Source organism: Cibotium barometz, chromosome 15 (assembly GCF_041138505.1).
Source record: "Cibotium barometz isolate CiBa-2024 chromosome 15, ASM4113850v1, whole genome shotgun sequence".
NCBI classification, from domain to species: Eukaryota; Viridiplantae; Streptophyta; class Polypodiopsida; order Cyatheales; family Cibotiaceae; genus Cibotium; species Cibotium barometz.
This window is the reverse complement of record NC_141060.1, coordinates 28,650,262-28,794,440: the sequence shown is the minus strand read 5'-3', so window position 1 is coordinate 28,794,440 and position 144,179 is coordinate 28,650,262. Positions and strand designations below refer to the sequence as shown.

General features: G+C 43.3%; 1 protein-coding gene and 1 long non-coding RNA gene across 5 annotated transcripts; one reads left to right on the top strand and one right to left on the bottom strand.

Annotated features, from left to right (window-relative positions):
* Positions 1–49,712: 49,712 nt before the first annotated feature.
* LOC147631140 (uncharacterized) lies at positions 49,713–114,485 on the top strand. 4 transcript variants are annotated; one of them, XM_086809485.1, is made up of 7 exons: positions 49,713–51,551; positions 51,679–53,194; positions 76,304–79,866; positions 80,042–80,130; positions 80,245–80,381; positions 83,352–83,463; positions 114,360–114,485. In XM_086809485.1, the coding sequence occupies exons 1-4, from the start codon at positions 51,394–51,396 to the stop codon at positions 80,100–80,102; spliced, it is 5,298 nt and encodes a 1,765-aa protein (XP_086665611.1). In that variant the 5' UTR covers positions 49,713–51,393; the 3' UTR covers positions 80,103–80,130; positions 80,245–80,381; positions 83,352–83,463; positions 114,360–114,485. The 4 variants fall into 4 exon arrangements, with proteins under 4 accessions (XP_086665611.1, XP_086665610.1, XP_086665609.1 ...); XM_086809484.1 differs by having other exon boundaries at positions 83,349–83,463; XM_086809483.1 differs by lacking the exon at positions 83,352–83,463.
* A 1,646-nt stretch (positions 114,486–116,131) lies between these two features.
* LOC147631139 (uncharacterized) lies at positions 116,132–119,572 on the bottom strand. The gene is made up of 3 exons (XR_015267465.1): positions 118,707–119,572; positions 117,858–117,899; positions 116,132–116,688 (listed from the first exon to the last, which is right to left on the bottom strand). It is a non-coding gene; the product is annotated as an uncharacterized LOC147631139 (long non-coding RNA).
* Positions 119,573–144,179: the final 24,607 nt, after the last annotated feature.

Below are 144,179 nucleotides of genomic sequence, written 5' to 3'. Positions count from 1 at the left end.
GCATTGGCACGCAATTAAACATATCTTTCGATACTTGCAAGGCACTCAAGATCTTGAATTATTCTATGCCAAGGGAGGTGATTTAGAACTGTAGGCCTTTGGTCATTCCAATTGGGTAGGATATTTATGATGCACGACAATCAACATCTAGAAATTATTTCTTTCTTTGCAATTCTTGTATATTTTGACTGAGCAAGAAACAACCAACTATGATAACATCATTCTATGAAGCTTGAATACAAAGTAGCATTCACTATGATAGTTGAATGTGTATGGTTGAGAAGATTAATGGAGGATATTTGTGTCCCTTCAAACACCCCTACTCCTATTCTCACTAACAACTAGAGTGCAATGAAAGAACCAAGAAAATTGAAGTACATTATTACTATGTTAGAGAGAGACTTCATGCAGGAGAGATGAATATGATTTATTGTAGTATACATGACAATGTGGTAGATCTTTTCACTATTACAGCCTTACACCGGAAAACTTTGAGGCCTTCTTCCACAAAGATTTGGGCCTCTTCCCTTTTAGAGATTGGTCTACAATCACTATAAATCTCACATTTATACTATTGAGGGGTTTATTAGATATTTAGTAGTACTACACTGTGAGGTCATGCACTTATGTGATGGGCACTATTGTTCCACTGGGACTTTCCCCATGGCCATCCATGTGTGAACAAGCAACTGAGGGTTAACTAGTATATAAGCAACCTCATCCTTAGTTTAGGGTTGCTGTACATTTTGTACTTTATTGTACTTGATCTCTTGGTCCTAGTAAACTAGACTTCTACACTTTCTCTCTCCCCCCCCTTGTGTGCTCTTTAATCTATGAGCATTGAGTGATTAAGTTTTTGCAGCTTTATTTCTATCAAAGCTAATATATATAGTTCATTCTTCTGATTTGCATTAGTGGATGTGGAGACCCTAAAGTGCACAAGGCAACATACAGGGTCAGAGAACTTGTGAGGTAGAGTAAGATAAAGATTGTGAATTCATGGTTACCTTATCTAGTGAGGTAGAGTAAGATAAAGATTATGAATTCATGTTACCTTATCTAGTGTTTTGTGCTAACAATGGGGACTAATATTCCTTTTAGGTACATAAGCTCAAAGGAGATAGATCTATCTTAGATTGATGCAACTTGCATAATGGCGGTGGAGACGGTGTGTTTGACTGAGGAAAATTTTCCAAGATCCATACTCACTAGTCAACTACATCTAGTGGTACACTTAATGGATGAGGTTGGGTGTGTGTGGTGCCATGCATGCTTGATGGTGCTATGCATGTTCTTATTTGAGAGGTTCATGAAGACATTGAAGGACTTTATTAGGTAAAGAACATGATCGGTGGGGAGTATGGGAAAGGGTTGCTTGGTGCAAAATTCACTTGTATAATTTTCAGAGTATATATCTGTATAGTGGATCTCTCCATACCTAGATTATGGAGAAATGGGAAAGATGAATGCATGTTTAGCTATGTACCACGACGGCAGGGGAAGAGGTTAAACCATGGATCAAGCAATGCCCAACAAGGTGAATAAATTTTGTATTCTTAATAGTGACTCAATAAGAATAAGTGGGTTTGAATAATTGGGTGGTAAGGTATGAAGATGAAAGAAGGACGAGAGCAGAAGAGAGACGGGATTTTAGGAGGACACATGGAAGACATTGATGGGTTTTTTCATGTCTAGGTCCTGGTGCGCCTAGGACAAGTGCTTGCTCAACACCTAGAAAACCAGAACAAGTCCTTAGGCCACTTAGAGAGTGTTGTTTTTGTCATTAGTTTTAGTAGATGCATGGTAGAGGATTGTGTGAATTTGATGATTGCATTGTGATCCTGAATTGTACATATATAGCATGTTTGCCTGTGTTTTTATTTTTATTTTTTAGACTTGTGCCAAGGGAGGCGATAACAACAATGTCCCTCATTTTCTTGTGGTGGAAGAGCACTCTGTAGGCAATGGCAATGGAGAAGGAACAATATTGATGGTCTTGGATGTTGTTTGAAACATTGGGATACAAAGGTGGAAGCCCTAGGTTGATGGCTAAGTATTGAGTGTGGGAACCTTGGCTATACCATAGTGTGTTGGACCTTTATTAGTGTGGACATTTGTTTATTGGAAAATATTAACTAAGGTTGAGAACCTTAGGAGAAAGGTCTCCCTTACATGGCTAGTGAATGCTTTCGTCTGTAGAACTTGTATGTGGGTGTGTACGTGGTAGCAATGAGGCTGGGGAAGGTTCTAGAGACTCTGGAATAGCAAGGGCAATGTGGCAAGGGAAGCATGGCTATGATGCATGGCAGGCAGCAGGCTCTGGAAGCTAGATGGCATAGAAGGGATTTGACGAAGCCCACAGGTATCATAGGGTCTATTGGGGGGCTTGTATACGGGGATGAAAAGAGAGAAAAAGGTCATGATGCTGTTGGAGCTTATACTATGATTAAGAGAGAAGAAACCTGCTCTGCTGAACCATTTAAGAGAGAGCGCTTTTGTGCATGAGAGAATTTGGGTTGGGGAAGAGCTATTCATCCCATTATTGGTGAGCTCATGTCTATGAAGAAGTGTTACATCCATTGTAGGCTTTGGTGTGATCGTGGGGTGTGAAGAAGCTATCACAACCTGAGAAAGAAGGTGAAACACTACTGGGAGCTATCTCAAAGATCAATTTACAGACCACAAAATGAAGGCATCTCGGCCATGATGGGTGTAAGGTGACAAATACACTTTGTTGAGTTCTAGTTTATTTTTGATATACTATGGTGTCATTTTTAGTGGTTATTAGGAAGCTAGGAATCATTCCCATGTAGATGTGAGTAGGTTGAATCTGTTGTGGTAGTGAAGGTGCTTCCCATGTGATAAAAGGCTGGTTGTCAAGTGTATTGGGGTTGTTTCTATTTGAATCTCTATTGGGAAGATCTCTCAGAATTTTGGGGCCATTGGGTTGTGGTTTTTTTTTTAAAGGGTGTTTGGGCTGAGGATTAAAGAGATAAAGGGGTAGGTTTGCTATTTACTGTTTGGCAGTTTTTTGATATTGATTCATGTTGGTGGCTTCTTCAACAACCATTGCCAAGGGAGTGCTCAAAAGCCCAAGTGGAGGTGACTGTCGGCCTTATTTTGCTAGAGATATACATATGTTTGATCCCTAGATTGGCATAAGTTTTGATTGTGTGTGAGATGTGTTATTTCTCATGTTGGTAGAGAGAGTTGTGGCACGTCCATGATTGAGTATCATCATTCTCAAATATCATTGTGAGAGTCACACCAGTGGGGTGTGTGTGTTAAGAGGGTTCTGTGGGCCCCTTGTTGTTTTGGGAGTGAGGCTGTGTGTGTGTGTGTGTGTGTGTATGTGTGTGTGTGTGTGTGTGTGTGTGTGTACGTGCACAAAGAAGTCTATTCCCAAGTTTTTATGGTGTGTGATCAAGTGCAGTGATCAAGGGTGTGTAAACTCACATTGTGGATTGGTGTTTGTGTTTTGATTGTCCATTGGTAATTAGTCATATCTCATCACTTGTATATATTATGCCGTGTGGGTGTATAGAACAAAGATTTCTACAAGCATGATCCTATCTTTGGCTTTAGATCCAAGGATTGTGAGGAGCATTTGTAGGGGCTTTGTTTGTGAGGTTGTCACCTCCTTGTTGCAAACAAGTTGGGATTGGTTTATGCTATTGAGGGTGCCAGACAGTTGGAGAGAAGTTCAAATTCCATCATCAAACCTACCTGAATAAATCTACCACATTGAGATTTGTGAAGAAGAGAACCTCGACTGAATCTTCCAGTGCCACCTATTTGTTCTTAAACTTTTCTACGTATACACTCAGAGAACCATAACGAAGATACTCACAATGATTTTGCTATATCCACATTGTATATCATACTCTTATGCTCATTCATCTTACATTGGATCCTCCTCAATGTCAAGGTGTTGTAAATTGAAGGGCTTCCATTGTGCTCAACCTAGTCATAAACTATAAAAGGTGGTGATTTGCAATAAAAAGGGGTTCACACAGTGAAGTTATCCTCTCACTTGGTTGTTCTACTATTTTTTGGGGAGTGGTTTTTCTGGTGTTGTGGTGCTAGCATTTTGTGTCTTCCCTATGTGGTGTTTTTGGGACGGAGCTATAGAGGCAGGCTTTCCCCAAAGCATCATGATTTTGGTGCCCCACTAAGGAGGGCTTTTGAATCACCCTTCAGTAAGAGTTCTTAGCAGTAGAGATGGCTTCTACAATGACATATCTAGTGTTCCATGATCATGCTAGTGAAGAACCAGAAGATTTCTTTGAGGGATGGAGCTTATAACCTTCACCCTTAGTAAGGATAGGGATGATGATAAGCTGACCTTGCTGAGTATGATATTGACAGATGATGCTAAAAGATGGTTGTAGGCATGGAGAGCCCAGCTGACCCAAACATATAAGGATATTAAAGTGGCTTTGGTGTAACATTATAGACAGAGGGAATCCTCGCTCGATGCCTTATGGTAGGAGATTCAGGATTTAAAGCATAACTTGCCTGATGTTTTTGACAAGTTTATTGATCATTTTGAAGATTTGTGGGGCAGGTGCGTGGGACAACTCCCTAAGAGCAAAGCATCCACAAACTCTCCTAAATAAGGATAAATTCATCTAGTCTCTCCATGTTGACTTGAAGGAAAAGGTGAAACTGAAAAGGCCAGGGACTTTCAAAGAAGCTTGGGCATTGCCACAGGGAGAAAGAATGGAAATTGGAAAGGATGGCTCAGAAGCAAAGGAAAGTCCAAGCTGAAGGAAGCTCAGCCATACCTTGGGAAAGGCGAGCATAAGAAGGGAGAGTTACTCCAGCGGTTCCAGTAGCCACCGATCAACTTATGCAGGGAATCACTCATTTGACTCAGCAAATGGAGAACCTAAATTTGAATCTTTTGCAAGGGGGTAGAAATGCTCCCGGAATGTAGACACGGATGGTCCAAGAGAGGCAAGCGAAGAGGGGGACCTAATATGAATGTGTAGTGCTTCAATTGTATGGAAAGAGGCCATATTTATCCTCAGTACCCTTATCCCAGGAGGATGGGAGGTGGTATCTACCCTATGCCACATAGGAGGGAAGATAGACAAGATTCCGGGAAGGGAGGAAGAGATGCCAAACCAACAAGTATTTCAAGGAATGGTCACAGACATGGGGAGATGAACCTAATTGGGGTAGATGAAGAAGTGGATATTTTAGCCAATGTGGACTAGGGGGATAGATGTTGAGGACAAGCCGAGACCTTCCACCCAGAAGGAAGAAGGGGAAGCAAATTGAAGGTCATCCCAAGGAAAGTAGGAGGAAGACTAGAGCTAAAAGACATATTGGCATGCAGGACTTTCCCTTAGGTGCTCATGATGAGGAGGCTTATGATTTGATGAAGGCTCTTCACCAGTAATAGAAAGGTCCTACCTTGACTTGGCCTCAGCTCTTACAGTTATGCCCCAAGATTAGGAGAATGTGGAGTAAGTTGGTAAGCACCAAAAGCTTAATGTGGTGAAAAAGTGAAAGGGGATAAAGATTATTTGCCCATCATGGATGCTTGGGTGAACAATCATAGAGTTCAAAAAATGTATATAGATGGTGGTGCCCAAGTATGTGTGATGACACAGCAAACAATGGAAGCCTTAAGATTGAAGTTAGGTGCAGCCTCTGAATTCAGTTAGACTGGCCCCAACAGTGCAAAGGTCAGATGCCTAGGGATTTTGAAGGATCTATAGGTGAATGTACTAGGGATTTTGAAGGATCTATAGGTGAATGTACTAGGATAAGAAACTGAATTCAATGTACATGTGAAGCCCGGCCAAGTCAGAGGCTTATCCACTCATCCTTGGGAGGCCATGGCTGATTGCTATGAGGGCAGTATAGGACTGGTGGAGAGGGTATTTGGTTTTGGGGATGAACCAGCCTGTAAGGAGGCAGATTAGGTATGATATGGTCAAGGGAAGAGAGCAGATTCAGGACAACATTACATTAGATGAAGAGGATAAGGAAATAAGCTCTGTAGAAGACTTAAAAATTGAGAAAATTAGCTTAGAAGATGAAGGGGAAGAGGTTCATTTGCTTCATCCTGATTTGGACCTTCTAAGTGTGACTTTGCAGCCATGTATAGAGGAGGGAAAGAAGCCAAAATCTGAAACCGAAGTGCAGCCAAGAAGATGTGGCCAAGGACTTGACTGAGGTAGAGAAAACAGAGTATTTAGGCATGCTGCAAAAACTTTCAGATTTGTTTATCTCTTCTTACACACAGATTAGAGGAGTTTCTACAATATAACATCAAATCCAGTTGAAGCTAGGAGCCAAGCCAGTGGTGTAGAGGCTGAGAAATTTGGGAATCATATAGCAAAAAATGCTGAAAGAAGAGGTAGATAAGTTGTTAAGGGCATAGTTTATTTTCCCTGTGGACAACTCAGAGTGGGCCTCCCTAGTTGTCATTACTCCAAAGAAGAATGGAAAATGGAGGGTGTGTGTGGATTTGAAACCTTTGAATGCTATGACTAAAAGAGAGTCAGTATCCATTACCCTTTCAGGATGAGACCTTAGATATAGTGTTGTTGGGCATGAGAGATACAATGTATATGATGGGTATTTAGGGTATTTCCAAATTTCTATTGCTCCAGAGGACCAATGAAAAACAACTTTTATCACCCCATGGGGATGCTTTGCTTATAGGGTGATGCCCTTTGGGCTGACAAATGCTTCAGCAACCTTTCAAAGATTTATGAACCTAGTGTTTAAGCCTTATTTGGGATCTTTTATCAAGGTTTTTATTGATGATTTTTGTATCCATAGTGGCAGGTTGGTACATTATGAGAAGCTAGAACTGGCTCTCAGGAGAGTTGATGATTTGGGAGGCCAACTAAATCTGAATAAGTGTCATCTAGCCCAAGCCAAGGTTTCTCTCCTTGGTCATGTAGTATCTGCGAGCGACGAATGGGATTGAAGCTGATCTAGAAAAGGTTAAAGCTTTACTACTACTAGAGGCTCCTCAGGATGTTAAGTAGCTGCTAACCTTCACCCAAAAGGTGAGGTATCTTGCTAGGTTTATTTACCTTTTGTCTCAAGCTTTGTATCCTTTGCAGTAGGAATCCTAGAGGGATCCATTCAGTTGGTAGAACAAGGAGGAAGAGGCTTTCACGCAAGGGAAAGAGATTCTTAGTACCCTACCAGTGATTATGCCTCCCAACTGGGATCAAGAGTTTTTTGTGAACCCAAGTGTGGGTGAAGATGTTGTAGGAGCAGTATTGTTGCAACAGGGGAAGGAGAACTCATACATGAGGCCTGTGTACTTTTCTAGCAAGACTAAAACACAAGGGGAGAGGAATATTCTGACGTAGAGCAAGTCATGGTGGCTATTATTTTTGCTCTTAGAAGATTTAGGTCTTATTTTCTCCCTAAGCCATTTACCATCTTAACCCACTATTCTCTTCTTCCTCATCTTATCCAATCTGGTATCCCTTCCAGGCAGTTATCCAAGTTATCCAATCTGGTATCCCTTCCAGGCAGTTATCCAAGTGATTGGATAGAGTTGCAGGAGTTCCAGTTTACTTGTTTGGTGGAAACACTAGAGCTACATTGGTGGATATCTTGACTTACAGACATAACCCTATAGTGCTGATGAAGGAGGAAATAATAGTAAACAAGAAAGTGATCAAATGGAAGGACTCTGAAATAGGGCTGCCAAATGCTTATACTTTGTTTTTTGATGGGGCTTTCAAAAGGAGATCAAGGTTGGAAAGTGGAGGCATTGTTGTATTGGATCCAAAAGGTAAACTGGTCTTTAAAGAGAGGATTCAGCTGCAGGTACAAACTAGCAATGAAGCTGAATATGCAACCTTGGAATATGAGCTTCACCAGTGCATAAAAAGGGGAATTAATAGGCTTATCATCAAAGGGGATATCCTGTTAGTTATTAGGTAGCTTCAAGCTGTTTGGAAGGCCAAAAACGAGGGAAGCTGTGAAAAGGTGAGAAGTATCTACTAGGAGAGAATAAAGGGTAACATGAGAAGATTTAGGATGTGTGGAGATATTCTGGGAAGGGGTGGAGAGAATCAAGAAAAAGAGGTGGAGTGAATCAAGGAGAGAGCAATGGGATTAGATTCTTGGATGTAAACTCTATAAATTGAGACATTGGCCTAATGAGAATTTGCTGGTTTTTGATTATCCATGCCTACATTAAGCTATCAGTTAATTGCTCACTAATCACATCTTAATCATCATCTAATGAGAATTTGCTAGTTTTTGATTATCCATGCCTACATTAAGCTATTAGTTAATTGCTCACTAATCACATCTTAATCATCATCTAATTTCTTTGCTAATGATGTTGATTCTTGCATTTGATCCACCATAGCTCATCACATTACTACAAATTTAACATGGTATCAGAGCCTAGCTTAGAATCCATCAAATTTATGAGCCCATTATCTTGCTAATCACCTAGTTAATTATAAGATTAGAAAAAAAATCAAAAAATCAATTAACCTCTGTACCCCCAGCTGGTGGAGAAGCTCTCTCTCTCTTCACACATAACATTGGCCCAAAACCTCTTAGCCACATGTAGCCATACTCCTTGTGCTTCAGCCCATCTAATCAAATCAGCAAACCGCCAGCGCATGCTCTTGATTTTCACGTTTTTTGAAGCACTTGTTTCTCGAAGAAAACTGCAGATCTACTCCTCTACAGAAGACATTGGTCTAATTCCTCTTGGCCCCAGGGGTTTTCAAGGGTGCTCTACAAGCTGGTGAAGACAGTTTTTGATTTCATCAAGTCTACAGTGAGACCCAAGCTCTATATCAAATCTGCAGGTGACTTTGGTAAAACAGAGATTAAACATTCAATGTTTGGTCAAATCTTGTGTTTCTTGGCTTAATCCTCTACTAGACTAACTGCTATTGATGGCTTTTAAAGGAGTTGAGCTCATTTGAACTCAAAGGCCCCAGATCTGGACTCCTTGCATACTCTATTTTTTGCACATAAAATAGAGAATTATTTTGCTAATCAATGATTAATCAACACTAATCACTATATTTTGGTACAATTGAGGGTCATTGGGTATCTGATACAGATCCCTATAACTTCAGATTATAATTCGGATATGATTTGATACTCCAACCATTCAGTACAGATTTGTTACCCTTGGTTTAATATAATTTATAGTAAATTTACACTGATAAATTTGTTGTAATCATCACCTGAACACCATATTGAGTTGTAAAAGGGTAGAAACTGCCCTTGAATGTTGAAATTAGATCAAGAGGTAAGAGTCCCTTCACATCATCATGAGCATGGCAAGAGATAGCCAAATTTAATGGGAAGCAGTTTTATACATGGCAAACAAAAACCATGTATTTGCTCATGAGGAAAAATCTATGGGGGCTAGTTGAGGGAAGAGATGAATGCCCAGAGGTGAGTGGGGAAAATGAGTGGAAGAGCAGGAATGAGAAAGCATTAGGACTTATCGCACTTAGTTTAAATGATGAAATCATTCATCACATCACAAGGATACAATGGGCAAAAGATGCATGGGATGAACTCAATAAATTATTTGGCACTCAAGCAAAAAAATCAAAGATAAATTTGTTAATTCAATTCTACAAACTAGATATGAAAGAAAGTGAACCTTTAATCACACACTTGAACAAATACAAAAGCATTAAGCAACAACTCACAGCCATTGGCAAGAGGGTAGAAGATGATGAGGCACTAGCAGTGCTTCTGAAGAGTGTGGACAAAGGTGAATATGAAAACATTGTAGCAACATTAAAGAATGTACCTGAATTGAAGCTGCACGAGATAGAAGGAGCTCTACTAGAGCAAGAGACCAAGGTCAAAGAGAAGAAATGGCTGGACTCAACAGGTGGAGAAGAAAAAGCATTCTTCACCCGAGGAGGATTCTCTCGAGGATGAGGACGAGGAAGAGGCAGAGTAGGAGGAAGGACCTTCACTTGCCACAACTGTGGAAAGCCAGAATACATGGCAAGAGACCGCTACAGCAAACCTAGTGGAGAAGGAACGATATCAGCAAACTTCATGAAGGCTCCTAAATAAGGAAGTGGAGTCAGGTCATCTTTTCTGAGAGAGAGAGAGAGAGAGAGAGAGAGAGAGAGAGAGAGAGAGAAACCCCACAACCCAATGTAACCTGCCCCAACAGAGTAAAACCACCTCTTAGCCCCACCCGATGATGTAGGCCATGTGGTAGATGTATGTGTGAGCACTTTAGTCAAGGTCACGGGCACTTGTAGTAGCCTTGGACACATAGAGAGAGAGAGAGTGTCAAGGACTATAAGTTTAGGGACTTGAGGCACCGGTCGCGGCTTACCAAGTAAGAGGAAAACTTGGTATAAGGCCCAGGTGTGCTAGGATTATTCACTTGAGGGGAGGTGTTGAAATATACAAGTGAATAAGGTGTGTGCAGGAACAAGCCCTTAGCAAGAGGCTGTAAAAAGAGAATCTGTAAATGAGAGAGAAGCTGTGAAAAGGTGAGAAGTATCTACTGGGAGAGAATAAAGGGTAGCATGAGAAGATTTAGGATGTGTGGAGATATTCTGGGAAGAGGTGGAGAGAATCAAGCAAAAGAGGTAAGGATGTGTGGAGATATTCTGGGAAGAGGTTTATAGGACAACAATTAGGTCAGCCACTAATTTCTCACCTTATCATCTTGTATTTGGGAAGGAAGTCATGATGCCTATTGAGGTAGAAATACCCAGTTTGTAATTTCTTGTGAAGCATCAAGAAAGTGGGGAGGATGAGTATACAAAGAGACTGTTATATCTCCAAGAATTACATTTACTGGAGAGGAAGCCTTGGATCATTACATTCAGTTAAGCAAAGGCATTAAGGAAGGAGATCTTGTTCTCAAGTACAATAAAAAGTTGGATAATACCTTCCAAACCAAGTTTCAGATCAAATGGGAAGGCCCATTCAAGGTGGTGCAGGTATATGAGAATGGGACATACCAGCTGGCTGATTTGGATGATCATTGGCACTCCAAAAGGGTGAATGGCTACAGCCTCAAGCCATACTGGTGCACGATTATGACTTACTACTGATGGAAATCGGTCTAAAAGTAGATACAGATATTCTAGCTGATCTCGAAGATACTTTTTCGGACCTAGATGTCTTCTTCCTAAAGAACCATCTTGGCGAGCCAACAGGATGTGGTTGAGCATGAATGCTCTAACCAAAGGGGAGTTGGGTGAATAATGATGGGTTTTATTGTCTAGGTCTTGGTGCCAAGGACAAGTGCTTGATTAACGCCCAACAACCAAAATAAGTCCTTAGGCCACTTAGAGAGTGATGTTTTTGTCATTAGTTTTAGTAGATGCATGGAGTGGATTGTGTGAATTTGATGCATTGTCCTGCTAATTCGTACATATATAGCATGTTTGCCTGTGTTTTTTGTTTTTTTAAAGACTTGTGCCAAGGGAGGTGATGACAACATTGTCCCTCATTTTCTTGAGGCAGAAGAGCACTCTGTAGGCAATGGCAATGGCAATGGAGAAGGAACAATACTAATGGTCTTGGATGTTGTTTGAAACATTGGGATACAATGGTGGAAGCCATGGGTTGATGACTAAGTATTGAGTGTGGGAACCTTGGCTATACCGTAGTGTGTTGGAGCTTTAGTAGTGTGGACATTTGTTTATTGGCAAATAAATAACTAAGATTGAGAACCTTAGGAGAAAGGGCTCCCTTACGTGGCTAGTGAATGCTGTTGCGTGTAGAACTTGCATGTGGGTGTGTACGTGGTAGCAATGAGGCTAGGGGAGGTTCTTGAGACTCTTGAATAGCAAGGGCAATGTGGCAAGGGAAGTGTGGCTTTGATGCATGGCACGGGAGCATGGCATGGCTATGTGGCAAGGGAAGCATGGCTGTGATGCATGGCAGGCAGTAGGCTCTAGAAGCTGGATGGCGTGGAAGGGAGTCAGAGGGTCTATTGGGGGCTTGTACAGGGAGGAAAAGAGAGAAAAAAGGCCGAGATGCTACTGGAGCTTGTACTAGGATTGAGAGAGAAGAAACCTGTAGCTACACCAGTTGAGAGAGAGTGCTTTTGTGCATGAAAGCATTCGGGCTGGGGAAGATTTGTTCATCCCATTATTGGTGAAGAAGTGTTGGATCCATTGTAGGCTTTGGTGTGATCGTGGGGTGTGAAGAAGTTGTGGCAGCTTGAGAAAGAAGGTGAAACGCTACTCGGATCTGTCTCTGAGATCGATCTTAAAATGAAGGCATCTCAGCCAAAGGTGGCAAATACTCTTTGTTGAGTTCCAGTTTATTGTTGGTATATTGTGGTGTCATTTTCGGTGGTTATTAGCAAGTTGGGAATCATTCCCCTACAGCTGTGAGTAGGCTGAATCTGTTGTGGTAGTGAAGGTGCTTCCTGACTGGTTGTGTATCGGGGCTATTTCTATTTTAATCGCTGTTGGGAAGATCTCTCATAATTCTGGGGCCATTGGGCTGTGGTTTTTTTTTTGGGTGTTCGGGCTGAGGATCAAAGAGATAAAGGGGCAGGTTTGTTGTTCACTGTCGGGGGCAGTTTTCTGATATTGATTCATGTTGGTGCCCTCTTCAATAACCATTGCCAAAGGAGTGCTCAAAAGCCCAAGTGGAGGTGACTGCCAACCTTATCTGGCTGGAGATATACATATGTCTAATCCCTAGATTGGCATAAGTTTTGATTGTGTGTTGTGTTCTTTCTCATGTTGGTAGAGAGAGTTGTGGTGCGTCCATGATTGAGTATCATCATTCTCAAATATCATTGTGTAAGATCACCGTTTGTAAGACTCACACCGGTGTGGGGGGGGGTGTTAAGAGGGTTGTGTGGGCCCCTTGGGAGTGAGGGTGTGTGTGTGTGTGTGTGTGTGTGTGTGTGTGTGTGTGTGTGTGCATGTGCGTGTGCGTGTGCATGTGCGTGTGCGTGCACAAAGAAGGCCATTCCCAAGTTTTTATAGTGTGTGATCAAGTGCAATGATCAAGGGTGTGTAAACTCACGTTGTGGATTGGTGTTTGTGTTTGGATTGTCCATTGGTAATTAGTCATATCTCATCACTTGTAAAGACTTTGTTGTGTGGATGTATAGGACAGATTTCTACAAGCATGATCCTATCTTTGGCTTTAGATCCAAGGATTGTGACGATCATTTCAGGGCTCCTTGCGAAGAAGTTGGGATTGGTTCGTGCTGTTGAGGGTGCCACAGTTGGAGAGAAGTTCAAATTCCATCAAACCTACCTAAATAAATCTACCACATTAAGATTTGTGAAGAAGAGGACCTCGATTGAAGCTTCCAATGCCACCTATTTGTTCTTGAACTTTTCTATGTATACACTCACAGAACCATAAGGAATATACTCACACGGTGATATTGCTATATCCACATTGTATATCATACTCTTATGCTCATTCATCTTGTGTTGGATCCTCCTCAATGTCAAGGTGTTGTAAATTGAAGGACTTCCATTGTACTCAACCTAGTCATAAACTATAGGTGCTAATTTGCAATAAAAAGGGGTTCACACAATGAAGTTATTCTTTCACTTGGTGGTTCTACTATTTTTGGGGGAGTGGTTTTGCTGGTGTTGTGGTACTAGCATTTTGTATCTTCCCTATGTGGTGCTTTTAGAATGGAGCTATAGAGGTAAGCTTTCCCCAAAGCATCAATGTGTAGTGTTTCCACCCAACCTTATTCAACTTCCTAAAGGATTGTAGCATTGATCGGCTATATGAGGAAATGGAGAAGGTAGAAAGAGATGAAGAGGTCACAAAAGAGAATGTCTATGATAAACTAAGTGTCTCTACATCTCTTCTTAATATAAAACATTAATTTCATATAGTTATTGTATATACTATTTATTTGGTGTTCTTATAGTGTACCATTTGCAATGATAGAGATGGAGAGGAAGTCATAGAAGAGGATGTCTATGATAAACTAAGTTGTCTTTACATCCTTCTTAATATAAAACATTAATTTCATATAGTTATCAATATATTGTTTATTTGGTGTTCTTATAGTGTATCACTTACAATGCTATGTGGTCCAAAGGAACACATTTTTACATGAGCAGAATGGACTCCAAGAGAAACACAAGATTGTTGGGATTGTGGTCAGACAAGTTTTGAGCAAGTGGATGGGATAATGCTTGATTGTGGCGTGACTGAGAATATCATCAAGGTTGGATATAGGACGTTTGATATCTTCATATTGGATATCAAGTGGTTCAAGAAAGTGGTGTCGTGATCCTCAAGTGGATGGGATAATTTGATCGTGGCGTGACTGAGAATATCATCAAGGTTGGATATAGGACATTTATATTGGATATCAAGTGGTTCAAGAAAGTGGTGTCATGATCCTCAAGCAACTATGAGAAGGAATAAAAGTGGAATTGTGGCAATAGACTCAAGAAAGTGTTGGCAACGGGAGAAGGACACCTTCCTACTATCTCAACATTGTGAACTTATTAAAATGGCTCATTACATACCTACATTATATGTTCATGCTTAACACTTGACTCCCCTCGTCATTGATTTTAATTGAGCATGCACGCCAAGAAGTGGTGGTTTGTTACACAAGTTGCTCCTTGTTTATGTTTTTTTTGGATGGGGGAGTAGATGCTCTGCGTGTAACACACACACAGTCGTATATCAAGCTCAGAGAGAGAGAGAGAGAGAGAGAGAGAGAGAGAGAGAGATGTGATAGTAATAAGTACTCTCTAATAATGAGAATGTGTAAAGTACAAAGTACTAATAGTCTTAGGGCTAAAGTGTCACACGAGTGTTTTTACACAGGGAAAAAACCCTACCAACACAGGGTAAAGAGTGTTCATGTGCTATTCACACCAAGACTTTGCAGAGGCCAAAGGCTAACAAACCCCCCTAAAATGGATGGTGTGAATGTGTACAGGGTGTATCAAACTATCTTGTAGAGGCAATAAGTTAGAAGATTTGTGGAAAGCTTCAAACTTCTCTCTCAAAAGAGACTTGGTAAACCCATCTGTTACATTAGCTTGTGTAGGCATGCAAGTCGAGGCTATCTCCCCTACATGGAGCCTCTCCAAGTTTGCAATCTATCATTTGGAACCTTTCTAAGAGCTACCCAATGTATCTTCTCTAAGATAGCATGATGCCCCCCTCAAATAGTATAAACTAGATACCCAAATAGTAATGCAAAAGCCCCATGTCTGTAACATCAAATGCATGCTGCAATTTAGCTAAAATTTATCCCTCATGAGGACCAATATTCACGAGCATATCATCCACATAAAGGTTCGGGATTATGAAATCATCCCCTTGCTTTTTGCAATCTGCATACCTTATGCTCTACACCTTTCTGTAAAAGCCAGAAGGCTATGATACATAATTTCTTCCTACAAATCACCATTAAAAAAGCAGTTTTGGCATCCAACTGATGCACATTCCAACCTTTATGTGTAGCCAATGAAACAATAGTGTATATGGTAGTCGTACGGGAAGTAGGCACAAAAGTCTCCTCATAGTCAATGCCCTCTCGCTAGGCATACCCTTTGGGTGACAACTAAACAAGCCTTATAGTGATCAATTAAGCCATTAAGCTTGAGTTTCAATTTATACACCCACTTTTGAAATGGAGTATCACTAATGTAAGATTAAGCAAGCTTAGTAGCTAAGATATGGCAAATCATTATGTTTATTTTAGCATGAAATTAGTAAGAATCACACACACATAATGCCTAAGTGATTTAGCCTTTCACCAAAGGATGGAAATAGTCTTCTATAAGCCAATGCATGGTAGCCATAACGCTCAAAGAGTCAAAATGACCAAATATCATAATATGTCCAAAAGATGCAATAGTGGTCCATGAGCCCCCTTTTATACTTGAGCCCATGACCATGGTCCTACACCTAATCTAAAGTTGTTGCTTCATTCCAAAGTATCCCCTCCCATAATGATTTCATCCTCGAAATCAAAGGGTGGTCATGCAAAAAAATCAAACATATACAAAAGGCTATCTATGGAAGCCAAAAATCATGACATAAGCCACTGTCATGAATACCCACATACCATAACATGAATAGTATAACCCCCTAGGGTCAAATGGAAAGGATGAGGGCCTCTTGTTGATGATGAAGCTAAGAAATATCCCACTTGGATCAAATGGCCAATGTCAAAAATCATCATCGGAGGCAAGGCTAAGTATGCCTCCTCCCGAATCAAATGAAAAATGTAAAGGAACATCCTCTATGATGAAGATAGTCAAGTGCTCTCCATCAAAATTACATTCCAAATGGCACAAAGCACATCCAAAATTGAATGCCCCAAGTGCATAAACCATCATCTCGTGTCGGTATCCACAAGGTCCAAAGATATACACCTCATAGCTAATATCCATATGAGCATAGGTGTGATCATGATCATCCCGTATACTCTCCCCATAGGTGCCACTCCCTCAGTCTCATCCTCTATGCAATGAGCATAGAACTTGCTAATATCCCGTGCATCATTATCACTGCACGTGTGTAATCCTCCCTTGTATCCCAAGTGTGATCCTCAAATTTAATGTAGACATGATCCCCATCTCAATACTGAACTCTAATAAGGCATCCACACATGAAGTGGTCTCATAAAGCTCATTATCATAAACCGTCCAATGCAAACTCTGAAAAGCATTATAAGTTGAATTTCCATGGATCACCTTTCAATGCATGACCAACACTATCCATAAGTGAATCCAAGGCACGGTTGTCCACACCAAACAATGCATGAGTAACACTAATTGATACATGAGCATCACATATGTCCACACCATGAGCATCACACAAAGTAGATGCACAGCTGTCTAATCTCTCGTGAACATAGACATCCATCTCTTCTGCAAAGTCATCATACCCATGGATACATGCATCAATAGAAGGTGCAGTGCCCAAAGCAAAATCATCCACCTCCATAATACATATGGACTCCATCATCTCATGCACATCAATATCTCTTGAAGACGACTCCAAGTCAACCCCAAGAAAAGATGAGTCATCCCAAGAAGCTCAATGCTAATCCACATATGCTTGTTGCCCACAACAATCATCAATCAATGCATCATAAGGCCAAGTGTGAAGAGTCCTTTAGAAAGGAGAAGGAGGCTCATCCATGTGGCATATCCTTTTTGCTAACATGGGGGAAAACACATGCTCCTACACACATAGCCATGGAGTACACATGAGCATCGAGTAGGAGACATCGATCAAGAACAAAATAAAAGACATAAGAAAAAGATACAAGCAAGACACCATAGTGTATTCCATATACATTGTCTATCACTTATTGTGTATTCAAGACTCATGTAAAATTTGCATACAAGAGGAGCTTTATATAGTCATCCAACCATGTGACTCTTGGGATACCCATGTGACTATTGGGCTACCCATGTGACTATTGGGATCCCATAGCCTCCATAAGATCCTAACTCCCTGCTAACCCTCTTATAACCACTTCTTGATATGACATCTTTTAATGACTAAATTCCATAACTCATTAGCCTAAGCTAAAGCTACTAAGGTAGGCAGTGTTCACACCCAAGCTAATGCCAAAATGCTAGGAGGTGTTCACACCCATCAACACCTCTTCCCCTTTATTTAGTTGGGGGTGTACTATCTTACTAACTCCTATCAATGCTAATTACATCATGAAAATATGTGAATAAGTGGCTGCTTAGAAGGTACAATGTAAGCCATTTCAAGTCATACAATACAATCATGTAAAACCACATATAAAAGTGATGGTAGACCAGGGAGATGGTGGGAAGTTAATTTCCATCAATCCAATGAAGAGTCCATCAGTATTTACTGATGAAGAATCTCATCCAAGGGCACTCAAGTGGGCTAGCATCTGTGTTGGTGAAGCTTCATCTTCGGAAGTCTATAAAGTGAGTCCTCTAAAATTACAACACCCACCCCAACAAGTAAAATATTCTAGAAAGCTTACATCGTTTTCTTATGCTTTTAATATTTTCATTTTGGTTTTTGTTTATTCTTTTTCTTTTTACAAGCAAGTCGTTAGGGACCTCAGTGAGCTTTTCCTTTGGACCTCATACCTTCTCACACTGGTTCTTATAGGCGTTTTGGAAGGTATCTCACTAAGCTTTCTCCTCTAATTTTCATGCCTCTTTATCCAGGACTTACAAGCGACTTAGTAGGGATATTCAACTAGTCTTCCTCCGAACCTCATGCCTTCTCACTCAGCCTTACAAGCATTTCGGTGCAAGACTCTTCCTTTGGCCCTCATGCCTCATTTTAGGACTTATAGGTGACACGGTTGGGACCTCGCATGGGCTTCCTCTAAACCTCATGCCTTCTCACTTGGTCTTATAGGCATCTCGGTAGTATCCTCATTGAGTGTCTCCTCCGACCCTCTCATGCCTCATTCTTTCGATATTAATAGCACGGTCGGGACCTATCTAGGATTCCTCCACACCGTATGCCTTCTCACTTGGTCTTACAAGCATCTCGATAGAATCCTTAGCTCAGCATCTCCTCCGGCCCTCTCATGCTTTATTGTTTCAATATTAATATCATTTTTTCATCGACACTATTTCTTAAGACAATACCGCAACAATTGATGTATTGTCCAATTACTTGCCATTCAAGTTCATCATGTTGTCCACCCTGAGTTTCCCATGGAGGTGAAGGATGTGCTCCATGTACTCCATGCAGTAGGCATAGATGAACTCGATCATCAAAGCCAACATGCCTTATGCCATATGTGTGCTTCTTTTAATGTACTCATGAAATCCTTTAGATTTTTAATTGCCTTCTTAACTTTCTTATGTGATTTAGATTTGGGCAAGGCATGCAAGATTCTTGTGAACTCATTTCCAATGATAGTGCTTACACAATTAGAATTAACAATTTTTAGTCTTGTCATGACATAACTCACACTTTCTTTCCATTTTTAGTGTTTGATTTGATTAAAGACCCCGCAAATAGTGCACCACACTAGATCAAGATCAAGTGTTCTCCCAATAAGTAGAGCTTGGTGTAATACCAAGGTTGTTGCCGTTCACACCCAAGGCTACTTGATCATAACTGTTAGTGTTCATTTTGAGCTCTTTCTTATGTGTATTTCCCATGCATGGAAAGGCATTATAGCCCCATCATTTTGAGCTCTTGCTTATGTGTATTTCCCATTCATGGAAAGGCATTATAGCCCAAAGAATCATAATAATTGTATCATCCTCAATGATGTGAGAATCATCATCGAGTAGGCCATGTGCATCATCGGCCATGGTTACATCTACATCAAAGAACACATCATCATTCTCCTCAGCGATGTGAGGGATAGCATTGAAGAGTCCATGTGCATCATTGGCCATGGCTACATCAAATAAAACACCTACATCCTCAGTAAGGTGAGGGAACCCATCTAATAGACTATGTGCTATAAAATCCACTCACGTCCTCACGACCCAAGAGTGGGTGTAATTATTTCATGGATAAAGATGTCACCAATATGCAAATCTTAATAAACGATCAAACTAAGTTTCTATGAAGGGCAGAGTTAGCCACACCATGAAGTTAGATCTAATGAGAACATGACACACACACTAGTTGGGCAATGGTAGGCTAAAACTTGAAAAGACTTTAAATAAAAATCTCTACATCCGCTAGCATAATAGAATGGTATACCAGTGGAAAGTTCAAGCTATTTCCCTAACTTACAAAAATATGGAAGCTAGTTTTCTATCCAAGAATGGCTCAAGCTTAAAGTGTGACATTGTGAGAAAAGCCAAAACCATGCCTGAAACACGTAAGCAAAGCCGATTACCATTCTACCAGAGCCTAAATGTAGAAATGACAATAGAAATTTCTCAAAATACCCACTCAAAGAACATACAAACCCCCAAGGAATGGTACTGATCAAGCAACCAAAATTACATGTGAAGCTCAGATCATGCATGCACTCCATGCAACATCAACTTTATAATTAATATTAAGCAAAACACACTACAATAGGTCAACTAGCATGGTTTACACTAACACTAAGGATCAACGAAATGGACTAGTTTTTGACTCTTAATCACAACAACAATATAAGCGTGTAGTCCAATCGAATCGCTCTCGCAGAAAGCCAGAGGCAAAGATAGTGCACGTTGGATGAGCGCACAAAGAATCTGGGAGTACATACTTTGGACGGCATCCTGGCAAAGAAGGGCGTCAAACGGGGCTTGTGTACTAGTAGCCAACAACCTTAACGGGCTTAAAACAACAATAATAATAACGTTCAAAATCCCAATGATTGTCGTCTCCAAGAAGCATGGTCGGCTCTATTAATGGAGGGGCCCAAGAATTGTCTGGATAGTGAAGATGCTTAAAAGCAGCATTGCACCTCCATGAATGAGCCTAATGAGAGCATGACCCAAGAGGTTTCTTTAACCTATAATGAGAGAAATGATGGCGACTCAATGCTGGTGGCTCAATGGCTCTATCACAAGCTAAAGCAAAAAATCTTGGAAAGAAAAAGAGAGCTAGATCCAAACAAAACTCCAAGGATGCTGGAGGTCTGGCTACAATGGCAGAGGCAGAGGAGCGGTGGAGTAAGCGAGAGGCAAGAAGTGCACTTGTCGCCATGGCCGCATGTCACCCAAGCTTTGCAATAGAAAAAACCACAAAATTTTGGAAAAATGCTATCTAGCTATAGTGGGTCAATGCCCTCTCATTGGACATACCCTTTGGCGACTAAACAAGCCTTATAGTGATCAATTGAGCCATCAGGCTTGCATTTCAATTTATACACCCACTTTTGAAATGGAGTATCACTAATGCAAGATTAAGAAAGATTATAAGCTAAGAAATGGATAATCATTATGATGATTAGCATGAAATTAGCAAGAATCACACATAATGCCTAACTGATTTAGCCTTTCACCAAAGGATGGAAATAGCCTTCCATAAGCCAATGTGTGGTAGCCATAAGGCTCCAAAAGTCAAGATAACCAAATATCATAATATGTCCAAAAGATGCAATAGTGGTCCATGCTCTTGGGCCGTCAAAGAATTACACAACATCATATGCCAAATTTGACCAATCCCAATCATATTTGTGCATTTCCTTCATCCACCAAGATCTAGCTCTTCCCTTGAAACGATGAGTCACTTTCTTCACTTTGTCAAGCTTGCACAAGAAGAGGCATGAAAATAGGCATCCCGATTATACGAATCCAATCCTTGAGTCCCATGCAAGTGACTACTTCACCATAAAATGCAAATAATGTTTGTGCAAATGGCTCTTCTATTTTGAACCATAAACTACCCACTTGAGTAAACACCATGTACTCAAGAAAAGCTCACACTTTCATTCGTTTCAACCACCTTGTATGCATAAGTCTATACATCATGGTAAACCTAAATCTTGCTTTTGCATCCACAACCTTTTGACTTTGAACATTGTCACCATAATGTTCTATACTCCTTATGTCTTCAAAATCATATTGTCCTTTGTCTTGACTCTCATTTGATAAAGGCCTTTGATAGGCATTTCCACCCATTGCCCTTGAAGATTGAAAGTCTCCGACTGGCCTTGCTTGATGTAAAGAAGGTTTGAATTTTTGCATTTTGAAGTAATATTGTAAGAATTGACAAAAATCCTTGTACTCCTTGATGAGATTAGGTAGTTCCATCCATTTTTCATGTGCATCCTATTGCATCTCTACGAAGGACATATGATCCCAATCTTGTGTGTGTTATGCATGACCTCTTCTTCATCCCAATACATCTCCTCTTCCACCATCATATATTGATTTTGCTTTTGTTGGTTGGGTACACACCCTCTTGGCATTCCCATAAGATGTATCCATAGATTTGAATGGTACTTATGTTGCTTTCCCATTCAATTGAGATGAACCGACATGGAATGAAGTTGGTCCCATATCCTTCAAGAGTGGTCTTTTAGCATCAATCATGAATCTGGTTGAGGGAGTCTTAATGTTAAAATCACGCGGGTAGCCTTCAAGTAAGCCTCTTGATGCCCACCATTCCTCCCTTCATGATTACAGACTTGGGGACTCATGAGTTAGATCAACCTTTTCTCCCATGACTCCCATCTTTGTGACCATGGTGTCAAACTTAGAGTTCAAATAGTAGTTGGTAGAATCCAATTCCTCCATGAAAGGTTTGAACTCAAGTTGATCCATTGGTAGTTGAAGGAGGGCGTCATTTGATGCAAGTTGCAAGGCTTGGTAATGTGTAACCATTCTTTGTTTTGACTTTTAGGTACAAGCCAACCCTAAAGATTTAACCATCCAAATGACATCGAAATTGGGTGTACTTTGGTTTTTTAGAGAGCCCTAAGGTTTTATAATCATCCCATGATGTCAAATGTCTCAAACAACGTTTTGACACGGTCAAAGTTTACCTCCAATGAAGTTTGGCAATTTGGAAAGTCAAACAGTGTCCGTTTTGATTAGTTAATGGCTTGATAGGAAGATCTAAGGGGCTGATTTGAAAGTACCTAAATTCCCAAACCTCAATCCGAATGTGCTCGGACTGAATTAGGGTTTTTAGTTTCTACAAGAATTATTACAATGACTCCAAGTAGATTCTAATTGTCTTCCAATTGCATTAGGTCATCCTCCCTTGCATTATAAGCATAAATGAACACTCAAAAGCACATCATAATCACCATATTTGGCTTCAATACCTTATTTGCATAGAATTTTGGAAAAATTTTGGCATGGTCTCCTTTGCACATAGAAACAAATCTCAATTTTCCTAATGCATCTAATTCAATATCCAATCAATCACTTACACTTGCCCACATTGTATACATCATTTAGCATTACTTAATGCAACTATTTGACCAATCCAAGTGTTAATGTGTCCACAATATGGGCCCCATGCAAGTGTCCTTTGAAGTCTTCAAGTGTCGAAGAAGCGTGTCGATGCTTCCTGATCTCCCAGCCAAGCACTTCCCACCCCTTAAAAACAAGTTTATATCCAAGGCAAGAGTTGGAAACAAGTCTTCATGCCAATGTACCTAATCCCCTCATATACCTCTTTACCAAGGCATTTACATCATGGTTGGTTAAAGACATACTCCACTTAACCTCTCCATCGTATGCCAAGGTACCCTCAGACATCACTAGTATGCTAGGAAAAGTGATGTCTGAGTATGATGTGTAGTGTTCGTGTAGACGAATATCAATTATAGAAGTAGAGATGCTTACACTGAACTCATGCCACAATTTTATATCATTCCAAAATGAAATCCTATGCAAGAATTATGGCATTAACAATACTTCCACAATAGCCTCAATGAGTTCCCAATGACAACAGGGAATGGCCAATTTTTGAGAAATTAGGGTTTCTTGAAGAAATCCCTAAATGCCATTGAATCTTGCAATAAAACAACCAAGGAGTCAAGATATGGCAATAGAAACTCACCAATGGCCCTTAGGCATCACCAATTCTTAGAGCTGATGAAGATTTACCCTCTCTTTGTGTTGATTTGTGAAGCACTATTATCTGGTTTTGTCCACTTCAAGAGAGCTCCAAAATCTCCAAGATCTTCAAGAAAAGCACCAAGAATGTTCCATTTGACCTCCCAAGATCATTGCTAAGCTAGAGAAGCCAACAAATCTTGTACCCTATCAAGTGGTTGAAGAGCAAGACAAAACCCCTATAGGTTGGAAATCACCGCCAGCTTCTTGGGAGATTTGGAAGAGAAGCAAACACATATATAATGCTCCTAAATGTACCCTAGGGTTAGTAGATAGTGTGCATGATATCTCTTGATCACTTTGGAAGCTTGGGAATGAGGTTTATTGATATCATGGGAAGAGTGGAAAATAAAAAAAATCCACACCTCAAAAATACCACAAAATGGTGCTCTATGTGTTGCCAACTTATGTCCCCGACCAAAGCCCCAAGGTTGTATTTACAAATGGCTACTAGGTGATGAACCCTAGCCATGGAAAGCTTGAAGAAAGTGGAAGAGAAGTTAAAAATGTGATTATCAAAAAATTAACACTAATCACTCCCACTTAGTTCAATTTTTTTTTTTTGGAAAAACGATCCTTCTATTAGTTGATGAGAAGATGCCATAAGGCTACAAAGCTCACCTCACAAGGAGGGATAATATATACAGTGAACACTGGAGCTCCACCCCCGTGGGCTGGCCGCTCTCTGGGGGGGCTACCTAGTAGTACATACGAGAGGTGAGAAGAGCCAAACTGGAGGCCTGTAGTGCCAAGTGACATCCTCGCCCCTCGCGGTGAGGAAAGGGCCAGGCTGCCAAGTGCGGAGGAATGCCTTGCGGCGATCTCTCATGTGATCCGAGTCACCCTGAAGTTTCCCCTAGTGTCCTCTCAAGGTGTGAATGATGTCCACCCAGAGAGCCTGTATGACCTCCGCCGGTGGAATCGCCTGGCGGTCTATGGCCTCCCTGCATCGGGCTCGCCATATGTGCCAAGCCGTCATGCTGCTGATCATCTCCCATCTGTGCCCGTCCCCCTCCTGGGAGACTGTCGAAGAGAAGTCTGGCGTCAAAACCACTGCCATCGCCCTGTCAGAGACCTGGATGGTCACACTGCCAGGGACGTCCTCGTATCCAAGGGATGGGCCGCTGTCCGTGGCCCAAGCCACCGCACACCACATCACCATCATCTCACCTGGCGAGCCTACAAAAACCATCCTGAGAGCGCGCTGCCAGACCTGCTGTGCCTGTGGTGGGCAATCCCATAAGCAGTGCTGCTGCGACTCCTGTGCATGGCCACACCGAGGGCAGGACGCTGGGTGTCTACCAAAAGCTAGCCAGGCCCCCACAGCCAGTCCTCTATGCGCTGTAAGCCAGAGAAAAAGCGTCACCTTCCGGGGTCGGAAGCTGTCCCAAAGGCGCTGCCAGAAGTCCCTAAGGAAGGCAGGGGAGAGCCCCTGTCGCCGCCAATGCTCGGCCCCGCCGCCGGGGTGCCCTCTATCCTGTGCCTCTGGATCCGCCGCCCCAGCCTCGCTGTGTACTGAAAAAAGGGGTGCCTGGGCTGATAGGGGCCGAATAGGGATCTCACCAAAGCCACTCGCCTGGATCCCACTGAAGGCGAATAAGAGGCCTGCTGTCCCAAGCCCATAATCTCCAAGAATAGTCCTCCCCTATCGAGGCCGGTGAGGGGTCTACATGCCACTGTCTCTGATGAAAGCCGACCACCCGCACCCTCTGAAAGATACAACCCTAGAACTCATCCAAATCCAGTCGGGTCCTCTGAAGCTGGCCTCCCTCTCCCACCTCGAAGGTGAGTGGGGCGACTCTCTCTACTGAGCCGCAGACCGCTAGAAGGATCTCATGCCGAGTAAAGACGCCCATCCCCTGTGGAGGTGGAGGGTCCTGTACTGGAGTCCGCCACTCCCGGGGGATGGCCGCCTCAATGTCCTGCCTCATCAACTCTCTGCCCCTCATCCCGCTGAGTCTCCTCTCCTGAACCTCTAGAGGCAGCTGCTGAAAACATATCCAGTCGTCTAAGGACTGGGCTGGGCCGGAGCCCAACGGGCCCCACGACACATGAGATCACGATCCAACCATATGACCACTGGGAAGTCGGATCAAGGGGTTCCAGATCAATGGCTGCCTCAGGCGCTCCTCATCGGTGCCCGGGGGAGTCTGGAAGAGTGACGGCCTCAGATGCTCCCAGGCCCTCAGAAGGCTAGCTGCAAAACGCTCCTTGAAACCAAGGCCCACTCCTCTAGATCGCTGCTCTGTAAAGATCCACTTGATGCTGGGGGTCTAGGGGCCGCTAAGAGAAGGAGTGCGGCTGAGAATCCTGGAAACAAGAAACTCCTTCCACGGCTCAGCGCCTGGTAGGAGGCCACGAACCACCAACTTGCCAAGCAAAGCTCGGCTCTGACAAATAGGATCAACTATGCCCAAGCCGCCTCTCTCCCTCGACTGAGTGATCACAGCCCATGCTACCTTGGCCTTGGCGGGCCGCCCGTCGCCACCGGACTAAAGAAAGTTCCTGATGAGCCTCTGCACACCTGGCCAATGCACGCCCGAGAGAAGGCCCAGCAAGAAGTGATGTACCACATGGTAGCAAGCAGAACCTGGTTGGCCACAACCACTCGGCCAGCCAGAGATAAACGAGCGGTACTCCAATACAGAAGCTTCTTCCGAATGCTCAGAAGAAGGGGGGCTATCTGCTGCTCTGGAGATATGTCAATGCCCACATAGCATCCCAAATAGCGCATTGTAGTGCCGGGGGCCAGCCAAACTGAAACCCATCAACTGGCCTCCAAGTCGGGGGGCACAGAACTGACCCACAACCCACACGACTTGGTGCCAGTTGATCAAAGCGCCCGAAGCTCTGCAAAACCTGTCCATGGCTGAGGCGAAGCGGTAGAGGTTCTCCTCCCCTCCCTAAAGATAGACAGCAGTGTCATCCGCAAACTCTGAGTCTAGGAGCTCCTCCGCCGAGGTGCGGATGGGGAGCTGGAGGCCCCGCAAACCTGTATCCTGTGCCGTCAAGAAAGTGCTCATGGCCTCCGCCACAAAAAGAAAAAGAAAGGGCGCCAAGGGCACCCCTGCCGCACCGAGCGCGAGAGCTGGAACCTCTCTCCGCGCACGCCCTGTATCAGCACCTGGCTATGAGCCGATGTGTAGAGTGCAGAGACCCCACGGATCCATTGAGGGGGGAAGCCCATCCTCTCCATAGTGCCTTCCAAGAAGGCCCAGTCCACCCGATCATATGCCTTCTCGAAGTCGAGAAGGAGCACTGCCAAATCCTCCTACCGAAATCTAGCCAAAGCCGTAGCCTCCCAAAAAGAGAAGATGTTATCCCGGATGCTCCTATCCTGGATGAAGCCTGTCTGCGTGGAGTAGATGTTGTCCGAAAGGTGAGGCTGAAGCCGCCTGCTGATCGCCTTAGCTAGGACCTTGTAGGCTGTGCCTAGCAAGGTGATCGGTCTCCACTGTCTAATCTCCAGTCTATCTCCTCCCTCTTTGGGGATCAAGTGAATCAACCCCTCTGCCATGCTGTCCGGCATGTCTCCCGACTCCATGATCTCCAGGAATGCCAATCTGAAACCCCTATGCAAGAGACCCCAGTACCTCTGGAAGAAAGCCACTGAGAGACCGTCCTCTGCTGGGCATTTGCCCCTAGGAAGTGCCTGAAGAGTCACCTCCAGTTCCGCATCCGAGAAGGGGGAGAGAAGGGAGTGCTGCAAATGGGCCGGCACAACCGGTCTCGTGAAGCTCCAGACTGCCTCCCGAGCCTCTCTCACCCTGTCATCTGCTGGCTCAGCAGAGAGCAGATCCCTGTAAAAATCTGTGGCGATCGCCCGAACCCTAGGGGGATCCACCACTACCTAGCCATCAGCCTGTCGAAGACGCCTGAGACCCTCTCGTCTGAAGCAAGGCCCTGTCACCTCAAAGAAATCCCGAGTCACTCTGTCTCCAGCCTGTGTCCAAAAAGATGCCCGAGCATGGAATCGAAACTCCACCCTCCTCTCCTCGATGGATCTGATCTCTGTGCGAACTGACTCCATCTGCTCTGAAATCCAAGGGCTCGTAGGATCCCTCTCCTGAAGTCTCTGAAGGGAAGCTAGACTCCTCCACAGGCTCCTCTCCTGCTCTCTGAAAGCCTCCAGATGGTCCAGGGCAGCCTGTCTGAGCATCCTACTGATCTCCTGCAAACCCCTGTCAAGATCGCTGGCTGTCGATCCTCTCCTGAACTGAAGCTCCCGCTAGACCTGCTCAACTCTGGTCGCAATCTCAGGCTCCTCTATGAGACAATCTGGAATCCGGATGCTCTGGCCTCGCTCTCATCTCGTAGGGTCCTCGATCTGGAGAAGCACTAGAAAGTGGTCTGAAAAAGAAGAGCCTGCAAGTATACCCACAGTGCCACCTCTATCGCAAGCCCACTCATCAATGTAAAACCTGTCGATGCGGGAAAGGTTAACTCCTGTGGCCCGTCTATCCGAGCGCGAGAAAGATAAACTCCCCTGCATCCTGCCAAACTCCGAGAGAGTCCACAGATCCTGGCCTCTCACCTGCAGCACTAGCTCCTCCCAGGCAGCGAGCTCCAGCCCATGAATGGTCTCCTGGCTGCCCCCCATCCTGTCCTCTGCATCCTCCAGCATGTTGCAATCCCCCCCTAGGCACCAAATGGTCTGCCATGGGGAGGGACTGCCTAATGGTGCTCCAGAACTGAGCTCTCCCGGTCGCCCCATTAGGGGCGTAGAAGTTGAGGAAGCCAATGCGGTCTTCCCCAACCCGAAGGATGATCCACTGCGCTCGACCCTGAACCAGAGTGCCAGAATCCACAACCTTGGATAGAAGCTGCTCGCTGACTGAGATGCATACTCCACCCTGGTTCCCCTGGGAGCCATATGCCGGTGACCAAAAAGTGTGACTCCTGCCTGGCAAGATCTTCCCACAGGTGCGGGTGCGCCCGGCAGAAAGGTGGTGCTCCTGGATGAAAAGGATATCTATGGGCCCTCCAACGAGAGCCCTCTGGTGGATCTCCTAGCGAAGTCTGCCCCGACCAATGTAGCAGCGAGGTCCACCAAGACCCTGGATGTTCCATGAGAGGATCCTCATGGATGAGCTATGGCAAGTGAAGCAACCGCCACCACTGGCTCACCCCTCTCAGCCAGCCCGGATGAGCTGCCCTCCACTCTGTGAGTCTTGGGTGCCGGCTTGGAGGGAGAATAGTCATTGTCTGTGAGTCTTGTCTGTCCGGGTGCGGAGTCTCTCCAAAAAGAGGGTGACCTATCTCTGTGTCCAGCCCCACTCCACCTTCGCCCTGTCCAGGGCATAGGCGTGAGACCAATCCTCTGCATATATGTATCTAAAGGTAGGCTGCATCCTCAGGGCGGCGTGGAGGAGAATCAGCAGCACCGCCTCAACTGAAGTGTGGACCGGATCCGCCTGCCAATCTCCTATACCAAACAAGCTCATGCGGGCTGATGTAATCGGGTCTACAATAGGTCCGTGAGCCCCAAGTCACTAAAGTGGTGAGAAAACTCCAGTATCTAATCACGCAAAACTTCCTCTACAGAGTTGCAATCCCATGCTGTGTCTGGGGCAACACTGAGAGGAAAGGAGAAGGCCACCATGCTGCTCACCACTGAAGGAGAACGAGATGGATGGCACACCACGCATACTCGCAAGGGCGCGACCAGTTTCTCGAACGGGCCAGCATCCAGCTGGAGACACCTGAAGAAACCGTAATCCACTGGGAGCCCCATCACTCGCGGGGGTCCCCCAGGGGAGAGAACTCTGTGGGCGGGCGAAGCTAGGATCGCCATCTCCACCGGCCCGGAGTGGCAGTGGAACAGCCGCTGAACTGAACTCTGGCCTACCCAGCTGCACTGTCCCGGGGCAGTGGGTGGTCTGGAGGAGTATCCTGGAGAGGCCGAGGGAGGGATGGTGGCTCGCGGAGAGGAGGGGGGAGAGCGAGGAGAGGATGGAGAGGCATCTATCAGAGGAGAGGTGTCAGGGGGGGCGCCGGGGGAGGCGGGAGGGGGGGGGCTGAGGGGGGAGAGGGGGGGTGGAAGGAGTGCTCTCCGAGTGAGGGGAAGAGGGGCCGGGGGTCGCGGAGTGCGGCCCGGGATCCTCAGGAATCTGCTCCATGGAGGGGGCGGGGCCCCCGCGGGGGGAGGCGGGAGCGGGGTCTCCACATGGGGGGCTCCACCGGTGGCCTCAACAGGCACTGAGACTGAATCCTCGTCCATCGGGGTGGGACCTGCTGGCCGCCTATCCCTGACTGGAGCATAAGTGCGGGTAGGTGCCTGGACGCCAGTCGGAGGCGCCTGTCCGCCAGCCTGTCCACCAGCCTGTGCTGCCTGCTCTGGCGTCTGCGACGGTCCTTGCGGGCCGAGCGTTTCCGCCGACGAACCTCCTACCATCCGCCAGCCTCCTGGGTCTGCGCAGCATCCTCCGTCTCGGGGGGGCCTGCTCGTCAGATGATGGCGCCTGAGACGAGCCAGGGATGTCCGGTCTCTGAGGTGGATGGCCACTCCTCGGGCCTCCTGAAGGGGGTCCAGAGGCGGCAGAACGTGAAGGATGAACCCCCTTGTGGGGACAGGCGCGTGCGAGGTGGCCCATCTCCCGACAGATGTAGCACTAGCCGAGGAGGCCCAAATACTCCACGCGCTGTATCAGATGTCCTCCAAAAAGACAAGGGAGGAGGATCATCTTCGGGAGGGACTCCGGTGAGACGGAACCACAACATGAATGGCCGGGAGTCCTGCTGCCCGAGCTATCACTGAAGCCGCTATCTGAGGCGTCTCCACCACCTACCTGAACGCCTTGCCAATGGATGACAAGAGGGGCAAGTACCCCCTGCGGAGTCCAAGAAAGCAGATAGTGATGGGGAAACCTGTCGCGCCTGCTAGCGGGTCAGAAGAAGCGGGGTCGAAACCGTGAGTCCATCGCGCCAGGAACGCTCGGGATGAGCGGAGGGCAATGGGGCTCCGAGCCAGAACCGTCTGAGCTGCCTGGGGGGACTCGAAATCCACCTGGTAGTAGCCACGTCCCAAAAAATCGACACTGACGATCTTGGCAGGCACGCCAACGAGGCTGCCTTGCAGAAGGTCACGAAGCTCTCTCTGCATCGGCGGATGGCTACCCACTATCTTGCAGACCAAGGAGGAGGCCTCAAGAGCGAATACTGTGGAAACAAACAACTGATGATTTGCATCTGTGAACTCCAGACGGAGACCGGAATTGGCAGGGGTAGTCGGAGCGGCTTCCATGGAGTCCTCCATAGGGAAAAGGCCAGAGACCGGGGTCACCAACGGGAGGGACACAGCCCTACGAGGAAACGGCGAGGCAGAGGGAGAGAGGATAGCGGCGGGGGCGAAGCGGGGGGGGAGGGGGGAGCTGAGGCGGGGGAGGAGAAGGGCTTGCACACACACCAGTATAGCAGGCAGAGAGAGGGGGAGGGAAGGGCTGGTGGGGGAGAGGGAGGGGCAGGCGACAAGCAGCAAGGGGGTGGGGGGGCATGCGCAGGCTGAGAGAAGGTGGTGGGGATGGCGCAGTGGGGAGGAGGAAGGGGCTAGCGCAACTGTACAAGAAGGAGAGGGAGCGAAGGAAAGGCAAGAGCTAGGGGGTGCAAGGAGGCGAGGTTCGTAGGCAGGCCACCGTGTTGGTTTGCATCACCATTTGCATCCACTTAGTTCAAATTTGGTCCACAACCTTTTAAAAATTTGGTCATGTGCTCAAGTTTGGTCTATGAACCATAGTCTAACAAAAAATTGGACAAAAATCAATGGACCATGGATCAAAACACAAGAGCTCCAATACCAATTGAAATGGAGTATCACTAATGTAAGATTAAGGTAAGATTAAGAAAGAGATTAAGGTAAGATTAAGCAAGATTAGAAGCTAAGATATGGGACAAATCATTATGTTGATTAGCATGCAATTGGTAAGAATCACACATAATGCCTAAGTGATTCATCCTTTCACCAAAGGATGGAAATAGCCTTCCATAAGCCAAGGTATGGTAGCCATGAGGTAGTCGTACACTAATGAGAAACAACACGTGTTTGCATAAAAGATGTAAACTCATGCGACAAATATTCCCCTACTCGATGTTCACAAGCATTTTTAGCCATAGGGACAAACTGATGGAAAGCTAAAAATGTATCTCATTTAGCTTTCAAACCATACACCCAACAAAAATGAGTGTAATCATCCATGTTATCTGGTGAATAATGTAATGAGGGTTCTCTGATTATGTGCGTGCATACACCACTGTAGCATCGACCAAATGCACAAACATATGATGTAGAAGACAAGGTAAAACTTAAATCATACGAGACAAAAAGACCATTTACAAGAGATTAAATCGATGCTTCTATATTACCACATGAAAAGGAAGAGCAGAGACAAATATACACAGTAGACGTTTGATTAATTGAAAATTGGCTAACAACTAACATCCATTGTTCAGATTTCCATTACAAATTTATAGTGCTAAAGGTGCAGTTATAAAAGAAATTCCCGTGTTGTGAGCAACGACTGAGTTACATCAATCATGGCTAAGATGATGAGTTTGTTACAAACACGGACTGGCCACCACGACTGTTGTGTTTCGACTTTTTTGTCAACTTGTCGGACTGTCCGGCCCCAACACATAATAGTCATAAAGTACAAATGTCTTACACAAGATGATGCCCCCATAGGGCCACATAAATCACTATATACGAGATGCAATGACGGAGTAAAAGAATTGACAATGCATCATTCCCAATATACATCCCTCACATACATGCTTGTGTGGGAGTTGCATAGGTGGCAGCTCATAAACCATAAGCTAATATTGTAAACGCATAAGAGAAGGAAAATTAAGGTGACCAAACCAACCATGCCATATCTCAGTGTCATGCATAACCTGTGATATGGAAGCAACCATAGCATCATCATGAGAATCACTACTTCTGTCATGCATGTCAAGCCTGTAAAGGCCATTGTGCAATGTACAAGAGAGCATAAGTGCATCAAAATTTGCTTTATCATAAATGGAGTAGCAATGATTAGAAAACTGGATTTTGAGGCCAGCTTTTGCAAGTGTTGAGATAGAAATAAGATTCTTGCGAAATCCATATACATACAAAGTATCTGCAAGAGTAAACATGTACCCACTACATGACATTAACTCCACATTCCCAATGCCTTTAATGGCTTTGGTAAGTAAGTCCACTACTACCAGAATGGAGTCATATGGTAGAAATATTAGAAAAGTCCCATCGGTATCAAAAATAGAAAATGTTACTAAATGTAAAATGGATGAGGATGTGAAGAAAGAAGAGATGGGCTCTACTATGACAGCGCTAGAGGAAATCCCCAAATCAAAAATTGATTTGGTGTTTGGTTAATTCGCACCTAGGCGAGTCTCTTGGCATAGGCGAAATAATGGAGCAGTGGGCGGAGCAGCCAATAATGACTGTTTTTGTGGCGGCGGATGGCAGGCGACTATTGGCTATTGTATACAGATACAGCGGGTAGCTAAGAGGCGGTTGCTACTACAAATCTGAGTGGCAAGCAGCTAAAAGGCGACTTGTAGGTAGGCGGGCAGCTTGGGTGGCTGTAGGGCTCTGTAGGGCAACATGGTACACCCAACTGATGAAGCTTTGATATTAATGTTGGATGGGGGAGTAGATGCTCTACACACACACACACACAGAGTCGTTATCAAGCTGAGAGAGAGAGAGAGAGAGAGAGAGAGAGAGAGAGATGTGATGTGATAGTTGGAAGTACTCTCTAATAATTAGAATGTGTAAAGTACAAAGTACTAATAGTCATAGGGCTAAAGTTCCCAACACACTAGAGTGTTCACATGGGGAAAAAACCCTTGCTAGCACAGGGTAAAAGGTGCCCGTGTGTAAGATTGTTCATATACCAGAACTTCCCGAAGGCCAAAGGCTAACAGTTCATGGACTAAGACATTGACGGGCTTATGGAAGAGAGGTGGGAGTGCAAGATCTTTGCAAGATGCACATGTCGATGAGCAAATGAAAGATGTAGAGTATGAGTTACCACCTACCAATATAGGTGAAGGTGTCCCATGCACAAATACACCAGATGATGATATTGGCGGTAGTGATCGTGATGCACATTCCACCACTAGTAGTGGATTAGATCTCTTTGTTAACCTTGGAATGGCCAAGGGTGGGGGAAAGGATCTAGAAGTAGACTCCCTTACATGTATTGATCTGAAAGCACTACAAAGAAGAAGGTAGCGCCAAGTTCGAGAGCTTCCAGGCAGAGCAGGGCATGCAGGTTCTACACCCATCGATTGTCAAGTGTATTGCCTTCACAAAAGAATCTCCTTGGATCACTATTTTCCCATACTATAATGGTGGCTCGCTTGGTGATACTCTTCTGAAGGTCCCCTTCAGATTCAGTGAGTTCACCAGAGCAATTTTCCGTTTGGATCGAGGATGGAGACAACCCCCGCCCAATAATATTCCTTTAAGTCATCTAGAACTTTCTAAAATAAAACAAATAGTAATAACCATGCCACATATTATGCATGCCCTGGTGGAAGGCCTAGCGGCAGCACATCTGGCAGGAATTGTACATACCGACCTACATCCATTCAATGTAGTGTTGGATTTTACAAAAGAGTTGAAGCCACGCATAGGTATTATCGATTGGGGGTTACTGCTGAGAGCGCCCAAAAAACGGGTGTCTCTCAATTTTGTATTTGAAGCAGACAAGAACCCTGAGAGGGTGGCGCGCAGGCGGTCTCCTACGTAGACAGAGAGCGAAATAAACGGCCGTGGATAGCCCCGGAGCTTTATGATCCGTTTTTGGCAGATGCATACACTCCTGCATCTGATGTTTTTGCCTTGGGATATTTATTACAAACTTTATATGACTTTTGGCAGAAAGTACAAGAGTTGTGGATGGATAATAGTTCCTATGACAAAGTTACCATGGATACTATTATTTATAGAGTCAAAAATTGGATGTGCCTGCCTAATCGCGATGAGCGAAAATCAATTTTGCAAGTAGTGGAATTTTTTAGATCACTAAATACTAACCCAACGAGGGCACAACGTCCTCTTGTAGAGCTATCGGTGTCATTCACCCCAATTTTGTAATGATACAGTATCAGCAGGAGATTAAGTTTCAGGAATGGCACTTTGTTTCCCTCTTCAAAATTTGATGTGTCCATTGTTTGAAATATTATCTCATTGAGTCTTTGCAATATCTCTCTCCTCTTGTGGTGTTTAAGTTTATGTTTTCTCTTCAAATTTTGATGTGCGCGCATTGTTTGAAGTATTTTTGGAGTCAAGTGGATATTTCTCATTGAGTCTTTGCAATACATATCTCCTCTCGTGGTGTTAAACTTTAAGTTTTTGAGGGTAATGGTCAATTTATCTTACGTTGATCTTTACAGTTCATTAAAATCCTAGTCATTTATGTTCATGCAGATATGGCAGAGGCGCAAGCAAACGAGCATCAAGAGTTAGCCAAGAAGGCATATGAGCGAATGAAGGCCCTTGCACATGACCTGACAGCCCGCGAAGCTACAAGAACAGCATGTAGGTTGTCGAAATGGACAAATCCTACTTATGCCCAATGGAAAGACATAAACAAACGCGTAACCACAGAGATGATAAAGAAAATATGGCCATGTCCAGATGGCGAGATTAAGAAGGAAAGATGGAAGATTTCACGTTGCACTCACAATGATATCAAAACTAATGCCGAGCGCATTTTCTTGGAGGTGTACGGTCGTCCTCTCCATAACGCCGACGCTCCACTCTATTTTGCTAAGATGCTATATGCACAATTTATCCTAGAAACTCCACTGGACTTCGCCTCCAGAGAGGCCACTGTCAACACCCACACGACATACGTGAAGAGATAGTGACATTCACAAGGGAGGAACTTGCTCTCATGGTGGAGGGCACTGGATTGGAGTTAAACAAGGTCAAAGAAAGCTTAGGGGCACAGCTAGCAGAGAAGGAGAAAGAAGCTGAGCGATTATCTCAAGCGTCAACTCCTCCCCCAGCCAATAGAGGGATTCAAGAGCAGCTCACAAAGATCAGCCAAGATGCACAGAGCATCTCTTCACGTATTGCTCCTGTGCGCCAAGGAAACCACATCTCTCATTTTTTGATACATCTTGATCTTGTGGGAGTTTCTGCTAAGGCTACTAGTTCCTCCACCCCCCAATGTCCTGTATGTTACAAAGTATTCGATGGGTGGAGCGGCTAGTATATACTACCCTGTGGACACTACTACCACTTAATATGTTTAGTGAGGCAAATGCAAAATACTTCCACATGTGCATTGTGCAGTGTCCCAATAAATCAAGGTATTTATACAGTGTTCGGCATGGCTAGCGAATATAAACCACCAAGACCTTTAGATGCAACTCCTAGTGCAATTCGTAATTTATTTCAAGATGAAAGCTAAGAAAGACATAAATCCTACTTTTGTATTGATAATTTCTCCAAATACGATCATTTGTACAAGTACTTTTTATGAAATTAATGAAATGACTTCTTCCTCTATGTCAGTATCTTGCTCCAAAATTCTTTCACCGTTTACTCTCTCATCTGCTAAATTAAGCTCATCTAAGTCAATCTAAATTGTCTTCTATCTCAAGGGTGGTGCACAACGTGCGTCCAACATCAAAGTTCTCGTCTACTACATCATCACAATTGTACATCCATTTGGGCATATCTTCTTCATACTCTTCGCTTTCAATGTCTCGCAAGATCTTTTCATTGCAATACATGTAAACAAGTTTATCTGCTCGATCTGCAAGAAGTCGATTGCGAATAGTATTGTGAATATATTTGTACATGCTCCAGTTTCTTTCTGAGCCTGAGTTTGAAGAGCACTGACTTAGAACATTTATCGCAAGGTTGCGCAATAAAGCATAATGCTCACCACCATTCATCATCCACCACTTCCATGCAGGTTGCTCTTTAGCCATTTGTTGAACAAGGGAGTTGGAAAATAAACCCTCTTTCAATCGAAATGAGATCATCTCCTTTATGCACTTTACACGATCATCAACATTATTATAGAAAGTGTTTACCACTTTATAAAAATCTTGCACCACCTCAACGTTGGACATTAAATCCATATTCCAATATTCAGGATCTAACATGTAAGCAGCACTGTGTAGTGGTGAATGCGCTCCAATCCATCTAGCATGAAAGTACTTCAATAGGACTTTTCTTTGTCTACTGGAGAATGGTACATGCCATTGCTTTTCCACCACTGAATGCTCTAATTTCTCAGGACACTCCAAACTCCGCTGGACAGTCCACCATTGCATCCATGCTTTCCCGAGATTAGGCGCTCTTTGATCAAGACTTCGTACGGCATACATAACAGGCATCATTACATGGTATGCATCCATCACACGGTTCCACCAACTTCTTCTCGTAAGCGCTGCCTTCAAGACTTTGATTTTCTCTTTCACTTTTTCAGGTTGAGTGCTCTCCCAGTCATGAAATGCCATGATGTAAATGTTTCGCAAACTGCATCTTTATTTCTAAGAAGAGACTCAAAAGTATAAAAGTGAGTGCAAAACCTAGTCTCCACTGGAAGCTTTAACATAACTGACATGCGAGGTCGAAAAATATCTAACACTCTCTGTCTCTTGAGCATGAATCTCACAAGCTGGCGAGCAGTGTCGACGATTGAGGCAAACCATTTGGTATCATTACTTTTATACGAATCTTTTAATACAAGATTCAAACTATGAGTATTACAGCCTACCGAAAAAACATGTGGATATTGTCACTGTAGGATTTTGGATGCATTTTTGCAATTCTTTGCATTGTCCATGACGACTTGGACTACATTTTTGGCACCCACTTCCTCTATCTCATAGAGCCAATGACTAGAGCAATGTAAGCCCCAGTTTTGATTGAACCAACTGAATCCACGGTACGGATGAAAGTCTCACCTTTAGGTGAAATAACCATTATATTAATTAATGGTTTTCTTTGTACATTAGACCATCCATCACTTACTATACTACATCCAGAAAGCTCTATATTGCTAAGAATTATTCTTTGTACACGTTCTTTTACTTGCGCATAACATTTCTCTAATAGATCATTTCGCATAGCATGGTACGTAGGCGGTGAAAACCCTGGTCCAAACTCACCAATTTTCTTCCATACTCTCTTCCCAATGCTCACTGTCCACCATCATCATAGCACTCCCAGAAAAGTAAATCGCTTTAGCAAGGGCGAGTTGTGCATCATCGAGTCGACCTTGACGTAGGCTTTCTTGCAATGAAGTTTGACGCATGGGTATATTTCCTACGTCAAAGTTTCGCTTGCAGGAAGATGCACCGGGTAGATTACTTTCTGGTTGCACATTGCCGTTTGGGGTACAAGTAGGCGATGTAGTGGGAGTTTGATGATTAGAACAACAGTGTTCTTGCTGCCTTGATATATTAACGGTAGGAGTGTCATGTTTTCTTGAATCTTTCTTTTGAATTTCTTCTCTTATGCGTTTGGCCACTACAGGTGCAGAGGGGTGGGTACATGACTTTTTCTTCGGTCCGCCTAAAAAGTGTTCTCTTAGTCGAGGCACCCCACCTGATTTTACTGCATGGCATAGCTTACACTCCCAATCTATGAATCGATCACCAACGTTAATTGCATATTGCCACTCTATCCCAGGTGCCTTCTTTTTCCTACTATTTGAAATTTGGACTCTATTGGAGGTATCACTGGATCCAACATTGTCCTCCATCTGAACAAATAACCTATTCAACCAAGCATATAACAATGAATACACAAATGAAAAAACAACAAAGTCACTCACGTATTACAAAACATACATTAGCAGATAAAGTACTTCGAAACTATCTTGACAAATACAAAAGATCATCACATAACACAAAACTACTTCAAAACTATCTTGCAAGGTCTTACTACAAAACTACTTCGAAACTATCATGCACATTGCACCCCCAATGAAGGATGCCTTTTGTACCCAATTAAGGATACTTTACACAATCAAAGATCTATGCTTGCCTAATACTCTAGTATAGGACAATAGACCTTCTCTAACATTCACAAAGAAAATCAAAGATCTATGCTTGCCCAATACTCTAGTATAGGACAATAGACCCTTGTCTACTCTAAACTATATCAAGTATCAAGAACCAATACAAGCCCCTAAGCAGGACTCTTGGCTCCATCCAACCATTCATAAAGCAGAATGAGGTAGATTATCTACGTAGCTCAAATGCAAAGCTGAATGACTCCAAATTTGTCCCTAAATCTCCGCAAGTATTAGCTACAAACCACACCCTGCCCCCAATTCAAAGAACTAAGGACGAGTGGCTCAATAGCCTTAGGAGTGCCTACAAGGAAAGACAACAGCCCCTACGATAAGGACGTTCTTCCCAAGAGGACACTTCTAGCAACTCGAGAGCTCTACAAGTACTTTGAGGAGAGATATCACGCCCCCAAAACAAAAACTATCTCCCCAAAAGTTCCACGATGGGTGTCTGGCAGGTCATTGCTCAAGTCATGTGAATATACAACGTGATCACAAGTTTTAATATGTTAACAATAGGTTTTGTTAACGTGATCACGAAATTGTGAAGACGTTAATGAAATCCCTGATGACGATGAGGACTATTAGTCTTACGTGTCAACTCACGGATCAACCTATGTTCGGTAAGATTTAATCTCAAAATAATTCATTGTGAAGTCATGATTTCTATTCTTTTGAAAACTTACTAACAAGGGTGGGTGGTGGGGAGTCTCGTGGTGATAGCCTCATATGGCTAGTGTCGGGACTCGATTCCCCTCAGACTCGTTTTTCTTGCTCTAGCTGTGTACAGGGTAATTTTCAGCTTCAAGTTCACTAAAAGAAAGTTCGTATCGGGATTCGATTCCCCTCCTCTACCAAGGCTTCTATCTCGCGTTTCAACCCCAGTATCAGCATCTCAACCTTCAGTACCCACAATCAAGCATTGTTCCCTGGATCGACTTGGCCTAGCAGTAGACCATCGAAGCTAGCAGTCTTCTAGCATTTCGTGGCAGTAGTTCTAGCAACACCCTCAGTGAGTACCCGCAGTACCCTTAGTCGCAGCACGCCCCACGCTGCCCATTTGCTGCTCCAGCTATGCTCTCTCTCTCTATGACACTATGGTCACCCCAGCTTTGATGTATGCGGCAGCAGTATGGGCCCCATGCTTGTCAGCCGCCTCATGAACGCAGATTGAGAGACCACAGATATGTATGATCTCACGCTTGTTCAGCAAACCATCAGTACTACTGTTTTACCTGACATTGGTATCAGAGCTCTCTGGTGGTAACTTTTTGGTCTCATAGGTCATTTTGGCCTTTTGAAGACGTAAATATAGCATTTCATTTTGTTTCATTTCTCTCTCTCTCTACTTACCGTGCATTGTTGCGTCGATGAATCATGAGTTTGCACATTTGCTTTAGCAACCACTTCCGACTCCATCCTGTCGTCCCAAACTCCGTCTCCAGTGTGTTGATGACATATTTCTTGTCATCCTCAAGTTGATCGCTGCATTGCAAAATAAAATCAGTTAGTAATTCAAATAAAAACTATAATTCATATTCTTTATGTTAAATTATACTTACTGCCATGGTATCTGAACTCGCTGTAGATAAGACATGCAAAGGTCTCTCATCCGACGTTTGAAGGCGATGCTGGCTCCGACCTGAGAAGGATACCCCCGTAAGGCATGATGTCACATGTGACACCCAAAGTGCTAGTGCATGTGCACATCGACACTGGTGGGGGCACTGGTGGGGGCACTGGTGGTGTGCTACTCTGCCCACTGACGCCTACGTGCAATACAAACATACGATATATTGAGATGTGAGTTCTTAAAAAGTACTTGATATTTAATCCGTAATTGCCATAAAAGATATATCTACGGGACGAACGGCCACCACTAGCCTGTAAATAGGTGTCACCTGAGTACCAGGAGGTACATCAGGAGTAAGCTGCTGACTCTTGTGATGTGATGTACCTGGGATAGGAGTCCTAAGCAAACAAAGACATCAAAAGTATATATATATTAAGAATTCTATGTGTAAAAAAAGATGGACATTACAATTTTATCAATCGAGAAGCTTACCGATGCGCTGTAGTGTGTGCATGAGAAGAAGTCTCCACTCCTACATGTGGCTGGGAGGATGTACCCCCTCCAGGTCGTACGGGCATACTGAATCTCCCAAGAATCTCGATGGCGCCGTCTAAACCCGCATCATCCATCTCCACATAATCTGCCATGGCCTCTGACACTGCATCTCCATAAAGTTTAGTGCCTCGTAGCAAAGTCTGATGATCGCCAGCTTCACTTTACGGGTGTGGTCACTCATCGTATCTATATATTTAAAACAACTATATGTCAGACTAGAGATACATTGTTAGAGGAGAGCTCAATCTATCTAATCAGAAACATTGACTAAATAACTCCAAGCAAGATGCGTCCACATCTCGAAGTTTGCAAGAGTCATATAAAGAACGTCGAAGAGTCATATATAGGATCCCATAATTTGGCCCATAGCAATGACATCTATGTTCAAGAACATTATTTCTCCTCCAAAGGCCACCGCCGCCTCCACAGCTTTCGTGGTGAGCTCAGCTCCCACACAGACCTCCCACATAGACCCCAGCGGGCTACCCCTACTTCTTCAACCCCCGGTGCTTCAGTTGGAGCAATTATTAGCCCCGGGAGCTCAAAGATAAGCAGAAGGGCGCCCATGACTAGGAGTATGAGCGCAACAAATTGCTCAAGTCCTTTGGCTACATAGGTGGCCAGAGAGTCATTGTCTTGTGGCGGCAGCACGGAGGATGTGGTCACGGAATAGGCCGCTAGGCATGCCCGTTTCGAGCTGACTCCGGTGGACAAACATGTTGAGGGTTTTAGCACATGTATGACAACGAGCGTCAAGTATGAAGCTCTAGGTGCTACGTTAGTGATTCAGGGCATAGAGTTTGTGCGTGACTTTATGGTTGCCCCTCTTGTAGGAGCAGACATAATTTTGGGTATCCAATGGTTTCACAAGTTTCTTCCTGATGTCAAGTGGGACAAGCACACGTTCCAGATCAATCGAAATGTGTCAAACACCCCGGTGACCATTAAGTGTGAGCCAGGTATTCCAAACTTTTCGCTCATAAGCCACTTGTTGTTGCAGGCTAAGCGAGCAGTTAGGAAAGGCACACAGTGTGCGATGATTTACATCCAGACAGCCCAGACGGTGGCCAGTGCTTCCGAGAAGTACTCGGTTCTCCATGAAAAGTTCCAGAAGATTTTTCTTCGAGACAGACTCCCTCCCCAACTCCCCCCGTCCAGACTGGAGGATCACAGGATTGACCTCCTCCCAGGCTCGGAACCCTCGAGCAAGTTTCCATATCGCCTTTCTAAGGCAATGGAATTGGAGTTGGACCGCCAACTCCAAGAATTGTTGCAAGCTGGCTTCATCCGCCCCAGCGTGTCGCCATTTGCAGCACCGATCTTATTTGTCAAGAAGAAAGATGGGTCTTCTCAGTTGTGTGTTGATTATCGTGCACTCAATAAGCTGACATCATCAAGAGCAGATTCCCGATGCCTCGAATTGACTATATTCTCGAGAGGCTGATGGAGCTAAGGTGTTCTCCAAACTGGATTTAAAGAGTGGGTACCACCAGGTTACGGATTGTAGAGGGGGACATCCCCAAGACAGCCTTCCATACAGAACGGGCCCACTATGAATTTGTGGTCATGCCATTTGGTTTGACGAACGCCCCAGCTACATTTAACCGCATGATGATGCGTATTTTTCGGGAGTTGATTGGAGAGTGTGTGTTCATATTTATGGATGACATACTCATATTTTCAGCTACAATTGAGCAGCATGACATTGATGTGGAGAAAGTCCTTAAGTTGCTGGAAAGCAACGAGCTCTATGTCAATGAAAAGAAGTCAGAATTTTATCTGTTCCAGGTACATTACTTGGGATATATAATTAGTGCTGAAGGCATTCGACTTGATCCGGCTAAGGTGGCCGAGATTGTTAACTGGGAAATACCACAGACAGCTTATGACATTAGATCATTTGTGGGTATATGCCCAGGCATATTCCACCCACATTGACAAGTTTTCTGATCTCACGAGACAGACCTCACCGATCTGCTAAAGGGAGTGAAAACAAGAAGGCAAAAGATTCGAATGACTCCACGAGCGTTGGAGGCATTCCAGAACCTCAAGGTGGCTTTGTCAGAAGCACCTTGTTTAGCTCTTGCCTCGTGCATCCCGCACTTGGATGCCACGTAGACATTTTTGTACAGAAGGTGCAGGACCTGGGATGGTGAACTGGTCCCATGTGAGCCCGAGTCAGCCAGGGATCCATCTGATCAGTCCTCCGAGGTCAGGTGTGCATTGTCCTGCACATGAGTCCAAGGTCAAATGTGCACTGTCCTGCACATGAAACAGTGCCAGTCTGCGTTGTGAGTCTCCCTCTAGAATGATGTCAGTGGTTCTGTGTATTTGGTATGGTACCGGATGCCAAACCACTGAGTAGACTATGTTTAGGACAAGGAGCCAGCCCATAGGGCTACCCCGGAGCTTAGTATGGGCATGCAAATGGTGTGAAACCATCCCCATGTGGGCCAGTAAGGCCCGGGCTGGACCCACCAGCCATGCAAGGGCTGTGGGACAGCCCTAAGGAGGCAAGAATAAGGCCATTTTCAGGAGGTTACAGCCTTCATGGGGCTGTAGGGCAAGTATGGGGCAGCCCGTACAGGCTGCCCAGCCCATGGATTGTGGGCAAAGGCTATGCCCATCCTTCTAGAAGCAAGTGCCTGCCTCCCCAGCTTGCTAGGGAATTTACGCAACATTTATTGGTATTTATTTGAGCATTTAATGCTGAAAATACTCAATCGTGGGAATATGCTGCTGGCTGCCTGCTTTTATGCTGGCCGACGGCCCTTGAAGGGTAGTATAAATAGGAGAGGTCCACAATGCCATAATTCATCTCATTTTTCACCAAGTGCTCAAGCAAACCAAGGGGCCAAGACAGTCAAGGGCTTGCTAACGCAAAGGGGTGAAGGATTCAGGTCAAGGGTAGGATTTTCCAGCCAAGAAAGGTCAAGTTTTTTGTATTTGTTTTCAGATTTACATCATTCTAATAAAGCAAATACACCATCCGTGGTGGGGGCCCTACATAGAGGGTAATTGGGACCCGATACTGTGTCCTCTCCATCTCCCTCTTCTCTCTCTATTTTCTGCACATCTCCTTTCAGTTTGTGCGTTAATTTTTGTCGCGCAAAAAGAGTGCTGATTTCTGAGTTTTGAAGTACCGATCTTTCTCTGAAGCTTCCGCATACTATAACCTTGGTCCCACACAAAGCTATAATAAGGGTTATACCAACCATCCTCCAAGCACTATGATGCAAGCCTTCCCAAGTTTACCTCTATATACCTGGCTACTCCCTTCTCAAGTGTGCGTCCCCCTACAGTTAGCAACAATATTCTCAAATGTGACATTAAACATGTATGCCTAAAAAACTATATTCGTGCAAATGTCCATCAACATTAGTGGTGGGATCTTAGTAGCTCTTTCCAAGATATTCTCCACCATAATGAGCCTTGTGGAGGCATAAATTTTTGACAGCTTAACCTACCACTCCTACCATTTGTATTTCTTTATCATTGAGTGGATGTTGGAATCTTCATCACGAGCTTCTTTAATAGCCATTTTAGCCTATAGAGCCAATAGCTCTAGGTTAGTCACAAAGGCATAAATGTGACTAGTATACCCTTTCCCAAAGACACTAGGGTTCCTATCTTTCCAGATATGGCAGAGAAGACTACTCCCAATATTATTCCATAGAATAGGATCCATATGCCTACATTCACCAAGAAGTATCTCTTTCCATGAGAAGGGGATAGCAATCATGCAAGATGTTAAGAAATTTCTTATTGCTTTCACAATTCATGGACAGATGCATTAAATATTCTACACCTTTGCCACACCTAGAGCAAATGCCATTATAAACCCCCACTCTTGTAGCTCTCTAGCCAGACCAAACTACTTTGTGTAGAATAAGCCCAAGAAAACAAGCATGTTTGGAGCTATTAGAAAAGACCCAAATAGATTTGAATCTATGGGTCCATTGGATAAGCATTCAAATTGATGCACCATCTATCATTCAAATTAGCTATAAGAGCAGAGTTATCACCTAGAAAGTTGATTATAGCACCTGATATCCAAGAGAGATTCCTTTTAATACCTCTTACCATCCCCTACGAGAGGGGCCAAATACCTATATCAGAAATTTGTCTGATCCTTTCCCTTAGAAGTGCCCTTAGAAGTGCCATGCAACAAAAAGTAGTAGACAAGTGTTCCAACAGAAGTGAAGAGCATTCCCACTTATCTTTGTTCCACAAATCTCTCCAAGATTTGATACCAACTTTGTACAGCTTGTGAGCTCTATTAAAGTCCTATTTATCTATGCTAGGAAGGAGGGAACCAAACCAACCAAAGTCCTCTAGAATGAGTCTAGACTTAGAATGGTGGGTGTCTTTTACCTGAAGGTAGGGTTTCCAAGCAGCCCCCCCACATGTTCCTAATCTGAGTTGAACCTTTAGGAATGAATTCCTTCCTAGACATAAAGATTTGCAGAGGAGAGAACCTTGTCCAGCACTTCTTTTACTTAAGCTCAAATATGTGACAGTCTATTTTGATGAATAGGGCTCTATTTTGATCAAGAGGGAAGTGATCAGAAATGAGAATAGACTTGTCAAGAGAGCAATCAAAAACAAAAGACAAATTAGACAGAGAGAAATTTACATAAACCTTGTTAAGTCTAGCTGCCTTGTAGTAGCTCCCCTCTTATTTGTTAGTCCAAGAGACCCTTTGTCCGCACGCAACTCGAATCCCGCGACTGTGGGCCGGGGATATAAATTTTTTAGCCGTCTCTTAAGCGACGCATATCAGTATGCAAACGTCGCTAAAACAGTCGTTTTAGACATTCGCTTAAATGACGACTCTAAAAACGTCGTATAAGCGACGATTTTTTAAAAAAAAAAATTAAACGTTGCTTAAGCGACGTGTTCATCATCGTATAAGCGACGTATTCATCATCGTATAAGCGACGCTAGATAATTTAAACCCCCTCGCTAGACCCCCCAATGGCTTGTAGTGCACTAAAAGTATCTAGAGTTTACATATCTTAAAGAAAAGAGTGAATTGATTTAAATAAAGATCAAACTAGTAAATATTTCCACCATGGCCTTGATGACTATGGTAAACGATTTGAGCTAAAAAATGATTTGCATATAGGAAAGATACCTACCTCGGTCCCTTAAGAAATATCAATATAAAATCCTTATTTAAGATTCATACAAATTAAACCTGCTGCTAAAAATGGTATATATCATAACAATATATAATTCTCACATAGAGAATAACACCTAAAGATTGATGCCCCATCAAGGCTACAAGCTCCTACTTGCTTAACATGATTAAGATAATGGCCTATACAATGGAAAATTATTATAACACAAGAACCACCACAAAAATTCCATACACATAGAATCTTAGCAAGAAGTTTTCCTTACAAAGATGTCATAGTTTATCTTGAATTTAGTGAAGTTCCTCAAGGTTAATTAGCTAAATGCATATTAAAGTTAAGTTTTATCCTTGATGTATGTTAAGGTGTAAAACCTTGTTTGCACGGGTAGATGAGGTGGTCTTTATCACTACAACAGAATGAGGGTTTAATAGCGAAAATAGTAGCGCTTTTATAACTAGAAGGGTGCGGAGATGTCGGGCCTATGTCGTTGCTATTTTCGCTGCTCAACTGCGAAAATAGCAGGGATATTTCATTGCCAACGAAAGTACTGCATAGTAAAAAAAAACTAGGGTAGACTGAGGAGTCTGCACAGGACTCCATAGTCTACCCCAGCTCTTTTTTTTTAAAATTTAGACACAGTAAAACTAACACAACTTCACATCATCATGGTCAAATCCCACCAGTACCACTGTCTTATGCGTCTCCCGAGGAGATTTTAATTTCTGCACAAATACAAACAAAAAAAAAGACAATTGCAATTCATGATTTTAGGAATGTCAAAATTCAATTATAATACTTAACGGAATTACATAAGTGTATAATTCCAAAAATCTCATATACAAGATAAAGCGTATTGAAAATCTATGGAGCTAGGGGCTATCTAGATCTCATGCTTTGTAATTATTATTGTTCCTTGTAGCTCCACCCCCTTCGCTTCTCAAATTTCCATTGCTTCTTGCTTGGACATTTGTACCACCGTTTTTAGTTACATGATCCTAAAACACAATAAAACTAACACAAGTGAAAATCAATTTTTCAAAAACAAAGAGGTTTAGGGTTTAGGAATGTACTTACTTGCCATGCTTGCCAAGCATGTCCTCCAGTAACAACAATATATCCTTCTTCTTGTACCCTATCAAATAGAGTTGCAAACCTCGTTGTAATGTAAAATCATATTAATCTTGCGTAGGGGGCGGTCCACATACAAACAAATGAACATTTTAGAAAGTTGTTATTTAAGAAAACCTTCTTTAATTAAAAGATAAGATATAATTTGAGGCTAATATATACTTACAAATATTGTTGGGATATCGACTCCTCCTTCACGTGTAACATCACACCCGAAGTTATTTGCCATCTATCCAAGAAAAAACATAAATACTTAAAACTCTTATGCATATGGCCTTATGCATATAGCCTTATGCATATAGCCTTATGCATATGGTCAATGCATAAGGCTAATGCATATGGCATAATGCATAAAGCTACCGGAAGGTACCGGCATGGATAGGTAGCTACCAGCATGCATTAGAAGGTATTGGTATGCATAGATTGCTACCGGCATGCCTAGGAAGTTACCGACATACATAGGTAGCTACCAGCATGCATAGGTTGCTATTGGCATGCATTAGAAGCTACCAACATGCCTAGGAAGCTACTGGCATGCATTGAGAGCTACCGGTATGTATAGGTTGCTACCGGCATGCATAGGTAGCTACCGACATGCCTAGGAAGCTATCAGCATGCATAGGTAGCTACCGGCATGCCTAAGAAGTTACCGGCATGCAAAGGTAGCTACAAGCATGGAAAAATAAACAAACCCTATAACATGTAAAAGCGAGAAGAAATATACAAGAAAGAGATCTCTTACCTTGTGAGGCTTGTATGTGTTGAAAACCTACAAAATCAAACCAAAATTAGAAAAAAATATTAATAACAAGCCCTAATCTTAAAAGCCCTAAAACTTACAAACCCTATAAACATGTAAAAGTATGAAAGAAGAAACATACAAGAAATAGATCTCTTATGAGGATTGTATGTGTTGAAAACCTACAAAATTAAACCAAGTCAAGGAAAAAAAAGTATTAAGAAAAATCAAGATCTCTTACCATATGAAGCTTTAATGGAGAGCTCTTAATTAAGGAAAAAGAATAAGGAAAAAAGATGAAAAGAAAAACTTAAAAGAGAGAAAAGAGAAAGAAAATACTAAAAAGAAAGCTTTCATAATATGGAAAGCTTGTTTGCATAGAAGATAAATGAAAACAATAGACATACCTTGCTTGAGCTTGAGGAGGATAGGGTAGGAGAGGTAGAAGTGATAGACAAGGCATAAATCTGTAAAAAAAAAAAACTCAGAGTACAAGTTTATTGTATTCAAAAGATAAAACTAGTGGCAAAAGAAGGGATATTTTTACAGTATAGCGGCATTTTTTCGCTGCTCTACGGATGCTACTATGCAATGTTATTTCGTTGCTGGGCAGTGATATTTTGTTAAGAGTTCAAACCAAGAGTGATTTTGTTTTTGATTATTCTCTAAATGCATCTAGTGTTGGCTATAAGCAATGATGTTTTGCACCTCCTAAACTCTTAATCCTTTTCTCTATGCATTGTTGTGGTAGGTGGGGGCACACCCAAGAGCCGTGCAAGTTGAAGTGTTTGTTCTATCCCTTTGTTTTATCTCCACATTTTTTACAAAGTCTTCCATGACTCCATACAGAATCATTTTCTACTCTTGAAGAATGAAAAAGTTTACTTTATCATTGCAAGTGCAATGTTATAAAGTATTTGTTTTTCTATCTCTTTAAGGGTGCTAGGGTTTCATGGGCATAGACATAGGGAAAACGATCTTCCATTGTGTGATAGATGGGTTGGTATCAGTGTCAGAGATCAACTTTTTTTCGAACCAGTGAAAAATGGGAAGACCTTGAAGTTCAATCGGTTTTTATTGAAAAGTTGCATAGTTTAATCGGTTTTATAACTAAAATTTCAAAATTTTAAATCTTTAAATTCAAGGCTAGCCAGAATGACAACCAATTTTTCTCAATTTGAGCAGTGAAAATTACATTGAAGGACGGTTTTTTTAGGAGAGTGGGTGGTATCCATGCTTGTTGATTTGAGAGAGAGAGAGAGAGAGAGAGAGAGAGAGAGAGAGAGAGAGTGAAAAACCCAATTTTGTAGTGTATGCGTTTCCCATTGAAATTGAGAATTAGAGGTTGAAATCTTGCATTGCCCTTATTTCTAAGGAAATAATTAGACGTGTCAGTTAGAATCTTGGTATTGGGGGAGAGAGAGAAAGAGAGACGAGCATTGAAATGGGGCTCTAGTGAGAAGAGAGAGATGGGAGGGAGGAGCGAGAGAAGAAAAGAAGCAAAGGGAGTATTGGGCTTGTCTTTGGACACACATACACGCTTCCAAGGGACAGGTACTGACTGCAAACCTGAAGAAAACGTGCATGGGGGTTTGCGCCACCCGCGGAGTGACGTGGCGTATCCGAAGCAGTGCTAGCCCTAATACCAGCCACGTCGCCACACACGCCACCTAGCTAGCCACATCCCCAAATCCAAACCACGTCGCCACAACTATTGCCACGACATTACAAAATATTGAACGCCAGAAAGTTAGATTTCACCCATCTCTTGTCCACGCTGGCATTTATGTAACGTCAAGCTTCTATCGCTTGTATACCACGTCAGTTCATGTCCGACACAATCATTCAGCTTCAAGTCCTAATCCACAGGCTGGTCGTCGCCACGTGTCGCCACTTCATTTTCAAGTGTTTATTGCCTTGTTGGCAATTTTGTCCTTAGTTTACAGTGACTGGGTGACCCGCCGGCGCCTGTCACATTGCTGACAAGACCACCAACGTGACAGACGACCCTGTACCCTTCTCTTTCATCTGTTTTCTCCTGCCCCCTCACCCGCACCGCCTTTGTCTAGCCCTCCTTTACCTCCGCGGTTTTCTCCCCTCTGTTTTTTTCCTCTGTTGGTTTCCTCACCTTGCCCTAGCCATGTACCTTCCTCTGTGTGTTTAGGGTTTCTCCTTCCTGCAGGGTTCTTCTGCATTTCTTTTTTTCATTTTTCTGCATGTGCAGGTTAACACAGTTGCTTCCTTTGCAGCAGATCCATCTTCGTCCATATTCGGCAACCAGATCGAGCCTTCTGCGGACGGCTATACGCTCTTCTACACTTGAGGTTTTCTTGCACTCAAGATCACATCTCAGGACAGTGAAGGCAAAGCTTCTGGCAATGGATCTCATGAAGTGAGGTGCAGATCTTCTGTTAGCTGTTTCAACTGAAGCTTTCCGAAGTTTGCAGAGGCGTAATCACGAAGCTCTTTACGATAGACCTGCTTGAGCAAGGAGCTCAAGGTCTAACGTTGCAGTGTGTCGAAGAGAGAAAAGCTGAGCTTGATGCGTGATCGCGAGGCCCTACTTTGCTGTGCTTGTTATCACAAGCCTCCCCCTCAACAAAAGCCCGGGGTTATCAGTTCCGACAAAAACTGCAGTTATGGTTATGATCATAAAACCATGGCAGTTACATTCTGAGCTCTTCCTGCACATGTTGCACATGATAGATTATCTCACTCTTGTTTTTTTGAGCTTTTCCTGCATCCAATGAGCAGCAATCCTGCACTTTTTTGAGTAGAGAAACCCCTCCTAGGCCTCCCCTTTCCTTAAGCTTGGAGTTTCTCGGGCTCCACATTGTCTGTCTCTGCTCTTCCAACATAGCCTCTACTTGTTATCACGAGGCTGTAAAGGTTGATATCATGAACAAAATCTAGCCTTTTTCTGCACATTTTGACATTTCCAGTTCAGAGCTGCAGGGTTGGCTATCTGACTGCAAGGATATCATGATTCTGTATTGAACATTTTCTTCCTCACATTCCATCACACTTTACTGCAGGAAAGAAAAGAGCCCCCAGAATTTGTTGACTTCTTCTTTGCAATCGTGACGATTGTCTAAGTGATTTGTGGTTTTGATACCTTGGCTTTCCTTTCAAACCAGCATATTCTTCCACTACTAGCGTCAAAATTATTTGATATCATTTTCATCTGTACCCCTTTTGGGTCGTGCTGGTTGATAATCATCTTCACATATCATCTATTCTCTTCCGAGTCCGGCCCCTCCGCCTCTGCCTCCACCTCCCTTTTTCCCTTCTTTTATATTTCAACCCTTCCCTCAACCCATGCATATACTATGTGGTCATGTGAGCTTTGTTCACTAAACCACCACCTTCATTATTAGAACCTTGCACTTGCAAACTTGCTGAAGATCAAACTGCAGTCTTGACATCATTTTGTCAGAGTTTTACATCAATTATATATTGAGACTAATTTGGCGGCTGGCCAGGCCTCCTCTCCTCTCAATATCATATGTGAAGCATCAATTCTGCTGTAGCAGTACCCAAGGAGTAAACATCCTCACTGGCTCATGGGACACTTAGGCCCCAATAGTGTGACTGATGTTCTTAGATTCACAATTTTCAGCCTGATGAGCTAGGACTAATGTCATTCTTATAGTCACATCATTCACATTAACATTGTCATGGTCACAACTGATTGAACCTCGGCTTTATCGATTTGAGGGGTCTTTACCCCTTCAATCAAGTGCACATGGCCTCTTTGCCAACTGCAATATCTGAGGCCAACTATGTGGAAGGCTCAGAGTCGAGGCCATTTCAGGCCAACCAAGAGCTGGAAGATTGCCCTCATCAAGCCAAAATTTTAGAGAATAAGATTTGCATCCCGGAGCTATCTTCCTTTCAGATAAGGTGGATAATATGTCCTGGAATTATCGTTTATCTAATGTGAAAGTTCAGCAAAATATACCATTCTTAGGACACATCCCATGCTTCTCTTGGCTGTTAACATGTCATTTTGTTGTGTCTGGGACTGCAGGCACTTTGTCTCCACTGTCCGAGGCAGAGACTTCACCAAATGCTGGCCTTTTCGACAAAGAATATTAGAAAAGTGCCTTAGTGTTGGCCTGAAACCATTTCTGCCACCTTTTGATACCCCTCCCATAGGTTATGACCATGTAGAGAGCGAGCATGAAAGACCAGTTTTGAGTTTCCAGCAAGTGCTTTTGAAAAAGGAGATGAATGAGCTATGCAACGGAAATAGGGAGCAAGATTGTACGAATGTCTGCAAGACAGGTGACCTAACTACCTCCACTGGTCAGTTGCCCGCCGCTGACAAAGAGCTTGGTTATTGTGTTGAAGCCCAACTTTCAGTGAAGCAATCAGAGGAGAATCTTTCAGAAGGTATGGGGATGGTTCAGCCCCTTGGAGCAGATCAGAAAACGTTGTTTGAAACAGTAGTGAGTGTAGCTTCTGAGAGGACTCATGATGTGACAGAGAATGAGACAGGCAAGTGTGCTGATGTAGTATTTAGCAGCCTGCTTCCTGCAGAACAAGTAGATGTGACAGGTGATTTCTCAGACCATGGAAGAACCGAGGCACATGCTTCTGCTCATTTGGAAACTATCTGCTCTCAGAGTGACAACACTTCTGTTGCAGTGGAGGTTTCTAAAGCTCAATCTCACGGCCTTTTTGATTCTGAAGCTGGCTCCATTCAAGCTACAAAAGCTGATGTTAGTGATCATGAAAATGGTGAAAGAGGAAAAGTTCGACAACAACAACACGGAGGCAAGTTTAGATTGCTCTCAAATGACTGCTCCATAGGCCATAAGCAGGCAGATTTTCACAATCTGAAGCCTTCGAAGGTTTCCATATCTGGAAAAGCATGTCAGAATAAATCTCAACCACTATGTGAGAGGCTGAATGTATCGGATCGGGCCATTCCTTCATGTTTTGAGCCGGCATCAATGGGACTGCAGAATAGAGTTGAGAAAAGTAGAAATTGCGAGGATTTTAGTTTTACAGGCCTAAACTTGGATACTTTAATACCGCAAGTCTGCCCTGTATGTCTAAACTTTACTTCTACTTCCAACACTGCGCTGAATGCACATATAGATCATTGTTTGGAAAGTGTCTTACCAGGTGACAAAGGTGAAGCAAGAGCGTGCAAGAGCAGAATGAAGCCACGGAAAATGCGCTCCATGGTAGACATTTGTGCCGTAGCACCTGCTCGTACTTTGGAAGATTTGGAATCGAGCTCAGAACGGTGGGCTTTGGATGACAAGACGTGCACTGATGATCCTTCGTGCTCTCTGGGCTGGAGGGGTGGGGTTATTCGAAGACAACCTCGGACCTCCTTGTATCGTGGGTCAGCTTGGAAAGGAAAAAGCACTCTAGAAGGAGAAGAGACATCACAAGTAGCTGGACCTTCTCCAGAGCAGAAACAACAGCAGCCAGAGAAGGTTCGAAAAAAGTACCCTGTCAAGAAAGCTGCTTCAAAGCATGAAATGCATGGAAGCAGGTCAAGTACAAGTGCAATTGATGCGGAAGATGAGGTATTATTTTTCTTCCTTGTCATTGTTGAGTGTTAATTTGTTTTGAAGCCTTTTATGAGTAGTTAACACCATTAGATTGTGGCAAAATGCATCAGACCATTTATCACAGCCTAGTATATGATAGAACACCTACGTCTCATCACATACAGTAAATTTATATTTATAAATTTGATGAATATGCGACGTGAGATAGAGTTGAAGCCTGTAGGATAGATGCTATTTTGAGTTAAGTTCAACCCACAGCTTAGTGTTGTAGATTGCTGATGCTCAACAGTAATCTTGGTGACTAAAATAGAGATATTCTAGCTATGATCTCTTGGTTAATTTCTGCTGGTTGGAGGTTATCAAAGATGGCAGCTACACCCAGATGTTGAAAAGATTGTTGTTGCACTTACGTATAGCTTTTCATGAGTAGGCAGTGAAGAAGTACGATTTGAAGATTCTTGCTATGGTGTGTGCGTGGTGACTCTGGTCTTCACTTGTCTGTGGTCATTTCCACGTGGCACCCGTGTGGGATGCATGTGAATATACATGCTATTTTGAGTTAAGTTCAACCCACAGCTTAGTGTGGTAGATTGCTATGCTCAACAGTAATCTTGGTGACTAAAATAGAGATATTCTAGCTATGATCTCTTGGTTAATTTCTGCTGGTTGGAGGTTATCAAAGATGGCAGCTACACCCAGACGTTGTTGCACTTACGTATAGCTTTTCATGAGTAGGCAGTGAAGTACGATTTGAAGATTCTTGCTATGGTGTGTGCGTGGTGACTCTGGTCCTAGGTCTGCACTTGTCTGTGTTGTCATTTCCACGTGGCACCCGTGTGGGATGCATGTGAATATACATGTGCTCTGCTGTGTCCGTGCATGTACACCACATTGGGGGCTAAAGAGGGCTTCCTCCTTGTGGTATTTTACCACCAGACGAGTGTTATCTTGTAAAGCTTTTCAGGATCCCAAGGAAGTCATCAATGGTACCAAATTTCCATGGTAATAGCATACAAATAACAATCAGCTTAACGATGATGCCTAGGCCGAGCCAATCCTCAAGGCTCCGATCATTATCCGAGGCAAACTCCAGTCGGATTTTTTCACTACTCATTGTGCAGCTGGGTACCTCAGGCAGCCCACCAAGAGTTCACATTTGTATGCCAGCTAGCCAAGTATCTCTCAGCTACGGAACAAAAGAGGAAACTGACTCTACAGCTGAATCTCTGTTTCAATCCATCATGCAGCACTTCTCAGATTTTTGGCAGCAAATATAAACTCTCGGGCATCCAAAATGATTGTTAGGAAGCATTTGGTCATCATCGGGCAGCATCAAGAGGTGCTTGCAGCATAGGCAGCCTCACGGGCAGCGCAGCCAGGGGAAGTAGTTCCGGGCTGGTATGAAAGGCGTGCGGAGCAGAAACAAGAGACAAGGGGGACTGATACAGAAGGGTGCTAGGCTGCGTTTTGTGGAAATGATGAAGCACATAGAGAAAATTGGCGCCTGAGTCCCTTTTTTGCGGGGCCCAATGTAATAGACCCTCCCACTTGCGTGGCCTTGTTTGTTACTTTGGTCCTGGCCACATTGAAAGGATTCACACAATAATATCATAACTTAATAAAATTTCAATTAAACATGCTAGGTGTCATGCATGCGTAGCCTTGAGATTTTCAGGTGTCCTCAACATTCTTGCGTTGGGGCCACGTCAATGGCTAAAGACGGTTCATGCTCAAATTTTTACGTGAACAACTCATTAAGGAAAAAAATCCCCCATCTTGCAAAGCTTTGTTGCAGATACATTTTAAAAGCAAGGGGTCAAGTAGGTGACGTCTCGCCCGGCTGTTGTCCTCCATTGAGAGGTAAGCATCAAATTCAATATCTCTATAGTTGTTTTGCTATAGTAGATGCAATTTGGTTTTCTAGTTCTATAGCTTTTTGCTTTACCAGGTGCAATCAGGTCTCCTACCTCTATATTTGTCTTGCTAAAGCATATCAAGGAAATGTTGTGTAAACCTAAGATCTGGGATTCCCTTTGAGATCTTGCCACCAAGTAACTCCCTGGAACATCTCAACATTTAACAATTTGATGTTCCTCAGGATATTGCATAATAGCAAAATGCGATTCTCACCTAAGCTCTTAAATAGTATCATTCCCTCTCTTTCTCCTCCATAGAATACACCACTTGAATGAAAGGAGGGTAGGCTGCCAACAAGGCAGAAATAGTCCCGTGCGGAGCATGCTGAAATAAAGCTTTTAGTGTCATGTGCATGCACATGGACATGCCTAACCCAAAGCTAATCTCTGAAGGGTAGCAGATAGACAGTATATTTAGGGCATTCGTAGGCTCAGACGAAAGGTCCAGATGAATCCTGGTTGGACAGGATGTCAGTCGGCCAAGTGGACAGCAGTCCACAAATGAGGTCGGTAGCATTTATAGGCTTGGTGTCCTTTGAACTGGCTGACAGTGAGTCGGCTAGTCAATGGGCATAATTTGGGCCTATATAAGGCGCATCCAGCTTTTCATTCAGGCATCTGACTCTCTACAGGGGTTGGGTCACAGTAGCATAGGTAGGATACGGTTTCTATCTTTTTGGGGCATGCCTATGGCTGCAAGAAATCATGTAAGGACCATCTGTGGTTGTGCAACACACCCACGAGCGTAAGAAATTATGCGAATAGGAGCACCTTGAGGCTTCGTAGTTTCCATTTCCACTACAAGTATTGGACAAAAGGTAAATCTTTCATACCTTTGCCAAATAAAATATATTTTGATTTATTTATTTTTTGGTTTTTCATTTAATCTCAAGTGTAATGCATAATCCAAGCCAAGTAATCATGTACTAATCACTAATGCATGAATCTCACGTCCTATGCAAATACTTAGATGCAAGAGAATTTAACCACAAAATCCTCATCACAATGTGCTATTTTCTTCAATTAAATGTGCAAATTCAAATTCAAATGCACACTAAAACGACTCTTAATTTGCACCCAAACTTTCATCTATGCATTGTGCACTATACTCAAATGACACTTGCAATATCAAATTGCACAATGCAACCGTCACTTGATGCAACCATAAGCACACACCCTCTCAAAAACGAGTAAGAATAAATCATTTTGTGCCTTGTAAATCAGCTTACTTTTGAAAGTAAAAAATACTTACTTGGATTTGTTCATATGTGGGTGAGAAGAGGTTTGTTGATAAGAGAAGACTGCACTTTCATGCGCGGAGTTAAAAAGTGAAAGCCTTTTCACCTTGCTTCAAGAGATTTCTCACAAATTTTCTATGTTTTGCGAGAAAAGAAATGACTTAGACCTCTTTAGATTGATGGTTTATGTTGCAATGGAGAGAGAGAGAAATGAAATGAAATGATATATTAACGTCCTCAAAAGGCCAAAATGACCTATGAGACCAAAAAGGTTACAACAGTTGGTGGATCTGATACAATGTGTGTGTAAGAAAAGCTAAAACAACTAAACAACTAACTGAAACTGAAACAACAACTATGAGAAGTAAGGTACTAGGAGCTCCTAATGGATAACATTTGGGAACGAAAACTCTAGCAACAAAGGTAAGCATCATATACATCACTATCCAAAGATGTCTCTCATCGGTCGATGGCGGATATCCTCAATGTCCTCCATGGTGAGTACTTTGACTGGACGTCTCCCATGCCGTGCTAGTATGGTCCTCTGAGAGAGAGAGAGAGAGAGAGAGATTGTTTTAGGTGTAAGCTTACATAAATATCTTATGTGCAAAGGCTAGAGAACTTGAGGGTTATATGGTTTTTTGCTTGAAAATGCTCAAAGAAGAGAGAGAGAGAGAGAGAGAGAGAGAGAGAGAGGAATTTATGTTTGTCGGTTACGAGACAAAAAAAGAAATGCAACCTTTTTGAATTTTATCAAAATATAAAAATCTGATTTATCTCACGAGTGGGTGGGCCCATGGTCAACCACCCAAACAATCCATTGTGGGCCTTGACACATGGCATCATGTGCCTTCCACACGAGGCTAGCCACCAGGCATATCAACGCCACGAGTACACAAGAGCTTTATCTAGCCCATGCTTTACAAGGTGACGTGGTTCATCTTAATTCTGCACGGCGTAGAGACTCCTTGAGGTAATGCTGCTAACGAACAAATGTCGACATGCTTCAAAATACATAGTCTATCGATTGCCAACTCGTCGCTCAAACAAGTTTGGAGGTTAAACACCAATTGAATGTCCCTTGATTCTACGTATTGACCTTTGTCAACATCAAGTTTACACACAATCTTTCGTTTGCTTCAACGTCGTACTAGTGTTTGCAACCATCTAAAGACAACTGTCCATGATTGATGCTATGACGTGCAGAGAAAACCTTGGATTTTGTCCACGCAATCGATTGGCAGTTGACTTACCATGCGTTGAAGCAAAGTCCATATGGCAAAACCTCATTTTGAAATACTCTAGCACAATGTTCTAAGGTTTACTTGACCTATACCAAACAAAGTAAAATGTAACCTTTTGAAAACTAATGGATACTAAAATGCACTTCCTCTCTTAAAAAAAAAGAGGTCTTCATAGTCTTTTCCAATGGTTCTCTCTCTCTCTCTCTCTCTCTCCCCTCCCCCCTTCTCCCCTCCCAAAAAAAAACACTAAGGTTTATGCACTTTCTATGCATGAAATATAATCAAAAGCTATCTAATTTCTTTCAACAAACATGCTAAATCATTTGCTTTGATACAATGCTCAATTTTCAACACATGATAAAACACTTTGACACCAAATGAAACACCCCAAGCAACAAATCACTTACTTGTATGCTCGCCCAAGACCGATTCTCTTTACCAAGTCAAACCAATATATAATTGTACATGCACACATTAAACTAAAATGGACAATGAAAGGGGTAGGCTATTTACGAAGTCAATCCAATCCATAATTACACATGCACACACATTAAACTAAAGTGGACAGTGAAAGGGATAGTTATATAGTCTTGTGGGTTGACTACCATGAGTATATAACATGCATATTCCTAAAAGGTGAATTTGGGCATGTTCTAGGATTCATCTAGGTATATATATATATAGCACTTGCCACCTAGGTAGGGTGGCAAGTAGTAAATTGGCACTTGCCACCCTACCATAGGCTTCAGACCTTAAAGTGGACAATGAAAGGGCTAGCACTTGGCACCCAATCGTAATGTAACGTGATTGCTATGCGGAAGTGTGCTTAATGATGATTAATTCAAAGCAATAAACATTAATGCTAATCACAAGCTCATGACATAAAGAAGTAGAGAGAAGGAGAAGAGAGACTCTTTACCTAACCTACTCCTACTATATATTATTGAATGAATTGAGTAATTACAATGATTGCCATAGATCCAATGTAGATCTAGACTATGAATGCTATGATTGAACTTATGCTTATTGTTCTCCATTGTGCGTTAATGGAAAACGCTGATTTGGTGATGTGCTTGGTTGATCCACACTGTTAGACTGCATGTCCTTTGTCTTGGCTCTGCAATCTCTGTCTTTGAATGATTATGAATGACCCATGACTTTCCTTTATATAGTAAAGTGATAGCAAGTTGTAATCAAGTCGGTTTTCACTTTTCAGGCCATAAAAAGTCATAAAAAATGTCATAAAATGTGTTCATATTGTGCCCATAATATGTCCCAACCATGGGTGCATGTCTTGGACACCTCTGGGTACCTATAGGGCCACCAAAGTAGCTCCAAACTGCTCGTATACGACCTCTAACTTTGCCCTTAAGGCGGCTGTAAGGAATAATCATGTCTACGAGGCACTGGATTAAGGTATGCACGTGACATTCCCTCCTGCTAAACTTGGAGCTAGGGTGCACAAGCTATATCTTTGCTCCATGTTGATTTCACTACGGATTGGATGTCCATATGGTATCCCCACTACTATTTTCTTGGGAATTGTAGGCAATGGAATCTGGAATTGTTTGTGGCTCTTTATGCTTGAACAATTAAACTTCTTGGTTGACCTCGACTTGCGGATCCGACACGGTTTCTAGTGCTTCTTTGGTATCCCTTTGTTCTTGGTCTTCTACTGTGGTACTCTTGTTCTCTTCCTGGGTTCTTACCACACTTGCTTCCACTGGAGTACTTTGACTCATCATGGCAAAAAGCTTCTTTATTTCTTTCCAATACTCTTCTTCACGTATTTCGTCGTCTTTTCTTCTTTGCCTTGCTTCTTCTTCATGTTGTTCCCTTCTTTGCCTTGCTTCTTCTTCACGTTGTCTCCTTTGACGATCCTGCTCTTCACATGCTTGTTGGTAAATTTTTTCCCTTTCCTAGGATTGCTGTTCGAACACATTGTCCAACTAGCTTCACTTTGTCTTTTCATCAAAGTGAAAATATCCTTTATGGTTGCCATGAAGAAATGTTGGTTTTTTTTTTTTTGGCTATAATCAACCCTGAAACCCTAAACCTAGGCCTCTACATGCATTCTAGACAACCGAGAACCATGCTAGACTGAAATCTAGACTTTCTAGCACTATACTATGTTGACAATGAGCAAAAAGCTGATGCAAAAACGTTGATTTGAAGCAGAAATGTAAACCCTAATTTTGCTTGCAAACCCTCACTTGTTGATTTACATGCAAACCCTAGCATTGATGACAACTTTTCCTAGGAACAACCTAGACATGCTTTGATACGAATGTAAATGAGTACTATGCGGAAGCGTGCTTAATGATGTAACCTAGGCATGCCTTGATACCAATGTAACATGACTACTATGTGGAAGCGTGCTTAATGATGATTAACGCAAAGCAATAAAGATTAACGCCAATCACATGCTCATGACAGAGTGAAGGAGAGAGAAGGAGAAGAGAGAGACTCTTTACCTAACCTACTCCTACTATATATTACTGAATGAATGAGTAATTACAATGATTGCCATAGATGCAATGTAAATCTAGACTATGAATCTACGAATGAACTTATCCTTACTGTGCTCCACTGTGCATTAATGGAAAACACTGATTTGGAGATGTACTTGGTTGATCTAAAATGTTAGATTGCATGTCCTTGGTCTTGGCTCTGCAATCTTTGTCTTTGAATGATTATGAATGACCCATGACCTGCCTTCATATAGTAAAGTGATAGCAAGTAATTAGGTCGGTTTTTTACTTTTCAGGCCATAGAAAGTCATAAAAAATGTTATAAAATGTGTTCATATTGTGCCCATAATATGTCCCAACCATTGGTGCATGTCTTGGGCACCTATAGGGCCACCAAAGTGGCTCCAAATTGCCCATATATGACCTCTAACTTTGCCCTTAAGGCGGTTGTAAGGAATAATCATGTCTACGAGGCACTGGATTAAGGTGTGCATGTGACATTCTCTCCTCCTAAACTTGGAGCTAGGGTGCACAAGATGCGCCTTTGCTCCATGTTGATTTTACTGTGGATCTGATGTCCCATATGGTGTCTCCACCACTATCTCCTTGAGGACTGCGGGCAATGGAATCTAGAATTGTTTGTGGGTTTGCATGCTCGAACAATGGTACCTCTTGGTTGATCTCGACCTACGGATCCGACATGGTTTCTAGTGCTTCTTTGGTATCCCTTTGTCCTTGGTCTTCTATTGTGGTATTCTTGTCCTCTTTCTTGGTTTTTACCACACTTGCTTCCACTGGAGTACTTTGACTCATCATGGCGAAAAGCTTCTTTATTTCTTTCCATACTCTTCTTCACGTATTTCGTCATCTTTTCTTCTTTGCCTTGCTTTTTCTTCACGTTGTTCCCTTCTTTGCCTTGCTTCTTCTTCACGTTGTTTTCTTTGGCGATCTTGGTCTTCACATGCTTGTTGATAAATCTTTTCCTATTCGTGGAAGTGCCATTTGAACATTGCCGAACTAGCTTCACTTTGCCTTTAAATCAAAGCGAAAATATTCTCTATGGTTGCCATGAAGAAATGCTTGTTGTTTTTTTTTTCTATAATCAGTCCCAAAACCCTAAACCTAGGCTTCTACATGCATCCTAGACTTCCTAGAACCATGCTAGATTGAAATCTAGAATTTCTAGAACTATACTATGCTGACAATGAGCAAAAAGTTGATGGAAAAAGGTTGATTTGATGCAAAAACGCAAACCCTAATTTTTCTTGCAAACCCTAAAATGGAAACCCTAATTTGTTGATTTACATACAAACCCTAGCATTGATGAAAAACTTCTCCTAAGAACAACCTAGACATGCTCTGATACTAATGTAACATGACTACTATGTGGAAGCGTGCTTAATGATGATTAATGCAAAGCATTAATGATTAATGCTAATCACATGCTCATGACATAGAGAAGTAGGAGAAGGAGAAGAGAGAAGACTCTTTACCTAACCCCCTTTCTTTAATCCTTTATCCTTGACTTTGGTCTTTGCTAACTGTTGACTTTGTTGCTAAGTTTGAGCATAATGTTCACTTGCGAGTTGTCTATCCAATTGACCTGTTTGTAATGTTAAGAGCCTTGCTTGATAGCTAGTTACCTGCCCTCCACCTTCATGTGCAAGCAATTTCAAAGTGGGAATCTTTACATCAAGAGGCAACATCGCTTCTTTCCCAAACACAAGATGATATGGTGAGAACCTTGTCCCTTGTTTAACAGCCAATCGGTAAGCCCTAAGTGCACATGGCAACTCTAAATCCTAGGTTTTTACATGAGGTCCCATAATTTTGCTTAATATGCGAATCAATTCTTCGTTGAAATGTTCATTTAAGCCATTGCATTGCGGATAGTGAGGAGTGATATCAGATATACTTGTGTTTTATTTTCAACTTGTCACACAATAAATCCATAAGTCCATTGCGGAATCTCGGGCCTTGGTCTAATAAGAGGTTCAAGGAACTCCAAAACGACAACAGATGTCTTCATAAACAAATTTGGACACTTCTTTGGCATCTCTAGACTTGATAGCGTTAGCTTTAGCCCACCGAGACAAATAATCCACTGTTGTGAGAATGTAACATTTTCCCCTTGCAGTCATCGGAAGTGGACCAATAGCATCTTTTGCCCATCGCTCAAATACATCATATGCAAGTATTATGTTATGAGGTTCATAGTGCAGGATTCTCTTACCCATCCGTTGACATTCATGGCAAGATTTACACCAGTGTTGTACATCTCTTTGCACTGAAGGCCATACATAACCTTCCATCAAGATCTTTTGCAATGTAATTTTGAAGGCATAATGATCTCCACAAGCTCCCTCATGCCGGCTTCAAGGATATGATACAGCTCCTCTCTCCATGATGGCACTCGCCTCAGAATCTAGTCAGCTCCCTTCATGTACAACTCATCATTGATGAGTGTATAGCGTTGGCTTTTGTTCATTAATTGGTACTTCTTTTGCTTACTAGGTCATGGAGGTAAAGTACCTAGCCTCAACAAAACTTCCAGTTGAGCTAAATACTCTCTCCATTGATACAAAGGACCCTCTATTTTGCCTATATACATTTCATTTCCAATAGCTTGTTGAGCTATTTCATGTGCTAGATGATTTTGGGCTCACTCTATATGTTGAAGATTCCATGCTTCTAAGCGTGCCAGCCGCCTCTTAATCTGATTACTAATGATTTCAAACTCACTTTTGATTTGCTAGACACCCATAACTTGCTTGACTACGAGCAATGCATCTTCTTTGATCTTAAGCCGTTTTATTCCAAGATTGAGACACACTAGCAAGCCTTGATACAAAGTGGAATACTCTGCCTCATTATTACTCTTGGCACCTAGCCTCAAACATTGTTTCTTGACTTCATGCTGAGGGTCATACACGATAAACCCCCCCTGTAGCTTGATTCAAGCTCTTCTTAAAGGAACCATCAAAGAAAAGAGTATATGCAGTAGATAGCTTTGTTGTTTCTCGTTGTGCCTTTGATCTCTCCACTTCCTTTACTAAAATGGGACCTTCTTTATATGTCAGAAGGTTTGCAAGGGTGGCTTGGGTTGAATCTTCAATCAAGAAAGTAAACTTGAACACCTGCAATTCCACAATCCAACGCATCATGCTTTTAGCCAAGTTAGTATTATTGACTAGTTAAGGCAAAAGAGTATAACTGATTAAAACTACAAATGGCTTGGGCAATAAGCAGGCTCTGAACCGCTTACATCATATACAAGACTGGACAATTTGAGCTCGGCTTCAGTATATCTTTGCTCAGCCTCCGTCTTTACTCGACTTGTATAATACACTGGCCGCATGTATCTTGACTCCTTCCCTTGCTGGAGAAGGATGGCTCTTATCGCATGCATCTGGCCCAATTGAAGGGTTAACATAAAACCTTTTATCAACTTCTGGAGTCTTCACACTGGAGATTTCACCTAAAACTTCTTTCACTTTGTTGAATATTTCCTCACATTCTTCATTCCATTGGAGTGGGTCCTTCTTTGCTTCTTGTTGCAGAGGATATAAAAGTTGAGAAATAAGAGAAATGAACCTGGACATATACTTGACCTTTTGAATGAAAGTGTGCAATTGCTTCGTTGATGTAGGAGAGGGAAGCACAATTAAGGCCTTTACCTTCTCAAGATCAGCTTCAATACCATTTTGAGAAACAAAATGGCCTAGAAGTTTGGCTCTTGGTTGACTAAGAAAGCATTTTTTTGGATTCAACCGCTCACCCCTTGCATCAAGCCGGCAATAAAATTGTTCCCGCTTGACACAATGCTTCTCTCTTGCACTAAAAATACAAATGTCATCGAGAAAGACTTTCACAAACTTGTCAAGAACACTTCATTAGCTCTTTGTTGATACCAAGAAGGTGTATTAGTAGTGAGACCAAAGGGCATCACCTTATAACAAAAGCATCCCCACGGCATGATGAAAATGGGGTTTTCCCAAAACTGGATCAGAGGGGTGTCTTGCCTATACAGGGAGGCTCATAGCACTGTTTTAGCTTGTGGGGGGCACGGTGAGCGTTTTCAGATTTCCCGTTCAGTGAGGCAGGGCTGTCCCCTCGCCCCTTTATTGTACCTTATTGTAGCTGAGGCTATGAGCAGGTTTCTTCGGGCTGCCCCTGGTGTTGTGGGTCTCAGGCTGCCTTTATGCATGGAGGCAGAGTTTTTGGACTCTGAGTTAGCAGATGATATGACGTTTTTCCTTGAGGCTTCACATGCTTGTTTATGTGCTTTCCGGACAGCCTTGGAGGCCTGTTGTTTGGCAGCAGGAGCTACTTTCAATTGGCATAAGTCAGTTGGTTTTTGGATCAGTGATTCTCCTCTTGCAGATTGGGGTATAGATGTTGGTTTTACTTGGATTGAGAGAGGATGCTCTGCCAGGTACCTTGGTTGTCAGGTGGGCGTTGACATCTCCCCTGCACAACAGTTTGCTCCAATGCTCTTAATCATTAAAAGCAAACTTCATCATTGGAGTAGGAGGAAGCTCGACTTGGCCTCTAGAGCTTTGGTGGTTAACAAAGTTTTGCTAGCCACGGCTTGGTTTATCGCTTCGTGCTGGATTTTTCATAAGGGCCGCACTAGCCAGCTTCGTCGCCTTATTCGGAACTTTCTTTGGTCAGGGCTTGATGGAAATGCACACACCGGGGCCAAAGTTGCTTGGGAAACCATTATCAGGCCTAAGCAGGAAGGGGGATTGAATATCATTGACCCTGAGGTGCAATGTAAGGCTTTGCATTGTAAGCTTGTTGTTAGGGGCTTTCTCTCCGGGCACTGAGCCATGGAAGGACTTTCTCATGCAGCAGATCACGAAGTGTGTCCCTGTTCGCGGAGGTGACTGGACTCTTAGCTCACGCTTTATTTTTTCGGATGCAATTCACCGCTCCCCTTCATCCCCCCTAGTTAGGTCCCTCCCACAGGCCTGGGACTGCCTGAGGAGTTTTTTTGGTACACATCCCCTCGCGTTCAGTGGAGGAAGTTAACCGGCAGCCCATTCTGTGCAACGATTTGATCTTAGATGTGCACGGTAGGCCTCTTGGGGCAGCTATGCATATTCTTTGGGTTGGCTGGGAGACCCTATGCTCCACAGTGCTGGCTTGGAAGAGGCTTCAGAGCCTCATTGAGGTGCAGAGATTGGTTCCATTTCACGCAACATTTAAGAGGCTCTAGCCGGAGGATTGCACAGATTGATGCAGCAATTCCCAACCACTGGATTACTGGATCTTTCTTGGAAGGCCGTCATCATTCTTGGTTTGGGGTTTTTTTCTGGGACAGGTGTTCCTGCTCAGGTTATGGGTCTCCCCTTGCTTAGGGAGGATGATGTACTGGTCTTTTTTTCTGTACAAGATGGATTGCAGCTGGAGAGATGTGAAGTGCAGGACCTTATTGAGGGCCCTCAGATTCGTCCAGTCAGAGTTGTTGACAGTTTAGGGAAAGCATGTCTTTGTTGACGACCCCCCCTCCCTAAGGGATGATCACAGAGAGTGTTAGCCTTTGGTTGTATGGTGGTTGCCCTATCAGACATTTGCATTGGGACCCCGGCGAGTGGGAGTGGAAGGATGCTTGTAACCCTTTGAAAAGCATGCCTTTTTTCAGTTATACGGTGCGGAATGCCAGACATCTTATCTTGGGACACATTCAGAGTGTCCCTACTCTTAGACCCCATTGGGAATCTTACGGCATTTCGACTGACATTCAGAGGGTATTCTGGCGGAGATTGTGGCATTCTTATAGGAAGCCACAGATTTCTTCCTTTATCTGGGTTTATCTTCATGGTGGTCTGACCACCAATCAGTGGAGGTTTGTTACTGGTGCTTGCCCAGCATGCCCTAGATGTATAGGAGTTTCGGAGTCTGTTTACCATTGTTTATGGGAATGCAGGGAAGCACAGAGGGTTTGGTCTGCGATTGCACACCTCTTTGGTAGGATTAAGAGGGATGCTATCATTTCTTTTGGTTCTGTCATTTGGTTGACACAGTCTGGGCCTCAGCTGAGATTCGAGGGGATTGACAGGAGCTTGGGCATTATGGTTAGGCAAGGAGTTGCTCGGCAGTGTTGCCTTCAGGATTTGCCACTCACACTTTGTCCTCTTGGACAAAGGTTAGACAGCTCTTGGGAGATTATTGCTAGCACCTTAGCCTGGAATATCTGGAAGGCTAGATGCATTGAGGCCATTGAGGTTAATCCCGTTCTCGTTTCTCAGTGTCTTTGCAGGATTTGTGTGATATTATTCACACCATTATGGCTACCTGGGCCAGAATCCAGGGATCTTTGAGGGCTGCGGAGAGGAAGCTCGGCTAGTTTATGAGAGAGTGGGGCATTGGTATCTTTTTCACATCCTCTCATTCGGGATCCTATTGGTAGCACAGGGCTCCTGATTGGTTGAGATCTCCACCTTTCTTGGTGTGAAATCTCCATTTTGTAAAATTTTTTCATACTTAATAGAAGTCTCCTTTTTGCAAAAAAAAAGTGGTCTTCTTCTGTTTTTTAAAGTGCAATAGTTATCTGGAAATATCCCGAATAACCATCACATACGCTTTATCTCTTGTGTCCTGCAATATGTCATCAAGAAAAGGTAGTGGATAATGATTTCTCTTTGTGGCAACATTTAAGGGCTTGTAATCAATACAAACCCTCCATCGATCATCCTTCTTGGGTCTGATCACCACTGGATTTGCCCAATCAGAGTGAGCCATTGGTTAGATGAAGCCTACTTTAAGAAGCTTAGTCACTTCTTCTCAAAGCACTTGAAATTGCTCTTCTCCCATCCGTCGGAGCTTTTGAAACATTGGTTTAGTTCCTTCTTTCAGCTCTATCCTCAAAGGATCACCCTTGAATCCCCTAATTTCTTCATATGAAGTGATGAATAAGTTAGGAAACTTTTTGATCATAGAAAGATACCTCTGCCGCTCGAAAGGCACTAGGCTGGGACACAACATCTTCTCAAGTAAATCATCCTTGGTTGGTTGAAACACCTTTGGTTGTATAAGGTTCTCCATACTTTCAAACATGCCATCTTCATTAGATTCTTGAGTCTTTTGTACTTGCAAAGCAAGAGGCTCATCTTCTGTTAGCAAAAAAGAAACTTGCCCTTCTTCTTCGTCATCGGTAACCTCACTTTCAGTTTCCGTCTCTTCTTCTATTGAACTATCTTCACTTTCTAGTGTTAACTCTACCTTGCTAGACATATTAAACCTCTTCTTTTTCCCCACATTATTGTACACAGCGATTACCCCTTTCCCTCAATTTTGTATAGCTCCAACTCTTCATAACCAAGGTCTACCCAAGATAAGAGGAATGGCCCCTAATCTAGCTGGCATGACATGGCAATCGACCTTACAATGGACACCAAAAACTTTTACATCCATCCCAGCAACAATCCCGAGACATCTCACCTTGGCATGGTTAGCAAGCCTAATTCTAAACCCTGAATGAGATGCAATTTGAAGCCCCAATTTTTCCATACATGATTGGGTTAGTACACACACTTGTGCTCTGCCATCTATGTAAGCTTCTCCAATATTATATCCAAGATGCCAAGCTTCAACAGCCGGGCAAATATCTGGCAACTCCTCAAGAGAGAACTTCAACAGTTCCCCTTCTTGGTTCCAATGGTTCTTTCTTTGTAGGAGTGGCTAACTTTTTCCACTTTCACTTCAAGAGAGGACATAAAATCAGCAGTTGCCCAAAGGTAATGTCTGCTTTCCTTTGACTAAAATCCTTGGCCAAAGTATATTCTTCCTGTCCTTGACCTACCAGCAAGTCAGTCACTTTGAAGTGTCTTCGTGGCCTTCTGGTTTTCTTTCTCTCCCTGTTTGGCTCTTCCATCATAGTTTGCTTCTCCTTCTTATGGACTGTTCTTGCTTCGTCATTGGTACCTCCTCTTGTTCTCTTGGTGATGGGCATCACATCGGGCACTTCCTCCACTCCGATCAAGCTCACAGCTTTCCCTTTCTATTCAATGCCCAGTCCACTACTACTAGGTTTAGAAGAATCTTTGATCTCAATCCCATAATCCTGAGCTTTGTTGTTTAGGTTTTGAGGTAGCGGGAACATATCACCACGCATGCGAGGCGGCTTATCACAATATGGACTAATATGATCCCATTCTCCACAATTGAAACACTGCAGTTGCATACCCCACGACCTCGACTCCCATACCAACCTGTAGTTGCACCTTGAGCTGGCATTGGCATGTTTCCCCTTCCACCATTGGGAGGCCTTCCCTGACCCCTTGTCCCTGTTAGCAGTCATCTCTTGTCTGCACACTATGTCAGGGCCTCTGTTGTGGGTGTGTCGCCCGTATTTGGTGTCTTCCCATTTTTCCTCACTCTCCGTATTTTTTCCTATTTTTTTTTGGAGCTGTGTGTGGGTTGTTGGCTACCCCCTGATGCTTGGCCGAGTGTGTTTGTGTTGCCCGACTGTACTATAGTGCTGGCCGACTACCTGATTGCTTGGCCGAGTGTGTTTGTGTTGCCCGACTGTACTATAGTGCTGGCCGACTACCTGATTGGGTATTTTACAGGTCGTGGGCTACCAGTGCAGCTGTAAGCTGACTTTGGGCTGACCGACCAACAGCTAGGGGCCCCTTGGCCCCACACTCCTTCGTTGTATATTTCCGGGATTTACTGGTGTATATAGTAGAGTTACACATGCTTCTCTCTCTTTCATTTGTGTATTGCTCTCTACAACAGTTGTCTTCATTTCCGCTGTGTAGTTTGACATGGTATCAAAGCCCCAGGTGGCTTGAAGCTTGGAGACAGTGGGACGTCGAGGGTTTACTGATTGGAGATTGTTTGGGTTGTACGGGACTTGGAGATCGGGTAGAAGGCGGCCATCACCGTCGGACAACCACCTTGCATTCTATTTGCAGCCTCTTCTTCTTCTTTTTTCCTACCCACCCTCCCTTCACAAGACCTTGTGAACCCTTGAGATGGCAGATTTGCTTGAGATGGCTGAGAAGCACGTGAAGATCTCGACACTCCCCACGTTCCTGGTGGACCGCCAGTTGGATGGGAACAACTACGGCATATGGAAGGTAATGATGGAATCTGTTTTGGAGTCCAATGACTTGGTTGATTTCATTGTTGTTGGGGTTCCACAGCCCGAGTTGGAAGATGGGGAGTTACCCTCTATTCGGAAGGAGTGGGAGGCACATGCACAGTTATGGGATTGTGTTAATGCCTGAGTTTGTTCTTTTATCTTCCTCAATTGCACACCACAGGTGATCAATCACATAAAGCATATGACACTTTGGCCATAGGGATTTGGTAGCATTTGGCTTCTCTCTACAACAGGGTATCACCCATGAAGAGGATCTCCTTGGAAGTTCAGATGCGGGTGATGAATCCTGCAAAGTCGTCGACGATGTGGGAGCACATCAATAAGTTGTAGGCTCTTCAGCAGGAGATTCTCTAGGCCGGGAAAGAGATTGTCAAAAGATATGGCCATAACATTGCTGTAACACTTGTCCTCTCCGTACTCAGCATTTTACTACTAGTCGCAGGCTGAGCACCATCACATGGGAGGACCTTGTGTCCATGGTCTTGGACCAGGAAGAGTGATTCACGAATCCTTCATAGGGTGGAGGTTCTAAGGCCTTGACTGGCCAATGGTTGAAAGGCCATAACAACAACAACAAGGGCAAAGGGAAGACTTCATCGGAGAAGTCTTCTGAGAAGAAGCCCGATTCAGACCGAGAGAAATTGAAGGCCGAGAGGACCTGTAATGATTGTGGCGAGAAAGGCTACTATTGGAGGAAGTGTCCCAAGCGGACTGGGAAGAGTGCTGATTCTTCAGCTTTAGCTGCAAAGACTGCAGCCTTTGTGCACTTGGAGATGTTGGATACCGATGCTTCATCTTCTTCGGGCGAGGAGGCAGTTGGCTTCACCGCCAAGGATACTCGGGAATGGATTCTTGATAGTGGTGCTTCCAGGCACATGACTCCTTCTCGTGACTTTTTTCAGGACCTGAAACGGTAGTTAGGTCGCATTTTCATTGGCGACAATTCCACCATACCGATTCACAGTGAGGGCCGAATGTTCTTTACGTCCCCGCACTTGGTTTTCATCTGTTGTTAGTGCATGAGGTGTGCAAGACTGGCTTCTGGGTGGAGTTTGAGGAGCATTCTATTGCTCTACGGGACCGCGAGACTGGCCACGTTGTTTGGGAAGGCGGAGTGGAGAATGGTATATACAAACTCTCAGTACTCTTCTCTTTGACAGGTTCTCAGATTGGTGATTTGTGGCACTTTCGGTTTGGCCACTTGAATGTGCATGCACTGTGGTGAGCTTTTCGGGACCAAATGGTGGTTGGCTTGCCAGATTTTGGCAGCAGGCAGGGACGTTGTAGTTCTTGCATTCGTGGTAAGCAGCACATGGAATCTTTTCTGAAGCAAGCTTCCAGGCGGGCTTTGAAACCTTTGGAGTTGGTACACATTGACTTGTGTGGACCTATGTAGACGCCATCCTTGGGAGGTCCTTTGTACTTCATGCTGCTTGTAGATGATTGTAGCAGATTCTTTTGGGTTTATTTTCTTTCATAGAAGGACCAAGCTTTTACTTGGTTCAAGAAGTGGCATGTGATGGTGGAGAAAGAGTCTGGCTTGTAGATATAGACTCTTAGGGCTGACAAAGGAGGAGAATTTTCTTCCAATGCATTCATGCGGTTTTGTGCAGAACATGGCATCAAGCGAGAGCTAGCCAATACAGGTTCGTCGTCAGAGAATGGAGTAGTTGAGCGTAAGAACAGGACTGTGGTGGAGCATCGTGATCTTCCTCGTCAACCGTTCTCCGACGACTTCAGTACTGAACATGACTCCCTTTGAGGCGTATTTTGGCAAGAAACCTGATATCTCCCATTTCCCTGTGTTTGGGAGTGATGCATATGTTCACATTCCAAAGAAGCAGAGGGGGAAGCTCGACACAAAGTCCCAAAAGCTTGTCTTTGTGGGATATAACTCTCTTTCCAAGGGATATAGTTTGTATGATCCAGAGAGGAATGAGGTTGTCGTCAGCAGGGATGCGATTTTTGATGAGTATGTTCCAGTTTCTACTGTTGATGAGCTGCCACCTCTTGGAGACCCAGAGGATTCTGCTGATGATTCCTAGTCGATTGTTCCAGCTGGACAGTCTCAGTCAGTTGAGGAGGTTGAGCCTGTAGCTGGAGATGAGCCCCTGCAGAGCAGGCAGGAGGCTCCGGGTTCTGTTCGAGTACCCAGGTGGTTGGTAGACACCCTTCGGGAGTTAGGTGTTACGGAGCTTCCCTTCGAATGGACCACAGAGGATGGACCTCGAAGATCGCATCGAGTTCGTGACAAAAGTCATTTACCTGAGCTTTTATAGGTAAACTATGCTTTGATGTCTCGTATCATGCGGGACAAAGAGCCCACTTCCTTCAAGGAAGCCCTTGCACAGGATACTTGGAGGAAAGCCATGTAGGTGGAACTAGATGCCATAGAGAAGAATAATACTTGGGAGTTGGTTCGAAGACCGTCGAAATGGTCTGTCATTGGTGTCAAGTGGGTCTTTAACACCAAGTATACGTCAGATGGGTCGGTGTCCAAACACAAAGCGAGACTTGTGGCTAAGGGTTATGGTCAGCAGCCTGGCATCGACTATGAGGATACCTTTGCATTGACAATGAGGATGACCAAGATTCGGACCATTCTGGCCCTTGCTTCTTCTCAGCGGTGGCCCGTATTTCAGATGGATGTGAAATCTGCGTTCCTTAATGGTGACCTGCAGGAGGAGGTGTATGTTGAGCAGCCTCTAGGCTATGAGGTTCCAGGATCAAAAGGGATGGTTTACAGGCTGCGGAAGGCCTTGTATAGTCTTACGCAAGCTCCCAAGGCTTGGAATCAGAAGATTGATTCCTTCTTTCTACGGATTGGATTTCAGAGATTGGTTGCAGATCCTAACCTATATCTCTTTCGGGAATGCGGCATGGTCACGTTGATCATCCTTCATGTGGATGACCTCATTCTCAGTGGCGGTCATATGGAGCACATTGCAATGACGAAGGCTGCCTTGTCAAAGGAGTTTGAGATGACCGATTTAGGCTTACTCCACTTCTTCTTGGGATTGGAGATCTGGGAGACCCAGAGGGGGTTCTTTGTCTCTCAGCAGCGGTATGTCCATGAGTTGCTTGAGGCCTTTGGGATGGAGAACTGCAAGCCTATCACGTCACTGATGGACCCGAACACGAAGCTTACAGTAAATGATCCTTGTGAGGCAGTTGATGCCTCTCTGTACCGGAAGCTAGTTGGTTCATTGATCTGGTTGTTGAACACCAGATTGGACTTTAGCTTTCCTGTGGGGTTGTTGAGCTCATTTATGCAGATGCCATTGAAGTCTCATTGGGACAGAGGATTGCGGATCTTGCGGTATCTGCAGGGTATGAAGGATCTTGGACTCTTCTACACCACCGGAGGTGCAACGAAGGAATGAGTTCGACTCCAAGGTTGGAGTGACTCAGATTGGGGAGGAGATCCAGACACGAGGCCACCCGCCGAGGTGGCCACAGCAAGAGTTTGGTCAGCCTTATCCAGTACCCTTGTAGGATTGGTTGACCTGTAATTTCTGAGGTGCAAGTGTTTTGGGCTGGAAACAAGTGCATGTTGGCTGTTTTGAACTGGCTGTACAGCTCCAGGAATCCCTACTGGGTGCTGGACACTCACACGTGTGAATTTCTAATGCTGGAAACGTGCTGAATTGGACTGGCCGATACAGAGGCAACTGTTGCCAAATAGCTCTGAGAGGAGTTAGTGAAGCGTGGACACACCTTGTGGATGTTTTTGTGGGCTAGAAGCAAAGTGAGAGCTTGTAAAGACATTGTATACTGTCTGTTTATGTGCTGCCAAGGCAAGAACCGCCCTCATAGTTGTCATTTGAGTTGTGGGAGCAAAGGTTTCAGCAAAGTCGAAACCCTCCACTTGTGAAAATCCCTGTGCAACCAACCTAGCTTTGGATTTTTCAAGTGAGCCATCAGCCTTATACTTAGCTTTCCAAACCCATTTGGTACCAATTACCTATCTATTTGGTGGTCAGTCAACTAGCTCCTAGCCGTTGTTCTTTATAATGTTGTCATACTCAGATTGCATCGTGGCTTTCCACTTTGGATGTGCTAAAGCTTCGTCCAGGGTGGCTGGCTCTTTCATTGTTTCCATTATCTCAACCATCAAGTTCATGTTGACGATGAGATCAGATGCTTTTCTCTACTTCTCTATTCTCGTTGATCTGCATGGTCCATCCGTTGAAATTCTGACATCTCAAGTACCGGGTTGCGCTCATTTGTGCCCATGTTGGAAGTGGCTTCCCGTGTAGTGTAACAGCACCTCGGTGTGGTGTGTGAGAGTCTTCCTCCTTTGAAAACTTCTCCTCCTTAAGAGAAAATTTGCTTGGTGGGTTGGGTAGATGGTGGATTATTTCTCCGGCTAATGATATAGTGAATGGACCTGTCTCCTCCACGGAGTGTGGCTGCTTCACAAACACCACATCTCGGCTGGTGATTATATTTTTCACCTTTGGATATAGAGTCAATAAGCCTTTGACTCTTGATTGTATCCAAGGAAGATACACTTCTTGCTTTTGGCGTTAAGCTTCTTCCTTAAAGCATTTGGTATATGCACATAACATTCATAGCTAAATGTTTTGAAATGAGACATTGAAGGTTTTTTACCAGAGGAGGTCTCTTGCGGTGTGATACCCTTGAGTGCCTTTGTGTAGCACCGATTAAGGATGTAAACTATTGTGCTCACTGCTTCAGTCAAGAAAGTGTCTGGTAACCCTTTTCCTTTCAGCATGCATCGAGCCATCTCCACGATGGTCAAATTATGACATTCTATGACACCGTTTGCCGAGGTGTGTGAGCAATGGTGAGTTGGGGCTTGATGCCATTCTCCTTGCAGTAGCTAGTAAATTTCGTCGAAAGGAGTTCTCCTTGTCAATCTGTACGGAACTTTTTCACCTTCTTTTCTGTCTCATTCTCCATAAGCTTATGCCACTGTTTAAACTTGCCAAAAGCTTCAGCCTTAAAGGTGATTCATTAGAATGCATTGAAAGATCAGAGATTGGCATCGCTCGCAATAGCAAGCTAACAACAGGTTCCTCTTGATTTGAGGGACATAGAGTACGTTTGAGAGCTTCTTCTCTTCACTTGTAGCTGCCACAAAAGAGATGGTTTCAGACCCATCGGCTGGATATTTAGCATTATTCTCAATAACAATACTGATGGGTTCTTGTAGAGGCTTTGAGGAACTATCTAGTCCTTTTTACTGGTCATGTGTCGGGATGCTCCACTATCCAAAATCCATGAATCATCTAAAACAGGAGCTTGAGCAGATGAGCATACATCTTCAATGGTGACCTAAAGTTCAAGCTCGGTTTTTGTGTTGTTAACTGACTCCTCTCCCTTCCATGAAGACTCGAGGGTGCCGTTCTTCTCATTAGCTTGCTTCTTTTTGCAGTCTTTGATAGCATGATCCTTCTTTTCACAGTAATAGCAGCTCTCTTGAAACTTCTTCTTCTTTGGCTTTTTCTTCTTATCATTAGAAGATGTCATGTCTTTGTCTTTAGCATTGATTGAAAATTAACCATCACCGCCATTGCGGATCTTTAGCCGCATCTCCTTCTCAAGCAACGTAGTACTAAATTCTTCAAATGATAGGGGTGGTACTGTAACCTGAGTGCTTAGTGCCGTAACCAAGCAATCATACTTTTGTGGAATGCATCTCTGGGCTAGTTTCGCTTTGGTCTTTGTAATCCCCACAATAGCCATTTGATTCCGCAGATTTTGATCCGTGTGATAAATGCTTCAATAGCTTCTCCTTCAGCAAACTTCTTAGTAGCAACTTGATTCTCTAGTTTCTAAATCTTGATCTGATTCTTGGTCTCATACTGATTTCTGAGTTTGGTTCAAGCCTCCAATAACATAGTTGTGTTTTAAGTCAGAGTAATAACAAAATCACTTACGCTGGTGACGATGGTGCAAAGTGCGTCAGCATTGCGCCTCTTCCATACTTGAAGAAGTGTAGCATCTCCGGTGGAAGTGTGTTTGGACTATTGTTGGGATCGGGGGCTCCCACTAGTTCTGCATTTGTTCCCATAACAATTTTTAGAAGCTCATAAGAGTCTAGAATGGCGTTGATTTTGAATTTCCATAGAGTGTAGGTTGTCTCATTAAGCATGTGTTCTGTGAAGGTTGTTGATTAATGCGCAGGACTGGTGCAGCAGAAGCAACACCAACAACCGAGGTAGAAGCCATCACTCCTAGTATTCTATGCAAAGAAAGACTAGACTTTATGTAATATTTTTGCTAAAAGTACCCATCTTATAATACCATATAAGAATATAGTACAACGAAAAGATAGATAACAAAACAAAGTGCAATAGACAATGCAATAGATAGAGAATGGAGAGAATTTGGAATTATGAGATAGACACGATGTGATGGTGTTTTCCACCTGTGCGCTCTTAACAAGTAGATCTTAGATTGTGATCTAGACAAACTCTGGGTGGAGGATGTATTACGTGTAAAGGTGCGGATACTCACAAGCATTGGATACCTTAGCTTGTGATAACTATGTCTATAATATATATATATATATATATAGTGTTGCAGGTGGTAGGTCGACGCGTATATAACATGGGCGGTTACGTGGCATAGACACTATCATTCCCTTCAACGCGGCCAACTGACCACATGTGCACCGATGTCTTCTCTTTATAATGGGGGGTTTTTACAAATGTGCACCAAACATTGATGTGAGATGCATGCTGAGAGGCGGGCATTGAGTGTGTACTAATATCTTTCATATGGGAAAGAAAAAGTATTCAATCCATTACAGCTGTACTGTTGTGAATTTATTCATTGTAGAAGCTGTCACATAGCTATTATGGACCAGAGCTGTACTGTTGTGAATTTATTCATTGTAGAAGCTGTCACATAGCTATTACGGACCAGAGCTCTGAATAGGGCACTTGCAGTGATTGATTTCTTTGTTCAAATGTTTTTCAAATGGTGTTTGCCTTGCTGCTGGTTTTGTATATACTGCACTATCTTTGCATTTTGTTGTGAATATTTTGTGAACAATGCATCAAGGCACCACATGAGTTCAATTAAAAGTGGGAACTTGTCTCTTATTGCACTTAAACGAGTCACCTGCTGTTTTATGCACACTGACAAAGCTACCTGCTGTGTTTGTAGTTAGAACAGTCAAGTAAAGATCAAGGATTCTTTCAAAAAGATCCTTGTATTCCTGGACCTCTGAGGTCTTCATATGTGGCTTCTCCCGTACATATCAGGAAATCCAGAATGACCAGGAAGAAAAAGAAGAGTGGGTCGTTAAATTTTGTCTCGATAAAAGATATTCCAAGCTCAGGAGCTGACTGCCCGCTGGTTGAAGAACAGGCTGATCACAGTTGCTCAGGAACGTTAGATTGCCTTGGCTTTACTCCAGTGGACACAAGTGCAGATGAAGAGAAAAGGTTGCAGCAGAAACTTGATTGCCCTCAGGAACAGGACTCAGAAGCTGACATAAGTGAGCAGCAAGGATCTGTGGAAGGCTTTCTGAGTGGACCAGGGAAAATATCCACAAAGCATTCTCAGAATTTAGATGGTTCCCAATCATGGGTTGTAACAAATGGGAAGTATCAAATGAAGGTTCCGTCTTCAGATAGCAAACGTTTGAATGATGCCCTAAAGAAGCGAAAGCTTGCTCAAATAGACTTTGACTGGATTGTGGAAAGTGTTGATAATAGTGCAGTTGAGGAGGACATTGCCACAGAGATTCATTCTGAAAGGCCACACAAGAACAGGAGAGTAGCACCTAAAATTAAAAGTCTTGTAACTTTAGTGGAAACTGCTCTTAAAGACAAGGACAAGGATGGGCTTGGAGAGCTGGGTGGCCAAAGGAAGGCCAGCATAAATGGATTGCAACAAGTAACCTTAGACCAGGAGGGTTCTTTGACACCAACTGATGGGCCAAGCAGTTATCGAAGTAAGAGTTTGAAGCGCAAACGTCTTGCAGGTATGAAGGGGACCACAAAGGGGGAGGCTTGTAATAGAAGGAAGCATGCACGTTTGTGCTCCTCCAAACAGTGCTTGCCATCTCACAATCTAGACTCTTATAATCCATCAGAACATACAAGGTCTCCTGAAGACAATTCAGTCACATTAGGTACAGTTGAAGGTGCAATGAATTCTGACTCTCTTGCTGCCTGCCTAGCAGAGGAGATGTCTCAGTGTCCATTTGTATCAAAGTTGGATTATGGAAACATGACAGGGGAACGTAGAGTATCTGTGATATGCAGGGCGTCAAAGGATCAGGTTGGAGAAGCAAATCCCACAGGTTCAGCAGAGAAAAGGAATATCATGCTTGCAAACAGAAGCAAGCAAAACACATTGTTTCAGGCTCCTCCTTGTGATTCAGATCAGTTTAGACTCTGTGGAAATGGGACTGCAGATTGCAGAAGAAGCTTTGAATCTTTGAAAAAGGCATTCTCAAATGTATCGTCTGAGGAAACTTGCCCTCTCAGCATGGCAGAAGCTCTAAAAGAAAGATCAAATGTTGCCTCTTCGCATGAGCAGGCAGTGAGAATTAACACCTCTACTTTTCCAGCAAATAAGTTTGCCATTCAACGTTTTACCAGTAGCAATCCTGCTTCCAATGTGGGCTGTTTTGCTACTGGTAATGATTTGAGTTTGAGAGAAAGCGATGGACAAGATAGACTTCAGCTTTCATCTACAATCCAGAAATCCTTCTTTGCGGAAGATTTATCATGTTTCCAATCTGTTGACAGCCTTAGGACCAGTTACATGGCATATGGTTGTGCAGTTGATCCAGAAGGTTCTGATTCTGTGGCCAGATCAGGAAACCAGAATCCTTTGGCAATCCTGTCGTCCGCATGGTCAGAGAATTCACAATTTCTAGCTGCGGCATCTGGGATAACAAAGATCACAAATAATGGACAGATTCTAGCATCTGCAGACAGGTTAGAAAATCTAGGGATATCAATGTTGAAGCCTCCAAGAAAGCATGGAACCCCACAGGTCTCTTTTGTAACAAGTGATTTGTGTGAAAGATCAGGGGTAAACGGCAATCAAAGTAAACACAACAGACAGGATGTCACAAGTGATTTGTGTAAAAGAATAGGGGTACATGAAAGTCAAAGTACACTCAACAGAAAGGATGCAATCATTTTGGGTGGAAGAAACCTGTTTGCTGCAAACACAAGTGCTCAGAAAGGAGGACACAGTAGTGTGACTGAAGGGATTAAAAAAGGCATGCAAGCTGCACATGGCACTATGGGTGAGAATGGCATACTGCCTCACAGTCTACATGATAACCTCAGTTCCACAATCCTGACTTCTAACTTGGGTCCAATGGTTCCAACCCTAGCACCAGGAGTTTTGTTGGAAGACAGCCATAATATTAGGCATGAAGTTGATGCCCTTGATTATTCCCCAATGCTTGCCATGTCTACAGGAAGGATGTCTCTGTCATCAGATTTGCTGGCTGATCTTGCCAGGACGAGGGCTGGTAACTCCACTAGGGAACAAGACCTCTTACCACCAGAAAATTGCATCATGAGTGATCGGCAGAGTACGTTAAACACTTCTCTTCAGCATACACCTAAGGACATACATATAGGTCAAGAATACTTGAATCTGATGCCGTTGCAAGGGATTGCTAACTCCTGTCACACATCAGTGAATGGAGGGGCTGTGCAGCCACACTTTCTGCAAAGAGCATTGCACGCAATGAAGGGAAGCACCCCAAAAAGCGTCCCTGAACGTGTTAATCCAATGGCAGGCAGTATTGATGTATCCGGGAAGCTTTGTAATTCTTCATTAATTCCACCTATTTGTGGAAATCTTTCAGCTGCAAGAATGGATGGGACAAGAGAAAGTTTGTCGGGGGCAGAAATAACATCAAGTTTTAATGGCTATGATACTGTTGAGTACTCTGGAGATCAAGGTGTGGTGCATATTTTTGGTAATCCTGTGTTCAAACTCATGGGTAAGAATGTCATGGTGACAAACAACAACATTAAATCATTAGGCATGGAAAATCCTGATTATCAGAATGGAGCACAAAGCCTTCATCCATCAAACTCTATTCGGCATCTTGGTCTGTTGCAGGAAACAAACAGTCAGTATCCACAAACTCTGACTCAAGATATCTTCTCTTCTTCATGCCTTGAAGCTTGGCGAGGGGATTCTTGCAAGCCAAGAAATCATTCTCTCATGATGGAAAATCTGGATTTTCATCCGCAAGCCTTTCAAAATCTACCCTCAGTTAAATTTGGCCACATGGTGCCTTCTGTATATAAAGATCCTGCCATGATAGCATCATCTCCGATCCCAGTGCCCATTCCAGGAGGGAGATCACGAGTTTTGAGTTCAATTACAGAAATGCATTTGAAGAAGCAGGCATTTTATAAAACTTCTAACAAACCACCTGCTGAAGTCATTATTATTGATGATTCTTTGCCAAACAGTGACACTTCCATCACTTCTATCTTGTGCAGAGGCGGGGGCATAGTTGCCCAACAAAACTGCAGGCCTTTTCCAGCCAATAACTTCTTACTATCTCAGAATGAGCCACAACTACATGGTCGAGCTCTGGCATTGAATTCTAAGTCTTCTACCTGCTTAGCTGATACTCACAAGCTAGGGCTGAGTGTCTCCAGGACTCTAGATGGAGGCAATCAGCGGTCTGGCACCTTAGCTGACATTGTGCAGAGCTCAGAAAGGAGCAGTACCAGGTTGGTAGATTGCAATGTATTAGCAAATTTCTTTCAGGCTGACCTACAAGCTTCTAATGTGTTTCTGAGCATATTATCTCTGATTTTAATATATTTGCTTAATCCTTTTTGTTGCCATTCTTTGTTTTTATTTTACATTAGGCAAGTTCTGGAACAATCGCCTGGGCCAATGCAGGGAATCCAATTTAGGCGTATCTAATGCATGGTTCTCCCACTCTCACCAGAATGTCTTTTGACAGAAGCTTTAATTTTCATTTGTGACATGTAGGTGCCTCTCCCTCATGTCTATTATTTGAAAAGCTTTTTAATAGACAAATATATTTTTGGAGGCCTTAAGGTCGTAACAAATACAGTTTTTGACATGTGCCTTGATTTCAGATATGATATTGAGATTCCTTACGTCCACCATAGATTTTTTGTCATGCTTCAATCATGTGGGAGTGATCTTCCTTGGAAGTAGCTGAAGTTTGGTTATTGCAGTGAGGGTCAAAGTTCATCACATTTCAAGCCACAAGGTTTGCATTTTGCTGAAATATGTAATGAACATGAATTCATCCGTATTTGCTGTTGTTTTAATGCTGTTATGTTAAAACAGGGTTTTACAAATGTTTGATGCTTCTATCAAGTGACATTATTGCACTTAGAATATGCATGTGCACATCGATAGATGGACGGAAAAAGAAAGAAACAAAGAAAGTTGTATTATTGTCCTCAAAAAGACCCAAAAGGTGGGACCAAATGGTAGTACAGATCTCCATGAGAATACTGGTCCATCGAAAAGAAACTGAAAGCCGAAAACAAAAAACTAACTGTGTATGCTAAAAACATGTGTAAAATCATACACGTAGCCATGTGGGTGATACAAGCCAATATTTAAGAGGAGTGTATGTCTCATCTAAGAGTAATATTCTCCTCCAGGATAGATCGCAGAGTTGAGATGCTCTCCATTGTTAAAGTAGGGCCTCTCCATGTTGCTGAAGTATGTCTTGAATTCGCAAAGGGAGGGGTGGGGTGAGTGGTTTGAATATGACCTTTAACTTCCCTTAATGTAGGGGTTTTGATGGCAGGTCGTATGTTGGTCGGCCAGCCCTTTTCAGGTTCCAAAAATTGTTATGAAACAGGTCGAGATTGGGCCCAACGTATGTCCCAAACCATTGATGTATGTCCCAAACCATTGATGCATGTCCTGTCACTCCTGGGGCCTCTTGGGTTGCAAAAACTGCTCCAATCTTCCCATATACATGCTTTATAGTTTTGAATGCACTTTTTCTCCATTGGTCCATCCGTATGCTCATCCTTATTGTTGACTGCATTGGAGCTCTTTTTCTGTCTCCTTTTCCAATGGATGCTCTATTGACATGGGAAATTCTTCTATTGCATCGAGATCTTCTGCAACACTTGTCTGATCCTCCTTTGTATTGTATTCAGAGAGATACCTGCACTACAGGTGTTTCCTGTGGAGAGTGTTCTTGAATTGATGTTGGCTCTGTGGACTCCCGTTGCCTGGTCTTTAATTGTGGCACTCTTGCCATCTTTAATTGCCCTGGCCATGTTATCCAATATCTTCATGCGTAAAGCTTGACCATCGTTATATTTCCGAAAGCACTCTTGGTCTCGATGGTATTACTTCTCATCTCCTTGTCTCTGAAACCACTTTATGATGGAGTCTATATTTGCATGCATAAAAGTGGATGCAAATGCAAACCCTAATTTGGCTACGATGCAAAAAACGCAAACCCTTATTGATTCCATGCGCTTTGTGCAAACCCAAATTCAAAAATCTAGGAAGTACCTAAACGGTTGCATACCAATGTGACATGCTAACTATATGAAACCATAGTTTATGATGATTAACACTAAGATACAGAGATTTAGAATTCTGAGCTAATGTGCACTTTTGCTACAATGCATGATTCTACATGTACTTGCTTCTACTTACTGCTCCAAAGCTTTATGGGGTTGAAACCTCCTGTGTTTGGGCTGTTTAATGCTGATTTGTGTTTGGGCTTGCCTTTCCCATGCTTGAGCGTTGAATTATGACTCTTGACCTTCCTTGGTTGTATGCTGGTCTGCCAACCCTTTTCAAGTCCCAAGACAAAAGTGTCATAAAAGAGGTTCATATTGTGCCCAATACATGTCCCAACCATTGATGCATGTCCTTGGCACTCCTGCAAGTGCCTATTGGGCTGCCAAAATTGCTTCAACTTGTCCATATATAACCTCTGAATTTACCCATTGAGCAGCTGCAAATAAGTTCAGCATTCAATAATATAGGTTTCACACATGAAAGAGAGAAAGAGAGAGAGAGAGAGAGTACAGGCCCAATTGACCCTTTGAAGGCCCCCACTGTGAAGATGTATTTGCTTTATTGCTGAATGGTAACGGACTGACCTGAGGATTAGTTTCCAGCTCTCCAAGGCTTCGTGCAGAACACTCTGTGAAGGTAGCAAAATTGGCCGCCTTCTTCTGTACTGCTGGACATCACCTGGGATGCTTGTGTTTTTCTCTAGAGGACCTCCTTACTACATTCTGCTTCACAGCTCGCCACTTGGTTTTTCACTTCCTTTTGTTTTCTTGCCTAAAGACTGCTCACAAGCTATGGGTTCTTGCAAGAATGAGAGATGGGAAGAATGGACTCTCGAGTAGCTATATGTAGGTGCAGGAATGCATAAGGACCTTGACTCGGTGTAGGCCCGGTGAACTGGAAGAGGACAAGCAAAAAATTGACTTTTTCTTGCATTTCACATTTGTGCCCCTACAGTCCCCCGTGTCTATGCCTCGGCACTCCATTGGCCCTTTGCTTCTCCAAATAGGCTAGCCATTGGGCGGTAAATAGTCCATGGGCCCTCAATTTATTGCCCTGAAAAAGGTTGAGCACAATCTTGCCGCACTTAAACTAATAATACTATTAAACAAGCTGAAATGGCACAAAACAAACCACATAGCAATACTGAAATTTAAATGATAGTGCAATAGGGCCAGAAAGGGGCGACCCATCTTTTAATTTGATTGTATTACCAAGGATTCTTCAAGATACAAGCTTCATGGGCATTATATGCCAGATTTCCAATGACATTCATGCAATGAAAAAACTTGCAAACATCATTTGTCGAAGTCCGGGTTGATTTCATAACTTTTGTCTCACGAAGAACCTCACCCCCCAATCCCCGGTGACTTGTCACAAGTAGCTATGCTCCACTGGCATCCATACACAAGCATGTATGCGCTAGGTAGAGACATAGGAGACCTCACCCCCCAATCCCCGGTGACTTGTCACAAGTAGCTATGCTCCACTGGCATCCATACACAAGCATGTATGCGCTAGGTAGAGACATAGGAGACCTTAGTGGGCAAGCACGCGGATATAGAGTAGGTTGAAAAAAGTTGGAAAAGCTCTTACCAATGAATTTGCTGAAATTTGTAAGTAGAAATCAACTTTTGGTCAAATTGTTGGTGACAAAAATACTCAAAAACATTTTCAGCAGGTACATATGCAAGAGATAGTACCTGAAAAGGACTCCCAAGTGATGGACAACAGTTTAGCACTCATTTGCCGGCTGATCCAATAGTTACAGAAGCAAGAAACCATGCCAAAAAGTATGTGTATGGACTGGTTATGCTGAAAATTGTCTTCTTCTACCTCATAATGAAGAAGGTGCCTTTTTGCCCAAGGAGAGAGAGAGAGAGAGAGAGAGAGAGAGAGAGAGAGAGAGCGTCTACTAAAGACCCAATGGGCCTATGAGACCAAAGTGGTACAATAATGTCCATGGCATATCTTATCATGGAATGGAAAATAAAACAGAATGAAAACATAAATATAGCTATCTCATTGGTGTGATACAAAACTGTCCATGGAAACTCGTCATGGAAAACTAAGAACATAAAAACATGGGAGCAACATCAGCTCCGAGTAGATGGTATACCACTCTCCAAAATGTCAAGCACGGGGTTGACGAGTATGACTGAGAGGTCTCCCTCAGCTATGTCACCTGGAAAGGTAGCTCGATGGCGGTGGAGCATGTCCTGGATCTGGAGCTGATGAGGTGATTGTGGCCGACGGGGGGGCGAGGGCGTCGGGCATGCTGGAGAAGGTGGCCATTGGGTCCATGCAGTAGAGGCCACACCTCTCCCATAGTAAAGAGGGTGCTTGATTTAGCTGTCCACCTCTTTTAGTTAAAAGAGTGCCTAGCTAGCCGCCATCCAATAAGTGTCCAAACTCACTTATAACATGTCCGCCCATGCTTTAATGAAGTGTGGATGCCCAACTCACTTATAAGTTGTCTGTTTGTACTTTTACTGCAGAGAGACTTGCAAAAACAACAAAGTGAGCTATAACTCACTAAGTATAAACGAAGAGTTTAGAGTCACACGTACCACATGTCTATAGTTCACAAGCGAGGTCACAATACGGATTCACGTGCATGGTTCACGAGAAGGCGTCCCCTACTTTCAAACTATACACAAATCCTGCAGGCAATGAAGTATTTCACACGAAAATAGTTCTAGGCATGCAGATATGCCATGCATAAGAATGTGTTGGACATTCTCCCTTTCGTTGAGCTTGTAAGCAAGCGGTCATTCTGGGTATAGACATTACATCTCCAAGCTAACTGGAATGCCGTAATCTAGATATAGGCATGGACCAAAATCCCAAGCCTCTCATACCAAGTCTATTGACCCTCGGTGTAGACGTAAGTTCCTTGCCATGAGGTGTCATTTCCACACTATGGAGCCTGTCCATAGGTCCGGAAGCGTAGAGAATGTCCAAATAGTGACATTCCCCACGGCTTCTAAATAGTTGACCGTAGCTGAAAGTTGTAGCACTTCTTCCAGTTCATCCACTATAGGTGGATCTTTCGTAACCTGCTCTTTAGGCTCCGGTCTCACATATTTACGCAAGAGGATTACATGAAATGCATTGTGTATCCTTCAATGATTCGGCAAAGCCAACCAAAAAGACACTTCCTTGATCTTCTTAACGACCTTGAATGGTCCATAATACCTTGTAGAGAGCTTGGGAGACATCCCCTCTTTTCGAGGCCTTTTTCGAAGTCTAGTTTTCTCAAATTTTAGCAAGATGCAATCATCTCTTTGATGTCCAATTTCCTTCTATGCTTAGCAACAATCCTCTTATGGTTTTCTTGAGAATGCTCAACGGTTGTCCACGTTTGTGCGTAGGCAATTTTCAAGTGCTTGACATATTCAATGGCGGCAAAAATCCCATCGGTAACAAAAAATCTCATCGTTTGTGCAAAGGATGGGTGGCAACACTACTTTGCCATACATGGTCTCAGATGGGGCCTTATAGAAGTGTGCATTGTGCTATATTTAAATTCCACAAGTGGCAAATACTTCTCATAGGAAGTTTTCTAACATGGCTGAATTTGCAGCTTCACTTGAGGATGATAAGTTGATGAAAAATTCAGGTTAGTGCCCATATTGTCAAAAAAGAGCTCTCCAAAAGAGACTTGTTGTCCTAGGATCTCTGGCCCCCATATTGACTTGGGCATACCATGATGCTTAAACACTTGTGACAAACATTTTGACCATATGCTTAGCTTTTATGGTCTTCTACAAGGAAAAAGTGAGCTTGCTTACTAAACTTGTCCACAACATAGATTCCAAGAGAAAGGTCGGCATCATTTGACATTGTGCCCTCGCATGCAACGGCATGTCGTCCTTGATTTAGAATAGCTCCTATGCAACTACCACATGCATCACATTCAACACCGGATGGCTTTTGTAAATCGGGAATTACCAAAAGTGGTCTCAATGTAATGGCATTCTTCAGCTTAAGGAAAGCATCAATTTTAAATTTGACCATTTAAACATAGCTCGTTTCTTGTAAGTTCATGTAATGGTGCAAAATGAATTATGAATCTCATGTAATACGAGCATAAACCAAGGAAATTGCGAACTTCTTGTATAGATTTGAGTTTTGGCCAATCCTTAATGACTTGGATCTTTGCATGGTCCATTCGGATGCTATTCGTATACACTATATGTCTAAGATAGTGAATCTCCGAGAGGAAGAATTCACTTTTTTTTTGCCATTAATCATGAACTTATGTTTCCTCAGTACTTTCAAGTGCTTATTATGCTCTTTCTCATTATTCAAAAACACGAAAATGTCATTGGAATATTCAGTCCATCATTAGGTTAAAGGTACCCGAAGCATTTGTAAGATTGAGTAGCATAACCAAATACTCATCGAGACGTGCGAAAGGTTGTCGTGTGTACATCCTAAGGCCTCACTCACTTGATGGTAGCTACTCTTGAGATTCATGCGACCAAAACATGATGAACCGTCCAATTTGTTCAAGATATCATCAATCCCTATAATAGGAAATCGATTCTAGATGGTTATCTTATTAAGTGTCCTGTAATCCACACACATGGGGAATGAACCATCTTTCTTTTGTACAAGAAGAACGGGTGAACAAAATCAACAATGGTCACGCTCGCTTCTGAACCCCGTCAACCCCCCCCCTCCCCTCCTTCACTGCCTAGCGCTGCCGCAGCCGCCCCCCCCCCTCCCCCCCTTCTGTTCCGGCGGCCTGTGTTTTGTTTCTCTGCCTCCCTCCTTTCTCCCATCCTGTGCAGGTTTTTGCTTCCAGGCTTTTGGGGTTTTTTGCTTTATTCGGCAAGCTTCGGCCTTTTCTGGTCTCCGCCCTCGGGAGGACTCCATGCAGCCGCACCGTCATCCCCGACTGAGGCTGTTGTTGCTTGCATTTCATTCTCTGAAGTGAATTTTCAGGTTGTAGCAACAACTATTGCCTTACTTGAGGCCTCCACCTTGGTCTACAAAGTTGTTGGTAGCCGCCCTGCGCGCGGACAGCTTAGGGATCTTTTCCAGGCCAACCTCATTGGCGAGCTTGCAAAGATCATCGATATTCACCCTCTGGGGCGTGGATACTACCAGGTGGAGTTCGACTCGCCATCCACGTCAGACTGAGTCATGCAGCTGAGTCCCCTTGCATTGCAAATGATGCGGACCTTCTTTGCACCGCAGGAGCACGGCTTCGATCCAGTGTCTGACCCATTGGTTGGCCTTTCAGGCTTCTTGGTGATAGTTTGTTTCTGAGGTCTTAGGAAGGTGTACCTTCCTCTTCTCTCGGTGATTGGTGGTGCCACTGGGAGAGTGATGGAGTCCCCTCCTACTGCTGCCTCGGCCCTTGCGCGAGCAGTTGGGATTCCATCCCTCCGCATTTGTGTGGCCTTGCTAGAGTCTATACCGCATTGTATATCTATTCCTAGCCTCCGAGGCCCCATACATCAGCGCATGGAGTATTAAGGCCTTCCAGGCCAATGCTTCATTTGCAGGTAGTGTCACCCAAATAAAGTACTCCTTCATTGCCAGCAGTATACCTGACAAACAAGTCTCTGCAACCTGTGACATGAAAGGAGGCACCTGAATCAATGATCCATTAGTGCATACCATGACCATCTCCTGCATGGAGTGAATGGGCATCAAGTGAAGACATGAATAGGACTTCATCCTCACTATCACCTGCATCCATGTGACACATTGACTTCTTCAATCTTGACTCCACTTTTGCCCTTTGGCTTTGCATCTTTGGCTTCATCTTTGTCTTTGTCTTTGCCTTTGACCTTTTCCTTTTGATCATTCTTCCATTTGTAGCATTGCTTTTTGAAATGTCCCTTCTTGCCACAATAATGACATTCCAAGTCCTTTTTGGAGCGGGACTTGCTTCTTCCCCATTCTTGGCTTTTACCCCTTTGCTGGGATCTCCCACGTGCATTCATTGCATTGGACTTTCCAACAGAGTTGTTCTTCCTATTCATCTCCTCTTGAAGGAGAGCACCCTCCACATCTGCATATGACAGCATAGCATTTGAATTGCTAGTGGCTGTCCTGAATGTGTCCCAACTCTCTGGCAAAGTGCATAAGAGAAAGGTGGCTTTGAACTCATCGTCCATTGCCAACTTTTGATTGATGACCTGGCTGACAACACCATTAAACTCACTTAGATGGGCTGTCATAGACGCCCCTTCCTTCATTTGAAGACCTATGAGTTTCTTCAACCAATACACTTTGCTTGAGGCACTTTGCTGGGCATACAAGTCGTGCAATCTTTGCCACATTCCCCAAGCTGTCTTCTCTTCACGTATGCTGAAAAGTAAAGAGTCTGACACAGACAACATGATGGTGGATCTTGCCAGCTCATCCATATCTTCCCATTCTTCAGCAGTAAGAGAAGCGGGCATTACACCCCTTTCTTTGATGGGCTTGTGTTGCTTCTTCTGGAGCAACACATTATAGCACTGGGTTTGCCAAATGTCATAATTATGTGAGCCTTCAAGCTTCTTGATGTGAAGCAATGAAGAGCTCTCACCTGTGGTTGCCATAGCAATATGCAACCTTTGACACAGTCAATGCCTGACTCCCTGCAAGATGTGCAAACACTGCACCAAAGCACACAAAGTGCTCACAGTTGTTCTCCCAAAGTTTATCTCCCGTTGCGGAAGCACGAATGCAACTCTCCTCCCACTGAATGTGATAAAATCACCAAAATCTGGTTGCTGCAGATTTATGACAGCACCTTAGATGTGCTCTGTTCCCCTTCCAAAATACTGTACAACAGTACTAAGTGCTCACCAATGATGTACCAAATCTGTACCGGCAAGTACAGCAGCTGAAAATGAGCCTTTTCCTCACTCAAATCAATGTACAGCCATGCCAAAACTTGTACAAAGTTGTACCAAATCTGTACCAGCAAGTACAGTAGCAATAACTGCTCTCCTGGCTGTCCAAATGAGTGAAAATCAGACCTTGACAGTCCTCACCACTGCATACAACAGTCCCGGACAGAAATTGGGCAAAAGGCCCTTGACTGCAAGTGGATTACTGAGGGTTCAAGGCATAAAAGTCTTCCCTGCTGCTTTGCCAAGCTCAACAAGCACAAAATCTTGAAAAGCCCCTTGATTCAAGATCAATTTCTGATCATGAATGGTACATTAATGCACATGAAGGCATCCAGAGTCTTCACAATGCTTCCCCCTGGCCACATATACATCCAATACATAAAAGCCCCTTGATTTACTGGCACATTGAGTGCTTGACAGGCATCAACACATTGCCCAAAGCATCAAATGCCAGTGCCTGCATGCAAATCAACCCAACTGGCACAAAAGCCCTTTGATTTGCACTCCAATTTCTTGCAATTTAGCCCCGAATGTGAGATTGCTCACATCATACAGCATGTATGAATGCCCAATGGCACAATTACATCAAAAGCCCCAAATGTTAACACCCAATTTCCTGCCAATTGACCCGGAATGTGACCAATGTTGCCAATTGTGCTCAAATCTGAGCCATTAGGACCTGTACCTGCTCAATTGGTAATAATGGACCAATGTCACCCAATGTTGCCAATTGTGCTCAAATCTGAGCCATTAGGACCTGTACCTGCTCAATTGGTAATAATGGACATGCAAATCCCAAAATTGAAGCAAATACCTCTGAAATTTCTGATTTCTTGCGATTTGCAGACTGAATTTCTTGATTTCTGTTGTAGGAAGGGGGACCTCTTATTTGCTGACTCATGTGCTGATGCTGCTGCTGCTGCTGCTGTGCAGATACGGATGCTGCTGTGTGCTGTACGGCTGTTAAAGGGAGCTACGGCTAGACTTGGTGCTGCGAGCTGAGAGCTGCTGCTTTGCAGGCTGGGAGCTGGCTGCGCTATGATGCAGCTATTGTGTTGTGGTGCGCCTGGCTGAGCAGCAGTTGTTGGCTGCCTGGTTGGGCAACGTGGCTGCTGGTAGCAGGCTGAGCAGCCCACGCTGTGGTTGGGCACGCCTGGCTCAGTTGCGTGGTCTGTTGGCTGCCTACGCTGGGCAGCCACGGCAGTACGACCAGCAATAGACAGGGCTCTTCGACCAGCTAAGCAAGACCAGCAGGCGCACAATAGACAGTGCGACCAACAGCAGGGCGATCACGTGCAAATGGTACGGCGAGTAGGAAGCGACCAGTAGAGTAATCAACAGGGGACTGTGAGAAGAGGGAGGTGATCAAGCTTTGATACCAGTTGAAGGAGCTAAAGAAGCTCAACTGAAACAGTTAGGGTTTCATGTGGGAGACACACACAGAGAAGAAGGGGGAGAGAGAGAGAGAGAGAGAGAGAGAGAGAGAGAGAGAGAGACATGTGGGGATAAGTCAACTCACAAAAGTATGAGTGTGTGACTCCCCTATCACACATGTATATTTGCTCTAGTGCACATAGTGCACTTAGTACTTTTAATGCACTAAGTGTACTATGTACTATAAAACTTATGGGCTTGTACACACCATACGGGTGGGCATAATGCCTTTACCCCAACATCAAAGAGGTCTGTCGGCCTCTGTGAACACTGGCGTCAGGGGGGGAATCTCCACAAGGGACCGATTGCCATCCTAGAGAGGCCGCAGGGGCACGCTCCAGGCCCTCGAGAGGGCGCGTCACCAATGGGAAAATGCTGAGATAAATGCTCATAATGGTTCTCTGATAGAACCGAATCGTCCTAAGTTCTTCTAGCCTAGCGCACATGACAGCATCGCTCAGCTCTGGTGGTCGTTTGGCGGCCCCGACGCGGGTCTACCGTCCGCTACTCGCCGACAATTGGGCCATCAGTCGTCGAGCCTGGTGCTCTGCTGCCTAAGGGCCTACCTTTCTCCCTGTCCCCTGGTGAGGATCAACACGAGAAATGGGGCGAGGAACCACCGAATGCAGTCTCTTGGATTGCCGCCGAGGGCAAGCTCTGGCTAAATGACCCATCTAACCATGCATGTCAGATTCTTGGCAGAGGTGATGTGAGGCTTGTGTTTTCAGATGGCTCACAGCTTATGCTCCATGATGTCAGGCATGTGCCTGAGATCAAGAAGAACCTACTTTCTACTGGACAGCTTGATGATGCTGGTTATGTTACCACATTTGGTAGTGGAAAGTGGAAGATTAGTAAGGGCTCACTGGTTGTTGCCAGAGGCTCTAAGGTGGACACTCTTTACTTCATGCATGCTGGTGTTTGTCAGCATGCTAATGTAAATGCAACCGAGCTGCCAGAAATCTCTATGTGGCATAGCCGGTTGGGACACATGAGTGTCAAAGGAATGGAGCAATTGTCTCGTTTTAGTTACTTGCCTTCTCTAAAGTTCTCAAGTTTTCAGTTTTGTGAGCATTGTATATATGGCAGGCAACTCCAGTGCCCCCACAAGAAAGCTCTTGGACAAAAAGATGCTCAGTTAGAGCTTGTGCATACAGATGTATGTGAGAAGCCTCAACTTTCTTTGGGAGGGGCAAAATATTTTGTCTTTTATTGATGATGCCACACGCAAGGTGTGGGTTTATCCTCTTCGTTTGAAGAGTGATACATTCTCAGTGTTTGAGAAGTTTGTTGCTCATGTTGAGAATCAAACTGGCAAAACACTGAAGGCTTTGCGTTCTGACAATGCTGGAGAGTATATGTCCAAACAGTTTCAGGACTTTTGTGATGCTTAAGGCATCAAGAGGGAGCTCTATGCTCCTTATGATCCTCCACAAAACGGGACAGTAGAGAGGATGAACAGGACCATTCAGGAGAAGGTCCGTTCTATGTTGTCACATGCTGCGTTACCTCATGGTTTTTGGGCTGAAGCTGTTATGACAGCCGTTCATCTTATAAACAAGTCACCTAACACGAGGCTTGGTGGGAAAGTGCCAGAGGAAGTATGGACAGGGAAGCCTCCGTCCTACAAGCACTTGAGAGTGTTTGGTTGCGTTGCGTACGTGCACATACGCAGGGAAATACGCACCAAACTTGATCCTAAGTCTCACAAATGCATATTCCTAGGATATGGTGACAGAGGTGAAATGGGGTATAGACTTTGGGATCCAATGAATAGAAAGATTATACGCAGCAATGATGTCATTTTTGATGAAACATGCATGTATAAGGAGCTTGCAAGGCAACAGGAGCCTGGCAGAGTCATCTTTGATGATGATGGACATCATGGGCAACAACCAAGGGCTGTAAATCAGCCATTACAGCAACAAAACCAGCCCTTAAATGGTGCTGAAAATGGTCCAAATGGACAGCCAGAGATGGCAGAAGATATCCCTATGGATATCCCACAGTTAGAGGAGATACTGGGCATGATCTTTCAACCTTATGGCATGGAATAGGAGCCACCAATAGGTGATATGCAGGCTGGACAGCAACCTGCAAATGATGATCATTGGGTACGGAGGTCCACAAGACCCTCCAGACCCCCTGACAGGTTTGTTCCAGGGGTTGACTACTTGATGCTCACTGACTGTGGGGAGCCCTCTTGTTAAAAGGAGGCTTTACAGAGGGCAGACAAGGCTCTTTGGGAGCGTGCTATGAAGTCAGAGATGGATTGTCTGCACAAAAATGGAACATGGGAGTTGGTGCATTTGCCTACAAGCAAGAAGGTTTTGCCATGCAAGTGGGTTTACAGGCTCAAAGTTGCACCTGATGCAAAGCCAAGATACAAAGCCAGGTTAGTGGCTAAGGGCTTCAAGGAGGAATATGGTGTGGACTTTGATGAGATCTTCTCTCCAGTGGTCAAAATGACCACACTTAGAGCTGTATTAGCTTTGGTTGCTCATGATGATCTGGATTTGATTCAGATGGATGTGAAGACTGCTTTTCTTCACGGTGATCTCCATGAGGAGATATATATGCAACAGCCAGAGGGTTATGCAGTGAATGGAAAGGAGAAGCTTGTATGCAAGCTAAAAAAGAGTCTTTATGGGCTCAAGCAGGCACCAAGGGAATGGTATCATAAATTTGATACATTCATGAAATCCCAGGATTTCAGGAGGAGTGACATAGATCACTGCTTATACACCAAGAAAGCTTTGGATGGCAGTCTTTTGATCCTCATCTTGTATGTTGATGATATGTTGATTGCCGGGAAATCTTGTAAATAGATGGATGCCTTGAAGAAGAGGCTGCATCAGACCTTTGATATGAAGGATTTGGGTGATGCAAATCACATTTTGGGTATGCGGATACTTCGGGACAGAAATCAGCATGTGTTGTATTTGTCTCAGAAGGAATACATTGGCAAAGTTTTGCAGAGGTTCAATATGGAGGGGGGAAGAAGACTAGTATTCCTTTGCCTCCATATGTGAAAGTCAGTGCTATGGACAGCCCACAGTCGGATAGTGACAGGGCTGATATGGCCAAGATTCCGTATGCTTCAGCTTGTGGCAGTCTCATGTATGCCATGGTCTTTGAGCCCCCGGCAGGCGCCTCTCCCAGCTCTCCTCTCCAGTGGATCTCCCACAGTAGCACCCCTCCCCGTCCTCTCCACGCCCCTCGCCGTCTCCCCCACCTCCTTCCCCCCCTCCTCCCCAGCCTCGACACCGACTTTACCCGCCGTAGTCCACTCCGCCCGGCCTCTATCCTCCAAGCCTTTCGTCCCCCATCCATCTGCCTCTCCAGAGAATTCCTGTCGGCTCCCAGCAGCCCCTGACTCGGAGCGGAGGCGGCCGACGAGATCTGTCCATCGCTTGATTCACCGATTTTCTGAGCTGGTTGAGATGACCATTGCCGTCTCCCCGATGAGGGCTGTCCCACCTTAGTCCCCAGGTGGGGCTCCCAGGATCGTGGGACAACCTGTGGACTATAGTTTCTTTCGATATTTGCCGACCGAAGGGACCGACATATTTGAGGAGATAGTATCCCATGTTAGGGTATGTGTGGTTTTTCATCACTCCAGGCCCTCTACACTAGATAATGGCGTGATGATCTTCTCTTTCTCCTTCAGTGCAGCCTCGGGGACAGAGTGGGATCCCGAGTTGGCGGTTGTTGCCATCCAGGGTTAGACAGTCGAGCTCTCCCATCATCTCGACGATCTTCGCATCACCGACATTCTCGCCCATTTTTGGCCTCTAGCTAGGATGGAGCTTGGAGGTTCAATCCATTGAAGACAGGACGGGGAGATGGTAGTCTCTAGCCTGGAGGTGTTGTTTTTCGTGTTCATGCATACTTCTGCCACAATACCTCTTCCCCCCTCTTACAGATACCTCCATTGTGATCGATGGAGTCCAGAGTATGCATACTCTTGCGCTCGTACAGCGTGGTGTCACATGGAGGACAGGATTAGTGCCCACCTGGCGTGCCTGCACCCCCACACAGATTGTGATTATTCCCTGTCTAAACCCTCGCCCAAGACTCGTCGAGTGGAGGGAAGTTCCGCTAGTGCTGCATCACACAGAGATTGATATGCGGATTGTTTCATGGAACATTCAAGGTTTTTGGACCTCAGTGCTTTCAGAGACGAGGCGTCTTACGAGGTGAGCTTATGAGAGCCATAGTTGGGGGACCCATGGATATCTTATTCCTCGAGGAGCATCACCTCTCCGAGGGGCGCACCCGCAGATGTGGGAAGACTCTTCCAGGCAGGAGTCACACTTTTTCTTCCCCATCGTTCGGTTCCTCTGGGACGTTTGGAGGGGTGTGTATCGCTGTCAGTGAGGAACTGCTGCCGGCAGTGACTCGCTTAGGAGTCATTGTCCCGGGGCATGCACAATGGATTACCATTATGATCGGAGAGGATAGCATTGGCTTCCTCAATGTTTATGCTACGAACGTTGCTGCAGGTAGAGCCCTCCTTTGGGTCTCAGTCCAGTAGGCTCTCCCTTAGGCTGACTTTTGGTGCTTGGGCGGTGACTTTAACATGATAGAGGCAACAGAGGACAGACTTGGAGGTGGCATGACCACAGTTTCAGGAGCTGAGTATTCAACCTGGGAGGAGATGATTCTTGCACTCAGGGGACAGGACCCTTGGCATGTTCCTGATTTTGGGTGTAGCCCTGGAGCCTTTGCTTCTTCTCAAGATCGGATAGGAGGAGCACCGGTCCCAACCTCTCTAGACTAGATAGGTTTTATGTTGATGAGTGGGCTTGCAGCCAAGGGGGTATGATTGGTATCTTGGCAGGCACTTCATTCTCTGATCATGCCCCTGCTATTCTGTCTTTAGAGGACCCCTGGAGGCACGAAAGGCATGTCAGCTCGAGGATTTCAGTTAGCCTCATTCAGGACCCAAGATATGCCGCAGGATAGAGCAGATATGGGTGGGATTGGACTTCTTTTCAAGCTCTCCTCCAACTGTTTCTTGCAGGAGGCAGCCCAGAGCATTGGAGGGTTTCGAGGAGTAAGAGAGGAGTCTGAGGAGTGGTCTTGCCTCTTTATAGCAGCTTCAGGAGAGGTCCCCCGATAGCCAGCAGATCAAGAGTCAGGTTGCTGCTGCTCGCACAGTGAGTAGATCCATAGAGGAGAGGAGGGTGGAGTACAGGTATCACGCTAGGGCCTCTTTCTGGACTCGGGCTGGCGATAGTCACAGGAGATTTCTTCAAGATAGCTGGCCCCAGAGGAGGAGAGACGGTATTCGTAGGTTGTGTGGCCAAGATGGAGCTATTGTTTCAGATCCCTCCCAGGTGTGAGCCATCGCCACAGACTATTTTCGAGCTCTCCTCACAGATGCCCCAGTATCTCTACAGGTGGTGGACGCACGTGTGAGGGTCTGGCGGCATACGAGGGAGCCCTCTCTTAGGTCATTCTTATTGACACCTTCTACTCTTGTGGAGTTGGCGGAGGCATTGATGGCACTTCCCAGGGACAAATGCCCGGGGGGCAGACGGGCTTCCAGTTTCCTTCTTTCTTCGCCATTGGGACCTCATGGAAGGTGGCCTACGAGCTACATTCAATGAGATTATGATCACAGGTGCCATGCCAGAGAGGCTCTCAGAGGGCTTGATTCACTTGGTTTCCCAAGGAGGGAATTGGAGATCTGGCAGTGGAGACCCATCACTCTTCTAGGGACAGCCTATAAGATCTTGGCTAAGGCCATCAGCTGGAGACTCTAGCCTTTTCTCCCAGACTTTATCCATGACACTTAGACTGGCCTTGTTTAGGATCGGAGCATTTTGGACAACATCTTTACCTTCTGGGAGGCGACAGCTTCGGCCAGGATGCGGCAACATGACCTCATTGTGCTACTCCTAGACTTTGAGAAAGCTTATGATAGGGTGGATTGGAGCTTTCTGGAGGGCACGATGAGCCAGATGGGATTCCCCATGGAGTGGATTCGTGGAGTCTTAGGACTTTACTTAGCCTCACACAACCATGTTCTCATTCAAGGAGCCCGTGGCAACAGATTTCCCCTCTCGCGCTCGGTTAGACAGGGTTGTTCTCTGGCACCTTACCTCTTCTTATTCATCGTCGAGGCCATGAGTAGTTTTCTCTCTGCCCAGGAGACCGGGCTTCAGGGATTGTCTTCCACTCCGCACGCAAGAGGAGTTGCTGGACTTAGAGCTTGCAGACGACACAGCAGCTTTCCTTGCAGGAGATGTGGGGAATCTCCAGAGATTTGCGGAGGTGATCGAGATTTTCTACCACGCGTTAAGAGCAATCAATTGGCACGAGTTGTGTGGTTTTTGGGTAGGCTCAACAACTGCCCCGACCTGGCGACCAGTTGAGGCTTTCCAGTGGATCTCGAGGGGCACTCTAGTTCGTTATCTCGGTTGCCAAGTTGGCATTGATATCTCTCCCGAGCAGTTGCTCGCCTTGCTTCTTTTGAGTATTCGGAAGAAGCTTCTTTATTGGAGCTCGGCGAAGCTCTCCCTAGCAGGCATGGTGGCGGTGGCGAACTAGGTACTTGTTGACACCATGTGGTACATCACTTCATGCTGGGCCTTTTCTCGGGCATGTACTGGCCAAGTAGAGCGACTGATTCGGAACAACTTATGGGCCGGCAGTGATGGGAGGCCAGCCAGGGCCAAGGTGGCATGGAGAGTGAATCGTGATTGTTCAGCCACGTCGCAGAGGGGGGCTAGGCCTCATCGACCCTACCATACAGAGCCGCGCCTTGCTGGGCAAGCTGATTGTTAGGGGCCTCCTTCCTGGTAGTGAGCCCTAGAAGGATTTCTTGTTGGCTCGGATTTTAGCCTGCACTCTTTTAAGGCTTGGGGGCCCTTGGCCGTAGGTGCAAGCCCGTGGTTTTAGCCCGGCTTTTGAGGATAGATTTGCAGGCAGTTTGCTTCGTGCTTGGGACCATCTTAGGCCAGCCCTCAGACAGATAGCTCCAGCTGCCTCAGAGGAGCGGCTTTGGCTGCCTTTGGGGTTTGTAACCCCCTGATCTGTTTACCCAGTGGCCACATGTTAGGGGCCGAACCACATGTATCTTTGGGCGCCTTGAGCGTGGGACTAGCCCGGTCTCTTGGAGATTGGATCGCCGACAGACAGTTACCACCGGAGATGCAGGAGAGACCTAACTGGGATCTGGGGTAGAGATAGGCTCATCACCGACATCGACTCAGCTATCCCTCAGAAGTGGTTGACTTCCCCAGAACCGACTCCCCCAGTGTGGCTAGGTGTTTTTACCAGACATGATATCCTCGTGGCATGGAGCAGATGAGGACAGTGGTATGCTCACTTTCTCTATTGGATCCCATGGCAGACTAGAGACATCTGAGCTTCCCTTGGAGAATTTTAGTGGCTGCACCTTGCAGAGGGTGAGGGTGATTGGTTTTCGGGCACAAGAATGGCACATTGATCCAGCACCTACCAAGGTAACCAAGGAGAGACTATGGTGGCTATGGATATGGGAGTGCCGACCTCTCACACGCCTTCAATGGGATCCGGGAGAGTGGACTTGGCATGATCCAGCGGATCGGGAAGAGACTCTGGATGTCCCCTTCTTTGCATATACTACGCGGCTAGGCCGGAGGATCTAGATGCTTGAGATAGATGGCACACCAGTAGCAGTAGCACATTGGCATTCTCAGGGTCTCTCACAACGTTTCCTTACAGATTTCTGGAAAAGACTGTGGGACAGCTTTCGGCCTAGAAAGATTACCCTCTTTCTTTGGTTGATGGCACGTAGGAGTTTGGCGGTCAATACTTGGCTGGCAGTTGGAGGTCAACTAGCAGCTTGTCCGAGGTGCGGCCACCCCCAAGAGCCTCAACAACATTGCCTTTAGGATTGCCCAAAGGCTCATATAATTTGGTAGCGGATTCTTTGTATCTTCGCTATGGACAGGATACCGGCCCGGATCATTACATGAAGCATTGTCGCTTGGGCTACAGAGGCTGGAGTGGTTAGGGCTTCTGAGGAGGATGGGGAAGGACTAGGCCTTCAGGTCTCTCACCATCATATTGCAGCAGTACCAGTTATAGTCCCACCTACAGGCGACTGGCGGCTAGGCTCATGCCAAAGATGGGAGATTTGTAGTTGCGTAGCAGCCGGGCACATTTGGCGTGCTAGATGCAGTGAGGCTATCGAGGGTACCCACACTTCGTCGGCTTGATATCATTCATACTCTCCGTGGTCAGTGGGGGAAGTTACAGGGAGGTTCAGACCACATGCGGAAGTGACGGGAAATGTTCTTGAGGCTTTGGAGGCCTGGCCCTTTCCTCACAGAGAGAGGTGGTGACCCTGTTTGGCATTACAAACTACCAATGTGGTTGTTTCCTCCTCCCTCTCCCTCCCCTTGTATGAGATAGCTTTCTTCTCACAGAGCGGCCAGCTGGAGAAGAAGCGTCCCTTCCACTTATGATCATTTGATTCCCGTCCTTAAATGAGGCAAGTTTGTATTTAGCCCTCCGTGGTTGTATTTAGCCCTTTGTGGCCATTTTTTCTATAACTAATTGAAGGATCTTTTTCTTGGGAAAAAAAGAAGAAGAAGAAGAACAGGTAAACAAAATGGCGAAGAGCTGGTCGCACTAAGCTCTTCTCTAATAGTTCACTAACTTGCTTCATAATCTACTCTTGTTGGCAAACATCCACACGATATGCTAGCCTATTAGGAGGTGAAGTATCTGGCACCAAATCAATACGGTGATCCTCTGGCCGCGGGGAAGTATTTCACTCGGCAATGTATTTGCAAAGCAATCTATATATTCGAAGAATTCAGCGTATCACGAGTAAGAGAATCTACACCATGGCTGTTTCTCGTACCGGTACGAACCTGTTCTTACCGTAGGATTCATATGGTACGATATGACCATTGGACAGTTTTGACCGTTTGCAAAAGTGCCGTTTTTGCACGTTTTTATCCGTCTTTTAAACTGTTTTCGACCATCTTTTTTGGCTTGTCTTGGCTATAGGCTTGAACTCTTGAGAAACTCCTTTAAAGTGCCCTCCCCTCCCCCAACCTTCCCTCACATTCAAGCTTGAAGCTCCATTGCTTGAACTTTGAAGCTCTAGCCTCTCTTTTTCTCTCTCTCAAATATCAAGCCTCTCTCTCTCTCCCGAATGCCCCCCCTACTGATGTATTGTGGGGCTAGATACTTAGTTCTTTCTTTTCTTTTCCAGACAGTGTATCTCTCTCTCTCGACTCCCACCCCCTCTCTCTCCCCCTCAACTTCTAAAGCCCTCCCTGTCTCTTTCAACTTCACAAGCCTCCCTCCCTCTCTCTCTCTCTCTCTCTCTCTCTCTCTCTCTCTCTCTCTCGTGAAATGGTGTTTTATATTATATGTAAAAATGTACATCAGCCACATGGCTCACATAGAACCTATGGCCCCAAAAAAGCCCCCACAAAAGATCCTCTAAAGGATCATGACTATGCAAACCTGTACACTAATAAGAAAGCCTTCTAGCTCTCTCTCTCTCTCTCTCTCTCTCTCTCTCTCTCTCTCTCTCTAGATGTCACGTGCATCCTGCACTTGAATGCCACGTAGACATTTCTGTACAGAAGGTGCAGGACCTAGGATGGTGAACTGGTCCCATGTGAGCCCAGTCCGGGGGACGAGTCAGTCAGGGATCCATCTCAGTCGTCCGAGGTTAGGTGTGCATTGTCCTGCACATGAAATAGTGCCAGTCCGCGCTGTGAGTCTCCCTCTAGAATGATGTCAGTGGTTCTGTGTATCTGGTATGATACCGGATGCCACATCGCTGAGTAGATAGTGTTTAGGACAAGGGGCCAGCCCATAGGGCTACCCCGGATCTGAGTGTGGGCATGGGAATGGTGTAGAACCAACCCCCATAGCCAGGAAGGCCCTGGCTGAACCCACGAGCTGTCAAACGCCCCGGTGACCATTAACTGTGAGCCAGGAATTTCGAACTTTCTGCTCATAAGCCACTTGCAGGCTCAGCGAGCAGTCTGAAAAGGCACACAGTGTGCGATGATTTACATCCAGACAGCCCAGACGGTGGCCAGTGCTTCCGAGAAGTACTCGGTTCTCCACGAAATGTTCTAGAAGGTTTTTCTTCGGGAAAGCCTCCCTCCCTAGCTCCCCCCGTCCAGATCGGAGGATCACAGGATTGACCTCCTCCCAGGCTCGGAACCCCCAAGTAAGTTTCCGTATCGCCTTTCTAAGGCAATGAAATCCGAGTTGGACCGCCAACTCCAAGAATTGTTGCAAGTTGGCTTCATCCGCTCCAGCGTGTCGCCATTTGCAGCACTGATCTTTTTTGTCAAGAAGAAAGATGGGTCTTCCCGTATGTGTGTTGATTATCGTAGTGCACTCAACAAGCTAACTATCAAGAGCAGATTCCCGATGCCTTGAATTGACTATATCCTCGAGAGGCTGAATGGAGCAAAGGTGTTCTCAAAACTGGATTAAAAGAGTGGGTACCACCAGGTATGGATTGTGGAGGGGGACATCCCCAAGACAGCCTTCCGTACGGAACGGGCCCACTATGAATTTGTGGTCATGCCATTTGGTTTGACGAACGTCCCAGCTACGTTTAACTGCATGATGATGCATATTTTTCGGGATTTGATTGGAAAGTGTGTGTTCATATTTCTGGACGACATACTCATATTTTCAGCTACAGTTGAGCAGCATGACATTGATGTGGAGAAAGTCCTTAAGTTGTTGGAAAGCAACGAGCTCTACGTCAATGAAAAGAAGTCAGAATTTTATTTGTTTCAAGTGCATTTGTCATGACCCTGTGTTTTTCTCTGGACAAGATGCAGATGTGCACGGGGACATGGTGGACAGTGTGAAATGGCATCAGGTGGGAGTGAAGATGGAAGCCCATGTGTGGATAACCCCATGTGTGAAAGGGGGCAAAGGAATTTTAGCTTTGAAGGTTTAAAAACCTTTAAAATCATTTATTAAGCCCTTCATTAAAGAAACGTGGCCCTTATGCTATATTTGGGGCCACGTGTGCTTTTTGGGTAAAAGGAGGGCTGGCAGGCAAAAGAGGCGCCTATCCCTACAGCAGGCGCATGTGCTTTTTCGCTGAGGAGGGCTGATCGCCTGAAGATGCATGCTGGCTGCGCATGGAAGGGCTGGACTGCAGGTACAGTGTACGGCTGCTGTGCAGGTACAGTCCACGTGGCAGGTCAGGCGGCTGTCTGCAGGTACAGTCCATGTTGCAGATTTTGGTTGTGCAGATTCTGGCGCCTACTGTGCAGGTCTTGGGCTGGCGGCTGGAACAGTAACTGCAGGCCTGTACGGACAGCAGGTACAGTCCAGTACGGAGGCTGTACGACAGCTGAATTCAGGTGGCAGCTGCACACTTTTTCATACAGGTGGCTGCAAGTTGAGTACTGTTGTAGGCGATGCATCACCACGATACAGGCAGCGCATAAAAAGCTAGGCCATGTGTGTGCTTTTTGGAGAACGCCGTGTTTTTTACAGAAGGCAAAGATTAGTTTTCCATGAACGTAGACATCATGTCGATGGCGTTCATCTGATGGAACTTTCAGCCTGTCTATGCTTTGATTCGGGACTGTTTTGGGACAGTTTATGGGCTGTTTTTGTTTGGTCGCAAATTCAGCTATGTGCTTGGGTTTTTTGGCTGCAAGTACAAGGTCATTTGGTTATGTTTCTTGGCATGGGAGTGAAGCAAGCTCGCATGGCTGCGTGCTCATGGAGCAGATTGCTTTCTCTTGCTAGAAAGGAACAGTGGGACCTACAGTTATGGGCATCTCTATGTTGCCAGATGTTTCATGAGGGAACAGGTAACTAGATGTATGGGAAACAAGACAGAAGTTTCAAAGGGAAACAGGCCTAAGGGTTTCATGTGGGAACAGGTCGTAGGTTTTCTCGAAGAAACATGTTTTTGAGTTTCTCCAGGAGAAAGGTCACATGCAGGCAGAAGGTACAGGAATGGACACATGTTTGGTACAACCTTGCTACTGATAGGACAGGGGACATGGAATCCATGACAGAGATGGATAGTACCCTTGGAAGGTAGAGAGGGTTTGTACAGGTGTGTCAACTGTATAGTATGCTGTGCTGTGATGCGAGTTCTCTTCTGAGAGACAGTTTGGGAGTTTGTGTTGTGATGTAGAAGCACTGGATGTGTCAGGGTGTGATGCTGTTCATTGTGTGAGAGGCTATGGATGGTTGTGGCAGCCTTGATCATGGGAGAAAGCTTCTGTATGCAGACTCAATGTGAGAAGAGTCTTTCGATATGAACAATGGCTGGACTTGTTTGTGGATGCTGTGTGGATTAGAAGCCAGATGCAGGTTCTTTGTTGCAGGCTTCAGGAGTTCTACTGGGACGGTTGAATTACCAGCCTTATATTGTAATCAAAGCTCTTATATTCAATTAAAGAAATACCCCAAGGGACGCCACTGCGATTTGGGGCCAATCGGTGTCCGTGTACTTTTTGCAGGAGCACTCTAGCTCCCCCTGTTTGTTTTCCTTTTCTAGGTCCTCAATGGTGTTGAAGTGTTTTATGTGCAAATGTTTGTTCCACTGCCCTTTGGTTTCTGAAGGCCGGTTTACAAGGTTCCGTTGCCGGGACACATCGTCGACTTTCTCAAGGAGGCGAGTCCGTGGTTGCTTTGGTTGGGACAATCGCCAACTTTCCTAAGGGGGCGAGCTCGTGGTTGTCTCATGAGAGTCACATCAAAAGCTTCAACATGAGGAAAGTGAAAAGGAAGTGCAGGACACAGTACAGGATTTTGTGTCTTTGCCTATATGAGGTGAAGAGCAAGAGCTGAAGATGAAGTTCAGGAGAAAAGACACCAAGGACAAGAAGTAGTCGGCCAGGAACAAGAAGCAGTTGAAGTGTTATGGTGCAGGAGATGCGTTGAAGGCTATTGCTTTCGACAGTTTGTCACCGGTGGTATCTTCATAGAGGCTTCATGGGTTCGGAAGACAGTTTCTTTCTATGTTAGTGGTGATCTACTATGCTTCATCGAGGACTTGTGCTTATCACTTGGGTGGAGTGCAAGCAGGTTTTGGGTGCCTGAGGATGTATCAGATGAGGCTCAGATGGAAGTGGAGGAACTTGACGAGGTTCTTATTCTTGAGCGTATACTGGCACATTAGGTACAGGGTAAAGTTTCCGTCGCTATCCTGTGAAGTTCAAAAGCTGTTCACTGATGGATACGAAGTGGATGGAGGAGGTTCACTGATGGATGCGAAGTGGATGGAGGAGGGTGACTTAGCAGATTCACCTCAGGAGTTGCAGCTTTATCTTGATGCCTATGAGTTGGAGTCGACTCTTGTTACGGCTCATTCAGGTTCAGCAGAGCATAGGTCTGGAGCATTGCCTGATGCTCAAGAGGGGGGTAGCACCTCCGCTCCCTTGTTACAGACAGGCTCATTTGTTATCTAGGAGTCGCTTGGTGACATCTTTGTATTCACCCGAAGGTACTGAGGCTGACAGTACATCTGCTTATGGGACTTCTATGATATTGTGTACTAGTCACATGAGATGGTAAAGTTGGCAGTCGCGCGCACCTGGAACTCTAACTGCAACTTTGGATAACTCTATGGAGGACATAAGTCTTGCGAGCAGTCCTAGAGTTGGTTTGGTTCATGGAAATATGGATCGAACTCTGTTTGTGCATGTATGCATACACTTTTTGAGGTAGAGGTATTTTTGTATTCTGGTGCCATTGGATCCTGGTACCATTGAGAATACATTGGGACATACTCTGCATTGTGTCATGTGCTGCATGTATGTTGGTATGATACATCAAGTGCTTTATTATGTTCATGGGTGTGACTCCTGCGGGATGGCCATGAGACATATGTGGGAAAGTGCTTACTGGATGTAGTGTTTGGATGCATTGAGTGCTTTCATATGCTCATGTTTTACCTTCAGTCGTGGGTCCTGCGGGATGCCCATGGGCGTAAGGCTTGCGAGCAGCCCTTAGACTGTTACTTTGGAGTAGGTAGAGCATCTTGAAGAGCATATTGTTTGCGAATGCATATGTGTGTCATGCATATGTGTGTCATATGTAGAATGATGCATGGTTTTGTTTTTGGTTAACACAGTTAACGTGTTTCCATTTGGTTTTAGACTTTTGCTGTAGGTTCTGAAGGAACAAGCAAGAGGACAGTGTGGCTTATTGTGCAGGATGATTGTTCTATCATCCAGATGCATTGGAAGGCCATTGTTTCTGCCATATGGGGTATCTTTGCTCATGAGATGCTTTACTGTGCCATTGAGTGCAATCGAGGACGCTTGCCATTTTTCAAGAGGGGGGTATGTCATGACCCTGTGTTTTTCTCTGGACAAGATGCAGATGTGCACGGGGACATGGTGGACAGTGTGAAATGGCATCAGGTGGGAGTGAAGATGGAAGCCCATGTGTGGATAACCCCATGTGTGAAAGGGGGCAAAGGAATTTTAGCTTTGAAGGTTTAAAAACCTTTAAAATCATTTATTAAGCCCTTCATTAAAGAAACGTGGCCCTTATGCTATATTTGGGGCCACGTGTGCTTTTTGGGTAAAAGGAGGGCTAGCAGGCAAAAGAGGCGCCTATCCCTACAGCAGGCGCATGTGCTTTTTCGCTGAGGAGGGCTGATCGCCTGAAGATGCATGCTGGCTGCGCATGGAAGGGCTGGACTGCAGGTACAGTGTACGGCTGCTGTGCAGGTACAGTCCACGTGGCAGGTCAGGCGGCTGTCTGCAGGTACAGTCCATGTTGCAGATTTTGGTTGTGCAGATTCTGGCGCCTACTGTGCAGGTCTTGGGCTGGCGGCTGGAACAGTAACTGCAGGCCTGTACGGACAGCAGGTACAGTCCAGTACGGAGGCTGTACGACAGCTGAATTCAGGTGGCAGCTGCACACTTTTTCATACAGGTGGCTGCAAGTTGAGTACTGTTGTAGGCGATGCATCACCACGATACAGGCAGCGCATAAAAAGCTAGGCCATGTGTGTGCTTTTTGGAGAACGCCGTGTTTTTTACAGAAGGCAAAGATTAGTTTTCCATGAACGTAGACATCATGTCGATGGCGTTCATCTGATGGAACTTTCAGCCTTTCTATGCTTTGATTCGGGACTGTTTTGGGACAGTTTATGGGCTGTTTTTGTTTGGTCGCAAATTCAGCTATGTGCTTGGGTTTTTTGGCTGCAAGTACAAGGTCATTTGGTTATGTTTCTTGGCATGGGAGTGAAGCAAGCTCGCATGGCTGCGTGCTCATGGAGCAGATTGCTTTCTCTTGCTAGAAAGGAACAGTGGGACCTACAGTTATGGGCATCTCTATGTTGCCAGATGTTTCATGAGGGAACAGGTAACTAGATGTATGGGAAACAAGACAGAAGTTTCAAAGGGAAACAGGCCTAAGGGTTTCATGTGGGAACAGGTCGTAGGTTTTCTCGAAGAAACATGTTTTTGAGTTTCTCCAGGAGAAAGGTCACATGCAGGCAGAAGGTACAGGAATGGACACATGTTTGGTACAGCCTTGCTACTGATAGGACAGGGGACATGGAATCCATGACAGAGATGGATAGTACCCTTGGAAGGTAGAGAGGGTTTGTACAGGTGCGTCAACTGTATAGTATGCTGTGCTGTGATGCGAGTTCTCTTCTGAGAGACAGTTTGGGAGTTTGTGTTGTGATGTAGAAGCACTGGATGTGTCAGGGTGTGATGCTGTTCATTGTGTGAGAGGCTATGGATGGTTGTGGCAGCCTTGATCATGGGAGAAAGCTTCTGTATGCAGACTCAATGTGAGAAGAGTCTTTCGATATGAACAATGGCTGGACTTGTTTGTGGATGCCGTGTGGATTAGAAGCCAGATGCAGGTTCTTTGCAGGCTTCAGGAGTTCTACTGGGACGGTTGAATTACCAGCCTTATATTGTAATCAAAGCTCTTATATTCAATTAAAGAAATACCCCAAGGGACGCCACTGCGATTTGGGGCCAATCGGTGTCCGTGTACTTTTTGCAGGAGCACTCTAGCTCCCCCTGTTTGTTTTCCTTTTCTAGGTCCTCAATGGTGTTGAAGTGTTTTATGTGCAAATGTTTGTTCCACTGCCCTTTGGTTTCTGAAGGCCGGTTTACAGCATTACTTGGGATATATAATTAGTGCTGAAGGCATTCGACTTGATCCGGCTAAAGTGGCCGAGATTGTCAACTGGGAAGTACCTCAGACAGCCTATGACATTAGATCATTTGTGGGTATATGCCAGAAATATTCCACCCACATCGACAAGTTTTCTGACCTCTCGGCATATCTCACTGATCTGCTAAAGGGAGTGAAAACAAGAAGGCAAAAAATTCAAATGACTCCTCGAGCGTTGGAGGCATTCTAGAACCTCAAGGTGGCTTTGTCAGAAGCGCCTTGTTTAGCACTTGCCTCGTGAGACAACCCATTTCAGGTGATCACCGATGCGAGTAACATCGCAATTGGAGGTGTATTACAACAAAATGGTCATCCAGTAGCTTACATGTCTCGTAAGTTACTGCCCGCCGAGAAGAACTACTCAGTCTATGATCGTGAACTCCTAGCAGTTATACAGGCCTTGAAACATTGAAAACATTTCCTGTATGGCCGTGTTTTCGAAGGTTCGCATTGACCATCAGGCATTGCGCTGGACTCAGACGATGCCAAGTGCATAGTGGAGTGATTGACAACACCGCTGGAGTCAGATATTCCAGTAGTTCGGTGGTATGATTGAGTACCTTCGAGGAAAGGCCAATCCAGTGGCTGACGCTTTGAGCAGGAAGGGACAAGTGTCTGCGATTCAGACCACTAGACTTGACCTTATTGGTACAGGACTAGAGGACATGAAGCACACGTACGCGGATTCAGAGGAATTCGGTACTCAATGGGAACAGGCATTGGATGCCATAGGACCATGCCATTTTCTGATGCGCGATGGTTGGCTTTTCTACAAAGGCCGACTATGTGTCATGAAGTCATTCAGGGCAGCTCTTCTCCATGATGCCCATGACGCCATTACAGGTGGTCATAGGGGCATGAATTCGACTATGGAGAAATTAGAACGGCAATACTATTGGCCAAAGATGAGACGTGATGTGTTTACATATGTACAACGCTGTGACATTTGTCAAAAGGTGAAAGCTCCTCGTGGAAAGAAGATAGGGTTGTTATGTCCTTGCCAATTCTTGAGGGTTCTTTCCAAGACATTACCATGGACTTTGTCACGAATCTACCTCCCAGTCCGAGTAAGCTTAATATGCAGTGCTTAACTATTGTTGATAGGTTTAGCAAATTTGTTATGCTTATTCCTTGCAGGGCCAATGTGACCGCCGAGGATGTTGCCGAGTTGTTAATTCGGCATTGGTACCCGATTGGCGGGATTCCTAGAACCATAGTGTCAGACCGAGATGCCAAGTTTACCAGTCATTTTTGGAGGGCATTGTTTGATAATTTTGGTACTAAGTTCAATTTTTCCAGTACATTCCACCCACAGACAGACGGCCAGACAGAGATATACAATGAGTTGGCCTTTGATGTGCTGAAGTGTTATGTCCACGATCAGCAAGGTAAGTGGGAATCGTATTTGCCTTTAGTTCAAGCTGTTTTAAATGATTCTTTTTCTTCAGCTATTGGCAGGACTCCATATGAGGCAGCGTTTGGAAGACCTTTCTAGTCGTTGTTAACCAGGACTTCGTCTTCAGTATCGGAGGCGAACAGAGTGACGGAGTCTTACCAGGAGATTTTAGAGTCAGTAAAGGACAGATTGGCTAAAGCGCAAGAGGCCTACAGTCTACAGGCCAATAAAGACCGAAGGGATACGAAGTTTTCGGAAGGGGATTGGGTTTATCTTCGGATAATGAAGCAAAGATTGAAGCAGGTGGGCAAGCGATGCCCAAAGTTGTCTTTCAAGAGCTTTGGACCTTTTCCCATCCGGAAAAAGATTAATGAGGTGTCTATGTAGTTAAAGCTACCTCCGAGTTGGACTATGCACGATGTATTTCATGTCAGTTGGTTAAAGCCATACGCAGGTCCTCTCCCTTCAGAGGTCAAAGACGAAGCGGAACCAGACATTGTTGATGAAGCAGAAGTAATGGTTCCAGAACAGATCCTTCTGCACCGTTTCAAGCATGGCTGAAGCCGAAGACTACGACAGTTTCTCACGAAGTTTCAGGACCGGGGAACTCATGAAGCGGTATGGCTCGACAAAGAGTTCTTCGAAGACTATCCGGCGTTATTAACGGATTATTTGGAGGCTATGCAGCTTCTGTTAAGTTAAGCAGAAGGGGATGTCACGTGCATCCCGCACTTGGATGCCACGTAGACATTTCTATACAGAAGGTGCAGGACCTGGGATGGTGAACTAGTCCCATGGGAGCCCAGTCCGAGATGAGTCAGCCAGGGATCCATGTCAGTCGTCCGAGGTCAGGTGTGCATTGTCCTGCACATGTGTCCAAGGTCAGGTGTGCACTGTCCTGCACTTGAAACACTGCCAGTCCGCGCTGTGAGTCTCCCTCCAGAATGATGTCAGTGGTTCTGTGTATCTGGTATGGTACTGGATGCCAGATCGCTGAGTAGATAGTGGTTAGGACGAGGGGCTAGCCCATAGGGCTACCCCGGATCTGAGTGGGCATGGGAATGGTGTAGAACCGCCCCCATGAGGGCCAGGAAAGCCCAGGCTGAACCCACCAGCCATGGAGGGGCCCTAAGACAGCCCTAGGGCAAGCTAAAGGCAAAATGCAGGAGAAAACAGCCTTTGCATGGCTGTAGGGCAAGTATGGGGCAGCCCATACAGGCTGCCCAGCCCTTGGATTATGGGCAAAAGATGTGCCCAGCCCTCTAGAAGCAGGCGCATGATGCCCAGCCAGTTAGGGAAAAAACGCAGCATTTTATGTGATTTATTTCAGCATTAAATGCTGGAAATTCAGTCGTGGGAGTATTTTATGCTGGTCGACTGCTTTAATGCTGGCCGACTGCTGGTGATTGGGTAGTATAAATAGGAGAGTCCATAATCCCAATTGTTCATCTCATTATACACCAAGAGCTCATGCAAATCAAGGGCTAGACAAGCCAAGGGAATTTCTAAGCAAAGGGGTGGAGAACTGAACGTCAAGGGCAAGGATTTTCCAGCCAAGAAAAGGTCCAAGATTGCTGTATTTTCTTTCGGATTTCTCATCATTCCAATAAAGCAAATACACAATCCGTGCTGGGGGCCCTACATAGGGTAATTGGGACCCAATACTGTGTCCTCTCCATCACTCCCTCTCTCTCTCTCTATTTTCTGCACATCTCCTTTCAGTTTGTGCGTCAATTTCCATCGCGAAAAGAGTGTTGAATTCTAAGTATTGAAGTTACCGATTCTTCTCCGAAGCTTCCGCATACTACACTAGATTTTATAGTTCTCAGATTTTTGTTATCTTTCTTTATTACTATTTTGTACCTAGGATGATGTACCTCATGGATATGATGTAATCTTTTGATCTCATAGGCCGACTTTGGCCTCTCGTAGACGTTAATCTCTCTCTCTCTCTCTCTCTCTCTCTCTCTCTCTCTCTCTCGGCCATACTCATTAGCTCCATGCTTGATATTTTGGAGAGTGGTATACCATCTACTCGGAGCTGATGCTGCTCTCATGGCTCTATGTTCTTAGTATTTCCATGATGAGTTTCCATGGACAGTTTTGTATCACCCAAGTGAGATAGCTATGTTTATGTTTTCTGTTTTATTTTCCATTCCATGATGAGATATGCCATGGACATTATTGTATCACTCTGGTCTCATAGGCCCATTGGGTCTTTAGTAGACGCTTAATATTTCTTTGTTTCTTTCTTTCTCTCTCTCTCTCTCTTGCCTATCCATCTATTCTAAGTTGTCTTTGTCTGTCTATTACAATGACGAGGAAGAACTAAGCCTTCAATGTGCATGCTATCCATGTGAAGAAAGCCGAAGGAAAGTCCAAGTTATATAAGTGGACTTGTAAGTATTGTGGTGTTACTAGGCTTCTTCAACACCTGGAAAAGGTGGGGAGGCAAGTTGCGCCATGCAAGGAATTCTCCCTAGCTATATCCGATGAAAACTTCAACATGGATTGGGTGTTTATCGTGATAGTGGTAGAAGCTGAAGGGCGGATGATGAAGTTATCTCCGCGGCTTGTGATACATTCTCCCCTGTTGCCTCCGTAGCCGCTTCCGCCTCATCAAAGAGGCAAATGTTTGAGTCTCGGATGAGGCAAGCCAGTGGGAGTATCTCTTCTTCTCTATCACATCTCCGAGAACGGCAACGGTTAGCGGCTATAGAGATTACATGCACTAGGGCAATCTCTCGTTCCATGTACTTAAGGTAGAGCAATGGGAGACAATGGTGAAAGCCATTGTGAACGTGGGCCCATGTGAAGGATGGATGGGTGTCTCCTACCATACAAAGAGGCTTGTTGATGAGAAGGAGAGAATCGATAGAACTCTCAATCCAGTGCGAGCTGCATGGTCCAAGTATGGGTGTAGCATCCTCTTCGATGGATGGAGTGACCGGAAGAAGAGAGGCATCATCAACATACTTGTCTCTTCTCCTGTTGGCACATACTTTGTGTGGCGTGGATTCTGTATAGGCGGGGAGGTAAACATCGGGTCCATTCATATATTGCCATATTAAGCAAGCCATCATGGAGGTAAGTTTCAAATTGTGCTTAAGTCTTTAAAGTTTAAAGTTTAGCATATGTCATATGCATGGTTGTTTCTTGTACTGGTACGAACCTATTCGCACGGTACAGTTTCGTATGGTACGATTTTTTTATTTATTTTTCTCTCTCTCCCCCCTCCCTCCTCCTTGAGAAAAAAAATCCAAATGCTCAACAAAAATAGTCAACGAAGATCCCAAATGCCCACAATACTTCGCAACTTTCGTTTCCACTCAATATTCCATATGGGGTTGCTGAGAGACCCAAAAAATCTGGCAAGGTAGACTGGTTGTGTACACTTGATTGGTAGGATGAGGAGAGAATCTTGCTACATCACTTGGAGATCCTAGTATAGGTAGGATAGATAGTAAAGATTCTCAAGTTATGTACGAGGGAGAAGATTTGGACAGAGCCATTTTGATCTACAGAGGAGTCCCTAAACCTATCACCCTAGATGCATTGTCCGTAACTGAGCAAGGACAGTCCCTTAGTCATAAACACTACACTGGGAGACCTTTGGTATCTCATTATTCATGCAGGCTCTTTTTTGGAGACAATTTGGAGATCCAACTGGGAGAGACATCTCCATGTTCTGGTTCCTCAAGCACTGTGGACTTCTCTCCCCCCCCCAACCTTCCCTCACATTCAAGCTTGAATCTCCGTAGTTTGTAAGTGTTGATAGAAAGTCATAAACACTACACTGGGAGACCTTTGGTATCGCACTATCCATGCAGGCTCTTTTTTGGAGACAATTGGGAGATCCAACATGGAGAGACATCTCCATCTTCTGGTTCCTCAAGCACTGTGGACTCCTCCCCTCCCAACCTTTCCTCGCATTCAAGCTTTAATCTCCATAGTTTGTAAGTGTAGAAAAAAAAAACTGTATTTTGTCATATGGTATCCTAAAATTTCATATCGTATCAAAAATTTCCGTACGGTATTGTATTTTCGTACCGTGACAACTATGGTCATATGTAGATATGTCATACGCTGATTGCATCCATTCATGTAACATGTAGGTCGGGCCGGAGAACGTGATGCAAGTCGTCACCGACAACACATCAAATTGCCGTCGGATGGGGAAATTGCTCGAGGAGGACTATCCCTCCATAGTGTGGACGCCTTGTGCCTTCCATTGCATTGACTTGCTCATGGAGGATATAGGTAAGTTGTTGTGGGGGCTGAAGTTACATCGTTTGTCACCTTCTTCACAACAAAGGTGAAGGTGCTTCACGAACATAGCAAGCTAGAGGTGAAGAAGCCTTCATCCACATGCTTTGCCTACATGTGGATCCTCTTGGACCACCACTACGATATGAAATCCCCCCCTCGCCAAATAGTGGTCGCAACAATGTGGAATGAGTGGGATGAGCGAGAATCGGTGGAGGCCAAAGCCATGCAACGGCTTTGCCTAAAGGAGGAGTTTTGGTAGTCGGTCTGCACTATTGACATTGTGGTCATGCCCTTATATAGGGTAATGCGGATGACCGACATGGAGGGGGTCACCATGGGCCTTCTCGTTCACTTCATGAGAGAGGCTATAGCGGAGTTGCACACTTCTCCTTCCATCGACGAAGAGAAGTGCGATGGTATGTTGGCCGTTGTGGAGAAGAGATGGAAGTGGATGCAAAGACCCATCCGTGGTCTTGTCGCATTATTGCATCCAGCTTACAAATCGGCCGCCCTCTTTATTGATGTGGAGTTACTTCAAGACGGAGATGCTTTCTCATTTAAAGCAGTGCCAAAGGATTGCCATGGGAAGTTCCTTGAGGAGCTCATTAGCTACAACGACCAAAGGGAGGGAGCATGTTTGCATCTACTATGTGCTTGAAGAGGGAATCCCTTGTGAAGCCCCTCTTCTGGTGGGAGACATTTGGGTATGCGCTCTCAAGCCTCCAAAAGGTGGCTTTGAGAATCCTAGCTCAGGATTGCTCTTCAGGTGCATGTGAGAGAAATTGGAGTTCCTACTTACTTGTACACACAAAGTTACGCAATCTCTTGAGCAAAAGATGGAATTGGCGAGACAAGTATAACTTATAAGTTATAAGCATTCAATGTAAACTTTAAAGACTAAAGTTTTCATTGTTCAAACTTCAATGTTTATTGAAACTAAATTCTAATACATTGAATCATTGAAATTTGATGCTCATTGCTTGTCACGCGATCATTGTACAATGTAGGTGAATTTGGATGCATTCAAGCTCATAGGGGACACTCTTTAGAATGTCAACAAAGAACAAGATGTGGAGGAGAGGATCTATGTAGAGATCTATCGAGAGCTAGAGTTCTTGGATCGACGACTTACTGGCACTCGTCATGGGTGTGGAGTTAGTGGCAAAGGAGTGTGAATAGGAGGCCGTGGATGCACGATTCGTTGCGCTTCGACAAACATGGTGCATGCCTATGTGCGGTGTGGTTCCGGTAGCTCCACACCAGCTCTTGCATATGAGGATGCTCTCTTTGGTTTCTCACATGAGCTCAGAGAGCCGGAGTTTCATGAAACCTTCTTAGCGATGGCGACTTCAACGAGGCCACCGATGTGTCCTCTTCTCTTGAGGATGATTTCAGCGAGAGCTCTAATAGTTATGTCTTTTTCTAGTCTCTCCTTGGGCCTTGGCCCTATTTTTGTACTCACTTTTTTGTATTCCCGCCTAACGCGCATTGCACTCCTATTGGATATCCTGATTCATCATTCATCTATGCTTGTGTTCTTTTTTTTTTCTCACTTCAAACTTGTTTTTAATGAAATTTTGGTTTGAAACTTCTCTAGAGTCAACCCTTCCAAATTGAAAATGTCTAAGTTTGTAAGTGTTAAAAAATCTGTATTTTATGGTACGGTATCCCAAAATTTCAATCGTACCAAAAATTCTCGTACGGTATTCTATTTTCATACTGTGGCAACTATGATCTACATGCACATTTGTATGTTCCCTATCATCACATACAAAAACCAAGTACGAAGAAACACTCTTTTGCATTGCTTTATTAATTTGTACATGAGAAACATCGCAGATAGTATCACCCAATATGCATGCATCTATAAGATGTTCTCGTCCTTTATACATAAAAAGAAAGTTTGTTTGTCTTGTAATTCTTGCAGGGCGAGCGTAGAGAATGCCCAAATAGTGACACTTAATCACCATGTTTGTTTCTAGTTTCCGTTGCAAATTGAGTTCACACACAACAATTGTTGTCCCATGTTGTGTGGACATAATGAGGCTAGTGGGCTCGACAGTTCTTATAGCAGTGTGAATTGGTCATTGAGGCTATGAAGTTGGGACTGGGGCATCCCAAGGGTCCTAGCTAATGGTTAGCCCACTGGTTAGCGGTGCCAGTGACAGTCGTGAGGGTTGGGGATGCATGGTATGGGACGTGGATGGTTTGTGGGTGCGGGCTTGCCAGGGTTGTGCTTGTGTCTAGCTCGGTGGGTGGCTTACCGTTGTAATCGGTTTGGAGCGTACGGGACACGATCTGTATCCCTTTTCACTGTTTTTCCTTTAGTAGACGGCAGGTGATAATAGCTGCATTTGTTTTGTAGGACCTGTGACCACACTTGGGCATCTAACCACCCGTGAACCACATTCCCAACAAAACCCAAGTCCCATCTGCACTATCAGACATTTGTTTCTGTTTTTGGCATGAAATTCCGAAATTACAGTGTTTTAAATTTGTGGCGTGTGGATGAGTACCTCCCAAGCATTGATACACAAACTACTCTTTTTGGTACCAGGCTGTCTGGACCCAACGGGGAGAGTTCGTGATTCAAGGAGTAATTGTATTTTTTTTTTTGTTTACAAGTTCATGTAACCCTTATTAATTTGAAATTTTGAGATTTGTGGCTATGCTTGTAGCTTTACCCATGGCGTCAAGTTTGAAGCTCTGTGAGTAGACTCTAAAGAAGTGAATCGCTTTTGGTTTTTGTTAAGTTTAGGAAATAACTTGAAGTTTTCATTGGTATATATTTGTCAAATGGGGAACATGTACACGGTATGGGTGTGGGTCTTGGAAGGTGGGGTATACACCAGAATGCATTAGTTTGTCCATTGGTATATATTTGTCAAATGGGCGGCAACATGGTACAGATGGTGGAAGGTTGGATATGGATATACACCAAAATGCATGTTTGTAGCATGGATTATCCAACCATATCTTTTTTATTTAACCTTCACAGACAACAATGAATCTGATTGATTAATAGGGCTCTCACTAGAATCGCAGTGAGGTGGCTTCTCATGAGTCTTTCCATCATCATTATAATGGCACAAGTTGCTGCTGAGCACAAGCATTTTATTTTTTGTATTTGTAATCGAGAATCATCTGTAGTCATGATTATTTTTGCCAGGTTTTTTGTCACGAAACCAAACTATGCCATCATGCCATTGTATGCACAAAATCTGGGAAAGTCATGCCACTTTGCGTGAGAGCTATGAAATATACCTATATACATGTGTAGCTTGTGTTGATGTTCAGGACTTGCGTTTAAAAGGAAATTTGGCTAGATTACTGGAAGCTCCCTAACTTAATGTGGCAAGTCAGCATTCAGTCTTAGAATTCGGAGATGGAAACAGGAAGATCTGTGTACACACACAAACACACAAAGCTCTCCCCTTCGTGCCCATCCTCTGTGCCAGCATCTCACCGAAACCCTGCTGTGAGGATGTTCAGCTGCGTGGAAGAGAGCCGGACACATGCATGGATTACGTGTGCTGCCAAAACATCGCATCAAACTTTTCTAAAATCCTTAGCTCTTTCTTTTACTACCTCATTTTTCCAAAACGTGGATTGTGGGAGAACTTTGTGAAGGATAGCCAAGTGCTGGTTCAGTTAAAATTTCCAACCGTCGTGTTTTCTAGTTAGTATGTTCCCTTGCTTTTCACTTTCACTAGAAAACTATGGTGTGTTAACTATGATTATTGTTTTCCCAAAGAAAATACTTGTTCTAAGATTCTGTAGGATGGCATTTGAGTCTTCTAGACAGCTTGCATAGGATAGCCATAGTCCTACACTACAACACAATGGAGGCCTAGCTAGCCCTGTAGTTGGGCAAGTATATGTATTTTTGGGACCTTTTTGCGAGTCGATTCGTAGTAGCCGAGATGGTCTTGTTGCCTTTGGCAACAAGTTTGCGGGTGGTTGGCTACACCTCTCATCCCTATAGGCCAGTGGGCAAGTATATGTATTTTTGGCATTGTCCAAAAAATGTGCTATGGCTGTGGGTCCGATTATAGGCATTCGGTTACTGTTGGTCTTGTAGTTAGGTAATAGAAATAGTTGGTCCAGTAGTCATGCTAGGCCTGCAACAACAAAAAAACAACGGGCTCCCCTTTTATGCACTGCAACAGTTGCCAGTTTGTAATTGTCGTAGTGCATGCTATATGAGTCTCTTTTCGTGCTTGGGCATGTGCAAGTGAAGGTGAAGACAATCATATTCGTATATAAACATGTGCAAGTGAAAGTGAAGACAAATCATATTCGTATATAAACATTGAAAATGAAAGACGACAAACTTTGTATGAGATTCAGGCCAAATGTAGTTTTCATCACTTAATTGTTAAGTACATTTGAGATTGGGCAGAAAAGGGTAATGCCTTATCATAGGTAGGTCTAAAAGATAACAAAATAAAAGTCTAGCTGTGTTCATGAATAGGTTGTTTTTCATACGAAACCATTTCTTCGACCGCCCGTCAAGAGGGTTGGAGAATCTCTCATTGAGGCACACACTTGGAGACAGTCAAAGTCCCGATCGAATTGTTGTTCTCATCTCTTAAAACAAGTGTTATAGGTGGAGTTCATGAGATGTGTCAAGTGCATCATGACTGCCATGCTAGAGTCATCCATGAAAACTCTACCACGAGGTCTCACCACATAGTACAAGTAGTCGTGAAGATTGAGGTCTCTAGAGGGAGAAGCGTGTCTCTCATTGCCACTTCCAAAACATTTGCCTACGTAAGACCCCTGTAACTCCTACCTGAGAATCTTTCATGGGAACTGTCGTTACCCTTGGACCGATGTGAATCATGCTGTGTAGGGGTTTGAGAGCTTGAGGCCTCATGCCATCCCTACATACACAACATAGAGCTCGTTAAGCACAATGGCAACAAGTGAAAGACTTAGGTAGTATGGTAACAAGCCAAATAGTGAACCTATCTCTCACCCTATTCTTATCAACTTCGTTAGCGTTATCTCCCCAGTGTAACCACATCAGTGAAGGGAGCACAAGACACCACATCTTGGACAACAGATAAGTTCAAGTCACACAAAGCCACCCAAAAATACATCTACATTAACTGATAAGGCAAAAAGCTTATGCACGAAGCTTTACACATGAAACTTTATGCAAAAGCCTAGACATAAAGTGTATGCATAAAGCAAGTGCATAAGCTTATTGTTTGATGCATGAATTTTTTTCCATAATCTTACACATAAAGAAAGTGTATAAAGCTTCGTGCATAAGCTTCATACACCCACAGAATCCATGCATGCTCGACGTGCATACATGTAAGCCTTATGCAGGGATGTGTCCTCATGTGGGCATTACGTTCTTGGAACACTACTTTGCACACTTCACAATGCATGCCAATTGTAATAAATAGGTGGCAACTTTGCTCCTCTTGCAGCTTCTTGTCCTTTTGAAAACTCTTGCGTACAATTGGGAAGTATTGTGTAGTCTGCTTTGGAGTGCTCCAAGTACGCTATCCCTAAACCATTAGTAAACTTCTACATTAACCAATAAGATAATAAGCTTAAGCATAAAGCTTATGCACGAAGCTTAATGCATAAGCTTATGTATAAGATTTATGCTTATGCATAAGCTTTACACATAAGTATAAGCTCATGTGTAAAGCTTATGCATAACCATAAGCTTTATACATAAAGTTTTACATAAGTTGGTTATGCATAAGCTTATGGTTATGTGTAATACTTATGCATGACACTTTATGCATAATCGTAAGCTTATATATAAGCTTATGGTTATGGATAAGTTTTATGCATAAAGCATAAGCTTAAGCTTGATGCAGAAGCTTTCTGCAAAGCTTATGCATGAGCATAAAGTTTATACATAAGCTTTATGCTTGTGTAAAGCTTATACAAAAGCTTGTGGTTTTTCATAAAAGCCTCATAGAGCCTTATTCAAAGGGTCCTCTATGCATACTAGCAACATGGAAAAAAAATGCATAGTATCCAAGGGCGTACCATTGATAGAAAGGGTTTAGGTTTTAGAGCTTACCTCAATAGAAAGGACAAGGTGTTGGACCAAAACAAAGAACACCTACAATCATCAAGAGCCACACAATAGAAAAATAAAAAAAGATATAAACACAATCATAAACCTACAAAAATATTAATGCAAAGTGTAGAGGCAATGCATAGGCATAGAAGCCTGTCATGCATTCTCTATGCATGCATATTGGAGCTATGCATGCATATTAGAGCAAACATAGAGCATGTAGGCTAATTAGAGCACACACAGAGCTTGGGAAGCTCTAATATTCATGGATAGGGCATATGTATGCTCTATGTATATATATTAGAGTTTTGCATGCTCTAATATATATGCATATTAGATCCATGTATGCTGTAATATGCATATTAGAGCATACATGGAGCATGCATAGCTCTAATATGCATGCGTGGAGCCCTCTTATGCATAGAGGTGTCATATGCATAAGCTCTTTATGTATAGAGCCCTCTATGTATAGATCTCATGCATAGAGGTCTCATATGCATGCTGTATGTATGCTCCAATTTGTATATTAGAGCATACATAGACTATGCATAGCTCTAATATGCATGCGTAGAGGCCTCTTATGCATACTAGAGGCCTCATATGCATAAGCTCTCTATGCATAGATGTCTCTTTATGCATAGAGCCTTCTATGTATACTAGTAACATGAAAAAAAAAACTCCCATAGCATCTGAGGTGTACCATCAGTTTAAGGTTTAGAGCTTTATCTTAATAGGAAGGGCAAGGTGTTGGATGAAAACAAAGAAGACATGAACCATAAACCATAAACCATGAACAAAGAAGACATGAACCATAAACCATAAACCATAAACATAGAGAGGATTTCTCACCTTATGTGGAGGAGAGGGTTGCTCACCTTATGTGAAATTATCATGTAAAAATAAAAATAAAAGCCAAATATTAGGTAAGATAAAACGTAAAGCACACATGTCCTACTTTTATTAGTAAGAGGTCACTCTTCGCAAATGGAGGCAAGGAGGAGCTTAATGCTGATTACATGCATAATCAATCTTCATGTGTTGCATGCTTGTTGCAGAGAGAAGGAAGTATATAAGAGGAGGGAGATGAGGGGTTTGTTAAGGAAGGATATAAGAAGAGGAAAAGGATGTGAGTTCTTGCCAAGGAGGGATATGAGGGATGAATAGATGAGGCGAGGGATGAGATAGGGTTGAAGGAATTGAGGTGTGAGTGAAATTCGTGTCATTCCATCCGAGTAACAAGATAGTGTAGCATGTGGCGGAATAAAACAACTCTTGTTTTGTTTTTCTCGGTGTGCTATTGGCCTAGCTACAGACCCAGCTACTAGCATGGTTATGGGCTCGAATTTTGGCCTGAAAAATATCCCGACTATAGGCTAATACTGGTCGAGCCAGCAGTCAGGTCAGTAGAGCCAGGCTGGTATAACACTGTGGAAAACAATAGAGAGAAATTTGAGTACACATGGCACTTCCTCTGCACATAATGTCCTATTTTTCCCACATTAAAAGGATTGTTTTTTTGCCACGGGGTGCTACCGCCTTATCATCCTTGGATGAAGATGAGCCCGTAGATACCCTTCCTGCAAAGGAAATGTGGCGAGTGGTTGACACAAGATATGATGTCCTTGCAAGAGATGCAAACACATGATTGTGTGCCTTTGTTCGATCACAGATGAATACGTGGAGGAATTTGACGCAAGTCCATCTCATCGGTTAGTCTTTCGGCGTGTTTTGAGCAAGTGATCACAAATGAATGGTATGTGTTTTTTTCATGTATGGCTAATCTTATATAGTTGACTCATTGTGCTATCATTGAAGGATGAAGATGAGTAAGTGGCTTGGAGGATAATCAAGTGAATTCCTCATTACTCGATGACAATTGGTTGATTACGGAGGCAACACAAACTCCACCAAGAGTGGATCTCGGTTGAGCATCCATGGATGCATCCCATGCATGCCATGGTTCAAGAGACACTACATGATTTTGATGATGATATGACATTGGATGACGACGACATGACACCGAATGGTATGGCAACGAAGGAATAATAATCAACTTCTTTGAAGAGATATGAGAGGAGGGAGAAAAGTGCCACACCCAATGAAGCACTCTTATGAGAAGCAAGGGCTCCACTATATGAGGGTTGTGCATATTTAATCCTTCGTTCCACTCTAGAGTTAGTCAATTTGTAAACAATGTATGGATGGAGCAACGTTAGTGTAATGAGCCTCTTTTGGTGTACTTCTTTTTGAGCTAATCAATTCTTTAGTATCATGGTTGCGTTTTATTAATACTCATTACATTGTTGTATGATAATTGATATATTGTTCATGAAGACTCGTGAAAAAGATGCTTTCCAAGGACAACAAGATGCCCTCGATGCTACCTACCATTGTCCGTCTTAATACTCATTACATTGTTTTTTATTATTGATATATTGTTCATGAAGACAAGATGCTTTCTAAGGACAACAAGATGCCCTTGATGCTACCCACCATTGTCCGTCTTGGAGGGATTTCATATTTATGTGATCACGTAAAATCTAGTGTTAATATGAAGCGTGAATAACATGTTAACCATGATCACTCATTCACAAATAGCCAGTCATTTCCTGGAGGGTTAACCTACAAAAGTCCACTGGGGTTATGAAGAAGATCGACCGGTGCCCGCTGGGCTTTTGACCTTTCCTGGTTGGTTTGCCAGGTTACTAAGGAAGCCCCGTGGGCCCGTTGGGGGCAAACAAAAGCCCGACGGCGGGCTATAAATTTTTATATATACCGGGCCTAGGTGGTGGGGTGTAGAGACCACAGTACAACGTAGTAGAGCATAGAAGAGCATGCTTGAGTATTCTAGGAGTAGAGCAACATGAGACTTGCAACATTCAGGTGAGGTGTGTGTATGCGTGTGTGCATGACTGTTGTAATATTTGGCACGTTGTCATGAAAGCTCATGTCATTTCCCTACTATAGTAAGTTAATATAAACTAAGTTAATATAAACTTTGTCACGTATTCGGTAAGCGTGTGTCACTCACTTACTATAGTCATAAATGTGTGAGTTTTTGGCCATTACATTGTCACGTATTCAGTAAGTGTGTGTCACTCACTTACTACAGTCATAAATGTGTGAGTTTTTGGCCATTTTGTTATGGTGCTTATCTCTAGGCACTCAGTCATATTGCACGGCAAGCGAGTGCCTTTAGATAAGTATGTCCTTCATTTCGGCACTTGGTCGTATATTTGTGGCTAGGTAGTGTCAGTTTGATAGTGACACCTTCCTCTCTCCTCTCCCTTATGAAATGTTTGGGCATCTGGTCATATTATTCAGTCGGATGATGTCCTTTTTATCTAGCCATGAATGAGAGACATTAGATTTGATTGGAACTTATTGTTTTTTGTTAATTTTTGTATATTCAATCGTATGCATACAGTCCAACCAATACACATAAGACACTATGTAAGTTGTCTGTCTCTGTCTGTCTGTCTCTCTCTCTCTCTCTCTCTCTCTCTCTCTCTCTCTCTCTCTCTCTCTCTCCCCCCCATGCGCTCGCGTTGTCTACAACCACATATAGCACACACACGTATATCACTTATCCATTCTCCTACTTTATTTCTCCTTAGTGAAGACCACGCTCGAGGGGTACATGTGAGTTCATCATCAAGGGGTTCTTTATTCTATAACTTTTAGTAAATGTACAAAATGTATTTATAAGGAAATTTTTACTATGCCTTGAAAATGTTTTGTAAGGCTATAAAGAAAAAGGGGTTGTTTTATTAGGTCAAAGTTCATATTTCTCGTCGATTGGTTTCCTCTTCTTATACCTTATCCATTCTGATCTTATTAATAGCTATGGGGAGTGGAAGGAAATGGAGTTATTGCACTCCACTTGCACTCTGCTAAGAAATCTACCTCAAGTCCTTAGAGACTTGAAAGATGATGCGGTGGTGACATGCATTGATGGAGAGAAGGTTCAGTTTTGGAACTAGAAGTGCAACAGGGAGAAGGCTAAAAGAAAAAGAGCGGAAGACACTAATGTCGGCACTACTACAAGCCAGTGAGGATCTCTAAAGACACACACTCTATGCCACAAGGAAGCCTTGACACCAGAAAAAGTGAATAAACAATTCGCACTCTTAGGAATGTAGGTGCTCCCATCTTGTTGGCATGCCATACGATGCTATTGTGAGATTAGGAGCAGTAGTTTTGGAGAATGCTACAAAATCACAATAAAATGCATCTCTTTTTTTCCCTCTCACATAACATACTGCGCAAAGTTTTACAAGGGATCTAACACATCAAAGTTTGCTTTTACATAGAGCAGGGCATACAAAAGTTGCATCTTGGGTTGGTGCAGTGCATTGCTTTCACCACCCAAGCACCTTGGATCTCAGGGCTTCCTTACTTTAATGGTGGAACCTTGGGAAACATCCTCTGTAACCTTCCGGATGGCCATAGGGAAGAGTTGGGTGGGCTTCGAGGATTGGCATAGATTGATCATTAGGTAGTTGATAGATCAGCTTCCATACACTACTGCCTCATTTAGCTTGTTGTTTCTTCTTCCTTTCGGAAACTCAGATGTGGCTTAAGGGACATTTGTCAAGGGGCCGAGATGTGGTGTAAGTGATGACCAATCATACATCCCTTCCAGGTTGGCGAAGGATACTGACCTTGAGCAACATGACCAGTGGTGTGCCACTAAGAAGATCTAGGCCAATTCGTTCCACTGCCTTGTTGTTGCTAGTTCCCTGGTTGGGGGACCTTGCAAAGTAGGTGTTGGAGCATTATCCCCTCTCGACCGTCAATTTGGGGTATCGCTGCCACCCTGTTGTTTTGGAGATTTGATTTGTTGTGTTGTTAGGGGATAGCCAAGGTGTACTGTTATTCATGATAACACATTACAGACAATGAACATAAATGAAAAACAACATAGACAAAGGTATTAAAAAGACAATTAGTCGGCAAACCATTTGTATCTGCATATATTGTTGCTTCTCTCTCTTTTGTTTGAAGTGATTGCGCTTTGTGCCATAAGGTGTTTCCATGTAAGATACAAAGCGACACATACTTTTCAATATGCCCATTGAATAATGAATAAGGATAAAGTATAACTATTTGGCTACTAAGGGTTAACATGTGGCACACCCGATGGGTGGTTCGTCCCGCGGGGATGAAAGACGAACCCACTTGTTGATGAGGACAAGTAACGACAAAACTAGATTCTATAACCTCTTGACAAAAATTTCTTGAAAACCTAATCCAGTTCTATCTAATGGGTTTGTGAAATTGATATCTATAATGTTAGCAGATGGATGAACTTGTCTATAAGACTGAAACTGAGAATTTAAATAATGGAAAAAAGAACGAGGTTGGTGGGCTTTTGGATCGTCGAAAGCTTGAAGATCTTCAGGTTTCTCCAGCGACCTCTGGATGGTTACTCTAACCATATAATCAGGTAACGACACCTTTTCTATGTGCATGAGTTGAACCCTTAGACGACTGACCTTTGTGTGCAGGCTCTTTATATTGGGAAGGGCACTCTAAAGTTTGTCGACGATCCAAAGTTGTCAGAACGTCCCTACTAAAATGGGCCACAATTCGCTAGTTCGAGGGAAGTGGCAGATTCTAGAAGTGTAAAGTTTCCACTGCTTCTTGTATGCATATAGCACACTGCTCTAGCTCCCTTTGTAGAACCTGAACGGAGTTTTTAAGTTGGCTGGCCTGTACTTCCAAAACTCTTTCTTTGCCTTCACTCATACTTACATACTCTGAATGTTCATGTTGTAGGTGCTGAAGTTCTTCTTCATACTCATCCAACTTTTTGACTGTATCTCTCAACTCATTAGAAGCAGCAATTTTTTTGAGTAATTTTGTAATCTTGGCCAAATCATGAACTTTTTCATCTTCAAGTTTAGCATTATGGTCCTCCAACAACTGCAGTTGATTTGCCACTCTAAGTGCCTCGGCCTCATTCTTTTACTACTCAACATTGTGGTGAATTAATGCTTGGGCTTGGTCCTGAATAACAATATATTACATGAGAATTAGGCCAAATGGGGTTGTTACCTCTGTTTTCCTTGGCTTTAATGCCACACTCATTCATCAACATGTCTAGACATCTGGAAATGAGTGTAGGAATATTCTACAGGTAGTGAGTGGGTGTCAAGGTAGGATTTTTGGGATCATTGATGTTGCCTTGTGGTTTGTCTTGATTACTTGGGTTGTTGTTCCCCTTCCCTTGTTTGTTGCCCTTAGTTGGTAGAGGTGGAATTGGAAACAAGGGCCCCCTCTTGGGTAGAGGAGGAAGATGTCTTCTTGGGTAAAGCTGGTCATGCAGCCGAGTGAAGCGCATGAGTTGGCACTCACACTCATACCGATTAGGCATAGGTTCCAAACTAGTGTTGTGTGACAAAAGTAAAGAAACTAGGTGGCAACTTGTTTAATAATGTGATGACCTCGTCTTCTTGACACTTGGCGGAGCCAGTGGTGGCGTGCTCCGCATTAAGGGATCGGTACTCAACAACCTTGACTTTCAAGCCATCCCCCTCTCTGATAGAGAATTTTTAGATTTGATGCTTGAGATCAATGTGATGCATGCAATCACATGCTGCATATCTCTCTACAAGGTGTGCCCATTTGCCAGAGACATAGGGGAGCTACTAGAGTTGTGAATGAAACTTTGGCATAAGGCCTTGCATGAGCTCCACTATGCTAGTGTCATTCCAATCTTCCTAATATAGCGGATGACTTGAGGAGGTGCTAGTAAGGGGTGGGGTTTCAATTCAAGTCACCAGGTTCCAAGAACCTTGGAAAGTGAAAACCTGTTCCATAATGTTAGCCTAAGTGGTGTAATTAGACCCATTGAAATGAGTCTTTTATATGAAATCATTTTTGGACATAGAAACATGGAGGGAAGGAGATGGTGGGGTCTAGGATGGTTGGTACCCATATCTAGAGTGTAGAGGGCTAGGTGGTACTTGAGAATAACCACTAATACCCAACCCAAGTGTAGGACTTGATGAGGGTACTCCATAAGAAGGGATATAAGGCTGGGCATTGCCAGGTGGAATACTTGGCTGAGGCACAAATCCTTGAGTAGGCACATAAGCTCGTACTGGTGTAGTGCATGTGATGGGTTGGTAAACTACCTAATATCCCGTGTAATGCTGGGTGACGACACAAAGCCAGTGGGCATAGTGCCAAGAGATCTCTGTGTTGGGTAAAACCCATACGCAGGGCATTGTGGAGGTGCGGTCATTAATGGTGTTGGGCTGCATGCCAACACTAGAAGGAAGAAACATGGGTTGGGTGGAAGGGTTTTGTGCTTGTGGTTGTATTGTATTCCTAAGCACATTAGGAGTAGGAATAGAAGGTGAACCAGAAGAGAAAACAATGTTACCTCCTTGTAAGTTACCAGTAGTTTGAGAGCGTATATTTCTCCTAGAACCTCCTCTATTTGGGCTCACAACATTAGTCTAAGGATCGAGGGTAGTAGTTGGTACCATATGTTAAACATGTGCTGTTGTAGAAGAAGACACCTAGGTAGTGTTAGACACATAAGCAATCAAAGGTACATACGAACTTGACACGGTCTTCGGATGAGTTGATGACGATGGATCTCTGAACGACCATGGTGGTACCGGTCCTCCTTGAGAGAATGTCCCAAACCGAAGTCCAGGCTATCGGCTAGACTGCACAATAGGGCTCTCCAGATGAGGCTAGATATTGGGGTTTAGTACTGGCACACTGGTTGTAGGTATGTACTCCCCTCTGGAAGCGAAGTTTGATAAGCTTAGAGAGTAAGTTCATGATACCAAAGGTGTAGAGGGTGAGTAGGTGTAGACAGGCTGATCATCTCCGAATATAAGACCTCGAAAAGGGATCTCCAATGAGCAAGAAGTCACATCCTCCATGTGGTCTAGATCTGAGTAAGGAGGATCAACTTTTGGTGAAAAAGGCTGGTCCTTTGGAATCATGAGTAAACAATCCATGCTGTGTGCTCTCAAGGTCTTCAATCCCTTTGCTCACGATAGCTTTGATACCATGTGAGGGCAAATGGAAGAATGGACCACATGTGTTCAGAGCAAATCAACACAACATGAAATGGATGAATGAGTGTATGTATAATGATGAATGTAATCCAATACAAGAGGCCCTCTGATGTGAGCTGACTCTAAGTAGTAGACCATCCAATACAAGAGGCGCTCTGATGTGAGCTGACTCTGAGTAGTAGACCGGCAAAGAAACAAAGACAAAGTCAAAGCAAGAGGCTCGGTCGGTGACAGAGGCTCGTGTCCAAGGACAGCGGTGGCACTCCTTGTGGATGTAGATGTCAAAGGCAGCAAACTGCGGGATTGCAGTGGATGATGAATGTCGAATCCTCTAGAGTGGAGCGCCTGATGAATGGTGTGAAGCTGGCAGTTTAGGATCAGTGATGAAGGTCGAAGATAATGTCTACATTGGTTAGCCAGACTGCTGCTGTATGCAGGAGGTAGAGAAGACGGTTTGCTGCTGCTGAAGCGGGAGGTAGAGAAGACGGTTGCCTGCTGAAGCGATGGACGCGTTCAATTAGCCGGGCTGGTGTAGTGTGTGCTGCACAGGCTATACCACCGGCTGGTTGGTTGACGTGTTGATCAATATTATGCAGATGTTCAAGGTGGTTGCTGCTGTGTGTTGAGCCGACGCCTGATGATGATGTTGGTTGATGGCTGCTGTTTGCAGTGATGGAGCCGACGGGTGCTGGTTGTTATAGCACAGACTTAATGACGTGTTGGTTGACAATGGCTGCTGGCAGTGATGGTGGAGATGACGGGTTAATCATATGCGATGATGACGTTGGTTGACAAGAGGCACGTTTATATAGTGCTTGGCTAACCAACAATAACGGGCTTTTTGGCTAATAGTCACATAGGTACTACATCAAACTTAGGCTCTTTACACACCAAAAGGGCGCCCGCCCATCCTACCTGATGGATGGGCGCGATCCCTTACACACCAAGACGTTGGGCAGGTAGTGTATTTAATATATAGCCTGCGAGGGTCCCCCCTCGTTCAACACATCCATGTTATCGTATTGGTTGAGCACGCTTTTCTGGAGCATGGGGCCCTTGGTTCAACCCTTGGGCGGGGCTCTGTAGTCTTGGACAGGGGAGGTTGGCTAGCCAACTTTTTGTCCAGCCCGCTTTTAGCAGATGCAATGAACTGCCGCCTAGTGGCGGCCAGCTCAGCACACGCCTACGCCTCTGCTGCCCAAGTTTGGGCAGCCGGTGTGTCTAAAGAGCCTTATTAATGATTTTAGTAGGATGATATGGATCTACTTCTTAAAAGAGAAGAGTGAAGCTTCAGGAAGTTCAAAGAGTTTAAAGCTCTTGTAGAAAAACAATATGGTCATTCAAGGATTAAGTGCCTACTAAGGATAGATGGTGGAGGTGAGTACACTTCACATACATTTGATGAGTTATTGCAAGAACATAGGATTAGAAGGTATCTTACATGTAGGTCTACTCCTCAGCAAAATGGGGCTACTGAGAGAAAGTGATTGGTGAAGTGGCTAAAGCTCTGTTCAATGAGAAGCGTATGCCATCATATTGTTGGGAAGAATCATGTGTTACAACGGTGTATATCTTGAACAAGACACATATAGTTGCCATACATAAGAGTACACCAGAGATGAGGTTGTTAGGATTTAGGCCTGACATTGGACACTTAAACATTTTTGGATGTATTGCATCTGTCCATATGCAAAAGATGAGAAGAGAACTTAGCTCAAGGACCTCATAGTTGTCCAATGTCCAACTTAGTTCTCTTCTCATCCAAAAACTTTTGCATATGGACACTTAGCTCAAGGACCTCATAGTTGTCTAGATCTATTGATAAGATCACCACAACAAGTGATATCCAGTACACAGATGTTTAACATATAGAGTATATGCTATGCATTATACATATATAACATCTATAGTGAAACATGTGGAGCCTACTTGTTTTGATGAGGCCATTGGAAAAGAAGTTTGGGACAAAGCTATGGATGAAGAGATGGATACATTGGCACATAATGATACATGGGATTTGGTTGACTTACCAAATAGCAAGAATGTTATTGGTTGCAAACGGGTTTACAAGGCTAAATGTAAGTGAGATGGTTCCATGGAGGGACATAAGGCAAGATTGGTCACCAAGGTTGAATGTAAGCCAGATGGTTCCATGGAAAGACATATAAGGCAAGGTTGGTCACTAAGGGTTATGCACAAATGTAAGGCAAGGTTTACAAGGTCAAATATAAATTGGATGGTTCCGTGGAAAGACACAAGGCAAGGTTGGTCACACCAAGGATTATTCACAAACTCATGGACTTGATTATGATGAGGCATTTAGTCTAGTGTGGCTAAGATGGCTCCATGAGGTCTATGATTTCATTGGCTCTACATCCAAAGGCTGGGAATTACACCAAATGGATGTGAAGAATGCATTCTTGAATGGAGAGTTACAAGAAGAGGTGTTTATGGAGCAACCACAAGGATATGTACATCTAGAGTTTTCTACACATGTATGTAGATTGAAGAAGGCATTATATGGTTTGAAGAAAGGACCATGATCTTGGAGTGACAAGATTAGCAAGTATCTTATAAGAATTAAGTTTCATGTTGGGAATTGAGATTCTTTACTATATGTGAAGAAGACAACGAATGGTTTGGTGGTGATTCGGATTTATGTGGATAACTTGATAGTCACAAGTGATTGTGAGATTATGATATTGTTGAAGTGGAAGCATCATTGGCTAACCAATTTGACATGGAAAGACATTGGAGAGTTGAGATTATTTCTTGGCATTGAGGTGGTGAGAACATCACATGGTATATGGTTGGTGCAAAGGTAGTATGACTTGGATATGTTGGCAAAATATAGCATGACTGGATGCAATCCTACGGTAACACCATTGGAGCAAAACATAAAGCTAAGGGCTAATTTTGGTGACGACTTAGAAGATGTTACCATGTATAGGAAGATGGTTGGTAGCTTGATTTACTTGACTATCACTAAATTGGATTTATATTATGCAATGGGACTAGTCAGTTTATGCAACCACATTTGGATGTGGTCATGAGGAACGACTACTCATTATGGTCTATTTTATGATCACGAAAACAATGTGATGCTGTGTATAGTTACGCAAATGTAGATTGGGCAATGCTCATGACAAGATTTCTACTAGTGAATATTCATTTAGCTTGGTAAGTGTTGTTGGGTTAGAGTAGCAAGAAGCAACCCAAAGTTTCCGAAGGCAAAGTATAGAGAAGCTGCTGCCACTATGGCTGCATGTGAAGTCGTTTGGCTACAAAAACTACTTGATGATTTGGGATAACATCATGATGGAGTGGTTATCATACATTATGACAACACGAGTAGTATTGAGTTTACATTAATCTGATATATCATGCAAGAACCAAACACATAGAGGTCCATTATTATTTCATTATGACAACACGAGTAGTATTGAGTTTACATTAATCTGATATATCATGCAAGAACCAAACACATAGAGGTCCATTATTATTTCATTATGTTGGATGAATAGGTTGATTTGGCATATGTGAAGATTGAAGAACAAGTCATCGACATCTTCACAAGATAACTTGGGAAAAAGAAGCATCAATACTTCAGAGAGAGACTCACGGAGTACTAGAGATGAATATGATGAACTTGAGGGGGAGTGTTAGGATAACAAGTTTATCTAGATAGTGTCAGTGTGACACATATGTGGTGTGCATTAACAGTGTGTGGATTTTGAAGATGGAGAGTGTGTGATTGAGAATGGAATGAAACAATGGCTTCTTCTATTCTTCTCTATGGTTGAGTGAGAGCTAATTACAATTTATGCAAGTGTTATTCGTACATCCCCATTTCTAATGTAGGAAATTATGTGTTTGGTTATACTACACATGCACATGTAGGATGAAGGCCTAAGCACATGATATGGGGCATAGGACTTGGGTTTATGGGTAGCTCATGTGTGAATGCTCCTAGGAGTAAGTGACTATATAAGTCACTTATGGGATAGTTTGTACACCTTTTGATATCTTTGATACATGACCACATGGTTATCTCCTTGCCTTGAGCAAGCTTCCATGGCAAGCTTTTCCCTTCATCAGAGTCTAGGATGCTGACCTACACCATTGTTGTCTACTCCATGTGATGAGTGGGCCTTCTTCTTGCAATGGTATCAGAGCTCTTATTTCGATCCATTTTTCTTGGATTTTTTTGGGTATTTTTCTTGAATTTCTTGAATTTTCTTGATCTTCTTGATTTTCTTGATCAAGAAGATGGATATGGTGACCTTGAATAGTTGCATTTCATTCTCTTTTTTGTTTCCTAAGCTTTTGGGGACATGGTTTTGAATTTTCTTAATTTTCTTGATCAATAAGATGGATATGGTGACCTTGAATGGTTGAATTTATTTTTATTGTTTGTTTCCTAAGCTTTTGGGGACATGGGTTTGATCGGGACCAAATTCTGGGTGACGCTCACCTAATTTCAAAATCCAAGACCAAAATTGAGAGAAACTTTACTAATCTTGATTAGTGTTCTTAATCAGAATGATTTTTCTTTCTTCTTCTTCCCTTCTTGGATTTTGAGAGCTACGGAGCTTCCTTTGTGAGGGTTAAGCTTGCCACATAGCTTGTGGATATGAGTGGAGCATCTCATGAGCTTCACAAGGAGGTTTCTCTCAAGCTGCAAATCACGAACTTTGACCTGTGGGAAGATACGTGGGCTGCACGTTGTTCTTGAAGGAAAGGGGTCTAAAGGAGTTATATTAAAGCTTGATTAAGCTTGTTAAAGGCTTAAGGCAAGCATTGTCTTCGCATAGTCCTTCCATTTGCATTTTTTCTTGGCCGTGAGGGCATTGTGGGCTGCGCGTGTTTTCCTTATGGTGAGTGGAGCTTAACCATCACTAATTACTTGCTAATGATGCTTGACAATCCTCATCAAAGGTGTGAGTAATAATTTCCCCAATGAAATGCTTCAATTTCTTGCTTCTTTTGAGATTAGGATTTCCATAAAAAAATTAGGGAATCTTGAAGGAGATTAATTTTATTGGCTTTATGCTCTATTGCTTGATGGTTCTCACAATGGTTGGCATCATAATAATGATGTGATTTTTGCAAGAACAAGGTTCTTCTTTGATGCTATGGTTCAATATTTGGGGCTTTCATTAAACAAAAACCCTAATTTCATGTAATTGGTCAATTCCTCATGCCACACTTGTGTTGAGATCTATCCTATGCTCAATGATGACCATATGCAATCACTATGCATCAAATTTTGATCTAAATCTTGTTTTCCTTTATATTTTTTGGGGGTTTTCTTGAATCCGTGGAATCTTTTGGGGTTAACGCATATAATGAGCATTAGGGCTTCTTTAAATCATAATCCACTTATGATCAAGCCTTGTTTGTATAATATCCATCATACATGCTCTCTTTCACCTTATTATTTGGGATCTTGAGGCATTGTGCTTTTACATTTGGTTGCATTTACATGTTGTATGCATATGCCACACTATGGTTACATTTGGGAGATTAATTGCATCAAATGAAGACCTAAGCTTGCATCAAGTGAAGATTTGAGAATGTATAAGCCGTTGGAGATAGCAACTTCAAGTGTTGGAGACAAGAATCATGAAGAAATGGACTTGACATTGACTTAAACCTCATCACCAGCATTAACCTCAAGTGATTGAGGCATGCAATTATGAGTTCCATGTTGTGAGTAGCCTACACCATCCCTTGCAAATCAATTCTGTACTTGGCATGGTGAGGATATATGTTGTGAGGAAACCCTTGGCATTTGGTTGGAGAGGCCAAGGGTAGAGAGTGTCTTGAACCTTTTGTGCCTTGGTAAAGCAGTATGAAAGGGGATTAGGTACATGGAAGTGAAGACTTGGCCCAAATCCTTTCTGTTGGATTTCAAACCTGAGTAAGGGGTTTAAAGAGCTTGGCCGAAAGATCGGCAAGCTTCAACGTGCATCATCGACACAAAATTGATGTGAAGTACATTGGCAATGGGCAATGAAATGGTTAAGGCAATGGTACAACCAATGGATTTGGATGCAAAGTGAAAGGAATTCCAATTTCTTGCATTTGGCAAAGTATGTGCAAGTTGCCTATGCTTGGTCATTGTTTGTGGTCAATTTTGGATTGAGATCCCGTAGCAATTACCTAAAGGTCATGCCAAAATTTCTTCAGAATGCAATTCCAAATGATTATCTTGAGTGAATACATACTATTTGACATTGGTAAGATCATTGGTGGTCAAGTTGATGCATTGGAAACTAGCGAGATAATTTTGACTATGTACAGGTAGTGCAAAAAAGCTTAATTTAGTCACAAACGGTGCAGGCTATTTTGAAGGGGTTTGAAGTGTTGGATAATACTACTAACAAGCATTAGAACTTCCGAATCGAAATTTGCAAAGGCAATGAACTTTGGCATTTTCCACCGCATTGTTTTTTCGGGCAGATCGTACAAAACCTTGGCCCAGTCAACATAAATGCTTCAAGCTAGTGGAAAAGTGATCAAATAGCATGAAAGGACTTATCAAGAGCTTTCCATCAAGCCTAAGCATGCCCACTTCAAAGACCATTTGTTGACCGGTCAACTCAAAGTAGTTGAATTTTTCACTGGTCAACTTTGGTCAATAGGGAGAATTGAGTTTTCAAATCTATTTTCACACATCCTTGATCTACTTATCAAGAGCATTTCCATGACCCAAAGATCACGCAAATCGGGGTTCATTTGATGTGGTGTAGTAGAAAATGGTCGTGCGACATAAATCTCAAAATAGAGAGGTATAGCACATATCCAAAGTGGGATCCAGGGTGGTATACATTTTCTTGGATGTGACAAACTAAAGATCATCAAATTTGGAGTGCGTTTGCGCAAAATACAGCCTATTTGATGTTTTGGCAGTTTTTGACCGCATTGGAGCAGAGTGTTGAACCCTAACTCAGTCAAGAGGGTTTAGGGCTGTTTTGAAACCAATCATTGGGCTTCAATCCTTATCCCATAAGATTCATGACAAGCTTTCAACCTCATCAATCGGATTCGGGAATCACAAGTTGGATGAAATCTTGTACTAGGGGCATAGTTGACCAATTTTGGGTTTGGTACACTATTTGAGAGTCATGGATGACTATGATAGTGAGGATGATGAAAGCTATTATGGAGATGAAGATGATTATAGTACCGATGACAATATTTACAATGGAAGTTATACCACGGATGAGGAAGGTTCCATTGAAGAGGATACTTTCGATGGGGTTAGAGACAATCATGAAGATTCAACATGGATAATGATCCATATGATGAAGACTATGAGTATGATCATCAAGGGCATACGAGAGGTATGGATTTTGATGCTTATGCCTATAAGAATTAAATTGGCTATGATTCTCCCTATGAGATCACTCACTCATAGCAATGATGATTGGATCCTTGGAAGTGAAGTTGAATCTCAACTCAATCAAGGTGGCTACGATTCTTCCTATGAGGTCACTCTTAGTAATGGTGATTGGAACCCAACTGAGAGTGATCTTAAAAAATGAATTGATGAGATTGTGATGACATGCAAGCAAGAAGCAATGTTTTTACCAAGTAACCTTTCTCAAGAATATATGGTATACAAGGACAAGGCTTCTCTCAAGCAAGGCCACCCGGAGACTTTTCATTTTCAAAGGCAATGGATGGCAATGCCTATCAAAGGCCTTTATCAATTGAGAGTCAAGATAAAGGAAAGTATGCTTTTGAAGACATAATGATTATGGAACATTATGATGGTAATGTTCAAAGTCAAAAGGTTGTGGATGTAAAAGCGAGATTAAGGTTTTCCTTGATGTATGAACTTATGCATATAAGGTTTTTGAAACCAATGAAAGTGCAAGATTTTCTTGAGTATATGGTGTCTACTCAAGTGGGTAGTCTATTTTTCAAAAGAGGAGAACCATTTGCACAAAGGTTGTTTGCATTTTATGGTGAGTCACTTGCATGGGACTCAAGGATTGGATTCGTAATTGGGATGCCTATTTTATGGTGAGGGAGTCACTTGCATGGGACTCAAGGATTGGATTCGTAATTGGGATGCCTATTTTCATGCCTTTCCTTGTGGCGAGCTTGCCAAAGTGAAGAAAGTCACTTCTAATTCCTCTTAGCCCCAGGGCAAGCATGCTCTACAAGCTGGTGAAGTCAGAAATTGATTTGATCAAGTCTACAGTGAGATCCAAGCTCTTCATCAAATCTACAGGTGACTTGATCAAATTGATTTGATCAAGTCTACAGTGAGATCCAAGCTCTTCATCAAATCTACAGGTGACTTTGGTAAAACAGAGATTAAGCATTCAATGTTTGGTCAAATCTTGTATTTCTTGGCTTAATCCTCTACTAGACTAATTGCTATTGATGGCCTTGAAAGCATTTGAGCTCATTTGAACTCTAAGTCCTCAGATCTGGACTCCCCGCATACTCTATTTTTTGCATACAAAAAAAAAGGACGAGCTAGATCTTGGTGGTTGAAGGAAATGCACACGTGGGATTGGCAAAATTTGGCATATGATCTTGTGCAATACTTTGTGACCACCCAAGAGCAAAAAGTGCTTTATGGATCGATGCATGGTATTCTCATATCATGGCTTTGCGTCGTGATATGCATGGAAAGGCAAGCTACAAATTTATTGTGAATGGTGTGGAGGTATGTTTGCAGAGCATGGTATGAGATACATGGAGTACCAAAAACATCATTTTACAAATATAGGGAGTAGTTTGAGAATGGTGCACAACAAAATGTGCATGGAAATATAGGAATTGTGAGGAGGACTAGGGAGAACACATTTATGAGAATGCAAGAGTTTGTAAAAAACTCAGAGCGTCTGCCTTACAAAAGTAGAACCATGTTGGATGGTTCTAGAGAGACTCAATTGGTAATACCTAAAGTATATAAAAAGGTAGATATCCAACGTGCGATAAACAAAGGCCTATTCCATTTGGGTTTAGAAAATATGTCCAAATCTTATTTTGGTAGGATATGGAATGAGGACTTCAAGAATGTTTCCTTGGTCAAGAGTAGTAAGTTCTCCAAATGCAATTTGTATAGTGGGATAAAGGCACAGCTGGCAATCACAAAGTGTTGAGTGGAGCGTAATATACTGATGGAGAAAGAAATAAGCATATAATACAAAAATAGAGTTGTAGGAACCTTTATTATACATCGTGTAGGTACTCTGAGATGGATCTTAGTAAATACTTATGCATAATTTATGACAAGATAGACCAAAAGAAAACAACAATCCCAAGACTTTGGGTGAAGTCAAAGGACACTGATTCTACTTGGTAATTACAAGTGTCTCTAATTGGAATGATTACTCATGGACATGGACATGGTCATTATGGACACTTCACTATAAATGGTTTGTGGCCCTCATATCCAAATCTCACAGTTGGCTCCCTTGCATTGTGTTTGCGCAACTTGGAGAGGATGGACATGCATGCAATTGGGGACCTAGCTACTAATGGGGTCCAAGAAAGCAACAATGTTCCATTACTAAATGCTCTAAACTCGAGAAGTGCCTTGGATTGTCATTATGCTTCAGAAGGTAAGGAACCTCTCCAGAGTAGTGGGTCTGTAGATTTATTACAGGAAAGTTTCACTAATGCAAACTCAAGGGATATAAATTCCATGACTTCTCCTACAGAGACTACAACAAGCACTGCCTCCTCATTTTGTAAATACCCAGAGAACTTGCTGCTACAACTAGATAATTATGCATCAGAGAACAAAATTCGGTACACTTATTTGAATACCTTTCTCTGCTTGTTGCAAGAAGTGTCTTCACTCAAGACAGTTCAATTAGGCTTCTTGATGGTAGGGCACATGCATGAGGACATTGATGCAATGTTTAGCAGGTTTTTTGAGAAATTGAGAGTGGGTCAAACAGTCACTTTTCCACATCTAATGGATATATTTAGATACTCTTCCAAATTCAAACCAGCACCATTTCTTCTTAAAAGGATCCCCAACTTCAAGAGTTTTGTTGATGGTTATCTTAATTATGGGTAGGATATGCTTGTGCGTCATTCTAAACCATTGCAATTTTGTTTCTTCATACTTGAAGAAACACCAATGATGTGATACCATCCCAGTTCACCTGACTAGATACCTAAGGAAGGAGGCATTGAGTTGTGGAGGAAAGATTCTGATGTACAGCCACTTCTTCCAACAGGGTTTCAAGACATGCTACCACTCACTGAATTTGTAAAAGGGATCACTTGCAAGTAATGGCAGGTATAAAGAACTACATTACGTTTTGGGAGAAGTGTGCAATAGAAGGGGTGAGACAACATCATATGAACCCTATATTAGATTAATCACATAGATTACTGGAAAAATATGCTAGAGGAACTAGAGCATCCAATTTTATTAGAGACAATAGTGTACTCAGGTTTTAGGCCAAAGAGACAATTTCTAGATCATGTGGATAACTTCGATAGGCAAAGTTATAAGTTCATAGGCTATGAGTAATGTAATAATCACTATTGTGGTCCTTTAAGTGGAAAGCCAAGGGAAGATTTTAGCTCGATGATAGATGTTAAGAAAGGAAACTTTGTCTTGGTGAGGCCACCTGATCCAATTTATCCTATATAGCTTGGTGTTTCCCAATCAAAAATCGAGATAGATGCAACATCACCTAATTTCAATAAGGTACTAATTCAGTATTGGGCACCTTGTGCTAAGAAAAAAGGACTAAGTGATGTAGAAATCTATGAGGATTGTTGGAGCAAGTTTTGGGTAGAAAACAAGAAGCATACACAAGTTTGGGAATGTGTTGATGCAGTTGTATGGTCATGGACGTCAAAAGTCACAAATACTAAGAGCATTAAGATTCAGTAGAATGTGCGTACAAAAGCACAAGAGATCTTGCTTAGCAATGGAGACTTGTAAATCTCCTAACTTATCTGGTAATGTGTTCTTATGTTTACATTTCTCAAATTCTACATAATTTTTTGTACATATTTTGAAAAAAGGTCTTTCATTGATTTTATTGATGGTGCATGAAAACATTATAAAATCTTGGGAGAACATATATTAAAAGGTGTTTATAAACACCACCCATTTGTGTGATCATTAACTTGTATTAAAATCCATTCCACCCCTAAATGGTGTGAAGAAAACCATCCACTGTTTGATCATTCTATCTCCCAAAGTTGTAGAAATTCTCCCAAATTCAATGAAATTCATCCAATTTCAAATTCCCAAAATTTCTCCATTTGCCCAATTTATCTAATATGGCCTTACAATGCCTTCCAGAGATACTATACTATGTGGCCAAGGAGCATACCACTCTCTAGACTGAAAAATGCACATTTTGATGGGTTCAAGCTCAGTCTGGAACCTCTACATTTTGACAAGCATAACGCCAGATACTTCAGGTGTTCACATGACTTCTTGAAGAAGACATTGAAGACATCTATGAACACCCACATGAAGCTTGTCAAATGCTCTTCAAAAATTTCCTGAACCATCCACTGAACGTTGCTGGAGCATTCTTCAAGATGAAAGTCATCATGTTGGATGCAAAGGCACCCCATTCAGTGATACGAATGTCGTGCTCTCTCCATCCTTTGGTGCCATCTGGACCTAATTGTAGCCCACTGAACCCATCCAAGAGAATGAATACATTTTTTGGCTAGCTACCGCGTCCAGCAGGGAATCTGTGAACTGTAGAGGGAAGGGGTCTATTATGCGTGTGGCATTCAGCTTCCTATAGTCCACATAGACCCTGAGCTTTTGATTTCTCTTGGGGACAATCACGATTGAAGACAGCCAAGTTTCTCAATCGATTGGATATGTGAATCCAAAATGCAATAGCTTATCCAGCTCCTTCTTTACCCTTTTTGCATAGTTCAGATTCATTCAATATCTTTGTTGTCACATTGGAACTACATCCTCCGATCTTGGTAGAATCTGGGGTCAATCCCTTTCATGTCTATGTAGCTCTATGCAAATACATCCTAGAGAAAGTGACCAATCCCCAAATCTCCTCCCAAAATGCATCATCCAATTTTGCACTATATCAGACTATCCTATGCAAAATGGTCATCACATACTCCATCATGGCAGGATTGGAGAATGTGACAAATTTCATCGGATGATGAAACCCCTCTCATCCACTAGCTCCTTCCCTTTGTGATACAAGTCTTCCCCAATCATTTGATAAGACAAAGCTTTCCAAACTAACCTATGTTTTTACACCTTAGTGAGATTTCCTAGAGGTTCTCCTGAAAGCAAGAAGTGGTTGACCTCCTCTAAGTGTTCCTGGCCTTGAAACTTGGGTTCTTGGAATTTTTATCCTCCAATCATGACATCCAGCTATTGATTTGCCAATGCCGCTGCACACCTATTTTTTCTTCTAGATACATGCTAAATTTTAATCATTTCAATTCTTGCATTAGACGTTTGATTTGCCTCAACCAACTCAAGACATTAGAATTCTTACATGCCCAAACACCTTGGATCGATTTTATTAGCAACATGGCATCTCCTTTTACAACCAACCTTGTAATTTTCTATCCTAAACAAGCTTCCAATCCCATCTTAAGGGTGGCATACTCTGCTTCATTGTTTGAATGGACATAAAATAGAATTTTACCTTCCTGAAGGACCACCTCTTACACCACAGGGCTTAGAATGATGAACCCTGCTCTTGCAGAGTCGGTCTTCCTTCTGTAAGCGCCATCAAAATACAATTTGAATGCATTAATAAAATTTTCTTCTATCTTTGGATATTCTGTCTCTTTCCTTGCTTTTGGGACTACCTTCTTCTCATGATAGCGGTATTTTAACACATCTGCTAAGCTTTCTCGGGTACTATCCTCCACCAAAAAGGTGTACTCAAATTCTTGTAATTTCAAGATCCACTTTGCAATCTTTGGTGAGATATTCATGTGTTGAACCACATAAGCAAATGTGATCTCAATTGTTAAAACAAAAAAGGGTTTAGGCAAAAGATAAGACCTAAACTTCCTGACTGAAAACATGAGGGCCAACATCATTTGCTCAACATCTGGAGAACTTCTCTCAGCACCTTTTTTGCAAAGTAAACTGGATACATAAAAGCTGTATTTGGATCCTTTTGCATTAGTACTACACCAATTGCGTGAGAGCTAACACTGGACAAACATAGAAAACCAAATCCCATTAGGGTGGCATGATGATAGGTAAAGAACTAAGAATGATTTTTACCTCATTAAATACTTCCTCACTCTCATCATCCCATATAAAAGTACTCTCGTGAGTGAGTCTTTACAATGGTGAAACTATTTGTGCAAGAAATTGAATAAATCTTACAAGGTACCTGACCTTTTGAAGAAATGTGACCAACTGCCTTGTATTTGATGGATATGGGAGTGCTAAGAGATCTTGCACTTTTTACAAATCAACATCAATGCGTTGTGAAGAAACCAAGTGGCACAAGAGCCTTACCTTAGCCTGTGCAATGTGTCATTTCTCTGGATTCAGCTGTCCAACAAGATGAAACAATGTTTTAAAGCCTTCTTCCACCTTTTGGCACTGTAAAGACCTACTTCTATATATGTAAAGTTCATATATGAAAACTCTATTGGATGGCCTAAAAATTGGTTGGAAAACATAATTCATTGTAAGATTCCTCCCTCCAGCTTTTGAGGTGTAAAGGTGTAAGAACCTCCCCTTTTGTTCTTGAAATTATTCCCCTCTCTGAAATAGAAGAAAGATCTTATTTTACCCTGTTTTGGCCTAGAGAGAGATAATCCTAAATTGAGATATCTTTAGATATAAAAATCCTCCTAGTGTCTAAAATGGATTCCCCTGAAACAGAAGTTCAAAATGAACTTTTCAATGTGCATTAGGAATTAATTGAAAATGTGTATAAGGGATCTTAGCCTAAGGGTCTACATTTTCAAAAAAATTTGGATTATGTCCAATTAAGGTTCTGGGAATTCCTCTTTTTGTAAAAAAATTAAATTTACCAAAATCTACTCTTTTCTCATAATCAATTAATTATGCATAATAACAAAAAAATTATTTCTCATAAATATGATGAAAATCATTCTTTTTGCATAGGATGTCCAATCCTAGAATATGGTAGGAAGTCCTCTTTTAGCATTATGCATAAAAATAAGATATGTATTATTTTCTAAAAAATTTACCATAGTTTCACTACTATTTTATTGATAACTCTCAAATTTTTCTAAAGAATAAAGGCTTGTAATGAAAATATGATAGTAGTTCCTCTTTTATGCTTAAAATCAAACTATGAATTTAAATCATAATTTTAATCATAATCATAAACTTAATTATGATTATCCCACTAGATTAAGCTAATTCCATTATTTCTCTTTTCCCAAATTGATAGGATAATCTATTTCTCATTTAGACTCAATCAAAGTAGTTTTTAACCACTTATAAATAATCTAAAAAAATAACCATTATTTTGCTAACTATCTCTAGATCTGTCTGGGATAATTTCTGGTGGTATGGGACACTAGAGTTTATTACACATAGAAGTCATAATTAGGAAATACCATTTTCTTAATCTCTAGCTTATCAAGCCTAGAGTTGATAAGCTAGAGTTTAGCTTTGAATTAAGAGACTATCATTGAGAAGCATCCTTTTTCAAGGGATTTAGCCATAAAGATGGCTATTCTTTTAGAGAGAGATTTACTTAAAGAAAGCATTACAAATAAGCATAAATATTAACTTTATCTTAATTAAGTATTAAGACTTTAAGGGAAAGCTTGATTTGAATCAAAACAATTATTTAGAAAGCTTCTCAAGCTTGAGAGGGATTGAGAAGAAGAAAGTTATTGAGATAAATTGAAAAAAACCATAAAATTTGATTTTACCTCCAAGTTTGGCTTGATTCTCTATTATCAGTGAAGCCCCCGACCAATCAATTGGTCCACCAAGAGGAGAAGAGCAACTCCAAGAGTTGTTGTAGAGAGAGAGAGCTCCAAGCTCCCAAGAGAGAAAAATTTAAGGGATAATAGAAAATATGATTACTTTAATATAATACTGGCATGTTATAGCTCCAATATTTTTTTACAAAAGACTGAGGGTCTATTTATAGGTGAGGGAGGCCACTAACCAAGTCCAATTGGGTTCTAGAAATTTTCAGGTTCAGTTTGACTCAATTTGGACGAGTTTGGCTCCCTTTTTTATTTGGTTCAGGAGAGAGGAGAGATAAAAATATCACAATTTTTTTGAATTAAAAACCCTTCCACACATGTGAAAGAGGCGCCTACCTCAAGAGTCCCCCTTTCCTTACCAAGGTGTCAAAAATGCATCATTATTCCAAAATATCTCATTTTTTTAGTAATATCTCATAATTTTTAACTAATAAACCTTGTACGCATTCAACTCTTCATCTTATGTGAGCACTCATTTTTGGGTATTTTCTTTTATTCTTTTGGATTTATCTCATCCCAACATTGAGATCCAAGTAATTAAATTGTAAAAGATGAATTTTTGGTAAATTTATTTTTTTATGCAAAAAGAGAAATTTTTGGTAAATTTATTTTTATGCAAAAAGAGGAATTTTTGATAAATTTATTTTTATGCAAAAAGAGGAATTCCCATGATAATTGAGATCCAAGTAATTAAATGGTAAAAGAGGAATTTTTGGCATAATTCAAATTATGAGTATTTATCAAAAGTGGAATTTTGAGTATTATTATCTTTATTGGAAAATATGGGTAGAATTGATTTTTGTAAATCCCATGAATCTTTTATTCAAAAAAATAAGAATATTGAATATATCTTACTTGATAATTTGAGAAAGAATATGAAAATATCCATCGAGAAAACTTGGATAATTCTTATTCAAAAAAAGAGAATCTAGCATCCCTGGAAGGATCAAGGATCCAATGAGTAAACGGAAGTTTAGAATTAGTTCTCATTTAATAAAGCTTAAGGAATGAAAATACAATATGTCAATGAATGTGATGGGATGTAAAGAGATGCGATGTGATTAGATGAGATGTGAATGTGATAAGAGAAGATGTGAATGTGATGTGATAAGATGTGAATGTGATGTGAGGAGATGTGAGTGGATGTGATGAGATGTGAGTGGATGTGATGAGATGTGGATGAGATGTGATGCGATGTAAATGGATGTGGATGTGAATGTGATAAGATGCGAATGTGATGTGAGTGGATGTGATGAGATGTGATGCGATGTAAATGGATGTGGATGTAAATGTGATGAGATGTGAATGAGATGAGATGTGAATGAGATGTGATGATATGTGAATCGGTGTGATGTGATGTAAATGGATGAGAATGAGATGTGAAGTGATAGATGTGCATATGAATGACTGGATGGATGTGGAAAGATGTGAATGTGAATGAATGGATGGATGTGGATAGATGTGCATGTGAATGAATGGATGGATGTGGATAGATGTGCATGTGAATGAATGGATGGATGTGGATGAATGTGATGAGATATGAATGGATGCGATGAGATATGGATAGATGTGGATGTGATGTAATGTGGATGGAATGAATGAGATGTGATGTAATGTGGATGGAATGAATGTGATGTGATATGGATGGAATGAATGTGATGTGATAAGGATAGATGTGGATGGAATATATGTGATGTGATGTGGATGTAATGAATGTGATGGATGTGAATGGGTGTGATGAGATGTGAATGAGATGTGATGAGATGTGAATGGGTGTGATGAGATGTGAGTGGATGTGATGAGATGTGAATGGATGCGATGAGATGTGAATGGATGTGAATGTGATGTGATGATATCTGAATTGATGCGATGAGATGTGAATGGATGTGAATGTGATGTAATGATATCTGAATGGATGTGATGATATCTGAATAGATGTGATGTGATGTGAATGGATGTGATTTGGATCTGGGTAGATGTGAATGGATGTGATGTGGATCTGGGTAGATGTGAATGGATGTGATGTGATGTGAATATAATATGATGAGATGTAAATAGATGTGAATGTGATGTGATGAGACGTGAATGGATGAGATGTGATGTGATGAGATGTGGATCTGAATGAATATAAATGGATGTGATGTAATGTGAATGGATGGATGAGATGTAAGGTGGATGAATGTGATGTGATGTGGATCTAGGTAGATGTGAATGGATGAGATGTGATGTGAATGGATGTGATGTGATGTGATGCGGATCGGGGTAGATGTGAATGGATGAGATATGATGTGATGTGGATATGGGTAGATGTGAATGGATGAGATGTGATGAAGATAAATGTGGATAGATGTGATGAGATGTAATATGATGTGATAATGGATGAATATGATGGGAATACATATGATCGGATGTGGAATAAGCAATGTGAATTGATGTAGAAGAATGTGGAATAACGAGAAACGATGTGGAACAATGTGGAAAGATGAGAGTTCGTTAGAAACTGTAATTATGGCCTGTTTTTAAATGATTGTTTTATGTCAAGAATGCTGGGGAAGCATTTTGACCATCTTGTGAATGAGGTCGTGGAGACCTAAGTGATAAAGTTGCAACTGTTGTGACGGAGAGTCAATGGAGGACGTCTCGCATAGCAAGGTCAGTCGAGGTCTTTAAATGGTGAGCTTCTGGTACGGTGGATGAGGGACCAAGGAAGTGGCCTATAAGTGAAGCGCTAGGTGACCTACAAAGGAGCCTAGAGGGTGCTGACCATATGATGCTCGGGCTCTGGGTCGCCGAAGATACCCACGCGTGCGTCGAGGAAGAAAATGGAACCAGGAGTTAGAGTTGTTTTCTGAACTCGGGCATGGATCTGGTTGATTGGCCTTGCTGGTCCTTAACGGATGAGTCCATGGCTCTTTTATATGGATCTGTTGGTTGATCTTGCTGATCTTCAACGGAGAGTCCATCTAGATTTTCTTATGTGATCATATTTTCGGGTACTATAAGCTAGGAACTATTGAAAAGGTCCCTGAGTGAACAGGTGGTGAGCGTTTTGGTTGCCAGTGATGCCATAGGTATACCGATGGAGGAATGTTGCAAAATGAAACTCAAGCTAGATATTTTGGAGGATTATGTCAGTGATACTATGGTTTCATTAAAAGATTGTTTTAAAGATAGCTGAATCTGTGAAACAGGCAATTTCATATTGGGTGTGTAAGTGGTATGACTATCTTGAAGTTTGCTTGAAGCGTCGGCTAGGGGGCCTGGGAACTCTTTTCCCTAGTACCCGGGACAAAACATAACCAAATTCCTAAATGGATCCTATCACTATAGTGGTTGG

What these genes read in the sequence shown, in the direction of transcription:
- LOC147631140 (XM_086809483.1), top strand. Translation starts at nt 51,394, where the DNA reads ATGGCCTCTTTGCCAACTGCAATATCTGAGGCCAACTATGTGGAAGGC. An exon ending in CTATCTTCCTTTCAGATAAG is followed by an intron (nt 51,552 to 51,678) that starts GTGGATAATATG and finishes CTGGGACTGCAG; the next exon opens with GCACTTTGTCTCCACTGTCC. An exon ending in TCAGAAAGGAGCAGTACCAG is followed by an intron (nt 79,867 to 80,041) that starts GTTGGTAGATTG and finishes GGGCCAATGCAG; the next exon opens with GGAATCCAATTTAGGCGTAT.